At 33.4% G+C, this 139,709-nt stretch overlaps 18 protein-coding genes across 32 annotated transcripts; 8 read left to right on the forward strand and 10 right to left on the reverse strand.

Annotated features, from left to right (window-relative positions):
- Window positions 1-7,776: 7,776 nt before the first annotated feature.
- Window positions 7,777-12,953, reverse strand: POR (C-CAP/cofactor C-like domain-containing protein). Of its 3 annotated transcripts, none has more exons than XM_022280859.2 (4): window positions 11,788-12,953; window positions 9,053-9,182; window positions 8,716-8,954; window positions 7,777-8,220 (listed from the first exon to the last, which is right to left on the reverse strand). In XM_022280859.2, exon 1 carries the CDS (start codon window positions 12,863-12,865, stop codon window positions 11,798-11,800), a length of 1,068 nt encoding a protein of 355 aa, XP_022136551.2. In that variant the 5' UTR covers window positions 12,866-12,953; the 3' UTR covers window positions 7,777-8,220; window positions 8,716-8,954; window positions 9,053-9,182; window positions 11,788-11,797. The 3 variants fall into 3 exon arrangements, with proteins under 3 accessions (XP_022136551.2, XP_022136549.2, XP_087974953.1); XM_022280857.2 differs by having other exon boundaries at window positions 9,456-12,953; XM_088118827.1 differs by having other exon boundaries at window positions 9,053-12,953.
- An 812-nt stretch (window positions 12,954-13,765) lies between these two features.
- LOC111008497 (ATP synthase subunit B) lies at window positions 13,766-19,349 on the reverse strand. 2 transcript variants are annotated; one of them, XR_015788518.1, is made up of 14 exons: window positions 19,124-19,349; window positions 18,797-18,862; window positions 18,640-18,688; window positions 18,327-18,478; window positions 17,344-17,445; window positions 16,695-16,751; window positions 16,502-16,602; window positions 16,322-16,403; window positions 16,088-16,180; window positions 15,602-15,666; window positions 15,401-15,413; window positions 15,224-15,314; window positions 14,282-14,390; window positions 13,766-14,197 (listed from the first exon to the last, which is right to left on the reverse strand). XR_015788518.1 is itself a non-coding variant. In XM_022281228.2 (14 exons), the coding sequence occupies exons 1-14, from the start codon at window positions 19,244-19,246 to the stop codon at window positions 14,094-14,096; spliced, it is 1,194 nt and encodes a 397-aa protein (XP_022136920.1). In that variant the 5' UTR covers window positions 19,247-19,337; the 3' UTR covers window positions 13,766-14,093. The 2 variants fall into 2 exon arrangements, 1 of the variants encoding a protein (XP_022136920.1); XM_022281228.2 differs by having other exon boundaries at window positions 15,237-15,314; window positions 19,124-19,337.
- Window positions 19,350-20,934: 1,585 nt separating this feature from the next.
- LOC111008528 (Peroxidase superfamily protein) lies at window positions 20,935-23,040 on the reverse strand. Its single transcript, XM_022281271.2, has 3 exons — window positions 22,678-23,040; window positions 22,361-22,552; window positions 20,935-21,638 (listed from the first exon to the last, which is right to left on the reverse strand). Exons 1-3 carry the CDS (start codon window positions 22,879-22,881, stop codon window positions 21,057-21,059), a joined length of 978 nt encoding a protein of 325 aa, XP_022136963.1. The 5' UTR covers window positions 22,882-23,040; the 3' UTR covers window positions 20,935-21,056.
- A 2,778-nt stretch (window positions 23,041-25,818) lies between these two features.
- Window positions 25,819-29,366, forward strand: LOC111008517 (polyadenylate-binding protein 2). The gene is made up of 6 exons (XM_022281255.2): window positions 25,819-25,986; window positions 26,156-26,258; window positions 27,085-27,155; window positions 28,611-28,802; window positions 28,918-29,039; window positions 29,126-29,366. Exons 1-6 carry the CDS (start codon window positions 25,885-25,887, stop codon window positions 29,172-29,174), a joined length of 639 nt encoding a protein of 212 aa, XP_022136947.1. The 5' UTR covers window positions 25,819-25,884; the 3' UTR covers window positions 29,175-29,366.
- A 725-nt stretch (window positions 29,367-30,091) lies between these two features.
- Window positions 30,092-34,418, forward strand: LOC111008398 (uncharacterized). 6 transcript variants are annotated; one of them, XR_015788507.1, is made up of 6 exons: window positions 30,092-30,925; window positions 31,377-31,487; window positions 31,918-32,073; window positions 32,396-32,464; window positions 32,745-32,801; window positions 34,020-34,418. XR_015788507.1 is itself a non-coding variant. In XM_022281084.2 (4 exons), the coding sequence occupies exons 1-3, from the start codon at window positions 30,284-30,286 to the stop codon at window positions 32,071-32,073; spliced, it is 909 nt and encodes a 302-aa protein (XP_022136776.1). In that variant the 5' UTR covers window positions 30,092-30,283; the 3' UTR covers window positions 32,396-34,418. The 6 variants fall into 6 exon arrangements, 3 of the variants coding, with proteins under 3 accessions (XP_022136776.1, XP_022136777.1, XP_087975188.1); XR_015788506.1 differs by having other exon boundaries at window positions 32,745-34,418; XR_002601100.2 differs by lacking the exon at window positions 32,396-32,464.
- A 1,302-nt stretch (window positions 34,419-35,720) lies between these two features.
- Window positions 35,721-40,646, forward strand: GCL1 (GCR2-like 1). Its single transcript, XM_022281124.2, has 5 exons — window positions 35,721-36,000; window positions 36,120-36,307; window positions 38,068-38,179; window positions 39,279-39,749; window positions 40,092-40,646. The coding sequence occupies exons 1-5, from the start codon at window positions 35,848-35,850 to the stop codon at window positions 40,431-40,433; spliced, it is 1,266 nt and encodes a 421-aa protein (XP_022136816.1). The 5' UTR covers window positions 35,721-35,847; the 3' UTR covers window positions 40,434-40,646.
- A 2,115-nt stretch (window positions 40,647-42,761) lies between these two features.
- On the forward strand, window positions 42,762-49,375 carry LOC148208425 (ABC transporter G family member 31-like). Its single transcript, XM_088118721.1, is given in 16 exon segments — window positions 42,762-42,768; window positions 44,454-44,691; window positions 44,819-44,939; window positions 45,031-45,119; window positions 45,372-45,462; window positions 45,464-45,500; window positions 46,376-46,476; window positions 46,568-46,888; window positions 46,988-47,278; window positions 47,363-47,446; window positions 47,556-47,689; window positions 47,790-48,017; window positions 48,183-48,354; window positions 48,457-48,544; window positions 48,632-48,798; window positions 48,873-49,375. Coding segments are annotated over 16 exon segments (2,436 nt in total). The 3' UTR covers window positions 49,140-49,375.
- Window positions 49,376-49,527: 152 nt separating this feature from the next.
- Window positions 49,528-51,503, reverse strand: LOC111008186 (Myosin heavy chain-related protein). The gene has a single exon (XM_022280791.2). It carries the CDS (start codon window positions 51,501-51,503, stop codon window positions 49,716-49,718), a length of 1,788 nt encoding a protein of 595 aa, XP_022136483.2. The 3' UTR covers window positions 49,528-49,715.
- Window positions 51,504-54,734: 3,231 nt separating this feature from the next.
- On the reverse strand, window positions 54,735-56,386 carry LOC111008260 (histone H3.3). Its single transcript, XM_022280900.2, has 5 exons — window positions 56,234-56,386; window positions 55,681-55,752; window positions 55,507-55,583; window positions 55,302-55,392; window positions 54,735-55,203 (listed from the first exon to the last, which is right to left on the reverse strand). Exons 2-5 carry the CDS (start codon window positions 55,750-55,752, stop codon window positions 55,033-55,035), a joined length of 411 nt encoding a protein of 136 aa, XP_022136592.1. The 5' UTR covers window positions 56,234-56,386; the 3' UTR covers window positions 54,735-55,032.
- Window positions 56,387-57,531: 1,145 nt separating this feature from the next.
- On the reverse strand, window positions 57,532-65,184 carry LOC111008340 (signal transducer, putative (DUF3550/UPF0682)). Of its 4 annotated transcripts, none has more exons than XM_088118871.1 (9): window positions 64,241-65,183; window positions 63,072-63,278; window positions 62,723-62,962; window positions 60,100-60,166; window positions 59,812-59,994; window positions 59,527-59,618; window positions 58,650-58,832; window positions 58,425-58,561; window positions 57,532-58,278 (listed from the first exon to the last, which is right to left on the reverse strand). In XM_088118871.1, the coding sequence occupies exons 1-9, from the start codon at window positions 64,736-64,738 to the stop codon at window positions 58,098-58,100; spliced, it is 1,788 nt and encodes a 595-aa protein (XP_087974997.1). In that variant the 5' UTR covers window positions 64,739-65,183; the 3' UTR covers window positions 57,532-58,097. The 4 variants fall into 4 exon arrangements, with proteins under 4 accessions (XP_087974997.1, XP_022136688.1, XP_087974998.1 ...); XM_022280996.2 differs by having other exon boundaries at window positions 59,803-59,994; XM_088118872.1 differs by lacking the exons at window positions 57,532-58,278; window positions 58,425-58,561 and having other exon boundaries at window positions 58,726-58,832; window positions 59,523-59,618; window positions 64,241-65,184.
- Window positions 65,185-77,286: 12,102 nt separating this feature from the next.
- Window positions 77,287-77,823, reverse strand: LOC148208426 (uncharacterized). Its single transcript, XM_088118260.1, has one exon. The coding sequence runs from the start codon at window positions 77,749-77,751 to the stop codon at window positions 77,350-77,352; it is 402 nt and encodes a 133-aa protein (XP_087974386.1). The 5' UTR covers window positions 77,752-77,823; the 3' UTR covers window positions 77,287-77,349.
- A 2,870-nt stretch (window positions 77,824-80,693) lies between these two features.
- On the forward strand, window positions 80,694-85,005 carry LOC111008320 (UPSTREAM OF FLC protein (DUF966)). Its single transcript, XM_088118939.1, has 5 exons — window positions 80,694-81,167; window positions 81,229-81,298; window positions 81,387-81,505; window positions 82,869-83,631; window positions 84,600-85,005. Exons 1-5 carry the CDS (start codon window positions 81,005-81,007, stop codon window positions 84,739-84,741), a joined length of 1,257 nt encoding a protein of 418 aa, XP_087975065.1. The 5' UTR covers window positions 80,694-81,004; the 3' UTR covers window positions 84,742-85,005.
- A 2,136-nt stretch (window positions 85,006-87,141) lies between these two features.
- On the forward strand, window positions 87,142-88,634 carry LOC111008410 (Pollen Ole e 1 allergen and extensin family protein). The gene is made up of 2 exons (XM_022281108.2): window positions 87,142-87,547; window positions 87,839-88,634. The coding sequence occupies exons 1-2, from the start codon at window positions 87,382-87,384 to the stop codon at window positions 88,168-88,170; spliced, it is 498 nt and encodes a 165-aa protein (XP_022136800.1). The 5' UTR covers window positions 87,142-87,381; the 3' UTR covers window positions 88,171-88,634.
- A 126-nt stretch (window positions 88,635-88,760) lies between these two features.
- Window positions 88,761-90,704, reverse strand: LOC111008154 (putative ETHYLENE INSENSITIVE 3-like 4 protein). Its single transcript, XM_022280753.2, has one exon. The coding sequence runs from the start codon at window positions 90,363-90,365 to the stop codon at window positions 88,938-88,940; it is 1,428 nt and encodes a 475-aa protein (XP_022136445.1). The 5' UTR covers window positions 90,366-90,704; the 3' UTR covers window positions 88,761-88,937.
- A 2,690-nt stretch (window positions 90,705-93,394) lies between these two features.
- Window positions 93,395-97,663, forward strand: LOC111008199 (bZIP transcription factor, putative (DUF630 and DUF632)). 3 transcript variants are annotated; one of them, XM_088118725.1, is made up of 7 exons: window positions 93,395-93,698; window positions 93,967-94,019; window positions 94,114-95,650; window positions 95,780-95,866; window positions 95,973-96,175; window positions 96,479-96,702; window positions 96,830-97,663. In XM_088118725.1, the coding sequence occupies exons 3-7, from the start codon at window positions 94,675-94,677 to the stop codon at window positions 97,485-97,487; spliced, it is 2,148 nt and encodes a 715-aa protein (XP_087974851.1). In that variant the 5' UTR covers window positions 93,395-93,698; window positions 93,967-94,019; window positions 94,114-94,674; the 3' UTR covers window positions 97,488-97,663. The 3 variants fall into 3 exon arrangements, with proteins under 3 accessions (XP_087974851.1, XP_087974850.1, XP_022136506.2); XM_088118724.1 differs by having other exon boundaries at window positions 93,395-94,019; XM_022280814.2 differs by having other exon boundaries at window positions 93,395-95,650.
- A 146-nt stretch (window positions 97,664-97,809) lies between these two features.
- ACX2 (acyl-CoA oxidase 2) lies at window positions 97,810-101,419 on the reverse strand. Its single transcript, XM_022280813.2, has 7 exons — window positions 100,903-101,419; window positions 100,457-100,572; window positions 99,210-100,090; window positions 98,820-98,999; window positions 98,569-98,735; window positions 98,365-98,488; window positions 97,810-98,284 (listed from the first exon to the last, which is right to left on the reverse strand). Exons 1-7 carry the CDS (start codon window positions 101,343-101,345, stop codon window positions 98,129-98,131), a joined length of 2,067 nt encoding a protein of 688 aa, XP_022136505.1. The 5' UTR covers window positions 101,346-101,419; the 3' UTR covers window positions 97,810-98,128.
- A 1,014-nt stretch (window positions 101,420-102,433) lies between these two features.
- LOC111008471 (cytochrome c oxidase assembly protein CtaG / Cox11 family) lies at window positions 102,434-109,804 on the reverse strand. Of its 2 annotated transcripts, XM_022281199.2 has the most exons (9): window positions 109,632-109,804; window positions 108,327-108,407; window positions 106,893-107,044; window positions 105,603-105,954; window positions 105,466-105,518; window positions 104,188-104,260; window positions 103,924-104,028; window positions 102,818-102,898; window positions 102,434-102,745 (listed from the first exon to the last, which is right to left on the reverse strand). In XM_022281199.2, exons 2-9 carry the CDS (start codon window positions 108,384-108,386, stop codon window positions 102,644-102,646), a joined length of 978 nt encoding a protein of 325 aa, XP_022136891.1. In that variant the 5' UTR covers window positions 108,387-108,407; window positions 109,632-109,804; the 3' UTR covers window positions 102,434-102,643. The 2 variants fall into 2 exon arrangements, with proteins under 2 accessions (XP_022136891.1, XP_087975178.1); XM_088119052.1 differs by lacking the exon at window positions 109,632-109,804 and having other exon boundaries at window positions 106,893-107,114; window positions 108,327-108,402.
- Window positions 109,805-128,898: 19,094 nt separating this feature from the next.
- On the forward strand, window positions 128,899-131,657 carry TPPJ (Haloacid dehalogenase-like hydrolase (HAD) superfamily protein). The gene is made up of 11 exons (XM_088119003.1): window positions 128,899-129,045; window positions 129,159-129,505; window positions 129,587-129,727; window positions 129,826-129,897; window positions 130,002-130,097; window positions 130,223-130,279; window positions 130,405-130,506; window positions 130,665-130,742; window positions 130,833-130,973; window positions 131,128-131,220; window positions 131,310-131,657. Exons 2-11 carry the CDS (start codon window positions 129,203-129,205, stop codon window positions 131,379-131,381), a joined length of 1,155 nt encoding a protein of 384 aa, XP_087975129.1. The 5' UTR covers window positions 128,899-129,045; window positions 129,159-129,202; the 3' UTR covers window positions 131,382-131,657.
- Window positions 131,658-139,709: the final 8,052 nt, after the last annotated feature.

Below are 139,709 nucleotides of genomic sequence, written 5' to 3' on the forward strand. Positions count from 1 at the left end.
GTACAGATATCAAAATGAATTCAATAGAGTCGAAAGTGCATGAACCATAAAATAATATTTAAACCAAAATTATTCTAATTAATTATCATTAGGTATTCCACAACCCCTTATGTTGGATCGACTCCAACCTTGGCCCTTGGCTGAAGTCATAGAGTATATAATTATCTCAAACAATTTTCCTGATCTTTATAAGGATAGTTAAAAACGTAACTATCAGACACGACTATACCTCCATCAAAGGAACCCAAAAAGGCATCTTTGACCTCACAAAAAAGGAATAATAAACAACTTCCATGAATAATAATCTATATATCAAGATATCTCAAAATCAACGTCATGCATGCAATCATAATAATTTCTACGAACTAATTAATGACGTAATATAACTTCATAAGAAAAATATATGTAATATCCAAAACATATATATAGCAAACCAAAACCTTATCTGGCTTCCAATTGGTCCGAATAGCACATTAACACTCACGAGAACATCACCCTTAATTAATTTAAAATCTTACCATTCAAACCCTAAATTTGTCCTCAACTTTGATTTTATTTTGAACAACTTTTTCAGTCTTTGATTCTTATGGAACCCGTGAACTTATTCATCCCTTGCTCTTCAAATTCTTGTATATATACAACCCCATCTCATCACCACAAAATTAACCTCCCAATAATCTTTCAAGAATAGATCTCTTCAAAACTTTTGAAGCATCATCTCTCTGATCCAAAATCTAACATTTGTACGAGGTAGGTAGTTTTGTTGGCAATAATAATGTCGGTTTCTTTAGAAGCTTTGGCAATGGCGGGGATGGATTCCAATGAGTGGGCTGTGGATGCTGAGGAATGGGAAAGATATGAAATGGAGAACCATGTTCCGCCTCATTTATTGGCGAGACGAGGACGAGGAGGAAGTAAACGTGACAAGTACGACGACCGACGTCGGATTCTTTGGGAAAAATGGCAGAGGTGACGGAGGCCATTGCTTTTGGGGCATTCTCTGTAATATGAGCAGAAGCATAGAGAAGAAGGCTTATGATGGGCTGAACTCAGAGAGAATAATGGTTAGAGCTATTTTAGGGTTTCTGATGGTGATGACAATCAAGATAATAACTGTGAACAGATCCAAGTCTTCTAACAATAAGTGACGGATATGATTTTTTTTTTTTGAGTTGTGATTAATTATTTTATCGACTTTTTCATCAATTGTTTGATGTTATTCAGATAAAATGGTATAGGTTGTATTTATTACCATTGTTATTTCTCAAATTGACGATACATTGTATTCATGAGAAGTGTTTAGAGAAATTGGGAATATGAAAGTTTTTTGTAACTACGTGTCCGGACCAATTTGCACGTTTTTATAATTTTCTGTGAAGGACAACACGGTACCCAAGTATATGTTCATCCAAAAAGTCTCATCCCAATGGAGATAATTGTCATCTCTTATATATTCATGATCGTTCTCTGTCAACGTGGGACATTGTTTACAATCACCTTACAAACCTAACATTTTCTAGAAAAAATTTTCTAGAAAAAGGAAATCATATTAGGAAGAAAATGCTGAGATCTCACATTTATTTTCTTGAATAATTCTAGATGAAAAAATATTTTAATACTTATCAGACCTTTTATTAAAAAATTTACATGAATAAAAACAGAGAGAATATATATCTTTTCTTTCTTAAAAATAAATAATTTTCAAATTTTTTAATAATAGCGGGTAGAACCATAAGAACCAAACTATAAAATCTTATAAGTAAGTTCATGGCGAGGAATGATTTGGAGGGTAGAGAAAGGAAATGGATTAGTTAATTAATTAGAACAGTAAGCAATTTAGATTCTTTTGTTTACCGATCCAATCCGATGGGATTCAATAAATATGTGTTCGATAGATTTGTTTTTTAAAATTATTTTCGAATTTTATGATCTGGAAATTTTGAAAGCTTTAAATTTAAAAATTTAAAAGGTTAAATTATACTCCACACTTTGATAAATATATTGTTTCATGTTTTAAACTCATTTTATTTTTGTTAAAATTAAAAAGGTAAAATATAATATTATTATAAATTATATAATATTGTAAAACAAAAATTCTACAAAATTTGTAACAAATATGTTAATAAATTAATTAATATTATTTTAGATTAAACTAAATATTTAATAGGGCAACTGCAAATATAACAAAATATTTATTAAAGTTAGTAAAATATAGCAACCACATCTCGTTTTTTCAAATATATATAACATTTTTTTTAAAAGAAAACGGAAGTCCAATTTGAAAAATGACAGCTTTACCAAAATAATATATATCTATAGTATATATGTAATATATCTAACTATGGTATATGTATGTGATATACATCTGATATACCTACTGACATTATATATATACATATACAGATATGTATATATTATACATATACATATATATATACTACTGATATAAGTAAAAATTTGTACTATATTTGAAAATTTTAAAAAACAAGTTTTTGTTACCAATTGCAATTTCCCATATTTAATTGGTAACTGCCCACTAATTTGCAAATATGTTACTATACATCTCGAACAATTTTTAAATATGCTTCCAAAAATTAACACATATCTGGACAATATTTTGTTTGGAAAAAGTTACAAGTCTTGAATCCATCAAGAACTAACGTCATGCATGGTATAATACTGTTACGAACTAATGACATAATAAGTTTACAAAAATATGCATTCAGAAACATTTATCTATCCTCCAACTGGTGCAAATAGGACATTACATTCACGAGAACATCACCCATTTTTGTTCTTAACTACCATTCAAACCCTAAAATTTGTTCTCAATTTTGAACAGCCTTTTCAATGTTTGATTCTTATGGAAAACCCGTGAAGAACTTATTCAGCCCTTCCTTCACACCCACGTATTGTTCTTCAAATTCATGTGTATATATATATACCAAAAAAATCATCACCTTCACCACAACCCCAATAATCTTTCAAAAAATCTCTACAAAAAAGAAAAATGGTTTCTTTAGAAGCTTTGGCCATGGCGGGGATGGATTCTGATTTGTGGGCTATGGATGCTGAAGAATGGGAAAGAAATGAGACCGAGAATCATGTCATTCCGCCGCATTTGTTAGCGGACGAGGATGAGGACAAGGACAAAGACGAGAGAGACATGACGAGTACGACGGGTAACTGTAAGTTTCCGGCCGTTGGATTATTCGGCAGCGGGCGGAGGAAAGATGACGGTGCTGGTGGTGTGTACTGCTTTCCGGCGATTATGTGCCAATATTTCAGAAAAAGCATAGAGAAGAGAGCGTGGAATTTTCTGAGGTCAATGGGAACAATGGTGGGAGCTATTGTAGGGTTTCTTATGGTGATGACTACGAAGATAATAACTTCACAAGGATCCAAGTCCTAACAACTGATGAATATATAATATGAATGCTATCGGATTTTTTATCCTTTAAGATTGAAATATGTCCCTTAATTATATCGAGGTTCGTTTAATTTGTAACTAATTTTAATCTTACTAATGATAATAGATGTATAACTGAGCTGTGCTCAAATCAATGTGCACTAATTTTTTTTTTTTTTTGAATTAAACCATACCCTTGTAAACTTTTTAACAATAGTCAAACACTTTTGTAACTCTATTATGAATCGTTTGAATCTTCTTCCTATCCTATATAGTTGTATCTTTTAAATTTTCACTTTTTTTTTTAATTTTTCAGAATCGATATCGTCTAGTTTACACTAATGAATCTTTATAACTAGGATTCGTTGTCTGGAACAGAGTGCTATCGATATATAAGGCTTCATGTTCCTTTGCTACTATGTCATTAGTGGAGAATTTCTAAAATTATCTTTAAATGTTTGTATGACATGTTGATATTTTCATAAATTATTAAACATCTAGTTAGAGTGTTTTATTATTGACATTAGGCATGATGAGATTCTTTTTAACATATTTTTAAAGTAATTTTTTTTTTCAATACAACACCCAAAAGCCTTTAAGTTTCAACTTAGGGTTTCTAACTCCAAGAACTTGATTATGATGACCCACAATCTATATGCAAGGACTTTAATTTCAACTCCTCTTATATAATAGCACAAGGCATGCCTTCTAAGCTTTGAAAGGGTGACTCAACATTTTTTAGTACAATAACATCGTAGACCGATAAAATCGAACCTAACACATAAGTTGTGGGGTAAATTTGGGATGGGCCTAGGTTAGAAGGGAGGAAGAAAGAAGTCCAAATCTATAAGTCCAATGGAAGCACGGGACTCGGTCCACCAAGATCCGACACTCGATCGACTGAGGTTGCGGTCGATTAGGTCTCGAACTGTCGACCAAGTCTTGGACAACTTCCGTCCGATGTCCCACAAAGATGGGCCCGAACCCATCTTGATTTGATAGAGTTCCACAACGGGTTGATGACTGTTTCCATCAATTCAACATCTGACCCATGATGATGTCTACATTGAAGTCGAGAGAGTTAGGTCTCATGCGAGTACAAAGATTCAACCTCTATAAATAGAAGGAAATATTGAATCTAGAAGTATGCAAAAAGAACTTTAAGATCATGTGTGGCTAGCTAGCACCATACAGGTGTTCAATATTTCTTTGTTTTGTAGGTCAATGTTGAGTTCCTGTAGTGCAATATTTGGTTAGCAGATCGATCCAAATTTACATATCGACAATCCACAAAATGCTACTAACTTAACCATAAATAATGAAAATTAAACAACTTAAGGTATCCATTTTACCATTTATTCAAATTTAGGGTTTAATAAATTGGATAAAATTAAAAAACTTTTAAGGTCAAAATAATTGATTCAAAAGAAATTAGTAGTATACACTCGATAAGAAAAATGATTAAGTTCTCTCTTATTTTTTTCTGATATATTTTCACTTAGAAAATCTTTCGCATAGGGTCAATGCTTCTCGATTATTGGGACTTAATTATTATTTTTACTTTATTTAAGATCAACGAAGCTTAATGATGAACGCAGCCATTGCAGACCTTCAAAAGTATGGTTTGAAAAAAAATGAAAATATTATAATTATTAGTTAATTAATAGAGAACTCATAGAGAATATGAAGTTCATGCTTTTTTGGTCGTTGATGTAATTTTGCTCTGGATTTGAGATATATATCAATTATCGTTAAACTACATTCGCTTTGACATTTAATTAGTTATCAGTTAATTGTGGCGATTTAATTAGTTAGATTGATGAGTACATTTAAAATTATTAATCAAATATCGATAATTAATTTATAAATATATCTATCAGAGAATAGCTAAATTGGTCGAAGATATATATTATTAATAAAAAAATTAAACGTTGGAATCCTACTCTCACTTGTTGCTCAACTTTAAAAGAAATTATTAATATATTTCATGTCAATTAAATTTTGGCACAATTATTTTTAATCTGCAATGGTTTGCTATTTGGTTAGGTAGAGTTGGTTTATATATATATATATATATATATATATATATATTAGTGCATGGTGAGAAATTCAAATTCATGACTTTTGAAAAATCAATTTTTTTTTTGTTTTTGAGACAAAGTAAAATGTGTGTTTTATATATTCATTAAACATTTAAACTGATAAACTATTATACAGAAATTTACACCAGACACACGAGACACGTTTTTTTGAGTAGATACGACTTTTATGTTCTTCTCACAAAAATTATACTTATATATTATGTCAAGCATTTTCTGAATAAATATAATATAATATAAATTGCAATAATTCCCAACTGCTTGGGTCTCAATTCTCTTAAAAGTCTGGGATATTTATTTATTTATTATTATTATTTTTTATTTGGTTGTTTATGTCAGTGGATCTCATTCATCAAACTCAAACATAAGACCTCATGATCCACTTAAGAGACGACATATTTTTATCTAAAAAGAAAATTACATTGCATTATAATTTATCCCTACTACTACCCATCGTCTTTAGTTTTAATTCTTCTAGACTACAGTTGAGGGGTTTGAGAATATAATTTTTTTCTTTGTTTTCTTTTTTTGAACCATTTTTATTCTTTTATCCTAGATTGTTGGCAATGTTTAATTCTTTTTTTCTTTTTTATTTTTTGACAAGAATGGCTTGGTCTACTCCCTTTCTTTTAAATTCTTACCCACAGTGTGAAATTTTTGAAAATAAACAAAACAAAATAAAATAAAACTTGAACAAATAAAGATGAGACATTTATAATTGGAGTGTTGACTTTTTGCCGTTTTGGATCCAAATTGAGTGGTTTGGTTAATGAAGGGTTGAAATTTTTTTATTTTTACTAACCCAATTTGGAAATTAATTAATTAATAATTTGTGGAATATTTAATCCAATGAAGCTTCAAATTCCTTTTCAAAGCCCAAAGCTGTTTCAAGTGTGAACAAGAAACATGAAGAAAGTGCAGGCTTTGCCCTCATTAATTTAATTATTTCAGTCATTTTTCAAACATTTCTCGTGTGTGATACCAAAAACTTTATATTATAAAAGTTCTACAAATTCAACGGCATAAGCTGTAGTAAATTCTAGATACAAATAATAAATTTAAAAGAGTGGATGAAAGAAAGTATTTTAAAATAAAAATCATAAAAGGCCAAAAAAAAAAATAATAAATAAATCCTATCATGGTTCCTTAAACTTTTTTTTAATATTCAAGCTTATCGGGCCTCTGATTTTCAATTGAATTGGTTAATAGGATAATCGTAGATAGGCACATAAGCATGACGTATTCCTCTTGGTATTAGAGCTTATCAAGTTACAATATCAAATAAGTATTCGATCCAAAAATAGAATTCGACAAAGATTGATCAACAATGAGAGACATCATCTTGAGGGGCATGGATCACACATTAAAAAGATAAGAGACCGACCAAAGTTTATAATATAAATGAGTTACTCCTCTCATCACCAGTTGATTTTGAGATGGATCCTATATGAATATTAATATGGTATTAGAGCCCAAAACGTTCAAACAAACATTAGGTCCAAAAATAGGATCCAACCAAAATCGATGAGTCACATATTAATATGATATCAGAGCCCAAAACACTCAAACTATAATTTGGCCAAGATCGATGATGGATTAAAAGTGCCACGATAAAAAAAGGGAAAATATATGGCTTCTTACCGACCAATCTTATGCGTACCACCCTTAAATGTTTAACAACTATGAGAGAGATTCTCTTTTAGTTTCTTAAGCTTTTTGCCTCTTCCAAAAAAAACTATGAGAGAGGAAATGACTTTTTTTTTTTGTTAAATAATGAGTTGTCAATTTTACAATTTTGCAATGACAGTGAGGACAATATTGATCCTAACACGTAGGGAGCCAGATATTTTCAAAAAAAAAATTATATAAAGAAATTATCATCAAAAGAGTCTGAAAATCTCTTCTTTTTTTTCTTTTACCGAACATAAGTGCCTTGACTACCAGTTTCAACTTATGTTTACTCAGGACGATGCGTTAGGGGAACAAGGGATGATATCCATGAAATTGCGAACTCGTAGAAGCATGACAAACCATTAGAATGCATTCTCGCAGGAAGTAGTCCCTATTTCCACTTTTTGGATCTTCATCTTTCTGAATCGATGCGAAACCTAACTAGATGGATAGACAGATTACTTAACCAAAACCTGATCGGGAGAAAAAAATGAACGACTATCTTGTTCCATCGATTTCTCCTTATTTAGGGTTTAGGGTTTACACTTCCGTTGGCATCCATTTTATTTTATTTTACAAAGACATTATTTTAGAACATAGGGGAAAAAAACTACAATTTACATATATTAATGGATCCCATCCCATAGACATATTATACATATCTAATATCTACAATCTCCACGATTTAATTACTTCTCACATCATGTTTGAAAAAACAACAAAAATAATAATAGTAAAACAAATAAACAAAAAACTACGGATGGATGTGGTTACTAGACCAGCAATGCTGGTTCGGACTTCTCAGTTATAAGTTTCCATCGGAGCTAGGCGGCGGCGGGAGCGTTTGAAGAAACCCACGCAGAGAATTAGCTGTGGTTTGGCCGCCGTAAACTGCCGCCGGCGTTGGATCGCTGGAAGCTTCACAGAACTCCAAGTCCGGCAAAGGGGCAAAAGGGAATGACATGTTCCCATCATATTGGAGCGGTTGGAAAGTGGGTGTAAAGAGAGAAGATGGAGGTTCGAGAAGATGCTGTAAATATTCTATTAAGAAAAAAAAATAGATTTAATCTTATAATGTTACTATTAATATTAAAAAGAACAAAATATTTGTCTAATTGGCAATAGTTATAACGAATTTTATGATGCCACCTAGTTTATTAGCTAGGATAATGGCTAATATATTATAGTCCCAATTTGAAAATATGTTTTTCAAGTATACCTTTGTATTAGTGGAAGTTAAAATTGGCGTGTAATAAACTTATATTTAGAGATTTGTTGAAATTTTGACCTTTTTTTCTTTTCTTTACCCTTTTTTATTACATCAAGTAATCAATGATGAGCGGGTTGGGAATACCTCTAACTTCGCATGAACTTACTTTGTACCTTAATCATTTGAGTTATAAGTTGACATAACCATTTGAGATATGTTCTATTGGGACCTAGCCTCGATTATTGTCAAAAAATTTTGTTAACACACTGAGTGTAATATAATGCGATGATAAAGTTTGGTATGAAATGAAAAGAGAGAAAATTTACCGTGCAAGGGAGGCATTTGAAGAGCTTGTAGCTGGTGTTCCAATGGAGTTTGGTGGTGGAAAAGCAGAAGGCTTTGGAGATGTGGGAGAGGAAGAAGATGATTATTGTGAGTAGTGGTGGGCATGTGAGTGATGGGATCAAATCCCATTTGAATGAGCTTCTTCTTCAGATGGGTGTTCCATAAATTCTTTATTTCGTTATCCGTTCGTCCGGAAAGATGGCTTGCAATCACGGACCATCTTCAACAGGAAGAACACATGATAAAAAAAAATTGTATACATAGACATAAAAAAGGTTGATAAAGAGAGAAATGAATGATGTTATATGTATATATTACTTGTTTCCAAGGATTGAATGGAGATTGAGGATGGTTTGTTGCTCTTCTTGAGAGAATTTTCCTCTCTTTATGCCTGGCCGAAGGTAGTTTGTCCATCGCAGTCTGCAACTCTTCCCACATCAATTAAGCCCTAAACAAAACAAAATTTGAAAACTAAGAGAAAGAAACTCAAAAAATTTTTTGTCCAAGAAACTACTTTGTTAGGGTTACAAAGAATGCAAACATAAAGTTTCACGTTAGCTTAGAAAGGAAGTGATATATCTATGATATATAGGAGAAGACAACTATCTTAATTGGTACGAGACTCTTTTGAGTGAAATAAAAAAAGAAGTAATATCGTACCAACACAAAGATACTCGGGAACAACTAAAGTGCAGTAAATGAAAGGCAGAGATTGGATTACCAGCGAGCTTGGGGAGGGCTCGCCAGCTACGATGGCCATGTTGAGTAATAAAGGCAACAAGTTTGTGATCTTCTTGAGGAGTCCAAGCGCCTCGTTTCACCCCAATTCCATCACAGGAAGAAGAATAAGAAGGAGATCTTCCCATAGTCTTAATTCTGTAGGGTTTAATTTCTTAATTCCCACTTTTCAAAAAGCCTCAAAACTGCACTGGTTTTTTATATAGGAATTATTAGTCATTACTTTGCCAAATTTTAAAGGGGGTGGTGGCTCCCCACTTGGAAGTTGGAACCAAAATGTTTTTGTTTTGATCTAAAATGTCAATGATATCCCAATTTTTTAATCTACCTTTCCAAATACCAACTGCATTTCCAACATTGGCTCACTAATTGCCTTCCTACTCCTTAAGTTGACCCCTAGTACTCTTTTTTACGAGTTCACACAATCAAAATTATTGCATGCTAACCATTTGATTTTTGTACCTTTGTCGGGGTATTTTTGTTCATATTGATTTTTTTTAACCTATTATTTTGTTTGGTTGGATTTCTATTGGTTTGTATGGGTAATTAATGAGGAGTATTAATACCACTAATTATTTAAGTTTGGTTCAATTTAATGAAATTGAAAGTTAAACGTTAAAGCTAGCTCATTAATAATTGTGATCTCTTTTCTTTTTCATTAAATTGAGGTTCTTTTTTCTCTTAAAAGAAATAATTAGGTGATATCACTTCAATAATGCATTTCTCTTTTTTCCTTCATTATTGGAAAAGTTTGTAGTATGTCAAAACAACTAATTTGCTTGCTTAGTTAGGTTTCTAACCAACACATCTAAACTTTGGACTTTTTGCAGCCTAGTATTTTCTCACTGCACAGTTTTTTAACATGTTCAGCTAAGTGCAGATGACATCATTATATTGTCTCATCTAAACTTCATCAAGTAGAGTATTACATCAATAGTTTGTCGATAAGTTAACTCCTGTCGATGTGTATTTGTCGGGTTGACCAAATATTCAACCAACGAATCCATCATATAACTCGATGACTAATATTAATGATAGAGCCTATAAATAACCATAATTCAAAACTAAACTTGAGTGATAATTGAAACTTCTTAAATTTTAGAAACTAAAAGTACTCAAACTTGTAATATAACCTAGTCTTTATATAAAAAGTCATGATTCTTTTATGAGTTTAATTACATCACCAAATTTTCTTGGTTAGATTAGAGACAAAATTAGCTTAAAGATTCGACTAAAATTTTATATCAACCGTACACTGAAACTCTACCGAAAAAATCTGCCGGCAGAAACTCAGCCTACACAATCCCAAGCTAAGCAACCCTGCACCCAAACTTCACACTAGTTCTCTAGATATGCAATTTCTGATGAATTCACTCCTTATCAAACCAGGTCCCTTGATTCTCAATTCACCCTCCAAAAACTCTACATACTTGGCTGTATCACACTAATTTTTCAGCCCCATTTCTGCTAGTACTACCATGGCAACCAAGCCATTGATGCAGCTCAAAGTCACCGACCAGAAACTCACACCCACTAAACCCGCACCTTACACTACCTCTTCTTGGATTTCATTTCACAAGCTCAAAATCTTATGTCTTTGGCAGCTCATATGCAGAACAAGGAAATAAATAACCCTTGAAGCTAAACCTCTCCAAGAACTCTGATAGGGAAAATGGCTCGACTATCTCAACCAGAAAGAATTATTGTTTTTTCTAATTCTCACTTGTACAAATATATTGTTGGTGCTCTTTAATCAAAGTCAATGTTCTATCCTCTTAAGAACATCTATTTGAGAGGTGTTAAGAAAGCTCATGTGGCAAGCAAATGAATGATCATCTCAGTTTTGCTTATAAATATATTCAAAGAGAGAGAGAGAGAGCCTCAAAATCATGTTCCTGAGAGTTATAGAGTGCCGATACATCTATATATAACAAAAAACTATATCCAATTTGAGGTAATGTTTCATTCGTACAAGTACAAATCTTAATGATACCATGTAAAGCTAAGAAAAATGACTAATGTTCTTCCAGCTCAAGTTGTCGAGTGGAAATCCACTCAAAGGCAGCAAGAAAAATAGCCAGGCCCAGAAAGATTTAAAAAATCAAAATATTGGAAAAGGAGAGAATTTTCTAGAATTCCCAGTTTTGGATACAAGACTAACATAACACAATCATAATTCATAACATAGTCAACTGATGTCGTCTATTTAGATTTCTCAACTATTTGTGCTTCAACCTGCTCTGTTAAACGAGCAAAACCTTCAAAGAAAATTTTCTTTCATGGTATTTATCAAAAGTAGAGATGAGAAACTTAACTCTCAAGGGCTCAACCTTCTGTAGTTGAGATTTTGATGGTAGCAATCCGCTCATTCTCCGCCAAAATCGACCAGTTCGGCGACGGCACTGCACGCAACCACCGAAAATCATCAACATTCCCCCAATTTCCTGTCTCCTCGCTCAGACTCGCATCCCTGAGATCTTCTTCAATCCCTTCGTAGCTCACACAATACGGCGCAAATCGAACGCTGCTGCTATCTTCAATGATCGGCCTACTCCTCACTCTCAGATAGAAATCGCTCTTTTTCGCATTGTGAATCCGAATTTGATGGGAGGCCGTTGCAAATGTACACCCCTCAACATCATCGATAAGAATTGAACCCATTACAGGTCCCGTATAAACTTTGCAGTTTCTTAATTTATGAATAAACAACGCCCTTACACTACCGATCAGTTTGACTTCGCAGGAATTAAGTCCCGAGATAGTGAACTCCCCAACATCCGATCCCTTGAAATTCCTTACCAGAACCTCACCTTCCTTGTCTCTGATTCCTGGAGAATCTCGAGCGTTATAGCTCGCTTGCTGCTGATTGTTGATTAACATGGAATCGGCATTTCCATGCCCTGCGTCTTTCGACTCCGATTTTGGGTCTTTCTTCGTGCCCTTATTCTTAAATGAGAATTTCTTTTTAGGTAGCAACTCGGAAGTTAAATTCTCGAGGCTTTGCTTCAATTCCGAAATCGATTTGAGGGAAGCCCGTACCTCATACGAGGGCAAGAAGTAAGAGGTTTCGGCAACGAGCTTCTCGAGGTCGGAGATCGAGGCGGAAATCCTGTCGAGGTGAGATCTGAGTTGAGCGGGTTCCGGCGGCTTGAGGCGGCATTGGGCGAGTTCCGATTCGATTGCACGCTTGGAGTCGGAAAAGCGGACGAGAAACGACGATGTGGAAGAGGAAGAGGAATCGGACTCGGATCTGCGGGTTATGGAGTTCTCTAAGCGGGTTTGATTACGGTTGGCAAGGCGTTCGAGAACTGAAGCGTGTTTCTTTTGGAGGTTCGCGTCCGAAGGATCTGAAGGGATTGAATTAGGGTTCGAGGAAGCATCTTCGTCCGCCATGAATGGGTGCTTCAGTTGCAGAGGATTACACCCGCGTGTTAAGTGTTAACAACGGTGGAATTTGTTTTTTTTTTTTTTTCCTTTTCTGAAAATGGAAACGCTGTGTTTAAAAATCTTATTTTATTTGTAAAAATCGGAATTCTTATTTTATTTTCTGATATTTTTTATTCGTTTTAATTTTCCAAACTTCTAAAATTTCTAGACTTTTCAATTGTCTGTTTCAATCTTTTAATTATGCATAAAAAATATTTCAATCTTTTTCATTAAATTTCCATTGATAATTTAATCTGAAATTCGTATATGCTTTACCATTTAATCAAATTACAGATATATATATATATATATATATATTTTTTTTTTTTTTTTGTATAAACAAATGTTTTTTTTAGTTAAACAAATTGTACAGTGAGGGATCAAATTTTTAATTTTCAATAGAGTAATAAGTGCAATAGGTGCAACCATATTCAAAGTGGTACGATTTTTATTTTTACACTATGATATGTATATTTACTTCTTAAATTTAAATAACAAATTTAGTTATTATACTTAAATTATGTACCTATTTAATTCTAAAATTTTAAAAAATTTTAATAACATCTCTAAACCTTCAATTTTAATTCTAACACCCTTACCAATATTGTTACAGTAATAATGAGTGATTAGGATGATGATTGATAATATTAAATTGAGTTCAACAATTACAGAAATAAAAATAGAAATCGAATCATCTATCTTTTGAAGGATAATAAGTAGCTTATCTACAAACGTTCTCGAATTGGTATTGAGATATTTCGGCTTGATTTCTTCGTCCTATAGAATTGTAACTTCCCTACTCGAAGTTCCAGACTTTCAACATACAATAATATAAATCACCCAAAATCATAACATATACTTCAAACATAATGAGGAATCACAAACCAAATTTTGATTCAATCAATGTCAAAGAAAAAGTCCATATAATTCAGCAATCAATATCCATGTCAAATTAAATAACATAGACCAAGAATTACTTGTCCAATAGGCTGGCAGGAATTCAGACATGGCAGCAAATGGTCTTCAATATCGGACAATAATTCCGGGGGCTCGATTACGTCGGTCCACTGGTCTGTATCGGAATAATGTACCATAACAGTGAGTAGCACCAACACTCCCCCAGTTAGCAGCATGATTCTCCAGATTAAGAACACTATGTGAGCTACAATAATATTTGTTCCAAGGATATAACGCCTCATATTTGAACGTTAGATTTAACCGATGCCCGAAACGACTCCTCGTGTAGTATAAGAGGTGGCATGCTCCATGATCCGAATGGATGTGCTGATACCTTACCACCTGATTACATGGCATAATTCATTCATATGGCTTTATAGCTTAGGGATGAACTCTTTAAAATGTTAAAACTTAAAACTCAGTTACCTTCTTCAGTGGCCTCTTCACATCTCCTTTGGTAAAGTGAGGACAAATGAGAACCCAAAGCTTTTAACAATCTGTCATACTTTTCCTCAGCCTCGCTGATATATTTTGCCTGAAAATGACTTCCACACTAAGTAATGGGAATCAAACAGATTATATATTCTGGTTGCTATTGGCAATCGGGTAATAGGGATTTAGTCCTTAAATTTTGAAAAGTTCAGTTCCTAAGTAATGTTTATCTAGTCCTTAAATAATGAAAGGTTTTACTTTTAATAACATTCTTAAACTTTTAACTGTAATTCAATGTCATCGTTCTCCTTAACATTATTAATTAAATGATAATATTACATGTCTATTGAATAAATATTAGCCGAGTTGCCACAATGTGACGGATAAATGACAAAAGGGAGTGGACACAAAATAAAGTGGGATGTGCAACATACCACCTTTTCGAAACATACTAAGTTCCTATTTAAATATTGGGTTACTCTAATTTGTCCAATTATCCGCTTCCTTTTATCTTTGGTCTATCATATCAAGTCAATTAGCCTATTGTCTGTCCTTTGGCACGTTTAATCATCATTTAGTTGATGGTTTTTTACAGCAAGAACTACGTAGAATCAAAATTCAAGTCTAAATTTGTAACTAAAATAAGAAAAGCAAAGAGCTACCAGTTAAAGATGATAATCACATTTTTCAAACAATTCAAAGTTCACGAAGGAACATAAACTTCTGATCAATGAACTCAACCGTACAAGATCATAACTACTATTTTTTAAAAATTTAAATTAAATTAAAATCAGTCAAGGTTCATAATGGTTATAACTAATTCACCAATTGGACGCTCATTTTATATCCCATACAGGAAAGGTTTCATTACAACCCCGATCCCTGATATTGCAGCCTCAGAAATTGTACAACTTATAAGATGACAAATAAAGCTACCTTCAGCACTCACCAGCTCAGTTGGAGCTGAAGCTCCATATATCCGGACAAACATGCGCAGAATATTGAAATTATTCTCCAGTACATCATCCTACATGGAAGATCATAGCTCTTATTGCAGATAAATTGGTCACTAAGTATATTAGAAAAATCGTAATCCGTTCATTAAGAACTCACCTCATAGTCAAATCTAATAAAAGGTCATTGAGTCAACCCAGCATCAAGTAAAACTGTTATGCTTGCCTCACGAATATATTGGAATTCATTATTAGTAGACAATCAATTCAGGAGACAAACAGAGCTACGAGCAGCAGTCAGAATAAGAGATGGTTTGATAGAATGCGTAATTAGGAGGAGAAAAGGGGGCAGAATACTTACAAATCGTCAGCTATCTCAACTAGCAATTCTGAGATTGACAGAAATTCCATGTGCAAGTCATTGACCTTCAAAAAGGCTTCAGAAGAACACAATTAGACTAACAAAGTATGGTAAAAAATAGACTAAAACATATTTGCGAACTTAACACATCAGTTAAAACAAAAGAGATAATATTAAGAAAGCGTAGTTAATTTATAATATTGACAAAACTAAAGAACATGGCAATGCATTCCACCACTGGAAATTCCCAGATACTTTTTGAGAGGAAAAAAATATCTGGGGAAATCCCCAGATATTGAAGTCTTACATCAGTAGAACATTAGATTTAAATATCAACTTAAACAGATAATGTAATATTATCTCTAGTAAATACAGATAATGATATATTATCTCTAGTAAGTAACTCAAGGGAAGTTAGATTATCAAGCTTATAGAGTGAAAAATTAAATAAGATGACATCCTCATACAAATTGGAGAGATAACTACCTTCTCTCCTCTCAACTGATACAAAAGAAGATTCAACACTCTGTAATCAAATGATTTCAGATGAATAGCCCGCATTACATCTTCAACGGAGACCTAAACAAAATAGTTGGGATCAATCACGTGCACAAGGAGTCCCTAAATTAATACTTCAATTGTAGGTAAGGTTCTATTAACTACTCGAAAAAAAAGAAGAAGGAAACATGAAATAAATTAAATTAAGACAATGGCAACTACCTTCCCTTCGCTCAACAATGCACCACATAGGTCCCTTTCCAATGCCCAATACTCCTTTCCACATCTTAGTTCATGGATCAACCTTAGCATGGAACAATTAAAAAAGTCAATATTATGATTTAAAGTAAGTCCCTAACTTCTCACGTGGCTGAAGAACAAGATTAGGAGCAAATCATTAACCTGTCCGTCACTAAGCCATGTGGTTCAAGGAGATTAATAAGAGGTTGAAGAGGATCAGATTTTATGGCATTTAGAAACTTAGTGCCCCTTTCATTTGCTTCCTAAATCTCAGCGGAAGTAGAAAATGTGAAAGTTCGTCAGTTAAATGCACAAGTATTTAATAGCCATGTTTCGTACTATCCACTATTATCACCTGAGATTTTCCAAAAGTGAATCCACCGTAAACCATCTTCTCATTCAAAGTGTCCAGCTGCAGCATGAAGATAAATCATTAAGCATAAACAAAACAGAACCCAAAGTCACTGAGATCATAGTAAAGACAAGACTGTGTTATATTATAGATGTACTACTTCAAATAAGTGTGTGCTTATATAATTATAGTCACCCCACACACCAAAGTTTAGCTATTCTGCCAAGTTTATTTTAGCAACAGATATTCCAATTTTCAAATATTCTCCAGCCACATAATTGCCGTAGTTTTTTATGTTGAGCCTCGAGCAAAATTCAACTTAGTCAAGAATCTTATTTTCCAATTCTTAATATTCTATCCTAAATTTTCGTGGTACATTTTTTTTTTTTACAATTTTGGTGTCATGTGTGCTTGACTAACAATAGGACCTAGCAGATGTTCCATGCTAAACATCCTCCAACTTCCACATGTATCATTGAAGAGCTATTATTTTTACATTGACATTATCCTTGAAGTTATTGGACTTCAAGGATTTACTGGGAATTCCGGATCGAAGAAGAGGCAAATCTAAATAGGGTGCAGAAAAACCTAAATCGATATTCAAATTTTTCACCAAAAACACCTAATCCTAAAGAACAGTGTAGGACGTCACCTGATATATGTAACTTTCTGTAAATGAAAGGACAGGAAAATATTTGAATACAGATTGAGGCTTGTTTACATCCATTCCGTGAAACATGAAATATGATCTGAACTGCAAAATGCATTTTAATGTCAGCTTTTTATAGGGCATAATCATGACAGCCTAGGTTTGCTGATGTAAAAGATACTAGACATAAAAAAAATAACTTTTAATGGAAATTTATTTGAAAAAAAAAAATCCCTGAAATAAAAGGATATACCCATCTTATACCTTTAATTAAACTAGAACAAAGATTAAAAAGGAGAGAGAGGTGATAAGAAATCTCCCAAGCTCAAATTATGATTTACAACAATAAATAAATGAACAAAACCCTCCCAGTAAGAATAGGTACTTATAGTTGTTGAAGAATCAATATATGATAAACGGATTGGAATTCTCCCTTCGTGAGAAGAAGTGCTCCATGAGCTCACTCAAAATAACCCTCCCGTTTCTCCAGCATTTCCTCTTTTTTTCTTTTTCTTTTATATCCATGTGTCCAGGCCAGCTTGCGTGCTACTCGACTAATCACGGGCCAACCGTCTGACCCTACTATATTTGGTTGACAAGGAAACTTGTAGAATATTAAATCCTAGGTAGGTAGCCACCATGATTTGAACTTCATTATTTTCATTGGCCCTCATTGACCACAAGGTCATCCCATGATGGTTAGCATTCCCTTTTCCTTCTATACTAATTTTGCTACCATCGATGACTCAATGAGCTTGATAATGTTTCAACAAAATGTGAATCAAGCACTGAAGGGCATGACGATCAAAATGGAACTTCATAATTGAAAATAAACATAAAGGGGGAATTAGTATGCATAATTACCAACATTAACAAGAGAAAAGTGGTAAAATTCAAAGATTAAACTTTAATTTATTTTCTATTTTGTGTTATTTATTAGTAGCAGTCTTTTAATATTCCATACAAAATTTATACTAGACACTCACAAAATCTTCAAGTGTAGAATTTGCACGCTGCATTGCATCCAAGCCAACCATAGCCATTTCCCCACAATAGTTCTGGAAAGAACCAAAATCCAGCTTATTGTCAGACTCATAATAAGGCTTCAAAGCGTTTTCCATCTCCTTTCCTCCAAAGTCTGAAACAAATTCAACCACCTCAATAAATGAATAAAATCTTTCTTCAAAACTAAAAGTAAACATCAACACATTCCCTAAAAAACAACCATTAACAAAGTCATTCAGCTACTTTTCTTAGTTTGTTCTCCTATATCTTTGATCATTTAAATCATAAGAGTACCTTCATCACTAAGCAGTAACGATGCATCGCCAAGAAACTCTTCTGAAAACTGTAGAACAAAACAAGAAAAAACGGATAGCCATTGTAGATATAAACTCTTCCCAACAGTTACAGACTCAAATAACATCAATCAAAGTCGTCAGTTGCTTGAGCTCACCTTTGGCATGTACTCAGAAACCAAATCGAGTTTATTGTCAAAGTCAAGCTCTCCACATGGTTGAACCTTAAATTTCATTTAATACAGCAATTCATCAATCTTTTGTTTAAGGTATCAAATAGTTGATTACTAAATCACAATGGTGGGATGCAACCAATAAACAAATGGGGGTGTTGAGATAAACAAATGTCGCCAATCAGAATGACATACCGCGTGAAAATTTTCCGTTCAAGTCATGTAATTGTTGTCTCAAATTTGTGGGAACGGGAAGATAGGAAATTATAAAGCTGGGCAAGAAATATAAAGACGTGTTTAATGAGAAAGTACCAAAAGGAGAACGAAATTGGCAAGGAATCGATTTGAGGAAGACGAGGAAGGCATGGCGATTCCGCGGGACTCCAACAACATAATAAGTTTCTGTACTTGTTCTAGCTTCCTTAGCTCTTCCATTGCTTTCCCTCCGTCTCTGTTCTCACCCAGAAAATGAAAAACAATGGCCAAAGCATGGAAAATGTAACGAGCACGCGCTTTATTCTTGAAAACATATTAATTTTTTACATTTTTCAATCAATATTAAAAAAAAAAATCCCTAACTGAAATACACCCGTGAATAAAAAGACTAAAATAGATATCTGTTGCGATGTGACCAATTATTTACAAATACAGCCATAGAATTATGGTTTTACAGACATGAACTCTCACCTATTAAAATTTTTTTTTTTTTTTTTAAATACAACAAATGTAAATGGAAGATTTAGACCTTCCTACCTTTAGAAGAGTCCATACTTAATTTCTAAGTTAAATTTATGTTGGGTTTTTTTAATTATACCTACTTTTTTTCGAAAAAATAAATAAAATAAATTAAACCGACACAACAAATTTACTTTGAACTAGAGTTACAAACCACTTAAGAGTGTGGGTACTTCATTCTTTCAAAAGATGATTCTCTATTGCCTTCTTTGTCAATCCATAGATCACATTATTATCCTCATTCTTCAATTACGGAAAAGGTTTCTTCCACTACACTAACCAATTTATATTTGACTGCAAACAATCGAGAAGATTGACTATTTCTATTGAATCAGATCTTTGAGAGATTGGACATTGGTTAATTTGATTAAGAGCGGGTTGATGGTCACCTAGGTATTTGACTTGTATGTTCCAATTATACCTATGCTAAATTTGGGTGATGGTAATTTTATATCAGATAAATTTATATAGCATGGTATGTAGTGGATTAACAAAAATTTAGCCGATGAATTTAGCAAACTAAGTTTTTTAGTTTTCCACAAAATTTCTTCTCTAAATATATGCGAATTTACTAAATATCATGCCTAAAGGGTCCTATTTAGTGTACTTAAAAAAATCATATTGAGTCAAATTTAATATTCTCCCAAAATAATATAATACAACTTTTAAAATAGAAGAGACTGATTAAAACATTTTAAATAGTTAAAAATAAATTAAAACATCTATATATGTTTAGCAATTAAGATAATAAAATACTAACATGAATATAGTTCATAATAATTGACATATATTGAATATGTTATACTAAGGTCGGAGGTTAATCTTCTATATTCCTAAATTAGTACTAAAAAAAATTAAGGCAATAATATAGTAATTATTATTGCATAGGACTAATTCCACAGTGTTACCAATTAAATTAAAGTACTTAAAAGCGAACAAAATAAAAAAGGACAATTTAATGTCCATCTCGTATTATCTCACCAAATCTGTTCAACCCCACCAAATATTATGCAGTACTGAAGGTTAAATTTATCCTTAAAAACATCGAGGTTAATTTTAATTGTCGTTATATATTTTAAATTTTCACATCAATCAAGTTTCATCTAGTTTTAAAAATGCTGTCATTAACTTATTATCCATGTACTTTAATTATACCATTCTTATTATAGGTGAAAAATAATAAAAGTTCTATCACGATTATGCCATATTATTTTAACAACCTAAGAATTTAACACATATAGGCCAATATTTTGTAGATTCATATTTTCTAATCACTATCTACTTTTTTAGATATTGGTGCAGTGACAAGATGTTTGAATGTTGATTCTAAAATACAGATCGGAGTCCTATTGTACGTGGGAATCCACTCTCTTAATAAAGTTAATTGGTTACATTTATAAATAATTTATATTCATTGATCATTACCCATTGAGCATCATTTTTACTAGTCAAAATTTAGCAACAAAATAGAGCTGGCAGACCTATAAACATCTGAGTATTTTTGTATTAACTATATGACAACAGATTGACTGTTGACGAGTCTACAGTTCCTTCTTACTTCCCCCGGGCGGCCAGACTGCAAATCACCCATCTTCAGCATACCCTCCACAAACGCCCTGAAAAACGCGCTCTGATTTCTGCTAAAAAGCCTCACATACCGTCTGGTTTCAGCAAACGTATAAAGAGTTTCATCAGAATTCAAGAACCCTCTCCCACCAACCAAGTCCTTGAAGTACTGATTGTCAAAAACATAGGGCGTGGAGTCAAGGTTCACTGTGACATTTTCATCACCACCTTGCGGGCATCGCCAGTAGAGCTCTTCTCTGAAGCTTGGCTCGATAGCCGGGTCCGGCCGCCCGGTGCCCGACTGGTTGTAGAGCCGAAACATGACGGAGAAACACCGGCCTTGGCCGATGGAGTGTGAGCCAGAAAGAGCAACCAGATCTTTAACAGAGAGATTGTAGTTGTTGAAGAGGTCTATTAGAGAGCTTGCATTGGCTCTTGGACTTGGCATGATCTGGTTTGAGTCCTCTTGGCTCGCTGTTAGGCTGTCCAGCCTGCCCAATCTCACCGCCCAGTTGGGGCCGCCCGTCTGAATAGAGACAAAAATGATACACGAGAGAGAGATATCATACATCAGAGTAACGGAAATTAATGGTCTTGCCATTGGCATTGGCGAAGCAGTTGGGCGGATGGGGACCAGTTTGTTATGGTGGAGAACCATTGGCGTTACTTTTTTATGCAAGGTAACCGTCCAACTCTGCTTTACCAATAGTACCAAACCAAATGTCTATCTATTTACTCTCTTAAAAGGTTTCAAACAATTTATGAATTATGAATTGCAATTCCTATGTAATTCTTGTAATTAACACCATAAACTAAATGTGGATATATGTAGTTGATTCGGTAGATCGTAAGAGATCATCGCCGGAGATGATACATCTAATGAACAAATAGATAAAATAAAATAATATCTGCTATGTAACTTCTTTTTTGAAGCAATGTATCGAATTAATTCAGGGATGGTATTGTGAAAGGATTGGACTACAAACAATTATAATTCGGAAGTTCTAAATTGATAAATTAAAGGTAGAGTTAGTTTTTTCTTTTAATCACTTTTTTTTTTTAATTTGTGTGAGGAAAAGTAGTCCTGTTTTCTGCATTTCCATGGAGGATTTATCAGAAGCGGAAGAATCGACGGTGAAAAATCAAGCAAACAACAAAAAGGTGAGGAAAACGTAGAATCTTCAAAGAAATTTCCTATGATCCAAACAGAGGTAGAAAGAAAAAAAAAAAGAAAGCGAAAGAACTTACCAGAGCAACGGCGTCCCTAGATGCCATGATTATGATGTCTGCGCAAGAGACGATTCCAGGACAGACCTTCTCCAACGCCTCCTTCACTTCGTCGACGACTTCGAAAGATCGAAGCGAATTTATGTTGGAGAGAGCGAGTTTTTCCCCGAGCATCGTCGGAGTATCATCCAGCAACATAGAAGCATCACAGCCCTGAATTTACCAGAAAAACAACGCCGATTCTCAGAAACCAAACAGAAAAAGCAAAATCCAAAGAGGAAAACGAAGAGAGAGAGAGAGAGAGAGAGAGAGAGAGAGAGAGAGAGAGAGAGAAGTACATTGACGAAGCAATCGTGAAACTGGAAGCGCATGACGGAGGCGACACTCCGAGGCTCTCTGAACAGAGCTTTCTTCATGACACTCCGGACGACGGATTCGGCCTCCGGGCATGATTTGGCGTAGTAATCTGGCCGGAGCGTGGCCGGAGAAACCGATGTGAAGTGGAAGCTGAGAAGCAGGAGAAGAAGAAAAAAAGGGAACATGATCCTACGCGTTGGGAATACAATTCGTCCAGTTTTCGGCAAAAAGCAGTTTGGAGACGCAACTTTTTATAGCAGCACAATCGCAAAGCTTGAAACCAAGTTCTAGGCGAAGACGACAGCTCCGTGGTCTATACTTGGTAATAATGGCAATTTTATGGTCCTTCCTTAGCTTCTTTATGAGCTAATTCCACGCCCCACAAACCAATCATTTATCATAGGTAAATTATTGTACATTTGAAGATAAGATCAATATATTCTTCAATTAACACATATATCTCAATAAAAAATAAAAATAAAAATTGGAGGTCTTGTTCATTTAAGAAAATACTTGTGAATTTGCATTATATATCTAATAGGTTCATAAATTTTCTTAGGTAAATTTTTAGAAATATCAAATAGGTAAAGAATTATTAAAAACAAAATTAAAAGGTATGGTCTTTCAAACCTTATTAAACACAAAATTGAAAGTTTCAAGACCTACGAAACATGTTCTAAAGTTTAGAAACTTATTAAACATAAAATTGAAAATTTAGGGACTTATTACCAACTTGAAAATTTAGGGATAGAACTTGTAGTTTAATTTAGATTAATTAATAAAATAATAATAATAGATGTTACTAATATTTTAACTGATCAGAGTTATGCAGGGTAAAAATAATGTCTAAACGTCTCATTTGAGTTTAACTTTCAAATGAGTACTTTTATAAAATTGGGAAGAGCAAAGATTGCTTTCTTAAATTAGTGCCCTGATAATGCGATCCTTATTAATTCACGTGTATTGCATTTTGTATAAAGTTTAGCATATAAAAATTGTATTTGTAAACAAATGTGCAAAGTTCTTGGATCGTAGTTTGATTACTCATAGTATTAAATTTTCAAACATGTTGATATTTTATATTTTCATAGGTTAATTTAGTTCATAAATTGATATTTCCGTTATATAAAAAGGAATAATTAATGTGGACCATCAATAATAATAATTTAAAATTTATCTAAACATGTGGAGTGCTTATTTTTTATCCATAAACATCAATCAACATTGAGATCTTATTAATATTTTCATCAATTGAGACATCAACTTTTTGTTCATATTGACATTTAAAAACAAATTTACAATTTAAGTTCTTTTAAGATGATTAAAGATATCAGTGACCGATCTTTACTTTTTCAAGAGGGTGCTAGAAAGGTTAAAAAAATTTTAAACTCACATAGGAGGATTGACAAATTATTGCGGTGGATGAGGCCACACTTCAAAACTCGAAAGGTAAATTTGATAGAAAAATTATTCGTTGGGAATAAATTCTTTGTCTTGTAGCTTGAAAATAAATTGAACTTATAAATTATACCCATTTTATTTGAAATGATATACAATAAATTAAACATCTATTTTCCATATGACTTAATTTCTCCTCCAAACCCATCTAACATCGTATTAGGTAAACTTATATAGAGCAACTCAATTGAAAAAAAAAAAAAAAGAATACTCAAGAAATATTTATTTAGCCTACAATTTACTAAAAATTTTCCTCTCTCATATTTGAGTGGTGAGGAAAGTAGAGTTTGTTGCGAGAAAAGGGAGCATGGCCAATCAATTGGCAAAGTGAATTAAATGGGAAGTGGAAGGACCCATTATTCACCTTTTTTTTTCTCCCATACCATTGATAGTGATGTCCACTTTCAAGATACCTTTTGGTCCAAGGCAACTCTCATCAATACTCTAAGAAATGTAGTGCAAAAGCCCATAATTCTTGTAGCCTATGCTTTTAATTCATAGGTGAGCAAATACTAACTCATATATAACAAAATATTTATTACGTTATAAATAAAGGTAGGGCCAGCTAAGTTATAAAACTTAGGCATTATTATGAGTTTGGCCTTTCATTTTAGACCGTTGACGGCAGAGAACACTCTAATCCGCGACCAACAAATTTTCCAAAACCAAATTGAAGAGAATTGTTACTCAATAAAAATGTTTGCTAAAAATCAACCGAAGAAAGAATGTCAATTTTCCACGTAGTTCGTTGGTTCTCAAAGTAATAGATAGATCTTTTTCTAGTTAGACGTCTATCAATGCAATGAAAGAACCACCCCTTCCTTTTTTTTTGTCCTTAGCAAGTCTAAAATCTAGTGTATAATTTGAATAGGGTTTAACTGGTCAAGATTTAAGGTCATTTCTTCAATTTGCTCTCCATTTCTAAGTTCGTAGCCTTCGCAGTAGCTTCATCGATGTTACCTACCAAATAAAAGGCTTGTTCGGGAAGATCATCTAATTCTCCCGAAAGGATTAATTTAAATCCTCTAATTGTTTCTGCTAGGCCAACGTATTTCCCCGGGGAACCTGTAAATACTTCTGCTACGAAAAAAGGTTGTGATAAGAAACGCTCAATTTTTCGTGCTCGTGATACGGTTAAGCGATCCTCTTCGGATAATTCGTCCAACCCAAAAATAGCTATAATGTCCTGCAGTTCTTTGTAACGTTGTAAAGTTTGTTTAACTCGGTTTAAAAAAAAAACTGTTATTGTCACTTTTTCTAAAAGTTTGAGGTTCAAATTCTTATCCCTATTCCTTATTATATATGTATACACATGCATGTATACGAGCTTAATATATGTTTTAGTTCCTAATATACGTTATTTAGAACATAAATTAGATAGCTTAGAAAAAGAAAAACCAATATTTTTTCTAATCTATAGAAATTTGGAGAAGGAATTAAAAATATCGACTTAATTCACCGCTTGTTATCAACCAATTTTAATATTTACGGAAGAAAGGGAGATATAATATAATTGAAAAATATTTAAATAATAGGGTAAAATTGGAATTGAGAATGAAGATAATTTGTTTACTATTATCGTTAATGACTTATGGCCCGCTCACGCTGTACGTTGTTGGGCCGCGAACTGGAGTCATTTTTATGGGCCTTACGACTTCGATTCGCTGCAGTTCCACGCATCAAACGAGGAGATTTCCAGAAACGAAAGCGGAATTGCGAGCGAAAGATAGATGGAGGAAGAAGAGCACGAGGTGTACGGTGGAGAGATTCCAGTCGAGGGGGAGATGGACGGTGACGTTGACATGTCCGCCGGCGACGACGACGCTGTTAAGGTTGCGATTCGTTCTTTATATTTCTATTTTTGAGCGCTTCGGAGAAAACCAGAGGATTCGAATTCTAGTAATTCATGTCCAATGGTGGGAGGCCAACGAGTAAAAGGACGTACGCGTTGGTTCCTGCGGTAATCCTTTTTTTGTCTTTGTGTGATTGTGTATGTTTCAGGAGCTAGACGAGATGAAAAAGCGCTTGAAGGAGATGGAGGAGGAAGCAGCGGCTCTCCGAGAAATGCAAGCCAAGGTTGAAAAGGAAATGGGAGCCGTCCAAGGTTGTTTTCTTATGATTACGTATTGTTATTTTCGTTTATTAAGCATTTGGTGATTAAATTTTCGTTGATTATTGGAATTTGATTGGCCGAATTGAATCAGTTTCGTTGCCGTGATATTGTTAGCGTGATGGAAGAAACTATTATTTTGTGCTTGAAATTTTTATGTGTTGTTGTGGTCTGTTCTGCTGGCTTTACCACCTATCATATTTCTTGCATTAAAATCGTGCATTTTCTTTCCTCGTGTAACATCTGGGGAATGGTTCGGATTATTGAAATTTTATGCTATGCTTATTTGAAGTTTTTGCTATTGTTTTTGCCTTTTTGGTAGAGTATTGTATTGTTATCGCTTCTGAAATGGGTTATAATTTTTGAAATTAGTATTGGGGATTTAATCATAATTATTTCTTTCTTTGATGCTGTACTTTGATGGGTCCATTACGATGATTAAACAATAGCTACTATATACTGTTTCTGCATAACGGAGGCAGATTTATTTACTATGTCAAAATGCCTTGACATTTTGCTGCTTAATTGTTAATTTTAATTTTAGAATACATTTAAGTATGGAAGTTTAGTTTTATGTAACCTATGGAAGCAATAGTCGTTTATTATGAGGTTTTAAGTTTTTACGTGTCATAATTTAGCTGACATGGCAAAACTGATTATTGTTATGGTTTTTAACAGAATCCAATATCGAGTCATCCCATCATGTTGGTTGAAAGTTTCTTAAATTGGGTGAATTTCATAGTATACTAGCATAATAAGCATTGAGGTTATTTTTCTCCAATTTGACCTATTGCATCTATGGTTGTTATGTGTGATGCAGATCCTGCTGGTACATCTGCTAGTCAAGCTGGCAAGGAGGAGACTGATTCGCGATCAGTATTTGTTGGCAATGTGAGGAGAAAAATGTTCCTACAGATGTTCTTTAGATTTGAAAAAAATTTGTTCGTTGTTTCATCTTTGAAAAAATGTTGTTGAAATGAGAAATTTCTGAAAAAGTTATCAAAAAAGGAAAAAGAAAGAAAGAAAAATGTGAAGGATGGTTGTAAGATTGGTTTAACGAAAAAAAGTGAGAAAAAGAAAGGAAGAGAAAAAAATCTGAGTTATCAGAAATCTAGTGAATTGTTGCATTTAGCATGTAGAGGGGGACTGTTTTTAGTAACTTATGCTGCTGAAAGGCATACGTTCTGGAGGCTGGGACTGTTAAATGAGGAATAACGGTGTCGATAGTTCAACTTCACTATGCAAGGGGACAACCCAAATGTCTCTGAGGAAGCAGAGGAAAGTCATGGGCATGCAATTTTAGTTGCAGAGCCTTTTCAATGCTTGCAGTATGGTCGTTTGTGTCTCACAAATGAACCATAAAGGAAGAGGCGAGGGTGTAAGATCATCGCTTTTTTGTGGCATTATTTTTCTAGTTTGTACTTCATGTCACCCAGTTAGACCAATTATAGGATTTTAATGCATGCATTTCACTTTAGCTAATGACTACTGAAATAATGATTGAGCCTTTATTTTTTCTTTTTCACATTAAGAAACTATTTTACTTGATTTACCTACTAACCTAGACTTTTTCTTTTTAGTAAGAAACTCAGCCTATGATCTCCCTGCAGATAGACCATGCTAGTTTCATTGGGTAATTTAGATTACAAATTATGTGAGCTAATAAGTTTAATGTGGAAACCTTCTATGTTGAAGAAGAAATACCTCATTCTGAATCATATCAAGAGCAGAAGTCTTTTGTACTAATTATAATGGGTTCCTTAGTGGATGTAGGCTTGCTTGAAAGTGTGTATGCTATGTGATTCTCATGCCTCTAATTGACTGACACTTCATTGTTGCATGTTGAACATATGATTTGAATCTTTGTTGTGATATAGTGATTTTGGTAGATTTGCTTTTCTTGGCATAGTTTATGGCTCTCTTCCCTGCCAATTGGAATTTTGTTATTTCACAATGTTTCTCTGGTGTATCTTATCCCAAAACCTTGTTGCTTTGCTGTGATAAAGTTCTGCTTGATTTGTCTTTTCTTCCTAAGTTTGTAGATGTATAAGTAAACTTTATTAAGCAGCTTAGCTATTAACTAAACAGTTAAGCTAAGCAGTTAATTTATACCGAAAATGTTTCTAATATTTATGTTAAAAGGTAAACAGTGATCACAAAATATTATTCTTCTCCGTAACAACAGTTTAACTCAATTATTACTAACTGATCTTTTCTCAAAGGGATTACTAATAAATTTACTTAAAAGAACAGAGAAAACGTAGAATTGCTGTATTCATTGTTCATATCACTTTACTATTTTATGCTCAAAGCTCTGCTTCAAGAATCAAAATCCTTGTTTTGAAGGTTGACTATGCATGCACGCCCGAAGAAGTGCAACAGCATTTCCAATCCTGTGGTACTGTCAACAGAGTGACTATTTTAACAGATAAATTTGGCCAACCTAAGGGCTTTGCCTATGTAGAATTTCTTGAAGCTGAAGCTGTTCAAGAGGCCCTCCTTCTGAATGAATCTGAACTACATGGACGCCAACTGAAGGTATCTTTTAGGATTTTTTTTAGTGAAAGCTCGGTTTTAGATTGAAGGAACAACCTTTCTGGTTCATTGGTATAAGAGTGGACATGCTATTATTTGCCTGGTTTATCCATTCCAGGTTTTACCCAAGAGGACAAATGTTCCTGGTATGAAGCAATATCGTCCCCGGCGTTATAACCCGTACATGGGATTTAGGAGGCCTTATGTACCACCATATTTCTATTCACCTTACGGCTATGGGTATGGTCTCCTGGATCTGAAGATTGCATTTTTCATGAAACTCTTGATTTTTGCTAATGGCTTGATCCCTCAATATCCCATTGCAGGAAGATGCCCCGGTTTCGAAGGCCGATGCGATACATGCCCTACTATTAGATATTAAGATTGTCCAGGTTTGATAAGTTTGTTCTGAAAGAGTTGATACTTGCTTCTGATCCTTGAGAGTACAGAAAGGATACAAGTCTATCTTCACAACATTTGTTATTTCTTTTACTATCTTGGATACTTACAATAATCAAATCATTTGATATTTGAATAATATTTTTGCTCTATGACCTGTTGAATCTATTCAATGAATACTTTTGAGAGTAGTGTTTTTAAATACTTATATAAAGAAAAAACAAACCCATTGTCTAAGCATGAACTAAATCAAGTAAATATTCAGGTCTGTGGTGGAGAATTTTGGGAACTAATCCGTCCATAAAGTAATATGGGTATTTTCCATCCGTCTTGTAAGATGGGTATCAGCTTCCAAGTAAATTAGGCTCATTTGATGGTTTTCGTAATGATTGAGAGTTCGGTATATTTTTAATTTGAGGATTTTAAAAAAATATATTTTTTAATAAGTAATCATATTTCAAGTGTTTAAACTACGTGTTTGTTCCAAAAAAAAAAAAAAAAACTACTAAAGTGTTAATCACTTAATTTTTCTTTTAATAATCATCTCTAAGTATTTATTCAAAATTTAATTTCCAACATTTTATTTTTTTGAGATGTTTTTTATTTATCTTAAACATTGTGGATCCTTTTAAAAAAATAATTTTTATCTAAAATTTCTTAAGAAAGTATACTAAGTCTTCTATTTAAAAAGTATTTAAAAAAAAAAGTCATTTCAAACCCACTATAAATTGGTGAACCAATATGCTCGACTTCCATATCAAATAAAACACATGGATTGAAAAAAATACCCAATAAAATCTTCTTAAAAAAAAAGAACTACCCAATAAAATTTTATTTTTGTATAGGGAAAAAGGAAAAAGAAAGTGAAGTATAAGGAATAAATGATTCTAAAGTTGGTGCTAAAATGGTCTCTCTGTTTCTGATGGTTGAAAATTGTAAGTGAGGTCCACTGCACTTGAGAGTTGAGCGACCAAAAATCTCCATCGATGGTTACAATGCTCCTCCTCATTCCAGGGAAGAAGAATTAACCCATATTCATATTCAACGAACTCATTTTCTTCCCCGTTGTTCTCTTCTCTTCTACCATGTCATTGCCTTCTCAAAATCTCTTCACATGTTCCGGCCGTTTCAAGTTCTGTTGCTTCGCCAACTCCGGTCTCAGAAACAACACTTCCTTCTCTCTCCCGGTTGCATCTCCATGCCTCCATCAGTTCCACTTTCAGAAGCATAACCTACAAATACCTCACAATTTAACCTCCCGCCGGAGTAATTGTCTGTATGCCATTGGAGTTTTTGAATCCGAACAAGTTGCGGGGAGTCACGACAGGGATGGTGATTTCAACCTGGAATCGATTCTTTCGTTCTCTGAATTGCTTTGTCTCTTTTCCTCTGCTGTTTTCTTGGTTGTTTTTGTCGTGAATTTCGTTGGTTATAATTCCAAGAAGGCGCTCTGGGTATTGATAGGAGATAGGGGTTTGGTTTGGGGCTTCCCTTTGCTGGTAGCTACTGTTGTTCTTAACGCGTGGATTCGAAGGCGGCAGTGGAGACGAGTATGTTGGAAAACAGCGAAAGGTGCATTGGAGGTGAATTTGTTGGATAGGATTGAGAAACTGGAGGAGGATTTAAGGAGCTCGACGGCCACGATTCGGGCCTTGTCTAGGCAGCTTGAGAAGTTGGGCATAAGGTTTATGGTCACACGAAAAACTCTCAGAGATTCAATTGCTGAGGTATTCTTATCTCTTTTTTGCTTGTGATCTGTGTTGATACCCGACAACATATTGCTTGTGATCTGGACATGCATAAAAGGAAACTTGAATTGGTTAATTCTTCTTCCGGTTTAACTTAAAGAGAATTGAATAAGTTTTGCCCTTTTTTGTTTGTTTAAAATTCAATTGCATTCAGCATTTTAATCATGCTGAATTTCAATGCGTTTTTGCCTTTTGGCATACTTCGAGAGACTTAGTAAAAATTCTAGTAATGTGAGTTGACAGTAACAAGGATGAGAAGTGGGGATTAATCTATAAGCTAATCACTTTACTGTGCCTAACTTCAGAGACTTTTGAGGGGTTTTGTTTTTCTTCGTCTGTCTTTTGTGCGTGTGTATTTTTGTAACGAGTGTGACATATGACTTTAACTAACTCTTTTTCACAACCCTCTATTGTTTTTACACTATTAAAGACTGCAGCATTAGCTCAAAGAAATTCTGAGGACACTCGAACGTTGGCTGTGCAAGAAGATATTCTTGAAAAGGAACTCCTTGAAATGCAAAAGGTCTTACTAGCCATGCAGGTAAAAGTTAAAATGACTATTAAAACTGATAAACGAAACTCTGTGTTTATTTAATTTGTTTTAAATTTAATACCCCTTATAGGCTTTATATTGAATGGATGCATGAGAGAGGATGAGGGTTGGTTGGCTTCAATCTGTTATAAATACTGATTTCATAATTAATAGGCAACTACAAAGAACCTATTATTAATTTTGTTTATAGTACTTTAATTACAAAATCTTCCTAAGCTATTAGATAATGTATCCTGTTGAGGTATATTTTTTCTTGGGATTCTGAAATTAGTCTTACATGAAATGATGAAAAACAGGTTTATTTTGATAAGATTTCATTGTTTGGTGGGTCAATTATGCACGATATTGCTCAGAATGGGGTTAAAGGATGAAGTTTGCTAAAAACTAATTTGAACTTCTGCAATGAGTTCATATGTAGGAGCAGCAGCGAAAGCAGATTGAGCTGATTATTGCGATTGGAGAAAAGGGGAAGCTGATGGCAAGAAAACAGGCACTTGATCAAGAACGAACAAGGATTGAAAGACACAAGTCTGCCAATGAAGATTCAAAAGAACTTGAAGCTTACGGAATCTGAGTTCGGATCCTTATCAAAATTTTCCCATTCATTATCACTGTTTTTCTCTTGTGATTTTAAGTTAAAACTCCACTCTTTCTTGAAATCATAATTGAAAAAAGTAATAAACTAATTAATAGAAAGGTAAGGAAAATCCAGGTCTAAGCTTTCAATAAAACTGTAGACGACCAAATCTAATTGAATTTTGGGCATTTCACGGCTGGTGGTTATGGTCTTGTAGCTTTCACTGTGACACAAAGATTGTCGAGGGGTGGGTGTGGGGGGTGAGGAAGGAGACTAATTTTCTGAAAAAGGTTGCTCATCCCAAAACCTCTGTTCTCAGGCACGTAAATGAAGAAATCACCATTGAAGATTACAGACAATGTCATCTCTTTGAGTTCTCTCGCTAGGGGTATGCTTGGTTCTTATATTTATTATATATGGTGGGTTAGAGATCCTATGGCAGCTTGCATTGTTTAAAGATTGCACGAAGAGTGCTATATTTGCTATATTTGCTTGCTTTGGCCAGATTTCAGATAAGTAACAAAGTCATATTAGAATAATTGGCTTAAAAGTCAACAAGGTATTTATTCTTAGAGCAGTAATCACAACAATAATACGATAATTGTTTGGTTTTTTTTTTTTAAATCCTCTCACATGCCTACGCTCTTTGACATGCAACATGGCTACAGTGAGGTGGATCACGATGGACTGTTTTCTCCATGAGCCTGAATTGGACTATATACACGGTAAGGTGGATTGTTTCTATAATTATGATAATTGTAGCCACTGTTTGAAGTTATTGATTTGATTGAGCACATAAGTTTTTCCCTTTGTCGTAAATTGTGTGGGAGGAATCTTACTGAGGATGTAGGTAGTTGTTAGGCCTGTAGAGAGCGATAGAGATATAAAGGTGATATCAGAGCCTTTTGAGTGATAGTATGGCGTTTGGAATATAAACAGAGCATGAATAGGAATGTCAGTCATCGTATAATAGTAGTGAAGAAGGCGAGTTTAGTGGTTTTTACTTTTTAGGGGGAAGATGTAGATGAATGTGAAATGAAGAATGTAGACAACCACCTAATTTGGAAGTGACAAAAAGAAAAATGCAGGAACATGTGGGGAAAGAGAAGGAAGATCAGTCAGTGGAGAGGCATATAGGAAGTGGTATAAGATGTAGACTCATTCGAAGGCTCCTCTGATTCAAATTGTTGGGGCAGAATGAAGTTTCCACCTTTTAAGGAACATGTAAAGGATCAATCAGTTAAGTCTAGACGAGTTTCTAATTTATAGGTCCATTAAGTCTGCATAGTCCTAAAAAACTCATATTGAAACTAAATTTGACTATTTAATGGATAAGATACATCACTCAAATAACGGATATGATCTATTATTAGAAGAGAAACCCAAACCCAATAAGGAACATAGCCTTTGAAGCTTCATTATTGATTGAGTCTTTAGTCTGATGATATGCCTTGAATAGTTCAAGATCCAAGCGCGGTTAATAACTGGGCTAAGAGCTTTTATATGATCAACTTCATTTGGGACCAATAAGCCTTAACCACATAGAGACCCACCTCCACCTATAGCCTGAAAGGGCTGTTGATAACCTAGCTTTTCTATTAGGTGTAGGACTACCCAACGTAAGTTTCAATTGAGAAATATATTTTTTCCCATGTGGGACAAGTGTAATTCAATTAAGCAACCCTCTCTTCTTCTTTAAGTTTTTATATATGATAAAATTTAGGAGGATTCCTACTTATCTACCACTATTAAAAAATTTACAGTCTATTCTCTCCCTTTCTATGCATTCACATCTTAGTTGTCATTTTTACTTAATGATAGTAAGCAGGATATACCTACTTACCGGTAGGCTTTTAAGTTCTATTGTTTGAGGGATTGAGATTTCTAGTAGATTCTTGTTTTTATTCATTTTATTTATGGAGACTCGATCTTTGGACATCTAGATTCAGCAAAGGAGATGAGATGTTGAAGTATGATATTTAAAGTATCGAAGAACATGTCAAAAAATAGTTTTCACATAGCTTCGTGCTGTGAAAAAGCATTTGGGTCGAGGCTCTCGAAACCCCAATGTCAAACTTGACAGAATTGTATAATGCTTTTTTCTTGTTTCCTGCTGTGGTTTTGAAACCCTAAAGACTAAAGAGATCGTGTTCATGAAGGATTCTAGACCGAGGAAGAGTTCCAAGGAGATTAAGGCTATTATGAAATTTTGTAATCTGAAGTTTAATTTTTTTTTTCTTTGAATATTCTAGATTATGGCAAGTGTACTCATAGAGTCGTAGTTGCTTAATTAATATATATATATATATATATATATTATGGAATATACCATATGTTTGATAGTTATGTGTTTCTTTTTAATAATATAATGATATTTATGTCCTCTTATGTAAGTAAGAGTATGTCAAATATTATCGATCTAAGAATAGTTTAATTGGTTAAGACACTTATCTCCAACTAAAAGATCTTGAGTTCGAATTTTCGTCCCTACATGTTACTTAGAACGAAAGAGTATATGAAATGTTTTATAGGTTTTTCTTTAATACATATATTTAGTCTCAATTAGACAGTCCATTTTTGTTTTTGAATTTAATGATATTTGTGAAATTACAAATTTAGTATCTAAATTTTTTTAATTGTGTTTTTTAGTTATTGAACTTTAAAAGATTTTAGCCGCGTTCTATTTATGATTTTGATTCTATTCAATCTACATTGCTACTCAAATATTGACGTAACATATCATATTTTTATACAACATGTGGGAGTAGGAGATCTAACTTACAACCTCTTAGTTGGAGATGTATATCAATTTACCGTTTAATTATGTTCATTTGGTCTAATTTTTTTTTAAATTTAGAATATATACTATGAAAATATAATGGTGGTAATTTGAATGTTTGACCTAAAAGGGAGGTTACATCTTAACCAATAAATTTTACTCAAGTTGGCATAACAAACTTTTTGGTTAAATATACTAATCAGGCTATCCAACGATAATAGTAAAGCGAGTAAGTTAGCTAGATAAGGTAAGGGTAGAAAAATAGAAAATTTGGGTTCAAAGTGTATTTTGCCTCGCTTCCAACATCAGTTTGTTTTGGTACACCAAGTTGCACCGAATTGTACTTTTTACTGGGATAAATTTATTATTACTTTATGTGGTGGGGATCCAACTCATAATTTCTTAGTTGAAAATATATGTTAACTACAGTTGAGTTAGACTCGTTTTGATTTATAGGCAAAAATTATTCATTAAAATAATTAAAAAATTTTAACTTTTCCTTAATATATTTAGACACACATACTACATGTCATTCAAATATTATTTAATTTATAAAATTCAGTTCGTCCAGCAAAATACTCTATTCATTGTAAAAATTACATTTTTTGAAATGAGACATCAAAATGACATATCTATATATCCAAGTACAATATTAAAATAACAATTTAATAATATATAAGCTTTAGGTCAAAAATTTTAACATAATTTTTTCAGGTAAATATTTAATTAAAAGTTTTTAATGACATAATAATTATAATTATAATTATTTTACAGGAAGAGGTAAGTATTTTCTTAAATATATGCCAATTTCAATTTGTGTAGAATAATAAATAAAAGCGCGTGGCACGCAGATAAAAGCCCAACCCACTGATTCGGCCTTCCCACCGCCATTGATTCCGTAACACGATTACTCACCTCCCCATTCTCACCCTCTCCTCTGCTACAAAACCAAATTTCTTCATCCCTCTCACTTCTCTTCGAATAGATTCCGAATGTCGTCGGTGCTGCAATTCGCGTCGTCGCAGCCGCAGGAGGAACGAGAAGGGGCCGTACCAGAAACCGAACACCTCGATTTGATTCCTCCCAACAGGATTCTGCTTCCTCCTCACACATTTCTCGCCGCCGCCGTCTCTCTAAAGAATCAGGTAACCGCTTCCTTCTACTTCCTTCTTCTACTCTCACTCTCCCGCTCCGTCAGCCGGCGTTCATTCTCGTCGTCCGTCCTAAGACTTTGCCCTAACGCTGTTGGCGCTTGAATTGTTAGGTTGTGGAGGTCACATGGAAACGACGGCGTAACGTGGACGTCGGCGTCGATCCGACGGCGTACACCGGCCTCCTCGGTACGGCGCTCACCTGCCTGAGATCCTACGAGGCCACCGGTGATCAGCAGGACTTGCTATTGTGCTCCGATATCGTCGACGCGTGTACTCTTGCAGCACGTGCCTCCCACAGGTGATCGCGTGACCTTGCTTTCCCTTTCTCTATTATCATTATTATTAGGTTGATTTTCATTTTTCACCGTGAAATTAACACTTTTATGATAGAAAATTGAAAGCTAATTTAGTAAAAGAAGTAGAGGTCTAAAATAGAATTCTTATCGCTTAAAGAAATATAAAATTTCAAAGGCTATCTTTTTCAAAAGAAGCCAAAAAAGAATTGGTCATGCTTTGCTCGTTTCGGTACTTGTACAACTTTTGTTTATTTTTGATCTGACCCATTTGGTTTCTATTTATAAAATTTAAAACACAAATTTGTATACTCAATAAAACATCTTTAGCACAAATTTATTGCTACATCAAATTTAGTTACAGATTTATTGTTACATCTCAATAAGTTTTGTGGGTGAAAAAAAGACCAAAATGGTCATTTTAAAATTACAAGGTTTAGAGTAAATGAAATGAACAATAAATAAAAGTTATTTTGAAAGTACATGAACAAAAATTCGAGGACCAAAATGGTATTTAAGAACAATATATATCTATATATATCATAGGAATTAAGAATGATGTATTTGTAAATAAATAAATTGGGATTTGGCCTTGTAGTGCTTGGCTTTCATATCGGTGAAAATATATATTTTTTATATTATCATCTGTTATCCTGAATAAACTGTAATTATATTCGTTAGCAGATATGCTCTATCAACATAATATTGTGGTTCAAAAAAAAAAACGTAATATTGTGGTTTAATATAAATAAACAGTTCTTATTCTTAGTTACAGAAAGCTTCTTTTACAGTACTAGTACCAGGGGACAGGGATTGTCAGGGATACGAATAAAGATATTTAAGAATCCTATCCTAGTCAGACACCAATAAAATATCGTAGTTTTGGAAATTATTTCTAGAAAAGACAATTTATGATGTCATATTTAAAATCTCTCTTGAGGAGGCCATTGGAACTGTCTCTTTTTAATCTTAAATAATTGTTGCTCTTAAACCCCTTTTTAGAAACAGGAAGTATAAAAATAATCTATTGTAGACAAGTATTTACACAATTATCCATTCTTACTAATCTTAAAGTCCAAAATTCTGTGTCTCTGGCAAGATTTTATGAATAGAATTTGTGTCTAAATCTCTATTGTGTTGTTCACTTTTAGGTTTAAACACGATTTAAAAGTTGGATTAAATTTCTAATGTTAAGATAATATTTTAGCAAAGTAAAAGTATACATGTTGTTAACTTTGGTAGAATTATTTTTTAAAAACCGATTTTAGAAGCCAACTTAACATAATTCTAAGATATCTTGTTTCTTTCTTAAAAGTCGGAAGTTCAATCGTTCATTCCACGTTGTTGTACTAAAAATTGATTTTTGAACTTTTTTTTTTTTTAATTGAAAGCGTCAATTTCCATTAAAAGATTCAAAACTGACATGAAATTTAAAATTTTGCAAACCATCTTATTTTCCAGAAAAGAAAAACAAAACTTTGAAAAAGGTAAAATATTAATTTAAAAAAGAACTTGTCATTGTCAACATCAATGTTCTATTATGCACGTTAACTTGTTTTCCATGGAGAAAATATCTTCCCGACATCTACAGATGTCACAATCTTGGTGGCGAAGATGGAGTGATTAGAAAGCTAATCTTGTGGTTTGTCTTTAATTAAGGCACTTATTCTCCTTTTTCCTGTTTTTTGAAGGAATTTGAGCCATAGAATTGTTGGAAGAGTTTGATGTGAGATAATTAATTATTATATTATATTGTTTTCCACAGGCAGTTGACGTTTTTATGTGGTAGAGGAGGAGTCCACGCCCTTGGGGCCGTGGTTTCTCATTACATGGGGGACAGCCAAAGGCTCGACTTCTTCCTCAATCTTTTTCTTCAGGTAAGCTCTAGGTTTCGAGAATTTACTATTAATATTTATTTTTAAATATATATAAAATAAATAATTCAATAATTTTGGATGGATATGCTGACAAAGGTTGGGGTGGGGGAAATAATTTCCAATCTTGTATAAGACACGTGTCTTTGGAGATTTTTGTATCTCTATGCTCTTAATATTCGTAGCCTTCTAGCTCTTAACAACAAGAGAAGTAGTCTACGTATTTATAAACCTTGTTAAGTTTATTGATTTTTTCAACGTCGGATATTTTAACCTATGGTTCTGAATTTTTATCTTATAAAAGTTAAAAATAAGAAAGATAGATATTTTTTGTCAAGAAAATATGATATTTAATGCTATTACAAATATAAGTTGTATGTATGCTTAATGTGCCTCAGGGAGAGAAAAGGGGGAAGATATCCATAGGGCAGGGAAAAATGTACAAAGTTCAGTAATTGATTACTCATTACGAACTTCTTAATTAGTTATCATGTTTCCTGATTAAGTGAACTGGAGAGTTCCTTAATCGCAGGATATTCTATAAGTTTTCAGAATCTAAGAAGGTTGAACGAGAAACTGGGCTTACCCAAGAAGGCATCAATGAAAATTAAAAGTCTAAACAGATAAAGATGGAGATCTAAAAGGGCTTGAAGTCTAAAGATAAAAGCTGAAAATCTTAGAAGGTACCACCAAGTATTTGATGAGGATTTTCATTTTTAAGACAGATTATAAAAACAAAAACAATTATTTTTTTGAAAACAAAAGCATAAACATATAACGGTAATCCAATGATACTCGGTTTGTTATTTTCTGTTTATGAGTTTCCAAAATATAACAAGTTTGCTCTGTTTATCAATTTTTTGTTCAATTTGCATATGAAATATGAAAAGTTGAAGAAAATATAATTCTTTTTTTTTTCTATATTTGTTTTATAAGATTAATTATCATGGGAGAATTTGGGGCCGCAAGAAAGTAGGGATTCGTTGTTAAATGCATGTTTATAACTAAATGGAAAGAATAAGAAACAAAAATGGCTACCAAGCATTTTCTTGTTCTGTGTGGAAAAGTTGAGTGTCCTAAAATATTGCCTAACCTTTTATAGGCAGCACAAGAGAAAGCCCTTCCTGTTGGACCTGAGGAGGGAGGTTTAGGGATGTCTTATGATCTCCTCTACGGGCGAGCTGGGTTCTTATGGGCAGCCCTATTCATGAATAATCATCTTGGAGAGCAGAGGTTGCCCCATGGTTTCCTAATGTCTGTTGTTGATGCCGTGTTAGCGGGTGGCAGGGCGGGCGCATCCGACAACCTAGACTGCCCTCTGATGTACAGATGGCACGGGACGAGATATTATGGTGCAGCCAACGGCCTTGCTGGTATCTTGCAAGTACTTCTCCATTTCCCACTCTCAAAGGAGGACGCTGATGATGTTAAGGGGACTTTGAAATATTTGATGAGCAAGAGGTTTCCGCATAGCGGCAACTATCCCTCGAGTGAAGGAAACCTCAGGGACAAATTAGTGCAATGGTCTCATGGGGCAACCGGCATGGGCATTACCCTCTGCAAGGCTTCACAGGTCAGATAAATGCATTTCCCATTGCTCTATGTTAGATAAGATATACATGTTTCTTCTTAATCTTGTTTATCCATATTCTACATAGAAAGAAAGATATCGTGATCTTTACTCGAAAAGAAGTACTTGGCCTTCATGTTTGGGGAGTTTGAGATATTTTGTCAAGTTTAGGCCTTGTTGATCAACTCTTTATAATGCTAATTCCAATATTTCTGTTAATGGGTCAGCTCGCTTGTTGATAAGGAATCAATTTCCACCTTATTTTTCCATTATGAGCTGTATCGAAGTTTTGATTACAAGTAGAGAGAAATGAATTGATGGAAAGCTCTTCTGCTCAAATTTCAGGTTTTCCACGAGGACAGGGAGTTCAGGGATGCCGCAATTGAAGCAGGAGAAGTTGTATGGAAAAATGGATTGGTCAAGGAAGTTGGATTGGCCGACGGTGTGACCGGGAATGCGTACGCCTTCCTTTCCCTCTATCGCCTTACTGGAGAGAGTGTCTACGAAGAAAGAGCCAGAGCGTTTGCGACGTTCTTGTATCATAACGCCAGCAAGCTTGTTGGCCCCAGGAACCATGTTGGAGCCGACCGTTCTTATTCTCTCTTTCACGGGCTGGCTGGAACCGCATGCCTTTGGTTCGATCTGGTTGAACCCGAGAAGTCGAGGTTCCCGGGTTACGAGTTGTAGTTCGAGATCAAGCATATCCTTTCAGGTATAAAGTTGTGTATATTAATTATTCCACGGGTGTGCTGATGTTTTTGAGAGTATGGACTTGATGGTTATGACCATAAATGTCTTGGAGCCGCAATGTTAATCAATGTGTTTATGTAAAACACAACTTAATGTTTGTACAATTGAGTTATACTAATATTTGAAGGTTTGGCCTTGAAGTTTGATCTATACGACGATACATGTCAGTTATTTCCCTCCCTCTGTTGCGTTAACAAGTAGAATCTTCTGTTGAATACTACTTGAAAGTTCCTTTTCTCTTCTATCCATGGTGGTCAACTGGATGTTCTTATTTATCTTAGCAAAATACCTAAATTATCCTGATAATGTAGAATCAATTTTTTAATTTACCATTTGATCAATTTTTTTTGTAACCTCTTATAAATTAATAACTGTATTATTGACCTTGATTTTATTTAGACTAAAGGAAAAGATATAAAACTTAGACCATGGAAAGTTTGGTCTACATTTCCTGTATTGAGAGGAAAATTTTGGTCCGCAATCCCATTGGATGGTCTCAAATTAGAAAGGGTTCATTTTAATTGTGCAACTATTATTTTAAAAGTTTTACTATAATTTACCTTTAAAATCGTATAAAATAAAAATTGAATGGCATAAAAGAACTATGTATTTTAAAAATAATAAAAGTTTTCTAAATTTACAAAAGTAACATCATTCAAATTAAACTTGAACATAAACACAAATGCTGTGATATTTAAAGATAAAAAATATAAAGTATAATGTTTTTGAAACTATGTATCTATTAGATTTATGTAATAGAGTGAAATCTTTGAACAAAAATTGTACTATGATGACCACAATTTAACTTGCAAGTGTCAGAGGCGCGACAAATATTAATGTAAACATAGATCAATTAGTTAAATAACGTATCATTGACCAAAAAGATTTGAAGTTGGAATCGAACGGTTTCTTTTTTTGAATTGATCATTTAAAATTACTTAATTTTTTTAAGTGACATTTTAACTTACTTAATAACATATCTTGACAACTATAAATGTCTAATTTGACATTTTATTATTAAAAATATGAAAGATTATCATCGTAATCCACTTATTTCTTCTAATAAATTACTTTAATTTAATAATGAAATCGACCCCTGAACTTTTTGAAAATAAATTTATATTATAATTTCAAAATATTTTTTTATTTATATTATTTATATTTTAAAATAACACTACAAAATTTTACATATGTTACTAATTAGTAAGAACAACTAATTTATTCTTTATATTTGGTTTTTATCAATAACGAGCTTTAATTGAGATCGAACTCACAAACTTTTGAAGATATATGTCAATTATTACCGCTGCTCGCTTTGGGGAAAGCTCACACTCATTCGTATACTATATATAATTATAAATAACAATTAAAAAACTCATGGGTGGTATATTTCTAAGGATTTTGGTTTTAAAATAACAAGCATATATATAAATAAATTAGTGAGTGGGGCAGGGGCGTCTCGAGATGTATGTGGCCTTAAGAAAAACTTTGAAAGGGAGGTCCTAATATGACTATTTTTTTTTGTTGAACTTTATTTGATTAGATGCTTCATTTTAAAAAATGTCATTATCTACTGTTTTTGTTTATCTTTTGATTTGTTTATACATATCTTTTCTTCTATTATTTTATCATTTTTATTACCTTTACTTCACGAAAAAATTTATTGATATCATATTTTTGAGATTCAATCCATTTTTTAGCACATTTTTTAGATTCGATAAATTTTTATATTTTAAATTTTCTTAAGCTTTTGATATCTATATTCATATTTTTTTATAGACACATTAATATTCTTTATTGATACAAGTAAGCAAACCTACACAAATGTCAAATATCCACATATCTAACCATATGAGATACATTTTAAAAAAGGTAAAAGAAATAGGACAAAAAAACATAGAATAATCAAAATTTGAAGCTTTGGTTTTTATTCTAACAATTGGGAGAGGCGGAATTAAGTTAAAATTAGTATAATTTAACGAGTATAATTATGATAGAGTTTTTTTAAGAGAATTCGAAATTTTTTAATTGTGAAAAAATAAATAAAAGGAGAAATGATACAAACGGTCTAAAACTTGACAGAGTTTTGAGAGGTTATATTATTATAATTATTTTAAACGAAATTTGAAAGGTTTTAAGATGAAGAGAAATCAAAATCTAGAGAAATTTATGTGACTGATTTATTATGGTTTTCTATAAAGATCTATATTTAATTAAAGAGTTTTTTTTTAAGAGAAGTATATTTATTATTAATTTGTATAGAACATGTATGGTATATATTATTTTATATTTTAAAGTATATTGATAAGTAAAAACTAATAAATAAATAACAATATTATATTATATTATATATACTAATATATGAAAAATGTGAGGCTTTTAGGATTTGGGGCCTTCCTACCTTACTTCGGCCCTGGAGTGGGGATATTATTGGATTTTTTGAAATTTTGTGGATAAATTTAAAATAAATGAGAAAAAATGGGTGTATACTGAATAATTTGGAGTTTTAGGGTGTTGCGTCTGTCAAGACTGGGTGAATTTTGATGAATGCGTCTCTTCAAGAGACCCATCTGTCGCCATAAAACGCCATTCAAGGATTTTTTTTAAATAATTATTTTATTAATTCACATTAATATACCTACTTTTTTTTAGTATTTTAAGTTGAGATTTTATTATTTTATATTAATAAATAGGTGAATCAAATATGGATACTTTTTAAGATTTTTTTTTACAATAGATCAATCAAATACGGTTACTTTTTAAGATTTCTTTTTACAATAAAGATTTTATTATTTTATATTAATATAACTATTTTGTATTTTAATTAGGTTGATAATTAACATCTTTTCTAGTAAAATCTAAATTAAAATTTCATCACTTATCTAAATTTTTAAATTTTCTTTTAAATATGCTTCATAAACACAAACCTGAAAATTTATAAAAATAAATACATAGATTTAAAATAAGTCATAGTTCTTTGATCAGGTTTGGTAGTTTTAATTTTTGATAGTTTAATAGTGTCTATTTTTTTTAATAAATTTACTCTAGGCATGATTTGGTAGATTTTTTAATATTTAAAATGTTTTTGAGAATTTATATTATATCCTCCAATGTCATAAATTTATATTCTTTTTTTTGAAAATAAATCCACACTATTAAAGATAAATATTTTATTATACATATTTCAAATATAATGTTTAAATTTAGAGATTTTAGAAAATTTTAGAGGACTAGAATTATTGTCTCTTTAAAGTTTGTGGCCGTTTATGAATTTTGATTAATATAGTTAATGAGTTTAATCAATTAATGTCGGAGTTTTCATTTGTAGGTCGATTAGGTTCTACATAACGGTAAAATCAAGATCAAGAATTTGAAATGTTCCAATTATATATGAGAGAATTTATATAATGATATATTATATATAGTTTATTTTAAATAAAGATTAAAAAATTAGACTATATTGTTATGGGAGAATTATTAAAAATAAATATTAATTTTTGTCTATGAACTTTTAGGTTGGTTTTATTGTGATCAATGAAATTTCAAGATATGTATTTTCATTTTAACTATGTATTTATTTTTGTGAATTTCTAGGTTTGTATTTATCAAGTATATTTAATATAAAATTTAAAAATTTAGGTAAATTATGAAATTTTAATTTAGATTTTACTAGAAAAAACGTTAATTATTAAACTAATTAAAATACAAAATAGCTATATTAATATAAAATAATGGAATCTTTATTGTAAAACAAAACCCTCCAAAAAGATAAGCATATTTTATAATTTAAGCCATTATTTTCCTTAAGAAGGAAATCTAAAAGCCTTTTAGTTTTGAAATTAATACCGTGTACAAAGTTTTAAAAAAGGAATATTAGAATAAAATATTTCCATTCGAAAGTGGAGTTAAAAAGGTTGCATTCCTTCCTTTGCCTGATCAAAAGAAACCTATAAATAGAGAGAGGGAGACGAAACGAGAAAGGCGTGAAAATCAATTGGATAGTTATAATGGCGGCTTCCACTTCGAACAGTAACGCAGAGCAGAATGATAACGAGGAGCAGGAGCTTCTATGGGCGGCCATCGGCGCCGGGAAGCTCAATACAATCCAACGCCAACTCATCGTCGACAATGCATTCGCCACCAACGATCAAGATAATTTCGATCTGCTTTCCAGAATCAAACACCGCCTCCATAGGTACATTATTCACAATCAACATTCATTTTTTGATTTTGATTTTGATTTTGTTACTCATCGATGATCGATGAATAGTAATATTTAGATTTGAATTTAGCGCTTTTTGTGTGGTTGTGTGTTGTAACAGAGCGGGAGTGGAGGTACCCAAAGTTGAAGTGAGATTCGACAACTTGAGAGTGGAAGCCAATGTTCAAGTCGGCTCCCGATCTTTGCCCACTCTTCCAAATTTTACATACGACGTCGTTGAGGTAGGGTTTGGGTTACCATTATATATCATAATTATTCTTCTTATCTTATCTTCTCGTTAATTAATTAATTTTGGTAATCTCCACTCTGCAGAATGTATTAACAAGTTTGAGAGTTGTTAAATCCAAAAGACATCCATTAACAATTTTGAACAACATCACTGGCTTCGTCGAACCTGCAAGGTAACTTTATACACAAGATTATTAATTCACCATTTTTTCTTCTCTAAAATTCACATAAAATAATAATGTTTCAGTCTTTGTCATATAATTTTTTATATATCATTTAATCTAAAAAAACACTTCTTTTCTTTTCTTCCGATGTTATTTATATTAATTAAAAGAAATTTGAGATATCTAAGTTAGTTGATTTATGAGAATATTTTATTGCCCTAACCTAAACTAACCTTACGCTTTTAATTTGTGACATTTTAGGATGACTTTGCTGTTGGGACCTCCTGGTTCTGGAAAATCCACCTTGCTTCGAACCCTCGCGGGCAAACTTGATACCAATTTAAAGGTCACTGTCTAATCTTTATTCTATTGTACACCACAAATTCAGAAGTACCATAAAATAAAAGAGAGAGAAAAAGTTACTAAATTAAAAATTTATATAGAGTTTTATGAAACCTTTATTAATCAATTACCCATAAAAGTATCATGTCATTCCTAATTTCATTTTTAAGTCTATAAAACCCTAATTTTAGTACATATTATAAATACTTATTTTTTATATTTCAAATTAAACCTACATGATTTATAAAATAATATCAAATTTATGAATTAAGAAAATCGTTGAGCTAATTTGTACTATTTTAACCTTTCTAATGAAAAATTATGTATTAATATCTTTTATTTAATATTTTTTTAACTCAGTAACTCACTTTAATTTTTTGAAAAGCAATTATATCATTTTAATTAATTAATGGTTGACCAAAAAGTAATTTCAATCTTGCAAAAGAGTATTCCATTGGTGCCCCCAGAAATTACTTGAGCTAACTATGGAGGCCATTCAAAATATTACTTTACTATTTTTTATTTTTTACCGTACAAATGTGGGAGCTCGAAGATTTGAACCTTAAACTGTGCTACATTGTCATTCAAAAATATTGATTGTATTTTTAGTACAAACAATATGTGTAGGTGAATATTCGAACTTATTTACTTTCTGATTGAAGATATATAATTGAACTTTAGAATAATTGATCAAAAATATTGATCGTCGTCTCTAGTAATTAAGTACCATAATTATACAAAACTCTCATATTTTGGAGATATATAATGATTTAAAAATCTGAATTGAGGAAAGATTAGAAGCGTATGATGTATATTTTCTAACGCTGCCGCATAATGGTTGATTTGCAGAAAAGTGGTAGAATTAGCTACAATGGGCATAGTTTTGATGAGTTCTGTGTTCAAAGAACCTCTGCATACATCAGCAAGTAAGAAAGAAAAAGGAATGATTCTTCCTTTTCAACCACTGACATTGACTTTTCACAATGTTAATTATTTTGTTGATATTCCAAAGGTGAGCCAGGAAGTTTAAATTTCTCATTCACATCCTTGTTCATCCTATTTGTTTATCTTTATTGAAAGATATATATTATATCTGTTTCCACGAAATGAAGCAGAGAGATGTTCCAGAAAAGAAATTGCAGCTCTTATCAAATGTGAGTGGTGTATTTTCACCTGGTGTTCTAACAGCATTAGTTGGGGCAAGTGGAGCGGGAAAGACAACACTAATGGACGTACTTGCTGGTAGAAAAACTGGTGGATACATTGAAGGTGAAATCAAAATATCAGGTTATCCAAAAGAGCAACGTACCTTTGCTAGAATATCAGGATATGTAGAGCAAAATGATATACATTCTCCTCAAGTGACAATCGAGGAAAGCCTCCAGTTTTCATCCGCTCTCCGCCTCCCAAAGGAAATCAGCAAACAGAAACGACAGGTATTTTGCTTCATTAGATCATGAATCTGTAAAATTTTACCATTTATATTTGCTTGAATGATTCAAATAATTCACATCTTATCTTCATACATTATTCAGGAGTTTGTTGAAGAAGTAATGAACTTAGTAGAGCTCGATACTCTTAGGCATGCTTTGGTTGGCATTCCTGGCAGCACTGGTTTATCAACAGAGCAGAGAAAACGCCTAACTATTGCAGTGGAACTCGTTGCAAATCCTTCAATCATTTTTATGGACGAACCTACCTCTGGATTGGATGCACGAGCTGCCGCCATTGTAATGCGAACGGTTCGTAATACAGTTGATACTGGAAGAACGGTTGTTTGTACTATACATCAACCTAGCATCGACATATTTGAAGCGTTTGATGAGGTTAGATCTCAATCTTTGTTATAATGATAACAACATAATTGAGAATATTTGCCATAAATTTTAAAAGTTAAAATTCATGTGCAGATACTACTTATGAAACGAGGGGGAAGAGTTATATATGGGGGAAAGCTAGGAACACATTCACAGATAATGATTAACTATTTTGAGGTAACACCATAGTTCAATCTAATTTATTTTCATTATGAATATAAAATATATTTCACTTCTGCCCAATTTTATTGGTAGATTTGAAAGAGACTAATTCTTATATTCTTAGGGGATTACCGGAGTAGCTCCAATACTAAATTCTTACAATCCAGCTACTTGGATGCTAGAGGTCACAACACCTGCGGCTGAGCAGAGAATTGGTAAAGATTTTGCAGACCTATACAGGAACTCAGAGCAATACAGGTGTGGCCATATTGCAATTGTACTAATGTACTTAAGCCAATGATTTTTTTTTTTTTCTGTTTTTAAACATTTTGTCATGTTTACAATTTTCTTTTCCTAGGAATGTTGAAGCTTTCATCAAGCACAATAGTATTCCACCCGATGGTGGAGAACCATTGAAGTTTGCTTCAACTTATTCTCAGAACAGACTATCCCAATTTTTGACTTGTCTTTGGAAGCAAACACTTGTCTATTGGAGAAGCCCACAATATAACGCCATGAGATTGTTTTTCACCTTCATTAGTGCATTGATATTTGGTTCTGTATTTTGGGATATTGGTATGAAAAGGTAAAAATCTCCTCATTTAATCTAATAACTCAAGCTATTATATTCTTGATGTTGATTTATGTATTTGTATCTTCTATTCAGGCATGCGTATCCATACCATATATATTTTGTACTATATTTGATAACAGTAAATGATATTAATGTTACGAATGTTTCAAATGAAAGGAGTTCGACCCAAGAATTATTTGTTGTTATGGGAGCTCTTTACGCCGCATGCTTATTCCTTGGGGTGAACAATGCTTCTTCAGTACAACCTATTGTGTCAATTGAGAGAACGGTATTTTACCGAGAGAGAGCTGCTGGAATGTATTCTCCAATCATTTATGCTTTAGCACAGGTACGTAATCAAGCATATTTTGTGATGAAATATGTGTAATAGTTGTTATGCGATCAGTAAGTAAGGGCTTATATTTAACTTTTGGTCCTTAATACTCAACAGGGTCTAGTGGAGATCCCATACATTGCCGCACAGACCATAATATTCGGTGTCATCACATATTATATGGTTAATTTTGAAAGAACTTTGGGTAAGATTTTTATATGTTTCTCGTTGGATTGAACTCAAATTGTAACCTCTTGAAACTTGATGGTTGATCATTTGGAATTTGTTGCAGGCAAGTTTTTGCTGTATGTTCTGTTCATGTTCTTGACATTCACCTATTTCACATTTTATGGAATGATGGCCGTTGGGCTGACTCCTTCGCAACACATGGCAGCCATTGTTTCTTCTGCATTCTACTCCTTATGGAATCTCTTCTCTGGGTTTCTTGTCCCAAAACCAGTAAGTTAAAATATTGCTCGATCTTCTCCTTCCTTCTTTGATTTTAACAGTTTGTTTGTTTGGTTAAAAAACAGAGTATTCCAGGATGGTGGATTTGGTTTCACTATTTGTGCCCTGTATCATGGACTTTGCGGGGCATTATAAGCTCACAGCTTGGTGATGTAGAGACACAGATTTTAGGAGGTGGATTTGAAGGCACTGTGAAACAATATTTGGAAGTAAGCTTAGGATATGGCCCTGGTATGATTGGAGTTTCTGTGGCTGTGCTTTTCGGCTTCATCATCCTTTTCTTCTCAATCTTTGCAGTATCCATCAAACTCATCAATTTTCAAAGGAGATGAAATATTTAAAGTTTAGACGCTTCCAATTTTCATTCTTTTCCATGTACAAATTCAGATGTAACATCTCATCTCAAAGTTGCATTTTTTTTTTCTCCTTGGGACTTTGTAGATTTATATATCTTCTTTTGAAATTAATGTAAGAAAGTTGTCATTAAAATATTATTTTGGTCTAGTACTTTAAATTTTTGTTCATTTTGAACTTACAATTTCACAACCTTTTGTTATAAATATATATCAATTACAGTTGAGTTATACTACTTTAATTCATTTTTGGTTCTATATGTAAGAATGGAAACTCGAATTCACAGTCATAGGTGGAAATACATGGTACAATTCCATGGTCTCCATGTTTTAGGGAACTTGTTCATCAGATGACACACAGGACACAAAAATCTAAATCCAACTATTTTCATTTGATTCAAGAATAAAATAAATACATCTTTGAAGAAGGAAAAAAAGAATAGAATCATAAATAGAGTGTAGGCTACGACTTTTTACTTGTATAAATTTACAATATACAAAAGAAATAAAAATGAAGCGAAAATTTCAAAACTGAACCAAAATATAAAAACAGGTTCACTCCGGAGATTGTTCTTTCTTCAGCGGCAAACTTCTCTTCCTCATCAGAAGATCCCCAAATCTTCGAATCAGCGCCTTCTTCTTCCTCGAATTCCTATCCCCATCCAAATCTTCTTCCAATTGATCCATATCTTCGCTCTCGTAATTCGCCATCTCCCCATCTTCCACGAACTGCGCCGATCGCTTCCTCTGGTGCGTCTTCGCCGTCGCCGACACCGGCGAATCCACGTCGAAAATCGACCCCTTCAGCGTCTCCTCCATTTCCGGCTCTTCCTCCTCTTCTTCTTCCTCAACCTCCTTCTTCTTCTCCGGCGTGAATCTGAGTTCCAGGAAACTGAAGCTGAATGCCTTCCCCAGCCTCTTCCCGAACGTGTCCTCCTTCTCCGCCGGACTCGGACTCGGACTCGGACTCGGATTCGGATTCGGACCCGGGCTCGGGCTCGGACTCATCGGCGGCTTCCATTTGGTATTCTCCCCCTGTTCCTTGCTTTCCTCTTGCTTTTTGCTTTCTTCTTTGCTGTTCTTCTCTTCTTTCTTACTGGCCTCTTCCAGCTGCCGCTTCAGCTCTTTGATTTCTTCTTGCGCCGTCGCTTGGCTGACTTTTAGGGTTTCGTTCTCGCTGCTTACGAAATCCAATGCGTTTTCCTTCTCCGACAAGCAGTCTTTCAATTGGGAATTCTCTTCGATGGCGATTCCCGCGGCTTCCTTGGCCACGGTGGCTTCGTTTAGGGCTTGCTTTAGAATATCCCTCAGTTTCTTGATCTCTTCTTTTGATGTCATGTTCTTGAGCTCTGCTAGTCTCAGGACGTCCATGAGGCGGCGATTCTCTTGCTGGGCTGTGAATCTGTCGTCTTCGACGCTTCTTATGCAATCCACTAGACTCGTCTCTCTGCCGCTCCACGCCAATAGCGACTCCTCTGCTTCCAATCTCAGCCTCTCCACTGTGCTTTTGTACAAATCGGCCTCTCTTCTTGCCTCGTGTAGCAGAGATTTGTACTTCTCTTCTGTGTTTTTTAATGTCGTTTTCAAATTCTCTGCCTCTTGTTTTGCTTGCTTTAGTTCCTCTTCGGTTGTGGCGTATTTGCCTTTCAAATGGTTGGCTTCTGTTGCTACTTCTTTTAATACCATTGCCAGATCGTCCATGGCTTTTTTGTTGTTCTCCTCTGCTTCTGTGGCTAATTTGAGCTCGTTTTTTAGCAGACCCAGTTTGTGTTTTGTGGCTTCGAGCTCGTATTTTAGGCTGTCGGCGAGTTCCTGTTTCGTTGAAATGTTGTCTGATGGGCTGCGATGGTGGTAACGGCTGTTGGAAGAACCCTTCTCCAATTGCTTTTTGAGAGATTGGATTTCCAGCTTTGATTCTTCGAGGGAAATTTTTGTCTGTTCGAGCTGCTTTGTCTGTGCTGCTAATAAATCCCTTGTCTTCTCTTCTGATTCTTTGGAGATTTGGTACTTTTTTTCCAGTTCTTCCAATCTTGTATGGGATTGTGATTCAGAGCGTTTCAAAGCAGAGAGCTCCTCTGTTAGCTTTGCCAAATTGGAGCTCTTCTCTGCCAATTGAACCTCCAATTCCTTGTTGCTTTCCACGGCGGTTTCTCTTTCTTTGGGACTTTCCTTATCGGAGTCCAACTCGGAACTGAGTTCTCCGTCAGCCTCGTCCGCCATTTTCTTCATCTCTTGGAGCTCTTGAAGCTCCGAAGAGTCATCTTTTTCTTCTTCCTCCTCCTCCGGGACATGGGATTTCTTCTCCTCCGTCTTCTCCATCAGCTGCGGCATCTCAGAAACCATCGATTGTGGTGGGAATCAGAAATCTGTTGTTTTCAATTAAAAGAAACGAAGAATCAAAATGAAGAACAGGAAAATTCAAGGGTCAAAAAGAGAGGATTGTTGAAGAAATGGGAAGGGAAAGGGAAACTTACAGAATCGGAGTTGTTGAAAGAACACGCAATTCCATTAAGAAAAGCGAGAGAGAAAATGGGGATTGATATTATCTGTGTCTGTGTTTGGAAAATCAGTAAAAATTGGGAGAAGAAGATGGATTTAGGATATGAAAATTGTAGAGAGAGAGGTTTGGAAATGGAGGAATTTCCGAAGTTGGCGGGCGTTCCAGTAAACCAACCAGAGGGCTTCAATCTTTGAGAGAAGTTAATTAGACATTGGATTTTTGACGATGCCAATTGGCTTATTTTAATTGTGGTATTGCTTTTAATACTTTTTTAATGTTTTTGTTTCATTTTTAGTCTGCATAAATATAATAATAATGTAATAAGAAGAAGGTTAAAGGTACTCCAAGGAAAATAGTTTTTATATTCTCAATTTGATTCTTTAACATTTTAAAACTCTAAATATTAAAAATTTTCAATTAGGTTCATTAGTATAAAAATCATTGAAATTTATTGAAAAAAATTGATTGTTCGTGACTTCTTCGAAATAGTAATATATGGTTTTTGAAGAGAGAGATAAACAATTTTAAGAATTTTTATTTTTTTTATGTTGTAAAGTTAGAGACTAAATAAAATACAAATAATGTAATTTAATGAAAAAATATTAATATATGATTTGCACCATTGAACCGTTAAAAAGAAAGGGGCCAAAAAATTCATTTTCAACAATAGAAGAGAACCGCCCAATTTGGCTTGAAGCAACCGGCTGAGCGAGCTGGTTCAAAGGTAAAAATAACTGCCCACGAACTAATTTTCAATCTTTGTTTTTTTAATTGGATTCTGGAGTAATATATATATTTAAATACTATGTTGGTTCTAAAGTTTAACCTTACGTTGGTTCGAAATGTCTATTTTTATTCCTGTTATTATTAAAATGGGACTATTTTGAACTTATTATTTTCATTTTTATCTCACTTCTTCTTATCGTAACTTAATATGATATTTCAATCATCTATTAAAACATATTATATATATATTCGTAACTGCAAATAATATAAACACAAGGTATCATTTTTGTCAAAGCGAGCATATTTCAACTTTTAATTTTTTTTCTTTTTACTATAATCTCTTAGGTCGTTAAGTTGTTAATTCAAGTCTTCTAATGTGATTAGATGCTAGCAATTTTCCTAACTTACATGTTTGGTTTAGACACAGTAGAGAGATGATGAGCTAACGTTTAATGTGCGGTATAGGTAAGGCTTAGTTGGCTTGAATGTATTGGGATTTGAGTCCAAGTTTTAATTTGATCTCGTTACACTGTTAATATAGGTTGAATATATAATAATATGTATGTGTTATTTTCACTTTCTTGGTATTTTACAAGTCTCAATTTCATAAAGCTTCAAAGAAAAAAAGTTTTAACTTAATCGAGTATATATTGAATTTTTTTCAATCCGTTCATTAGGGTCATTAGATGTAAAAATTCATTGACGAAAAGAGATAATGTTGGTAATCCAACGTTAAGATACATTTTATTAATTTAGTTTGAAGTATCCTATATTCTTATATTCTCCCTCCCTTCTTTTGAGTACATACAATATGTTCTTGTTCTAATTGAATGAAATAGACATGTCTATTTATAAATGACTTGTTAGGAAGAAATAGACCCAAACTAGTATATCGTATAATTTTAAATTTACGTTTTACCATTTAGTATTTCATTAAAAAGAAATTAAAAGAATTCAAGTTGGACGGCGAGAATAGTATGATAACAAGTTGGGAGAAAACGATTTCTATTTATTCAAATAGAAGCAAAATCTACCTTTTTCCCGGCTACAAATTAGAAGTTTTCTTCGTTCAAAGATGCCAAACCATGACCAAACATTTTTTTTTTTTTTTTTTTTGCAATGAAGTGTAGTTTGTTGCAAGTACAAATTAGAAATAGATACCTTAATCAACTATGCTTAGGTTGGCCTAGAAGATTATGTTGGTGAGCTTGACTCTTATTATTTTATTATGAAGTAACATTTGTATGATTAGATGTATGTTTATCATTTAATTATTAAAATCATATATACATAAAATTCCTTATTCACCATTGACAACAATCTTGGGTCAAGCAGACTCTTTTTGAAACATCATGTAATGTTGAGGAATAGGAAAGGACTACATAATTTAAAACAAATAAACCTATCAATTTACACCGATGCAAATAAAAGTTGTTGAGAGATCCTGCACAGAGTGTAAGAGAATTGTTAATGGTCCCTAAGAATCAGGATTCGATAAGCTAGCAACATAAACAGAATTGTACGTAGGAAGATTTGGAAGCAATCCAAAGACATAACACCAACTGATGATAGGCGTCTCATAGCGAGAGATCGTGGGTATCTTCTTTTCATGCTTCAAACATAAGCAGGCCACAAGATGTGAAAGATCAGTTGTTGAGCCTAATTACCAAAGAACTAATCATCAAATAGACTCAAATTTGAATAGCCAAAGCCCCAACAAAGCGTCAATTGAAAGAGGAACTAAGGTTACAGTGACAAGGAGTTGGAGGACTAACGGGACAAGAGTATGTACCGTGAAGATATTCAACTTGCAAATAGAATAAGAATCTAACAGCTCCTGAAGAATTAGAGCACAACTCCAGAAGAACTAGAGCACCTTTGCAGAGAATCAAGACCCATTCTGGTTAAATAAATTAACAGAGCTAAACTTATTCTTGAGAAAATTTAACTACAAGGGGACCCCTTTTTCTGTTTCACGATGAGAATTTTCCAAATAAAAATGGTATAAACCGAACAAGTTGAAATTTAGAACACACTAATTCATCAGTTTTGAAAATAAAAAAACATATACCACTTCAGTAGTTTGACGAGATAAATCATCGAACTTTGCCAGAGTTCAAACCAAAAGGTTACAACAAATACAACTCATTATTGTTACAATTAATTGGGTGAATGATTCAAATTTCAAATCCAACCCTTCCTGACAATAACTTGGACAAAGATTTAACAGGACAGATTCAAATAATTCATGCAAAGAACAGATTCAAGTAATTCATGCAAAGAACAGATTCAAGTAATTCATGAATAACAGAACTTACAAATCTGAACTAAAGATTAGATGTGGTAGGTTATCCAACAATATTAGTCTGGCTGCATACCCCAAAAACACAATTCAATGAAATACAGATTTAAGCTCCTCCATCCTTTTAAAGAGAACAAAACAAAATCATCCACAACTAAACATCATTAACATGCACAAGCAAAGCATTATGCCTTTTACCATATTCACTACAGGTTTCTAGTATAGCTATATCTACCAACGTTGCTAAAAACAAAAATAAGAACCATCCATCCATCATCAATTAGGTCTTTGATCACTCCATGTTGCAGCCAATTACCACCCTCATCCAAACAATGCGCCATCTTCTAAGCACGTTCACCCCTGATTCTCCTAGCCAACTGGATATCTTTAGGCATTATGGTAACACGCTTGGCGTGGATGGCGCACAGATTGGTGTCCTCGAACAACCCAACAAGGTATGCCTCAGCTGCCTCTTGCAGAGCCAGAACAGCGTGGCTCTGGAAACGCAGATCAGTCTGCACAAAAAAATTAACGCAAAAACCTTAATGCTACATTGAACCCAGCAGAGCACAAAGCTTAAATCAGATCATCGAGCAGAAGATAAAGGACATACCTTGAAGTCCTGGGCAATTTCACGAACCAACCTCTGGAATGGCAACTTCCTAATCAAGAGCTCAGTACTCTTCTGGTACTTACGGATTTCACTGCACGAATTCACAAGGAAGAAAGAAGTGAATCACTTGTTTGCTGCATCCAACGGAGTATAAGCACACCTCCAAGGGTGGTAAGGCAAGAAGAAAAAGACCATGCGAACTCACCGAAGAGCAACAGTACCAGGGCGGTATCTGTGAGGCTTCTTCACCCCTCCTGTAGTTGGGGCTGACTTACGGGCGGCCTAGAATACCAACAACATAAATTAACAGCAAAGTTAATTCAATTAATCAAACTCAATCAAATTCATTAAAGTTATTGCACAAGGAAATTGAGCAAACCTTGGTGGCCAGTTGCTTCCTGGGAGCCTTCCCTCCAGTAGACTTACGAGCAGTTTGCTTGGTACGGGCCATCTGCAAGAAAACAAACCCCAATTCCGAATTAATTACTACAGACCTTCTCCAACTCCAATCTATTCTCTACAAATTTGAGCGCCACCATGAAATTGCAGAAAATGATAAAACGCCTATAAGCTAATTCTACAAATCTAATATACAGCCAATTCCAGTTCCTAACACCCAGATTTCGATGTACTTCTCTAAAAGATTTCCCGGCAGTGTACCCACAAATTTATGAACAGAAAACACGAAAACCCTAAAGAGATCGATCCCGGGGGGAGAGTTGAGAACCTATTGGAACCCTAAAACCTTCGGAAACTGGAAAATTATTAAAAACTCAAACCCTACATCTAGGAACACAATTGAAAGCGGAGAACACCGAAGAAGGAGACGAATCTTAGACGAAAACAGAAAGATCATGGAACAAACACACCAACCAAAGGAATTAAACCCAAATCACCATTCGGAGTAATTAAAAAACATAATTAAGAAACACCTCGTGACGCTTCGCGCTTCTCCTCTTCTTCTGCCGGGCAAATCCTTCTCTGTCAAAGAAGCCAAAAGTTTAACAATAAGAGCAGTTAGGGCTTATTTATAGCGTCTTATAAGAAGGGATAATCTGAGGATCGGACGGTTAAGAAAGCATATCCATGTGTTTTTCGGTGTACGAATCTAACGGTAAATGAGGGGGTGAGTTGTGTTTTCTCGAGCAGCGTGAACGGCCAGGATGTGATCTTGGAGGGTAAGACGAGGATCGTGAGGGTACAATACTGGTTTCCTATTGGTTGGAATTGCGATAAATCTGTGACATTATGTATTTTCTAAAATTGCAATTTTTTTAGGGATTAAAGAATAAAACCGTGAAACGTGAGTTGGTTGTTGAGGCTTTTACCCACTTTCTTTTGATTTTGAACTTGTCAACTTAAAGTTTGGCATTGGTTTATTATTTTTTGTTTTTCGAAAAAAAAAATTTTGGGATAGAGGGAGAGAGAGAGAGACCAATCAAGTCACGCCACGTAGGATTCATCCGGTGACTGAAATTACAATATTTTCCATTTTCCAATCATTTTAAGTACAGTGTAAATCATATTCAGAATGCTTATGTCATTTTTGGTTCCTAATCTTTTTAATTATTTAGTTTTAAAATTCGAACTTTTGTATGATAGGCATTGACATTAATTTGTATAAATATTAACTAGAAATTTGACATGCGTCGCCGTTAAGTAAGATAAATGTTATATTTTGAAATTATTTGATTTTATATTAAATGATTGATAAAAAATTAACAATGATTTTTGTTGCGTGTACTATCGGATGATTTGCAAAATTGTAAACCATGTGGATATAGATTTATAAAACTATTTTGGTCTACCTCTCCTTTTTACTTTTATTTTGGTCTATTTTGATGATTGTGCATTTAAAATATTCATTTACTTCTAAGTTGAATTACTTCCAAGTTTCAACCTTAGTTCATAGTTCATGTAATTTCATATTCCCTATACTAAATTTAGTTCTTATTTGCAAACTCTTAATATAATTTAGTACTAGACCAAAATATATTTTCCAAAAGTACAAGAACTAAAATAAATTCAAAGTATAACTAACAAAATAGATGTTTTGATTGTAGTGTGAGACTAAAATAAACCAAAAAATTAAAAGATACATGCACAAAAATAAAACTCAAACCCACTTTTTGTCCCTCGAAACAAAGAAAAAACTTCATAGGCACTCGAAGATTTGAACCTTTTTTGGTAAACCACATCGTATGATCTAATCTTGGACGACTGGAACAACTTCATGAACTTCAAATATTCCAATATCGAACAAACTTTAAGTTACAAAGACGAAGTCAAACTTCTCGCGGTTTGTCACTTTTGTGTAAGGGTCCTGGAGAGCGATTATACATTCCCGATTTGCCACATCTACAAATAACTTGAAAGATGTGGACTTTACCAGGTTGGGAGGGGAGGGGAAGGGGGGCTTGGGAGTTCAATTTCTCTGCTTCAATTCTTTTTTCTTCTTTACAGAGAAATGAAAAAGGGGAAAGAAAATAGGAACTAAAATGAATCTTCAAGGATCAGAAAGAAACCTACAATAAATTTTCACACTCTTATCTAACTAAACAGTAAACCCACCTTGAAACTTAAGGAAACTAGTAGGCTGCACATAAGCATTAAAAGGAAGGCAACCACCACAACACTACTTGTGTTTCATAATTTTTTCTTCAGAACAAACACCAATCTGTCCTACTGTAACTAAACTTCAAGCGGCCAATGGCGATATATTGTTTTGATTTTGAACTGAGTTTGAAGGCAGCGGTTGAACTCGAATTCGGGTTTTGACAGTATCTAGATTGTTTACTATCCTTCGTGGAAGTTAAACAAGTCAGCAACGTTAAGGTGCTTTGCGATACGGCGGACTACTGAGCTGACAACTCCAGAATTCGAAGCAATGGAGTTGGGAAGACAAGGCAGGCAAACAGGAAGGTTGAAATCTTCTGTAGTACTGAAGAAAGATAGTACGGATCGGCAGAATACAAATCTGCAGATTATGGAACAAAGGGAAGTTACTACATTTCCATGGTTAGAGCATTCCACATGACTCAGGCTTTTATCAAAGCGATGTTCGAGTACGTATGATATTAATCTTACATGTTAAATAACATAAGCAACTTGAATGAGAAATACCTAAGAATGAGACGGCGTAAAAAATGATCAGACAAAACTTGGGCCCAAACGAGATTTAAGCTAGTTGATGTACAAAGAATTATTTCCCACTCGGAAAATGCGGAGGAGATTATGGTCTCAGCATCATTGTAAACATCCTACAAGTAGAAACAAGTTAAATCAGGCGAAAGTCCGGAACATAATTCAAGAAAAACAAGAAAGTCTCGACTCTTATAATGGACTTACTAGATCCAAATTGGCTGGGGACAGGCCAACCATTTCGCAAAATGCAGGCAGAGGGGCAGTCAAGAAAAAAGTAAACTGACTTCCTGATCGAACGGTATCAACATCTAAGGGATTCTTGAATACAGGCCTCAGAGGTGAAAGAAGTATAGCGGCAGTCTCTCCTCTCTCTGCACCGTGTAGAACCTGAAAATAAAATATCATGTTCATGTGAGAGTCAGATTGACTTGAGAGTAATGACCGAGTATCGTACTTTGTAGGTAAGAACATTTAATGGGGTGAATTCTATGATAGTCCAGCCAGCTTTATGGTTGGTCAAATAAAATTTCATTACATAGGCAAAAGGCATCGTAGAAAATTGCCAAATTGAAGTGATTTCTTCTTGAAGATTGTATCTTCTTAGATTTTATATACATTTATATATATATATATATATATATTTGATAATTGGTAGTTTTATCTTTTAGACTACATTAAATTCACTCTAAACCAGACAGGTCCATCAACAGGAAACCTTTTTGTTTATATAAGAAACAGAATTTCATCAAGAAGAAACTGTCAGAAAGATAATGGTGAACTAGCTTTTTTTTGTGTAAATGAGAAGATTCATACTGAAAATGCAACATGAAAGTTGCCTGCAATATTTTCCCTCAAACACCTAACGTTTTATAAAGGAAAACAAACCAATCTAATGCATTTGATGGTCATATTTATCTCATCCCATGCTCAAAGCCTCAATAATCATATTTATAGAGCTGATATGATGATACTGAACAAAATGAGAAATATCCACTTATCAAGACGAGATTTAATTGTCAATAGCTGTGTGAAACAAACCATTATGACCTGGCAACACTTGTAAAAGTTTTGACAAACCTGCCTTGAATGCATGGCTGTTGTTACTGTCAACTATCAAGAAAACAGGTCTACGTGTAAAAGGTATTATATCACCAGGGTATAGAACGTTTGGACCTGAACGTTTCAAAAATGATTTTTAAGTCATCAATGAAATTGGGAACCACAAAGAGTTAGAATGATTGAACATTCACATTTTCCAACAGCAAAGAACATTGAGAGATTAATCAAAATAAATTTAAAAAATAGAAGAAAAATAAATAATAAAAGACCATTGTGAGAGAGTATCGAAGGACCGTACCTCCATTACCTCTATGCCCAAACCACAAATACTCGTCATAAAGGTCACTTGACCCTGCCTTCTCACTCTTACAGGATTCAGGCAAAGCATTACAATTTTCTCGGGAGTTCTGAGCGATTACTTTATTTTTTAGGGATTTTCTTGATTCCCCTTGACTTGCCATTTGATTAACACTGTTTTGACAGCATTTCCCTGCACAAAGTATCATTAAATCACCACTGTCAATAGACAATAGTAAAAATGAAAATAAAGCAATCAGATCATTTTCACTTGAATCGTTGACTAGAGGACATTAACCTGCTGCAGATAGATAAATCAGCATGATACTATCTGGAAGGAGCTCCTCGCAAATTGTAGCCATGACCTGCTCACATTCCAATAAGCTCAATTCAAAGTTCTCACCAAATAAAAGACAACAAAAAGAAAATAACATGTAGAGCAACCACAGACTCCATGTTCAGATTCAGAAATGGCTTATTTGATTGTTTTAATTAACTAATAATGTAAAGATCTAAACCCAAAAAGTTATCTTTTGCAATTCTCCAAAAGGGAGTGCTAATTATTTGATAGGACTGGAGTTTGATTAGTACAGAGGTGGGCAGTTATGTGGGATAGATAGAGTTTGTTAGAGGGAACTGTTAACCACCAACGGTCATAACTTATAAATAAGGGATGAGAGAAGTGAAGTAGGCAAATATTCAGGTAAAACTTTGGGAGAAAGGCTATCGACCTTTATATTTTCCTTTGCATAACATATATTGGTTCTTATTAAATTGGTACCAGAAAAATGGTTCTTGGGGATCTAGATCTTGAAAGACTGTTAGAGGTTTCTTATTTGCTCATAAAAATGAAGGCTGTGTTGCTTGGCATCGATGGGTACATAGGCCACTATTCTGACTCACCGAATCTTTGAGATAAGCCAAAAGTAAAACGTTGACAAGCTGCAAATTAGGTTAAGTTGAGTAGAAGAAATTTGAAGACCGAGGGCTCAGAATCCACTTAGAAAGAGGGTGGCGTAGTTCAAAAAGGCCAAAAAACAATGGTGAAGGTAGCACAAGGGCTGCAATGAACCAGTCATGGACAAATGAGTGCCTGTTTTAAGTTACACCTATAGAAGGTAGTGAGCGTAGAAGATGATATGGTCAATATTAATAAGACAAAGTTCCAGAGTGGTTCTACCAAGCCAATAGAAAATCTTCAAGGGTAGATTTCAGTAACCAGTGAGCAGAAATCTTGGTGGTATTAGCTAAATAATAAAATAGCATGTTAGCATGTAGTGGATGAGAAGAAAAAGGCTGATAGTTCAGAATGCTACTACATGGGTTTGAAGGTTCTGGGCCCTAAAACTCATGAGTGGGATGAGGGATGGACTGGACTAAGACTAGAGCTTACCAGAAGTTGATATTGGTCAAAAGTACAGATCAAGAAAAGAGAGTTCTTATTTCTGACACGAATAATCAGCTACTTTGATTGGACAACAAAACATCGATTTCTTGGAGAACCCAACTCACTCCAACAAGAGGAGTGTGCATCACCACCCCAAAACCCAAAGAATGGAAGGCCAATTTCCACTTTCAAACACAGACTTGACAGAGTAAGGAAAAGGAAGCTCCAAGTTGAGGATCGGAACCTAGAGAAGTGGCCACAACACTATGGTTAGTTACCTTCCATAAGTGAAAAAAAATGATTGAGAAATGTAAGTGTACTCTAAAGAAGCTGGTATACTTTTTTTTGCAAACGTGGAGGCCACTGCTATCATATCAACCTTTCCATGTCAGGCATTACAACGCTGTGGTTAGAGGGTGTAAAGTACTATGGCTATCAAAGCAGAAATTATAAAAAAAAAAAAAAAAAAAAATGTTCTCTCTTGCTCTGAACAGCTGAAGTCACAATGGCCGCTAAGAAGATTGAGCATATCCAAGTTTTGTTTTCATCATCCAGAGCACAAGGTGATACCTAGAAGCAGGTGGTGATAGGCATTGGAGTTTGAGCATGAAGATAGGTTAGTATGTGGATTAGCTATGAAGAAGAGTTGGGGCTCAATGCAGTTTGTATGATTTTATTAGAGGTAATTTTCAACCAGAAGTCCAATAACTGAGGATGTGAAATTAGAGGAGAAGCACAGGCTAAGACACTCTTGGATACCTTCCAAAAGTGTGAAGATGACTGAGTAATGTGCGGCACACACTGAAGGAGCTGTTGATACTTCCCCTTGCAGGCTGCAGCTCAACAAACAACGAAGCAGAATTTTATGGGAAAGAAATGGTGATTTCTCTCTCTGACGTTGGATAGCTGAAGTCACAACAGGCACTATGAGGAGATTTAGCATATCTTAGTTCTGTATTCATCCTCTTGAGGACAAGGTGGTACTGGGACAGGGGATAATGATAAGAATTGTAGTTTAATTAACATGAGGCGATGAGAGTTAGTTGGTACAGTATACGGGTAATTATGTGGGACAGAAGGAGTTTGTTACGTTTATTAGAGGGAACTGTAAATTGCCAGAAACCATAAATAAGAGAAGAGGAAAGTGAGTGAGGTAGGTAAATGTTTGGGTACAGAACTGTAGGAGAAATATCCATCTCTAGATTCTATCAACCATTGTATTTTCCTCTGCTTTAGTAATATGCATCAGTTCCTATCATTATTAGGTCACATGCGAAGCTAATCCAAGCAAATAATTCCAAGCAGAACCAATTCAGGCTTCAGGGCACTATATCACACGTGACAATCTATAAGGCATAACTCCGTAACGAATTCAGACAGTAATAAGACAATATCTGGAGATCAGAGCATCCAAGGAAATAAAATGCAGAAATCACCTACTGAACAATGGAGAAAAGCCTATAAATTGAATCAGCCTAAAAACTCTGCCATGAAACTGAAGCAGTAACAATTTCATGAATAAGTCAAAACTTACAGCTATCAAATGAGTCACAGAAGGCCGATAGAGAATGGCTTTCTTTGGATTTGGAGGTAAAGATGGATCGGAAATATCTGTAGCTAAGTTAATATCAATTATTCCAGACGCCCCAGAATGATCAATGGTAGCACCATTTTCATTTGGTTCAACTGGATGCTTTTGGAAGAAGAAACCAGGCTCCCATTCTAGACATTGCAGCATTCTGTAAGTGTCCAAAGTAATTTCCGCAAATTTAACCTGAAAGTAATAGTGCATGAAGTCAGGAAAACTTATGAACATTCTTCTCATTCAAGATTAAAATATATACTCTTGCGGCAGACAAAAAAAAAGTAGATAATTAATTCACCTCATGTCGGTGGTAGCTTGTCAGAACAGCATCTCGGAATTTAAGAACCCTCTTTGCATGGAAACGAGCCACAAACGGAAGGGATGACGGATGGGAATCAAACAGAGCAGAGTAACGCAAAGGTCTGACATTCATTGAGACTGTTGCTACTTTCATGAAGCAGAAAATTTCCTGTACAACTAGCCTCCATTCTTTAAAGTCAGTACCCTGGAAGCAATAGTGTAAATGCCTCAGTTATGCAAGTGAATAGCTGTATTGATGTACTTTTAAGTTTGAACACTTTTCTAGTCAAGATATATATTATGCTTTCTAACCAGAGAAAGTGAAATAAAAAAAGTCTCATTTATCGGATCAAGCAGGGATGTTAAAATCATTTCCATTCTTCAAATATTGCACATGTATCTCTGTGAATTATGAACATCATCCACATTTAAATCCAGAAAGTGCTCAAAAGAACGAGATCCGGACCAATGTTAAATACAGCAAACCATCGATGTAGTTACAATAAGTTTGTTCTTTTTCCATCGAGATTGAGTTGGTGTTCCGTGTCCAGTCAATACAAGATTGAAAAGAGTGCATAGCAGACCTCATAATGATCTCCGCGGTCAAAATAAGAAAATCTCCCAAACATCTTATATTAGCAATTTAAATTTCAAAGCCGCCCACAAGCCAGCCAAAAAGGAAAAAAGAAATTAAAAACTCTCCACTGATCGCATTTGTTGCGAGCGTGAGTAAATACGACCCTTTAATATTTAAATTATCTCTAGGACATAAAAATGCCAAATAGTGTAAGAACATCATAAATGTTTCTATACTATGTTGGGTTAGACTGCTGAGAAGAAACCAAAAGAAAGGGAAACAAATATAAATTTGCTCTTCAAATTCAACGAGAAGACAATTGAGTTTTCAAATATTATTTATAATTATGATAAAGGAAAAAAAAACCGAACAATCTATGCTCTACAAGGTCTACACAGCATTCTATCAGAAGCCAAACGAAGAAAAAAGAAGCTGGATCGTGTAAGAAAAAATATATCATTTTCACCAACAAACAAAATAAATAAATAAACAAGTCGTCAAAAAAAATTCTCTCAGCAAACTAGAAATATTTAACATAATCCAAAAAAAAAAAAAAAAACCAGTTAATTAACTGGGAAATGAGAAATTACCAGAAAAACGGCCTTGCTATCGTCCACCAGAGCCTTCAATCGTTCTGCGAGGACCTGAACTGTGTCCGTACGATTCAAAAACAATGAAACCTGCAAAAACCTGGCGTAAAACCTCAGTTCCTTGAACCTTGCTCCCAGATCCTTCCTCGAATTCTTCGATCCCTCAAAATAGCTTCGATTAAGAATCGCTTCGTAGAACACATAAGCTTCAATCAAAAACCTGGCCTCGCTGGTTCTCAAGTAATGCCCAAAGTAAAGCTGACCGATCCGGCTAGCGATCTCGCCAATTTCCCAGCGGTTAAGACCAGATTCAACGAGCTTCGTGCGGAATTCCTGCTGAAACTTCCAGAGACGCATAAAAGCCTTGAAAACCTTATGGAAATAGTGGTGGTTGTCCACACGTCCGTAAGCCGGGACGTCCTGGACCCTAGCGAACTTCCGGTTCGCGCTATCCACCAGAGCTCGGAAGGTCTTCGCTACAGAGTCGTAGTCGGTCATTCCGGAGGCCCTCAATTCCCAGACCGGCAGTCGCAATCTCCGGCTCTCATCGAACAAAACGGAACAATCGAAACCGCAAAGCTAGCTATCAGAGAAAAAGAAAGAAAGAGAGCTTCCTGAGAGAGAGAGAGAGAGAGCGCGTATGCCTATGAGCTCATACGATTCAGAGAAACAGAGAGAAGCTGTTGGACTTTTTTGCTTGGGACTCGTGTGGAGTTTGGTCTTATTGTGGCGTCATAAATCGAAACACTTTTTCTCATGCTCTGTAGAATTCGTCCACTTTTGCTACGTCGTCTGAAACTGAATTTGGATTTGAAATCCGGCAAAAAGGGGTTGCAGAGGCGGCGGAGAGGGGCCGGCAATGGCAGGAATTTGGCGGCTATGGCGGAGAAAGGAGAAGGATGAGAGAAGTGCGGAAGTGCAGTGGGGGTGGGGGAGGTGTTTTTTGTGCCTTCACATTATATTATGTCATCTCCAATCCTGGCTGTTGATTGATAGCCATGCAGGTTTTGATCCAACGGTCATTTACTGAACCGGATTTTTGGGCCTACTATTTCCCACGTCTCTCTCCATTTTCTCTAACGAGTCAACTCAGTACATGTGTCACAATTTTTTCTTTTCTTTTCTTTTTCTTCTTTCCTTTACTAAATATAATTGTAATTTCAATCTTTATGCCTCAATGAAATATCTTTTTTTCTCAAAAAAAAATTATAATAATAATCCATTTGGTATGTATTGTTTTAAAATTTGGATCTCCATACCAAAACGAGTATAGCTAGGTGGTACTTTGTATATATCTCCAATAATTGTGAATTTGAGTCCCCACCCTACATGTTATATTAAAAAAACATTTGATCTTCATTCTTATGCTAAGTTTATCAGAAAATTTGTCATTTTTTCAAATATAGAGACTAATTTAAAAATAATATTAAAGTCTAGAGGTTGAAAATGTAACTACAAAATTTGAACTTTTAACCGTTGAAAAAAATGTTAGTGATGCCAATAACTAAAATCGATTAAGATTTACACTAAATTTTCAATTTTATCTTTTACATATATATTTTCTATCGAACCTACAATAAACATGATTGTGAATTTTTCTAACCTTTCTCTGTATACAATGAAAAAAAAAACTTCGTAACTACTAAGATATATTAATGTTGGCATTTTTTTTATAATTATAACAAGCGGTGATGGATGTTAATATTTTGAAGCATTGAGTTATGTAGTGGCAAAAAATATTATTTATAGACATTGAGTTCGTTAAGTTATGTATGGAAATGAAATTAACAATATAAATATTTATAAATATTCTTTTCAGAAAAAAAATATATATTTATATTTATAAATATTGTTAATAGTCTCGAAAGAAGGGCGGAATTTCGGATAAATATTAGAAAACTAAAAAAGAAATTAGGAGTATATTTAAATCGTAAAGAATTTATTGAAAGTAAAAATATTGAGATAATATTTAATAGATGTTAGACATTCTTAGGCGAGGGAATGAATCTGAAGAATGGTTTGCACGAGCTCGTCGATGAACAAGACTGGGAAACCTAATTTTATTTATTTATCTTACATCACATATTTTTATACGGCTATTAGATTATATAATATTGGTTTTTTTTATATACAATTCATATTATTTAATTATTTAATATTCTCTATGGATCTCAGTCCAAACTCATTGAGGCAAAAAGAAAGTTTTAGATCTCATTTGGATGTTTATTATTATTTTTCTTTTAACTTTCAAGAGATTATTATTATTATTATTATTATTATTATTTTATAAGTTGAGATAAAGATGATGATTGCTCTTTATTATTAGAAGAACAAGGTGCAAGTGCTGGCTGCGTCTGAATCAGCTTACACGCACGTCGATTAATCTCACGGGACAACCACCTAGTCCTATAATTTTCAAGAGATAATTTTACTTCTTGAACTTTAAAAAGATTAATTATTTCTATATGTATCAATATTTTATCGTCAATATTGATGAATGAACATATGAGAATGAATGACATGACTTTAAGTACACATTTAACATGCTTTATCGTTCTTTAAGAAAAAAAATCGAAGTGGACATGTAGATATTGCGTGAAATGAGGTGATTTTGAGTTTTTTTAAAAGAATTATTATATTACTCCCAAACATATAATAGCTTTTAAATTTGATCAATCTTATTTTGACAGGTCCAAAAATACAATTTGAAGAGGGAGGTGTCATCTTCCTCCTACAATTTTTCTTTTCATATTTTGGGCCATGACAATCTCGCTCGAATTAAGGGGACCTACACATATTAGTACAGTATACCAGAGTTCTCTATTGCACCTGCCGTTAACTCCAGTTTATCGATTGTGGTGCCCCTAATTTTTTCCATGGTTCCTTCCTTCATTTGTACCGTCAGTACAAGATCGAAATTAAAAGAGTGTATTGGATGGATGTCCTGAAATGGTATCGCCTCATCAGGAAAAAGAATTAACGCTTGGGAAAAGAAAAAAAAAATTATAGATGAACATTTATATTGCTCATTGTATTGCAGGGAAAACGAGAGTTATAATAGAGTTGTGAATTAAGGCTTTAATTTTAAAAGTCAACGATAAGATATTACAATTCGTTTCTTGTAGTGTAAATAGAAGATATCCTAATAGATTAGCTCCATTAATGTGAACCTTTTTCTACGACTTTGGATTATTTATGCAGCTGGCACAAAGTAGACATTCCTATGGTTAGGGAGAAATTAATGGTCCCAAAGAAAACGATCTTAATTATCGAGAATTGGACATAAATTATTGGTTGAAATATGATTTCAAAATAAATTCAAATTGGGTAAGAGACAAAATTGGGGAATGTAAACAACCACCTTTTTACCTATTTTAATAGATTGATGCCTTAATCCATTGAATTATGTTTAGATAATCATAAATATTAATCATATTAAAGTTTACCATCCTTTTTAAAAGGCGAAAGGAGGATTTCTCTGAATTAAAGGAAGAGAGGTTGGATGAATAATATATTTGAGATTGTATTAGCTAGAATCAACAGTGATTATATCTAATATTTTTCCGCTAGCCATTAAAACTAATATTTTAATTTTTTTGGAATAATGGGGATATCTTAATATTTTCCTTTGTTTATCTAAAAATAAGGGTGGTAAATGGATGTCGTGTAAAAATTGGTTTTCAGATGTTATGGAGAACAAAAACGACCCGAAACGGGACAAGGAGTTGAAGTCTGAGATCATTGATTGGGGGAGACCGGCCCAAAGAACGACCTAATGCCGGGGCAAATAGCGAGGAAAGCGACTGGCGGAGAACTAATCGGGCCGAGAGGGCTCGGTCCCGACCCGATGCTCGGCCCCGACCCAGTGCTCGATCTCGACCCGGTGCTCGGCCCCGACCCGGGCCTCGGTCCAGACCCGGGGCTCGGCCCACGGCCCAGCCAACGATCCCCAATCTTCAATCGACGATTCCACCCAGGCCCTGCAACGGTGAATTAGGGTTAGCTATGGAAAGTTCTGGAACAACTCCACGCTATAAGTAGCGATCCGACCTTAGAGGTAAGGGGGTGCGAAGAAGTGACTACATTTACCTTGTTCTCTTACTAACTTAAGCATCGGAGCCCGTGTGACTAGAGTCACACCGGTTTAGCTCGATTTGGTTTTGCAGGTACTAGTCCCGGCAACAAGTTTGGTGGGTGCGAGGAGGAGAACCGGAGGACCGAAATCCACGCATCAACATCAGAGATTATTTGTCATTAGAAAAATTTGTAGTATAAACCGAGGAAGAGCATGAAGTAAGGAAGTATTTAGAAAATTTATCCACAAACTAGTTAGCCATTGAATAAAATAAGAAAGAATAATGCGCCAAAATTTTTTATGGGACAAGTATAAAAAGTTCATTTTAGACTATTTTATACTGACCAATGTTGTCAATGCAAATCGAAATTATTGAGGGGTGAATTTAGAACGTCATATGATCTTAGGAGAAGGGAGAAACACGTGAAGATTGCGAACCTAATAAAAGGAGAATGTCGAGCGTACCGTCGTACGAGATATAATTACAAAGCCTGTCACTTAAAACCTGCGGCGCGCCTGACAACATGTCAATCCGCTGTCCTTAGTAGCAACACACGACTCTTAAAAATCAGGGGAATGCAGAATGTCGAGGGTCTCCATATTTCCTAGATGGACTCTCCCTCCCGATTCTCTTCCTTTCTCTTTCTAAATATAAAAGCAACAGTTGAACCTGAATAAAGGTTTGCAAAACTCATACACAAATTCCTTTCTCTCTCCACAAACTGATATTCTTATAATTATATTACATGTTTCATACATTTTTACTCTCATCTAAACATCAGATACATTCGGGAGCACCATATCGATACTAGGTTTATGTGCGCATGTCAAGCTTGAGCAACATGGATTAAGAAATGAAAGCCTACGTGACACCTATTCAGCACTGGATCAGAAATCAGCATCAACGAAAATCAATGAGAAATTAGTCTAATTAATTTGCTACATCAACATTTAATTAACAATTAATGGAAACTTATTAAAATTAGAATAAAAACTTAAGGGGTTTTAAAGATTAAATTAACTTATAATCTAATATATTAAAAAACAATGGAATAGATATCACCAAAAAGAGAGAGAGAGAGAGAGAAAAAAGGAATAAATGAATGAAACCAGAAGAAAGCGCTCTGGCATGCATGCAGGTAAGCGTCACAACTCACAATAACAATGTCGTTTTCGTGTTCTTTAGAATTATTTTTTCCAAAAACCAAATCGATCAATAAATAATATACAAAATGAAATGCAATTAAATAATACATTATGGTTGGGTATATTTTAATTATTTTATCATATTTGAGAGTGGGTAATTATGACCTGTTTGGTTGACAGCATATTTTAACAACTTAAAATTTAAATTTTGAGGAGTCAGCCACCAAACGCTGCGTTACATTACACATTCTCCATTTTGTATATTTATAAAAAGAAAAAGGAAAAGGTTATTATTCTTATTGGTCGGCAAATAATAAAAAACAATTGGGTAGTTGTTGACGAGAATATACAATAATTGGAAAAGAGAAAAAAAAAAGGATGGAAATGAACCATTCATATTGGACATTGCCACGTGGAAGATTTGACTTGGTAATGCCTCTAATGATTTGGGAAGTGAATAACAAGGATCTCAGCTTTCAAGTTTATTCTATTTTTAAATAATATTCAATTATACCTGCATGTCAATATTAAGTCGATTAGTTGTAATTTTTAGCTCTGATACTATATTAATATTCATGAGATTCCATCTTGACAATAAGAAGAGTAACTCATGACTATTATAAATTTACGTAAGATCTCTTTTCTTTTTAATGTGAGATCATCAACACGTAACAATTTAAAGATTAATTATAAATATAATATTGTATAAACAGCATTAAGTGATCTTAATTATGGATCATAAACTTCAAATTCATAAATCCACGTCATTGAGTATACGCCAACCTACTAATTCTAAAAAATTAACCGCCTAGAGTTAACGTTATTTAGTAAAAGTTATGTTACCAATATACTATGTCTTCATAAAAAAAAATAATAATAATAGGATCGCACTCTCAGATTGTGTTTGCATAGTGTTGAGAATTATTCTAAAGAATAATATTTACCTCCTCATTTTTCTTGTCGCCATCACTAAAAGCTATTTATTGAAGAAAAAAACTATATTCCCTCTCTTCTTTCTACTTGTTAAAAAGACATTAAACGGAGTGGTATAGTTATCAATCTATATTTTAGATCTAGGCAATTCTATTTTCTACCTATGAATTTGATTTTATATTTTGTGCAAATTGAACTTTCTAGGTTGATTGTGTCATTGAGCCATAAAACATGTTATTGTGGAATTAATGACCACGAGTTAGGACCTAATAATAGGTTTTTGTAAAATTTCTTTAATAAAAACCATAAGAATCCTAGATCAAGAGTGACGACGACAAAAGTGATGAAAATAATAATTCCCCTCTTATTAATTGAAGAAAATCTTTTGAAGATAAGTCAACTTTGTACAATTTTATCTATCAAATGATAGGACATATATATGTCTATATATATATAGAAAAGGAATATCAATTGAGCCTTTTTTTCAACATAAATGACTTTTTAAACTTTGGGTCTTTTCACATTAATTATTAAATATAGTAGATAATTGCAAACTACACTCCAATGTTTTGAGTTCAATCCATAGTCCACTCTGTATTTTTTTTTTTTTTTTAAATTCACAATCTTGGATCTTCTAGGGTAGAAGTTAAAATTTTCGACCTTTCGATCAATAATATATATTTTAACGAATTGAATTATACTAAAGTTAATTGTAAGAATAATTTGAAACCATTATAAAAGGTATAAATTATACTCATTTATTATATTGTAGTGGTTTGACAAAATAAGTTTACGTGATACTTAGAGAATAAGTTACATTTACTAATTCTTAAATTTCTGTCACACATATATGAAATTAACTATAAGCTAAATTTATTTAATAAGGAAAAAAATACTAAAGAGGAAGTAACACCAAAAAAAAGAGCCCATACAGAGGGAAAAGACATTTATATTTTTCCACGAGTAGAGAGAATCATTTTTTTTTTTTTGTTGACATTGGCCAATGGGCATTAAAAGGATCTACTTTAATTTAGTTAATAATGCTTCTGCAGTCATTAAAGCTAATTATTATCTTAGGTTGACTTTTAATAAAGCTAAGAATAACATTTTTCTTTTCCTCACACCACTCATCCCCATTAAGATTCTTCCAAACAAAGTTCATCTTCTTCTAATGTGAATGAAGGTAGTCATGGGATTCTTTTCTTATTATACTGATTGACGGGTTAAATTTGCCACTACAACTTCTAATTTTGTAAAGCTAAACTCTAAATTTTAATGAGTAATACGTCTATTTTTTATTTTTTAGTTTATGGTTAGTTATAAGCAATATTATTACGGTTGGACAAGGATAAATTACTTTTTTTTTCGGACGTATAGGTCATATAATATTACTAAATTAGAGTATCTTTTTTTTTCCACCACTCGATTTTGAGTCTAAGCTAGGGTATTTTTATTGTTGGGTTTGAGTATCCATGTGGCTTAGTTGTTGGAGTGTTTTTTTAGTAATTCATTAATTAATTTGTAAGATATTTTTAAATTTAGTTTCAAATAAGTATTAATCTCAAATACTTGTTTAAGTTTAGGATTTAATTCGATAAAATAAAAAGTTAGAAATTTAAATCCACTAATTAAGTAGGGAATTTTTTCTTGATTCCACTTGAAATAAACAAATTCTTGCAAAAATTTAGTAACAGAACATTAATTATAAGAGCCAAAAACATAATCAATGTAGATATAAGGAATTTATTAGTAGTTAATGAATTTAAAATCAAGTAATTCAGAGAGAGAAAAGAAATGGGTATTGCTTTATGGTGTTTAGATCTTAAAAAAAATAATAATAATAAATAGAAGGTCCATGAGGTTTGTCAATTTATGGAGGTGTCATTTTCTTCCACTTTATTAGGTGGAAGCTTTTTCTCTACTCTCCAAATTTGTATCCTTTGTGTGGGACATCTTAAATCATCACCACCCTCCTAATTAATTTCATTCTCTTCTCAATTTTCACATACCAACCCCAATAATAATATTCCCTTCTATGTTATTGGAAAAAATAATATTCAAATTCTTTTTTCATCTTAAACTCCCTAATCTTTCCATTTTTAATAGTTTTGTTTTACTTTTTTTTTTATTTTAAAAAATGTCAATTTGTTAATCATTTAACAAACAAAATTTTGTTCCATTTTTTGACACCTAACACTTTGATCTAATTACATGTGACTTTGTGCTTGGTTTCTATTAAGTTACCTAATGAAAATTGGTTGGTAAGGAGTGAAATGAGTATTGTCAAAATTTTATGAACTAAATATTTAAAATTACTTTATGAGAACACTCAAAGTTCAAAATACTAAAATATTATTTGGACCCAATTAAATTGATCTAAATGCTATATTCATTTCAATCATAAAACTTTATGAGTCCATTTTTTTAAAAAAAAATTGTATTACCGATGATGTACTCAACTCTACCGCCAGTGGCCTAGACAACTCTGATAAGAACAAACATGCATCTCCTAAACACACATGACAATAACACCTAAAATACACACAAAGAATCGCTCAAGATGAAGAAGAATAAACTTACCTTGAAGGCCGAGATTTTAGATGGGGAGAACTTGTTCTAGATCCAAAATATAACGCTCCACAAGTTTGAAGACCAATCTAAACTTGCATGTTTCAAAAAGATTTGTGCAACTAGCTCACTTGACACCAAATATCTAGAGCAAAGAAGAAAAAGCTTAAAATGCTAATTTTCAATCATCCATATTTCAACCTAAGAAGAGGCCTATATATAGGCATCTTAATTTTCTCCAAAAATAAAAGAAAAAAAGAGACTTTAATCAACTAAACTTAATAGAAGCAGAGATACTCTAACTATTGAGTTATACTCATATTCGTATGAATTAATGTAGAAATATTTTCAAACAATAATTTTTTAAAGGTAAAGGTAAAGATAGAGAGATTTGTAATATTAAAGGAATTGTTTTTTTAAGCTTAAAAGGTGGAAGAACTTCCATTATGTTAACCATGATGACAAATTAAAGAAAACAAGAAAGGAGTGATTTCAGTAAAACATATCCAAATAGTCCAAAAATTATTATGGTATGATTGCCCATCAATAATTTGAGATTTCTTGAAGATTTGAATAATTGACATTTTTATTTGACAAAACTCAGCATTATTTCGTGTAGAAGAGACATGTTTTGTTTTCATGTCTATTTTGTTGGCATTATTATTCAATCCCATTTTCTAAAACAAACTCAAACATGGATTTAGCTAAAGCTACAACTCTCATTACAACTTCCTTATTCTTTACTTTACTTGTTAAATATAGGTATATAAATATAAAGTCCATGTATTTCTTTTTTTCTATTTTTAAAATTTAATTAGCGATTAAAATAAATTAATTTGATATTTAAAATTCTATGTAGGATGATAGAAATTACCTTATTAAGGTATAGAATTAAGAAATAACAAATCCAACTATAAAAGTAGAAAAATAGCTAAACTGTGGAGTTTAGAAATAGAAAAATAAAAATGGATTATCAAATGAGCCATTCAAATATCGTTAATATAATTGATTGGTTGGTATATTGACTTTAAAAAACCAACTTTTTTTTTTACAAAAAAAAAAAAAAAAAAAACTAACTTTAAATCATCTTAACTTACCATATTTAAAAAATCCAATAAAGAAAAAAAGTTACCCACCGGCCACCACAAATTTCTCAAACTTTTAAATTGATTAATGTTTACCTACTCACATTCTCATTTATCTTTATTGCCCCAACTTTCAATGATTTTCTTCTATTCTCTCTGACTTTGAAATATTATAACTTTACCGCTTTAAATCATATAAAAAACTAGAGTAACTGAAATTCATTTTTATCAATCATTTAACAAAAGTCTAAATTCATTTTGAAACTCAATCGATACTTTCATTATTACATGTGACTTCAAACGTCAATTGTCCACGATAAATCAAGATGAATTTAGATTGACAAACACCTAAATATTTTCCAAAAACTTAATAGAGAATGGGTAAACAAGGGATAAGAAAGCTGAAGTTGAAGTCGAAGATGAAGATTTGGCCACGTGTGGCGAAATGATTGCAAAAGAGAAAAGAAAAGGGGGGAGAGTTGAAGTTTGGAAAAGAAAAGAGAGAGAGGAAAAAGGCAAAGAGATGCCAAAATGAAAGGATCCGATGGGCCTCCAAAAGGGAAAGTTGGAAGTGGGAAGAGGAAGCCTTCTCATTGTTTTTATCCAATTTGAGGGTCAAAAAATATTATGAATTTTGAACCACAACACCAAAAAGAAAGAAGAGAAGAGGGCCTTCCCTAATGATGATGATGTTGAAAGTACAAAACTTCTACCCTTGGAACTTTGCCTTTGGGCTCCATTCTATTCTATAGCCTTTCTAAATTACTTACGAACCATTGCTTGGGCAAAGATTTGTTTGTTTGAGCGATTCTTACCATCAGGTTGGCGATGATAAAAAAAAAAAGGGTCGAAAAGAGAATTGTCTTAATTAATAAGAGTTATGATTAAAATGAAACCTAATTTCTATGAGAATTTGAGATGAATTTAGACTCTGTAAGAATAGTTCTATATTTTATGGGTAAAGAAAAATTGAGTTCATATGGATAAAGATGAAGATCTTATAAGTTTAAGCCAATCTGAATATGTAAAAAGATATCCATTAGTAAAACAGGGATATCTTGTGATAGGAGCTACATTGGAGGAGGAGGAGATATTAATCTTGGCGAGGCTTAGAAGCCAAATAAAATCTAAGGTTCTGCATTTTTAATTGATTGGAAGATCCCATGCCTACATTAAAATTTATTCTTTTAGATTCTTAAACCAAATTTTATTAAAACTTATTGGTTTGATATCTTCGGTTAAATTATATTTGAAAAGTTTTTGGATAATTGTTGTTTGAAAAAGTTGTCTTTTATTTCTTAAGATTTTCTTTAATTAGCTTTTAACTTTCTAATATTGTGATCAGTTAGAAACTAGTTATTTTTAGAATATTTATATAACATATAAAATTAAAAATTTTATTTTTAGGAAACAGTTTAGAAAGGTATATATAGGTTGGGCCTTCCAGGCTAGCCCAATTGACTACCCCAATATGCTTATGATTGGTAAATTCAAATTGAAAAAGGGATGAGAATATATAATTCAATACATAAAACGATTTAGAACATATTGATCATTAATTTTAAATCGAGCCTGAATTTAGTCTAGACCAGGAACATCCGTTTTTTCGTATGGATGGGGTTTTTGGGAGACCCACTCGAAACGAGGTGGGAAATTCCCATTTAGATTTTCTGGATAGAGATGGGGAAGTTTTTTCCTCGTTATCTAAACAGGGATTGGGAACACGTTCTCCATATATACATATATACATATATGTTAAACACGTTTCCCATTCTCCACTCTACCACACTTTTTTTAATATATATACATATACACGTTAAAAAAAATCTATGATTCTATATATATATATATGAAAGGATTAAACATGTACATAAAGTTTTATCCTAGAAAATTAAACCATTAGTAAGAATTTTTGTTTAAAGAATTACTTAATTGAGAAATAGTTTTTAAAAATTAAAAAAAAAAGGGAAAATTTTTCATTCTCGTCCCACCCCATGAACATCCCTGGTCTAAGCAGGACTCGAGCTAACTTTTAAGACGGTGAGCCATTTGATGAGAGCCAAAGATGATACCTACAAAGCACGACGAACACTGGGTTACCTTTAAAAGAGAATAGTTTTCCAATATTATAGAAGAGATAGGTATAGAAATTGTTAATTGTGAACTCTACTCTCGAGGATGATCATAATTGAAACTTGAACTTGACCACCAAGCCATACAAAGTTCCCCAACTTGCGAAAAGAAGAAAGTTCAATTTACCATCCAACTAAAAAATTGCTCAAACAGACCACACGTCCTGCAAAGTTTACTTTTTCTTTTTCTTTTTCCAATTTAATTTTACCAAATTTAATTTCGATTTGAATAATTTATGGCGTGTTTGGTATGACATCTAAGATTATGTTTCTTATTTTTTAATTTATTGAATCAAATGAATTCAATATTTTCTTTTCATTTTAAATTTTCCGTGTTTTCAGATTTTAAATTTAAAACTTTAAAATGTTGACTAATCACATTAAAAAAAATAAACTAGTTTCATTTTTGTTGAAATTAAAACCATAAACATAATATAATATAAATTATATAATATTATAAAATAATTATTATACAAAATCAGTAACATATTCTTTAATAAGCTAATTAATAATATTTTAGATTCAACTAAATATTTAGTGGTAAACTACCACTAATTTACAAATGTATTACTAAATACTGACCAATATTTTAAATTTAATTTCAATTTCAATCCGTTGCTAAACAGATAGTCGTAAAGATAAAAAAAAGTAAAATCAAAATCTATTTTTATAACATATAGGATAGAGGATCAAAGCCAAAAAAGTAAAATGTAAAATGAAAGTTTCGTTATATAAGTCTTTAACTTGTCTAATAAATTAATATTAGAAAACAAAAAAGAATTTAAAATAAATAAAAGCTGTTAGCCACAACTCCCTGTTTTGAGTCTTCGATTCCTTCAAAACCCTAAAAGAATAATAAATAAATAAATAAAAAAGAAACAAAATTTGGTGGGGAAATGCATTAATAAATATTGACTCCTTCGCATAGCCTTGTTGAACTGCCAAAACCCCGATTGCGATTGATTGAGAATTCCGTTGAATTTTCCAGTTTTGTTACCTCCAAACAAACTCTTTCAATTCAACCCAAAATTTCAAACAAAAATCTGTAAATCTCAAATTGAATCAAGCATATGAAGCAATCAGAAGATCAACGAACACAAAAGAGAAAAAAAAAAAAAAAGATCTAATAATTCATTGATCTTCATAAATACTTTTACAGAATCACTCAATTCATCCCACAATTTCCCTCGAAACTTTGGGTTGCGAATGAAAATACAGGGCCTTGGGCCGGAGCAGCAACTTGGACCAGAACCCAGCCTTCTTCTTCCCTCCGCCGCCGGCCTCCACCCCAATCGAGCCGCTCTTCTTCAGCTTCTCGGCCGCCGGGCCCGTGACCAGCTCGGAGGCGTTCCTCCGGTGGCGGCGCTGCCGTGGGGACTCGCCGGAGAAGAAGAATTCGGAGGAAGAGGAGAAGCTGTGAATTGAGGAGGAAACAGAACCGGAAGTCGTGGAAGAAGATTGGTGGAATTGGAATTGGAGAAGTCTTTCCCGGAGACATGAGGGGCAAATTCCGGGTAAAAGATTGTGATTTGGGTGCCGCTTGCATTCTTTCGCCGATTCGAATTTTCCCATTGTTCTTCAATTTCTCTCTCTCTCTCTGAGTTGTGAACTTTTTTTTTTCCCTTTGGGGACGAGAATTGGTGGGTGGGATATAAAAAGAGGGAGAAAACAGAGACAGAGTGTCGTGTGAATAGGTTAAATATATAATTTTTTTTCTTAAATGTCGGTCTTGTTTTTTAATTTTATCTTTACCTCATTAAATGTTAAATTAAGTGGCGTTTTGACTTTAGAATACTTCCTCTTTTTTTGGGTTTAATTATCATTTTAATCTCTAATGTCCGGTTTAATCTTTTTAAAACGTTCGTGGACTGGTTAAAATGGTTATTGATTCAGTTGCCTCTTTCTATCACATCCTCATACAACATGTCAAGTAAAAATAAAAATATCAAATGATTAAATTCAAACCACAAAATTATTAAGGGGAAATCATTATTTCTCAAAAAAAAAAAAAAAAACCATTATATATATATATAGATATCTAACCATTTACATACCCTTCATATATGTTATAAATCTCTTACTCATAACAATATATTTGATTAGTACCACAATGCATAATTACCATTCATATATAAAAAACCAACTTTAGAAACGAAAAAAAAACATAATATCGTTTTACTGAGACATTCATCCACTAGTTAAAAGAATTGTACTAAATAAAATGACGATATACTATTAGATAACTTTCACGTGATATTTTAAAATGTAGATTGACATAAATTAAAAGGAAAAAAACTATATATTTAACAAAAATAAAATTTTTACTAAGGTCGGTTTGGATGGGCCATATGCGTAGGGGAAAGGCCGTGTGATTTACGAAGTGTGGGTGATTCGAAGCATCCCACAATTATAGTTCCCAAGTTTGGATATGCACGTATCAAAAAAGTCAAATTTTTTGGTTTGAACTTTGAAGATGAGAAAATTAAATAAATTATTTAATATTTCAAGGTTGTCGAAAGAAATTTATTAAATGAATTTTACACGTGTGAAAGAGGGAGCGAGAGAGAAAAAAAACATGAATTTTGGAGGATATTGAGAAAACAGCGTAGTTCGAGGAGGTGCGCACGTGGGGAGAACTAGAAGGGCTAAAATCGAGCCACGTAGGAAAAACGACGTCGGCGCAGCGCATTGGTTTGAAAAAACCGCGGCTTTCGAGGAAGGCGAGGGACAAAGGCATTGTTGTAACACGTGGGGTTCCTTGACTCGTGCAAAATTTTATTTTTAAGATGGGAATAAAATAAGATTGATTTATTATGATTTATGACTATGGTCTATATCAAAATTTGTATAGTTTCTAATTCGATTCTTAAATATTTGATCGTGACTGAGGAAACTAAGATTTAAATTAAATTACGTTTTGACGTTAACTATAATGTATGTTATTATATAGACCGTAATTTTTAGTTATGAGTTCAAAAATTATTAGAGGAGATTGCCACAATGTAGCTGACAATTTTACACTGTTGAATTTATGAGAGAGAAAATATAAAAATATTTTGAATTTATATAAAGGGATTATTAGGTGCATAGAAATTTCAGAATCAACTCCGAGTAATTATTAGAAGGCAACTATATCGTGACAACCTCATTCAATAAATTTTTCTTATAATGATATTTTATTACTTGAGCTATTTTTTCTTCTCATGATCCTAAATTTTGTAGGTAACTATTTAACAATTTTGGTTGAAGAATCTTTGTAATCATGTAAGAATAATTTGATCTATCAGTTTAGTTCATATCATATAAAAAAGCTATGGAAATAATAGTATCTAAAAGAACATAAAAGTATATAAAAGAAAAGTCAGAATTTCTAACTTAAGATGAGGTCAATGTTCAACCATTTTTTTAATCTTGCCTAATTAACTAGAGTTAGACGTATTTACATATTGAGTAATTGAGTTAGGTTTAAAATATGTCTAAACCTATTTCTAGTTCTAGTTCTAGTAATTATGAACACCCTTATCATATTTGGATGAAGACCTAATAAGTGTAGATGAACATTTTCTATTTGTTAAATGGGCCTTATGGCCCATATGAAAGAGCTATCGTTTTGAATCTCCATCAATTGCTTTTTTCTTTTTCAAAGAAAAATAATAATAATAAAGACATGTAAAAAATTTAAAGTAAAATTACAATATTTTAGGTCTAAAATGGACAATATTGATCGATTATCTTTAACGTGATATGAAATTTAGGAAAAAAAGAGTAAAACTTTATCTGATGTATCAACTTTCACCATAAACTTCCAATTTCATCGAATTGAATTTTAGATGAGATAAGTGCGAAAACTTTCTTTCTTCCCTCGTTTCATCGCTAGGAATCGAAACTTTGCACATAAATTAACCCGGATGACTACCAAAATGGACCATTGACCATTGATTTGAAAAGATTTTGTCGTGTATTGTACAATCAAAATCCAGCACAATTTGTAAGTTTCAAAAAAGAGGAAAAGATCATCCTTTTATTATTTAGAAAACAAATGAAAGTACAGTAAATTTTCGTACAGTTCTAATGTGATAAGATGAATATTTGTTCACAGCTTTTTTTTTTAAAGGTATATTAATGTGTCATCTAATGGCATATTTATCAATATCATGCCAACGCGAACATAGTGTAGTAGTTAAGACATTTTACCATTTTTTGAGATCAGAGATTTAAATATTTATTTTTGTATTTGTTGTACTAAAAAAACAAAATTTTAAGTGCCATAATGCTATGACCCAGCATCATGACACCCAATAAACCCTAATTTAGTGATTTAACTCAATTAACAAAATTGAAAACAACTCATTACCACATAGAAAGTAAAACCCAGATCATACTAATTAAAGAAAGTGAAAACTATGGTGCAGAAACCAAATTCATAATTAGAGAAGATCGAGGAGTATTGAATTTTGAGGCTTTTAAGAAACACATAAACTGAGAAGAGAGAGAAGATTGGCCATAAATTGCAATGTAGACTTTAAAAAAAGCTGACCCATGGGAATAGCAATAGCATTAGCAGAGCAGAGAAACAGAAAAAGCAGTAAAATTTGTAGAAGGCAAGCAAAATGCAAAAGCAGTAATTTTCTTTAGAAAAAATTAGCCCTGATCGATTCTTAGGGATCCGAGCTCCTCCTTCCCCTGTTTCCAAAAGTCAAAATTTTCTTTCTTTCCCATTACTCACAGGTTCTTAAAATGCTCCCTAAATCAAATCAAATCAAATATCTGTAGCTCTCATAAATGATAAAATTAAAGCCCATTTCCATTTCCATTTCCATTTTCCATGGCTGAGAAGAAGAAGACGAAGAAGGAAGAAGAAGAAGAAGGTGAAAGCATGGCCATGAAAAAGATGCAAGTTTTCTACTACCTCTCGAGAAATGGGCAACTGGAGCAGCCCCATTTTGTTGAGCTCAATCTCCCCGCCAACCGCCCTCTTCGCCTCAGAGGTAATTTCAGAACGACACCTTCTCTGTTGTCGTTTCGCTGATTCTGGTATTGTGACGACAGATGTGATGGATCGGCTGGCGGTTCTGAGAGGGAAGGCCATGCCCGCTCTCTATTCCTGGTCCTGCAAGAGGTAAATCAATTTGTTTTGTATTGTTTTGTTTTGCTCTGTTTTTTTGGGGTTGCGACATGTCGGTGTTTTTGGTCTTGATTTGAATTAGGAGCTACAAATGCGGATATGTGTGGAACGACTTGTCGGAAAACGACGTTGTGTATCCCGCTGATGCTGTGGGGGCTGAGTATGTTCTCAAGGGCTCTCAACTCCTTCACCACTCTTCTGGTGACTCACTTTCTTTCAACTTTTCCATTTCTCTTTTTCCAATTTTAAATACTTGTTAATTTTTTTTTATTTTTTTTAATAATTACATTTAGCACAAACTTCACCTTCAATATTAGTCAAAAGCCACGTGTTCACATCTTGAAAATTAGTATATCTTCATTAAAATTTTAAATAATACAAAAATCGAAACATAATTGAATTGTGGAAACAAGCACTTAGATTGGTTTTAAATTAAATATTTAATTAATTTTCTTTCAAAAGTTCTTAAAAAATGAGCCATTCACTTAGAAGGCATACAAAACTCATGGTAAATGTTTTAGATTTCTTGTTAAGTGATAATCATAATAATTTAGTGGCAAGGATTATAATATTTGCTCATAATTATAGAATCAAAATATAATATTTAAAAGTTTAGCAATTTCAATATAGAAAAAGAAATTAAAATAAATAAAATACTTAGGTTCTACTCTATGTTGACCTCCCTTGAAATTGATTTTTCATTATTTATTATTTATTATTTTTCTTTTATTTGTTAAATATTTAATATAGTTTGCACAAGATAGATTCAGACTATTTTCGTTAAAATAAAATAACTACAAAAGATTGTGTTGACAAATATTTGAAAGTCTTCGTGTAAGGTGTAATAGATAAATTTCACATTTCTAGATTTGATTACGATAGCAAGATTAGTCAAACAACAATAGTAAGAACACAAATAAAATTTTGGTTAAATTATTGATTTGGTCCAGATTTGAATTCGATATTTTCAATATTTCAATTTAATCGACTAGGATTTGGTTACATATTACCAATACAAAACATGTCTATTCAATATAAACTATTTTTTACCTTCTTTTTTTCCTTTCTTTCTTTCTTTTTTTTTTTATTTTTTCGAGAGAACTATTTTTTACCTATTCAAGAACTCATCAATCATAAATCTTGACACTTTAGTTAATATAAGAAATAATCACACAAATAAAAAAAAGCATATATTCAACATTGTTACAATTTGAAAGGATGTGTGATTTCCTTTAAAAAAAAAGGACTTGTGAAATTTGACTGACTTATACAAATTAAATGGATTTAGGTGAGTATATTAAGAAAAAAAAACGGGACAAAAATATACTCTTTTAACTAGAAAATTTTTGGAATGGAAATAAACTAAGTGTGAAACAAAACATTTGAAGAGCAAAAAGAGAAAAAAAGAAAGAAAAGAAAACATTTGAAAAAAGAAAGTATTGTAAAAAATTCAACCATAGGTAGAATCAGATTTTAACCATGATTTTATTTTTATTATTATTTGAGTAAAGAACCATGATTTTATTAATCATTGGAAAATAATTTATTTAATTTTCCGGTACAGAAAAGTTGCAGCAAATTCAGGTGAGCAGCAGCAACAGGCCACCGGTTCAGGAATCCCACCTCCCGAGTAAACCCCGGAAGCAGCAACTCGCTCCGAGTCCACTCAGAGGACCCGACGATTCTCAACCCCAAGATTACGAGTTAGAATACGACGAAGTCGAAGAATCGGAATACGAAGACGGAGAGAAAGGCAGCTACACCACCTCCACAACCCCTCACTCCCGCTGCTCCCGCGGCGTCTCCACCGACGAGCTCGAAGACCACGACCCAACTCGCCCTCTAACTCAGAAGCTCACCGAGTCAACTCGCTTCGACTCGGCTCGCCTCTCCTCCGCATCGCCGATCGCAACCGAACATCAACAGACCCGCCGCGAAGACAACGCCGTTTCGAAGCGGTTCACCGACGACGACGAACTCGTAACCGAGTCGGCTCCGAGTCGGAGCTCGGTCCTGCTCCAGTTCATTGCCTGCGGGAGCTCGTCGGTCTCTAAGGGGAAAACCGGACCAGGTCCGATTGAACCGGCTAAGGAGATTGGGAGAAGAACGGAGAGCCTTCGGAAAGGAGTTGCGTGTAAAATTGCTGGAAAACTACATGTCGGAGGAGATGAGGAGATGATAAACTACATGTCGGAGAACCCGAGGTTCGGAAATTTGCAGTCGGAGGAGAAGGAGTACTTCAGTGGCTCGATCGTCGAGTCGATTAGAGAAGATCGACATGTCGCGGAACCGGCGCTGAAGAAATCGAACTCATATAACGAAGAAAAGTAAGTGGCTTCTTTTTTTAATCTAATTTAAAATTTATGAATTAAGGCTTCATTTGATAGTAGTTTCTTTTTACTTTTGGAAATTAAGTTTATTGTATCTACTTGTAACTTATTTCAATGTTTTATTAGTTTAGTTGTTCACTTTTGGAAAGGAAAGAATTGAACTTTTTATAATTTTGGTTGGGATTTTAAAGTATAATTTTTAAAAATAGAAAAGAAAATAAAAATAATATTCAATACACACATGAAACTAGCTAGAAAATTGTTTTTATTTTTCTAAGTGCTGGTAGAAATTGTCACTAAATGTATTCTTGTCGAACCAAAAACAATTATCAAATATATTTGTAATTATTCAAATATAACAAAAATGTTAAAAGACTTTAAAGTTTTAAAATTTATCTTTTGTTTGTCCCTTAAAATTTTCAAAACTAAAAATGTTGTAGGTAAAAATTACGAATTTGACCCAAAAAATTTAAGGGTTTTCTCTAATAAATCTCATTTAACTTAGAAAATGTTTTCTAAGATCTCTCTAACTTCTAATATTGTGTTTTATAGGTACTTGTATTTTCAATTTTGTATTTCTAATAGATTCATGATTTATATAAGACATTATTAAAGTTCTGAGTTTAAGCTATATTTGATAACCATTTCGTTTAAAGTTTTCTGTTTTTAAAAATTAAGCCTATATAAATATTACTTTCGTCTATATGTTCATTTACTATATTGTATAGTTTTTATAAACATTTTCAAAATCTTTTAAGAAAAAGAAAAGTAGTTTTTTAAGGGAAAATCCTATTAATGAAATTGTAAGCAAAATAAAAAATGAAGTATTTATGGAACAGTATTTTTAAGAGTTTATTAGAACTAAGTTGGAAGACTCATTGGACTTTTTTTTTTTTTACTCGGAAAAGAGGTACTTTGAAAATGGAAATGGGGTTATTAGTTATAATTATATGGTAATTATTCAGGAGCAAGAGAGGAGAATTTGGAGATAAGAGAGATGAAGAAGAACAGAGGGCTCAGGAGGAAGACGGTTGTGGGAAAGGGAGGTGCCTCCCTCGCATGATCTCAGCCTCAGCCTCATCATCAAAGCAACCCACCAGGCCTTGACACACCACAAATCATTTTGGCAAATTGTTTTTCATTTTCAACATTATGAATTTTAATTTAGGACTATATATATATATATCAATATATGTTGTTGAAGATATTTTATGAGCAGAATTTTAGGGATATAGTTTGATATGGTTTTGTTTTAGAAATCGAAGATCGGTTGATGTGGCTTTCGATTCATTAAGTGCTTGCTCGAAAATGGAAGACCCTTCATGAATGAAGGTCTTATAGATATTCTAGTGCTCGCTGGAATTTGTAGGGAGTTTGGTAGATAAATATTATTTTAATATAATATCTTTTGACGAATATATGAGTAAGATGTTTCTAAAAATCTAGTATTTTGTGAATTATACGAAGTTAATAAGCAAACAAAGGGGTTGATGAGTATTTGAGTCACGATCTCGAATCTGTCTCTCTGTCAATATACTGCTACAACAGCTTCTGATTTTGTGCACCAACACTCTTCCGCCACTCTATTTACACAAAAGAAAAACTTAATCGAAACAAGGTGTTTGTAAACACCTTTGCCACAACGTTGAGGCGTCTCAATGCTATGAACATTGCAATGCTGAAAAAGACGCCCCACACCTTTTTTTTTTCTTCTGTGATTTCGTGATAGCGTCTAGGTGCTGCCTCCTCAACCAGGATGACAGCTTGTGATCCTTGTCTGACACCCTTTCGACTCCATAATCCCAACAAATTTCAATAAATACATCAAACATAAATTAAATAATAATAGTTAGACCAACTTAGTTTATGTCAATTTCTTGAATCTCATTGGTAATTTGACTTCTAACTTTTAGCGAGGAAGGAGAGATTTTACGGTTATACCCATCCCCATCCCCGCGGCATAGTTTGAGTAATCTCGATCAAAATTTCCATCAGCGTGGTGAAGGTGTGCACCGACCCAACCGTGTGTGCACAAACACGGAATATATCTCTCAAAGCAATCCCAGCCATTGGATATGAGATTACTCATCTCGACCGTTGATTGAAATGGACAAGATCCACAGGTGGCGCGTGGAGTTGTCTGTCTCCCTTGGTTTCAAAGGGATACTAAAAGTCAAACCTGCGACTATTCCTGCATTGGATCTGCTACTTCCAATGCTATTATCTTTTTAGCTCTTTCACATGCACATAAACAAAAAAAATAGAGCTGAATGATTTTTTTATACACAAAAAAATAAAAATAAAAATATATATATATAGAATAAATTCAGACAACGATGTACTCCCCTTCAAACTTTTAAAATTAGAGGGATGGAATATGTGAAAATACATGTCCCTTACACCAATAAACTACTATTGAAACATGGAAGAATTAGAATTGAATCCACTAGAGTTATTGTTCTATACTTCAATAAATTTTCATTAAAAAACTATGTAAGTACATTAAAAATATGCATGCCAAATAAAATGATGGTTGCAATAAGTTAGCATAATGAAAAATTGGTACAGAGACGTTGATAGAAGGATTAGACGTCAATCTTAGTGGTTAATCAATGTTTAAATAGTACAAAGGAAAGTAAGAACAGAATATAAAAACTGTTAATAATATACTATAATAAATCGACATAAACATAACTGAATTGGTTAAAGTACTATTTACTGTCAAAAGTAAAAATCTGATTAAGCTATGCTGGAGCAAACTATAACTAGGATGTTCGTGGGGCCGAGCGAGGACGATGAAGCCATCCCCGTCCCCATCCTTGCCTCTCATTTAATTTTCCATCCTTGCGAAATTTCGGCATTGGGGTGGGGATTCCCACGGGGAATTCATGGGATCTGTAGCGAATTTTTCCCTATTTTGTATGTTTTAAATTATTTGTCAATAAATATTTTTTTCTTAAAGAAAATTTATTTAGTTGTTTAATTTATAAAGTCTAATTCTCTTGAATACATATATTAGGTGGGTGGGTATGATTTTTTTTGTACATATATATTTAAAGAGAATAATATATATATATATATTAAAAAAGTGACGCGCGGCAGGAACGGGAAATGGGGATGGGGAAAGCATTCCTCGTCCTCATCCCCACCCTTGGAGAATTTAAATGAGGATTCCCCACTCTATTTAGGTGAGTCTCCACAAAGATATGTTTGATTCATTTGGTACTTATTCTTATGAACTAATGAAATACCTATGGTTTGAGACATAATAAATTGTCCATCATTTTTTAACGAACCGGTTCGATAATCAATATTCCTCTTTTCATTAATTCTGTAAGAGTTAAATCCTTCTGAACTATCAGAATATCCATACTCATTTCTCTACTTTGAATAGAGGATATAACAATTTCTCTGGAATTTATCAGTCTAAGCAAGAAACAATATACTTTGATGTTATCTTTGATTTAAGGAAGTTGCATGGGAAAAATGAACTTCGCTGGATATAACCCAATAAAAAAAGATGGGTAATAGGGAATTTATGGTTAAATAATAAAGAAGTTAAAGAATCGAAGAAAAAGAGATGATTGCTGCGGAAGTGAAGGGGGAAAGCACGTTGTTCCATTAATGCTTCATAGAAATTAATCAAAGTTGTTCATGGCCGGCCTCCCTTTTTATATCCACCACGGCGGAGCCCTGAATTTCCTCCTCATTTTCTTCTTCTTCTCCTTGCTGTGTGCTCCTTAATTAATGGCTGCTTCTAATCTAATTCCGATTCTGATTGGTGTCTGCGTTCTGCTGCTTCCGGCGCTGGCCCCGGCGCAGCTTCTGCAGAAGCCATACGTCGTCAATGGCTGCGTCTACTGCGACACCTGCCGCTGCGGCTTCGAGACCAGCGCCTCCACTCCCGTCTCTGGTAAATATTAGAGCATAACCACATCGTAGCAGCCACATCCAATAAAGCACATTACTTTTTGTTTTTCATAATATTTCAGGTCGGAAGAGCCGTCTAAAATTCATACTAACTGACTAAATATTGTTTTGGTTTGGTTTAAATTATATTTTGATCTCTAAATTTTTCAATATCTCGTCTTTGAACTCCACTTAAGTCCTTATAAATTATGCGTGTGGAATTTAGATTCAAACCTGATTCACAGACTAGAAACCAATGAGTTGTGAAAGATTCCATTGTATGAAATTGAAACAGGTGCAAGAGTGAGACTAGAATGCAGAGACAGAGCCAAATGGGTGTTGACGTTCAGCAAAGAAGCCATCACCAACTCCGAAGGAAAATACTCCATTGTTGTCACAGAAGACCACAAGGATGAGAGCTGCAAGGTTGTTCTTGTGAGCAGCCCTCACCCAACCTGCAGCGAACCCGACCGTGGTCGCAACAGCGCCACCGTCATCCTCACCAACAACAACGGCCTCACCAACAACATTCGCTATGCTAACGCCATGGGCTTCTTAACCGAACGCCCCCTCGCTCTCTGCCCTGCCCTCCTCAAACAGTATCTCGACTATGATCAGTCATTGTGAAAATCGGGTTGTTTCGGTTTGAATTTAGACCATGGATTATGATGTTGTTTATGTTTAACCACTTGTTAATTGGTATTTCCTTAAAAGCAGATATGTATTAGTTATTGTTATCTTTAAGAAGGAATGAAAATAAAAAGCAATCTTGTACTTCAAAGATAGCGTTCAACCAAACTTGCACTACTTAGCAAGAACAGACTCAATCATTTACTCGTTTTGATTGAAGTTATTGCGCTTGGGCATTTGAAATATAAAGAGCTAAAAATAGTTTTGTAAATGATCACTAAAAGAACAATAGAAAGAGCTAAAAACAATTTTGAAAATTATAATTAAAATAACCGTACTGACTGACTGAGATATCATAAAAACAAAATCCAACTTACCAACTTTAAAATAACTTCACTAGTTGAAAACGGTTAAGATATGTTTGACTCGCCAACTTGAGTTGAAGACATGTTTGACTAATAAACATAGTTCAACTAATTGAGAGAGGCTCGACTCCACTCGACAGGTTTGAGGTCATGTTGATTTAAAATAAATCCTAACAAAATCCCATTAGACTTTGTATACCCACCTATGTAGATCTAAAAAAATTCCAAACAAAATCCAATTAGACTTTGAATAACACTACCAATACCAATAATAGTTATAGGAATGGAAGAGAAGAATGAACCTGAGTGTTTCCTTCGATCTTGCTTCAACACATAAAAACTCAAAGTTTCTACTTAGATCAACCTATCTATATTCTATAATGACTCAAAGTTGTTCATTTATTCTTCAGTCCATTCGTATCTCAAATCCCAAATAGAAGTGGCATCTTGATGGCAGCCCTCATCTTCCGTCGGACTAACATTCAAATCCATGCTCTCGCTGTGCATCTCAAACGCCTCGTCCACCGTCGCCTCTCCCACGCCGGCCTTCCAGTACCTGGTGCCGTAATTCTCCACCGCCCTGCTCTCGGACCCATCTCCGTTGTCCTCCATCCGTGCCTCCTCGCTGCTGTTCGGCTCTGCCCTCGCCAGCTCCAAGTTCATCCACTCCACCACGCTCTTCAGATGATTGTCGATCGCATGCTCGTCTGAAAACTGCCCTGCCTCCACCACTGCGTTGTTTCTGTATACGCACTGCGCCTCGTGCTCTGTTCTTGCGTTCTTGTCCACGAATCCCATCAAGGACTCGCTCTGTGGGCACCATTTGTTCTGGCAAGTATACAGGGCCGTGTCGCCCGCAGTTTCTCGATTGAATAAACACTTCCGTTTCTCATTCCCTCGAAAATGGGTGGTTCCCCCTCCCCCTCCAACGAGTTCCTCTGCTCTGGTTTCTTCTTCTTCTGCTCTGTTTTCTTCATGTTCTTCTCCAGTGATTTTCAGGCTCTTTTTGGTTAATTCCAAGAGGGCTTCTTCTTGGTTCACGACTTTAGTCCAAGTTAACGTCTCTTTAGCCGTCATTTTCGCCTGCAAATTCTTCGATTGCCGGACGAGTTTCCTCATGTTGTCCATATCAGGGGACATGTGCTTAATCACCGCCGCGAGAAGGCTGATTTTCCATGCCTTTTTGAGGTCGTGGGGCTTTTTGTAAGGCGGAACGCCGTGCCCACCGGCGGCGCCCTGTTCCCCCCACCAAATTTCCTTCCCCGTCGGCCACCACGGCGGCGCCAATCCCTTCTCCAGCGGGAATTTCCTCTGCGGCGGCATACAGTGCTGCATCAGAGCAGAGAGAATCGACCCCAAAGTGGTGTCCTGTAAATCGTGGAGGAGGTGCAAAAACGACGCCGTGTCGAGCCCTGTTTCTTCGATTACCTTGGGAAGGTATTCAGCTATGGCAATGGGAGCATCTTGTTCGAACCGGACATCGTCCCGCCACCACTCGCGGAGGCTCTCGGAGGAGCCGGTGACCGGTTTCCCCTTCTCCGGCACAATCCCATAAACAAACCCCTGTGCCTTACAAGCCTCCATTATCTTATCCATATACTTGAGGATCGAATCTTGGGCTCTGGCCATCTTTTTCCGGCGAGAGGCCTCTTCTCTGGCCGCCGAGTCCGGCTCTTCGCTGTCACGCGTCTCCTTCATCTTCTTCAGCCTCTGCCTGTCTTTCCACATTCGTTTCTTGAGGTCATCGTAGCTAATTTCTTCCTCTTCTTCCTGTTCTTCGTTGTCTCCATCGTGGGGGCGAATTTCTCCATGAAACTCCACCATCATTTGCGTGTGCCCAAAAGGGTTTAAGTATTTGTTGATGAATTTTTCAGATTCGGTGAATTGGGTCAAGTTGTTGGGGGTTATATATGCAGAAAGTTAGGAATGGCGGTGGTTGGTTGAAAGGGGACAAAGTTTCCATTAACGAGGAGTGAAGGTTGACTTTGGAGCTTTTTGAAGAAGGGAGCAGATGAAGCAGAGGCAGGTGTTGCAGAATGGTGTAATGCGTGCATGTTGGACACATATCTGATTTGATTTCCATTTCATTGCATCACCAACTTCTCCTCTGCTCAAACGATATCCCTTTGTCCATCTTTCAACAATGATTAGGCTGTGTTACTACTTTTAATTTTGTGTATAATACAACTACAGCCTAATTGGTTGGTTGTTTAATAGAAATTCACACTTGTGACATTCTTTCTCTCAATTAGGATGAATTTACCTTGGATATTTATTAGGTGTCGTACAGTCAGCATCATGCTTAGCCACGATGTATGTATGTTCTGAAAAAGTAGGCAACCTTCACCTGGTCAGTATAGAAGGATAGTCGGTTAGGCAATTTTGAACAAATATAACTATTGGATGAGGTAATATCAGATAGATTTGAGTGTTTTGTTTCTAATTCTGTGAATAAAAGTAGTGTTTTGATAAAGCATTTGAAGTACTCCACCAAGCACACTTAAAAACTGAAATTGGTTAAGCAGCTTAATTTGAGACTTGTTTTTTTTTCAGTTATTGAATATGAGTGAGTTGAATTGAAGCTGTTGGTGACACCGGAGAGCTGAGTTGTAGTGATGACATAATTTTTTATTAAAATAGGGCGACTTTTAGAGAGCAGGATTAGGAAGATTCTGTTAATTAATTTTCTTCACTAATTTAATAATTTACTTCTATTTGGGTTATTTATTTATTTATGTTTTTGCATAGAATTTCTAACTGGTTTTTGTTGGTTGATGAATATGATATTGTATATTATATGTGTTCTAAATAAAGCTACCTTTTTAGGGGTGTGGGACTACTCTTTATCTGGATCACATTCATAACTGATTTCTGCCATATTCTTTCATTTTTGTTTGTATTTCCAATATTTTACATTTTGCTGTTGAGGTTGGATTTGATATGATAGATGATGAAATTAGACATATTAATATACACCTAATTAAAATTTAACATCTTATGTATTTTCTTGACCATTATTAATTCGAATATTAAAACTAAAAACAAAGTTAGATGGACTAAAAACACCTTTCAAAATTTTTATAATCATATTTCGAAAGATTACTTTAAGGTTGATTATCTTGATTCTAAAGTGATTCACTTTGGGGATAGTTTAATTAGTATTTATAAAATCATTTTACAACCAAAGAAACTAGTAATTAAAATTATTTTTTAAAAAATATAATCAAATCAAACACACGAGTATTTTATAAAAGGGGGTTGTAAAAAGAGTTAAATTAGAATGTATTCCAAACTCATCTAATGCCATAAAATTATTATTGATTTCTTTTTGAGCGAAAAGCTACACACATAAATAGTTATTTATCTATCCACCCTATAACATGCCAAGAAGAATTTATTTTCTTTAAAAAAACATGGAAACAACAACTCTACTACAATAGAATACATCACATATGTTTGATAGGGAAATAAATTTCTAAGTCAATAAAAAGGTGATGTATCGTAGTATAACATACATTTTTAATGAGCATAATATAAGCAATCTAGTTCATTTTATCCCATATCTAATAATTAAAACATGTCATTTACCTGATATTTCCACTTTTATGTTTTCATATATGCATAATGTAGATTGTAATATTTTTAGTTAGCAAATTTAATGGCAGTAGTCACTAGTCAGTATAATAACTTTGCCTTCTCACCAAACTTACAAGTCAGAGAATAAAGCTTAAGGTGCTGCCAACTTCTATCACTTAATTTATATGATAATTGAATGTGTTTATCTCAAGAAAGAAAATGTGACTTGTATTTTATCATTTTACTTTAATAAATATGTGGTTGTTTTCTTAGTTTCACAATGTATGGTAGAGTATTTGAATTTGTTACGGAAGAGTTATTTTATCTATTCTGATGCTATCTTAGTCTCTCATATTTGGGTGAACGTTATTTGTATTTTGAATGTAATTAAAATAAATCAAACTCTTTATCGAGTCGAAAAATCTATTAGAATATTCTCCTATCTCTTTTGAAATTAAAATTCTAAATGCAAAAATTTTAAATCTAATTTAAATCAATAAAACCGTGATTGAGTTATGAATAGGAGAGAGTAGATCATTTATACCCGTCAAAAAGTTGCATCTTTCCCTAATTGCTTTTAACCTTTTTCACGTGCAGAGCAAAAGATATGTCCTCTATTCTTTTATTACAATAATGTATTTTCATCACCAAATTAGAACCTAACTTTTATTTATGGAACAATTTTATCTTTAGGCCTAAGGTATTTAACTCTAAAAAAAACAAAAGAAAAATTGTGAGTTCGAATGTTCACTCTACATGTTATACTAAAATAATAATAATAATTTTATTTATAATTATGAGGCAGAAAAACATTCTTATCACGTTGAGAACATAGAAAGGTCGAAGGGTCTTATCTAAAAACTACCACTAGAGAGACTGACATTCCATACTTAGCCGTAAATGCTGCAAAGACACTACTCTGCAATGAAAATATGACCCACGATTGATCATATGCACTCGAGAAATCCAACCTTCGAGATGACGCCAATAATCGCTTGTCAGATTTCCAACATTACTTTGAAACGATTTAATAACTTAATGCGTTGAAACATGTGTTTTTTAAACCAAAGTTAAAAACTAAAATAAAATACCAACAGATTTATTTATTTTTTAAAATAAAAAAAGTTAAACAAAAAAATAATAAAGATTATTATCCTTAACAAAGAAGAAAAATCTACCAAAAAATTTCACAAAAACTTTACAACTAAGGAAAAAGTAAACATTCCTTTCCATGTCATGAAGTTGTCATCCTGAGCGCAAGATTCGCTGCCATTATTCAATTTCTAGCAAATTTCTCCACTCTTCAAATTACACAGATAATAAAATAGTCTTAAAAACCCCAATGAAAAAGGAAAAAAAGAAAACTTTTTTAGACAATAATAAAAAGGAGAAAAAGAATATTCAGTCCCCTCTGTTGAAGGAAAAAAATTAGCCTCATCAGTCATCTCTCTCCCCAGTCTCCACCCCACTAAACAGAGCTCCATTTCTGTAAAAATGGTGGTGGTGTACTTAGCTGGCAAAACGCCATTTCCCTAAAAACCGGATTTTAAGGAGCCGTTGCAATTTCCCTTGGGAAAATCAAGGGTAATTCCGTCATCTACTCACCCTTTCCAATAAATGCACGGCTACTGTTTCTTCCCTTTTCTGACACACCAATTTCTCCACTCTGTAATGTGAAAGGTTTTTGCTTTGCTTTGGTTTTTTTAATTAATACTAAAATCTGCTCAGTGATTTTTTTGTCGCACCTACGAAAAGGAATGGTCTTTATTATTTAATTGAACAGTGAAGTATGTATGTTGTGTAATGCGTTCTCTAATTTCTTCTGTTTTTTTTTTTGAATTTTTGTACACAGATTTCGAGGCTTTTTCCACTATGGTGATTGTATTGTAGCAGATTCCCACCGGGGTTACCATTCTTTCTTGCTTTTTGTTTTCCTTTCTTAGGTTTTTGATCTCCATTTTTCTTCATCATTACTGTCTTTCCCTCTCCATTTCTGCAGAAATCTCTTTCGTTTAAGAGGCGCGAAGGAGATTTTGGCTCGGCTTAGGCTCTGTTCGTTTGCTTTTCCGTTGATGGGCTTGATTTTATGAGTCCTCAGTCACTGCTCTTTATCTGGCTTCGGTTTCCTTCTGCTCCTCTTTCGTACTTGAAATTAGCTAATCCTCTGTTTTTGCATACTCTGAATGTAATGTGAAGGGAACTTAAGCATCTCACGCCCATTCCATTTCTGGGTCTTGTCCCTTTCTTTGGTAGCACGCTTTCCTCTGGTGGGTTCTTAATTTCGTGGGGTTGTATTCTCTGTTCAGAAGTGATTACTCTGTTTTCTGAGGGTTTGAAGAAGAAGAAGAAGAAAAAGAAGAAGAGGAAGGCTTTGTGCGAGTGTTTCCTCTGTTTTCTCGAACTCTTTCCATCCCAATGCTCTGAAATGCTCGTCGTCGGAAAGTTTCTTCTGCAAATCGAGGTGCAACCCGTTGATTCCGGAGTGGGTCTTCTGATAATTGAGATTTTATGGTTTCGACCTCGATTTCATGAAATGGGTCACTGAAATTTTTGGCGAAAAATGGGTGGGTCGAACTCCAAAATCGAGAACAACGAAGCCCTACGCCTGTGTAAGGAACGAAAACGGTATATCAAACAGGCCATCGATTCGAGGTACGCTCTAGCCGCCGCCCACGTCTGTTACGTACAGGCCCTAAAAAATGTCGGCGTTTCTCTCCGGCGATACGCCGAGGCCGAGGTGTTGATCGAGTCGTCTCTCTCGACGTCGGCCACCGAGATTGACAAGACCCCGTCGCATTCTTCTTACCCGTCGCCATGCCCGTCGCAGACTGCCGATGCTTCGGAGTCTCCGTTGCACAATGGAGAAAGCCCCATTTCGCCGCCGATAGCCACCATTAGTTATATGGTGGCCGGAGGTGTTTCCCCTTTGACTGTCAAGGTCCGGCCGAGTAGCCACAGTTATGTCTATGAAGAATCAGTTGCTTCCCCTTTGCCCCCGCCGCCCCCGCCGCCGCATCACGAGTCGGGAGCTTCTTGGGATTACTTTGATACAAATGATGGAGTTGAGAGCTTCAGGTTTTTGGGGACTGGTGGGATGGATGTGAACTTTGAGGATGAAAGAATGTGGAAGCAATTCAAGGGAGAATTGGCAGATGCCAAATTTGAGCTCCCGGAAGGAAGTGAAAAACCAGAAGCAGAGCTAAAGGCTTTTGATAATGGTGGCCATTTGAGTTCCTCTGGGGTCATTGAAGAGAGAAGTTTGGAGGCAGTGAGACGGGAAGACAACAATCAAATGATGAGTTCGTCGAGCAAAGTTATGCTCGAACAATCCGGTTCGAGGGGGGTGGTTAAGTTGGAGAAAAATTTATGTACTGAACAGGAAGATCCTTCAGAGTTTATTACTCATAGAGCAAAAGATTTTATTTCCAGCATAAAGGAAATTGAGCATCGTTTCCAGAGAGCTTCAGAATCTGGGAGGGAGATCTCAAGAATGCTTGAGGCCAATAAAATCAGAGTTGGATATCTCGAAGCAAATGGTAAATTGACGAGAAATCTTCGATTATCCACTTCAGTTGCTTGAATTATTTGTAGATATGCATGAGTATTTGATGTTTTTTTGGCTGAATCGTTCAGTAAACTTCATTGTTGCATCTCAACTCTTACAGGAAGTATATCTGATCTTGCTTTTTTGGACCCTTTACGTCGTTTACGACTCGTTTGCTGTACTGGAAAGCCTGCCCTCTTTTCTCATGGTAAAATTTTTGCTCAGAAGAGAATCCTTGAATGCTGAGAAAGATAGCCATTTTCTTTAAGAACTTTTGCAGTAGTTAATCCTTAAGAGTCTTAATGTATGTGCAGAACCTCATCAAACGAAAGTGATTACTTGGAAACGGTCAACATCGTCGCGGTCATCTTCGTCGAGAAATCCTCTCACTACCAAAGATGATGTTGATGACAGTGGAAGTGATTTTGTAGAAGAGTTCTGTATGATCTCTGGAAGTCATTCCTCTACATTGGACCGGCTTTATGCTTGGGAGAGAAAACTATACGACGAAGTCAAGGTATGTTGTCGAGTCCACTTTCTGTCAAGTGAAGAAGAAATATCAGATTTTCAAAGATATTGCTTTCTGGCATACATTTTAACATTCACGATACGATTTATGATATGCACCGATTTCCTGAAAGCATTTCATGGAGATTTAAGAGAATGATCTTCTGATACAATGTTCAAAATTGGATTCCTCATATAGATGATTGTTTTGGTCACTGAACTGAGCTTTAAGATTTAGGAGATTGGATGGATTTACATGGTAACCTTATTGAATAAGGCTTGATTGTCTTTCTCGTTTCACCTGTACTTTTAGGCAAGTGAATCAATTCGGAAGGAGTACGATCGGAAGTGCGATCAACTAAGATACCTATTTGCGAAGGATTACAGTACACAAGTCATTGACAAGACGAGGTCTGTTGTCAAGGATCTACACTCCCGCATACGAGTTGCGATCTATTCTGTTGATTCGATATCAAAACGCATCGAAAAAATGAGGGATGAAGAGATGCAGCCACAACTTATCGAACTTATTCAGGGGTATGAAGGATCTTCTCTTCTTCTTCGCAATCAAAATAATAATGCAAACTGCCCATTGTGTAGGTGGATGTGATGCATGTTTTGCCGTTGTAGTTTTGTTTCGTCAATAGTTCTTGTTTTGGTGCAGGTTGATCAAGATGTGGAAGGCGATGCTCGAATGCCATCATGCACAGTACATCACGATATCACTGGCATATCACTCAAAGAGCATTGCTGCTGGTACACCCCGAGCAGATGCACAGAGGCAGATAACAGTCCAACTTCAGCAAGAGATTGAATGTTTTGGCTTAAGCTTTGCAAACTGGATCAACAGCCTTGCATCATATGTTGGTGCCTTAAATGGTTGGCTACAACACTGTATTCAACTGCCACGGGAACGCTCAAAGAGCAGAAGGCCTTTCTCCCCTCGTCGTGTCGTGGCCCCGCCTATATTCACCCTATGTCGTGATTGGTTTACTGGAATCAATGATCTTCCATCTAATGAACTTAGCAACGCCATTAAAGCCTTCTTGGGAGAATTGCAGAGTTCAATGTCCCAACAAGCAGAACTACAGAGGAAACAGAAGATTGTTGAAGTAGACACTGGGGAAGAACCCGAGGGGAAAGATGACGAGAACAACGATACCATTTCTTCAAACTTAAGTTGCATTCATTCGAGCTTAACGAAGGTTCTTGATCGACTCAAGAAATTTTCCGAGGCTTCGCTCAAAATGTACGAAGATGTTAGACAGAAGAGTGAGAATGCTCGTACAACATATATGAACTATAAGCCTGTTAGATATTAGTTATGTAATTAACGGGGAGAGTACAAATATTTCTCAAGGCTGAGATTGATATTTGTACAGTTTTGAAAGCAGAGTTTCTGTGATTTCATGGTGATGCTTATTTCAGTTACCATTCTGCTTCCAGAATTTCTGTTGATTTCTTAAAAATCTGTTCTACTTGCTCTCACTTTTCCTTATTTTTGCGATCTTAGATCAAATTTAGAATGATGTAATCCTTTTCAATGAAAAATGGACTATTGCAAATGTGCTTTATAATAACCGCATCCATGTTCCTGATCTGAATTTATGACTAGAAAAAAGAAGAGGAGAAAGAACTTGGAACTTGTCGAAAAATCAAATCTTTTATTCATCAATTTAAATGAATTTTTTGAGTTTTTTCTGTAATATCCATCGATACCTAAATTGTTTCACTGACATCCAACATCTTCATAAAATTAAGATCTCGATATTTTGAGACTGACATTACAGGGAAACTAATTGACAATTGGTATTCCAGGATCATTTGGATGCAACTTGACTCTAAGAATCTAGACAATCTAATTGTTTGTTTCAGTTATCAGGATACTGTTCCCGAGGTATTAATAGCCTAACCACCCGCCAAAGGCCTCGAATTTGTATGAAAAGCTTGTATCAGTTGGCAATCAGAATCCGACGTACTGTGTGTATTGAGAGTAAGCACCCGACTGCATAGCGATAGGTGCTCGAGTGACATGATCTGGAAGATCAAATGCATCAACCAATTCTTTTGCAATATTTCTCACTTGGAAACTTAGATATTCAGCGAGCTTATGAATTGCCTGCAGAGAAGTTGGAAAAGAATTCAACTGGACTGATAAGAGTTATGTTGTCTATAGACAATTTGATGCTTCCTAAATACCTTTGCTTTGTTTGGAGCTACATAGTCAACATTACGGTATGTTCCAATGTCGTTCCAGATTCGATCCAAGGCGTAAAGGTCACATAAGAGTTTCAAAGTAGCCTGTGTATTTGCATTGGGACATCTGATGAAAAAGGTCAAATCCTTAAACTTCAGAACAGAAAACTATATGGAGTTAACTGCAGGTGTTGGGATGAGAGGAACCTTTGTACAGCTTTGATAAACTGGGCGAGGATTACAGACTCGATATGGGATTCCGCAAGAGTCAGGAGGTGATTTAGGCATCTATTCCAGGCACCAAAGCTGCCAAGAGTTTTAGTATGCTTGCGAAGGCGAACAGCCACGCTTTGAAGCAATCGTGACGTTCGATACTGTGACAAGAACACCATAAAGAATTAAGATTTTGCTGATCGCTGGAAGCATTTTCATATTAAGAAAGCAGCTATCATACTCACTTGAAAGGCATCCAACTGAAACTTTGGATCTCGCAAATGGTCTGCACTTTCCCACCGTGCAGTAACGGGATTTGGTTGAGATAGATACGTATTCATCGATTCTCGCAGGTAGTTCCATGTAACTGCAAGCGTCCCTCCTTCAAATTTCTCCTTGTATTGTTTCAAGAGGTAGGCTGCAACCTGTATGAAATGTGAAAGTTCAGCTCTAATCCTTCGAGAAGGCCTAGAAATGATCTTCCAGATCATACATATGAGCCTAGTAACTAACATCAAGAGCTCAGAATGAATGAATGGAAGATTAATTGGCACTGAAATTAGAGATTAAAGTATAATATAGTATCATCGAAGGAAGAAAAATGCCCAATAAGGCATGGGTTATGTTGGCAAAACCTGTTGTAGAAGAACAGTATTGTCCCCTTCAAAAGTCTGGAAAATATCATGATCGTTCCTTAGGCTACCAAAGCGGTTAACGGCAGCATAGCCATGGCCACCACAGGCTTCCCTGCAGGTGCTCAATGACTTTGCGGTGTATGAAGTCACGTAAGCCTTGAGCCCCGCCGATAATGCATGAACATCTCCAACTAGTTCTTCATCATTAGTCTTCTTCATCAGTGCATACTTTTCCACTAGTTGCAGAGTAGCAAAATGGAATGCATAATTCGAGGCCAGCATCGGCATTAGCTTGTGTTGTTGAGACTGGTAATCAAGAATACTGACTTCTGGCTGCTTCGGAGGGCCAAACTGCTGACGTAACAGCGAATATCTGATTGCAATTGTAGAAGCAATCTTAAGGACACTGACTGAAGAATATGCAAGGGCAACCCTTCCACCTACAAGTTCTCCTAACGTGGCCGCAAATCTTCTACTGATGGATGGTAGACTACTCTTATACTTCCCGTCCCGGGATACCTCTCCAAACCGGTCGAGGAGGTTATCCCGGGGAATTCTCACTGAAGAGAATCTCAATGCTCCATTATCCACCCCATTGAGGCCAACCTTGTGTCCACAATCATGTATTTCAATTCCTGGAAGCGTTTTATGTGACTTGAGATCTCTTATCGGAACAATGAAGGCATGGACACCCATATCAGCAGTCTTTTTTGCATCATAAGTTGGCAAAATAAGCTTAGCAAAAACAGTGGCAAACTTGCCATGAACTGCAGCGTTGCCAATCCACCATTTGATCGCTCCATCATTCGGCGTATTGATAATGAATTCATCTGTGATCGGATCGAATGTGGCTGTTGTTTGGAGACCCTGGACGTTTGAACCTTCAAAGAATTGAAGGAAGATATTTTAGATCAAAATGCAAACCTACATTATTGAACAGGACGTAAGAAGTGCTGACAATAAAAGAACATAGTCCTCAACCATCGAGTTGAAAAGTCTGAATTGAGTAATAATTATAAAAACTTGAGTTAGCATAACCATATTTGATCTGTTGGTTTATGATTTGTGCAAATTAGCATCTAGTATTATGAAAGTTAAACTTCACAGACGTAGATTACTATAACATGCAAAGTTTATATAGTTCGCGAGATTAGTAAATTTGTAGTCTAAACCTCCTTACCAAACATAGACAATTTCTTAAACTCCAAAAACCACAAACAAACAACAAAATTCACATTCTTACTTACCATGGTGAAGTTCTGTCATAGCAAAGCAGCCAGGATAATCCAAATTGTCAATACCATCAAAGAATTTGTCTCTGTGCTTTTTGGTTCCTAAATTGAGTACAGAGCCACCCCAAAGACTGCAAAATGAAGCATTTCCATAAATAAAATAGAACACAATTTGGAATACAAAAGATACAAGTATGAATCAAATAATGTCATCTATCTAACTACTTCACATCCAATAAGGAAACGCAACTCTTTTACCCTAGATTTTGCTTTAGAGATATTTTGGATTAAAAGTATAACAATCAAGGGTACAAGTACAATTGCAGAAAGTTACTACTGTAAGAAATGATAAAATAGTAAAAAGGATTAGAACAAGAACAAGAACAAGAACAAGAACAAGAACAAGAAATTCGATTTAGAATTTTGGTGTGAAGTTCGAAGGAGAGTAAATAAAAGATCACCTGAACTGCACGCCCATTTTAATCGCGAGGGAGACATCGATGCTTCCCACAGCCTCCATAATGGCGAAATACTTGGCCGGATCATCATTCACAAATCTCAACGGCCTGATTCCGGCCTCCCTCACCAGAGCGATCAGTTGCTTCATACAGAGCTCCCGATGATCGGCCATGGAAATCTCCACCGGCGTATGCAGCTCCGGCCTCGAATTGAAGTACTCGAACACCCGCTCCTGAATCTCCCTATGTTTTCCCCTCATGTACTGCGACAGACTCGCCGTATCGACCTCGAGCTTCGCCTTCGCCGCGCCGCACGTTAGCATCTGTAACTGCGAACCGTCGCCGGGAACGGGAATCGGCGCCATGTGTAAGGACAGCCGCTCGATTCGCCGGGAGATTGCCTGAGATTCATCCTCCGCCGTCCGATTTGATTCTCCCGACGACATCTCCGACAACCGCGCACCAGAAAATTGCAGAGAGCCGGTTCGCCGATTACTTAAAAAAGGGAACAGAGAGATGACTTGGCGTAGTAAATATCAACGTGTCGAAATTTGATTGGCGTACGTGGCTGGCATTGAATCTGGCGCGTTTCTCAACGCAATGGATAATGCTTGATGAATGATTAGAAGTTTTGAAGATCAAATTTGTGACTGTGACGTTTCGACCCCTTATTCCTCTGTTTATTTATGAGTTGTTTCATGGCCATTTTCGTCTTTATCTTTAATATTTTAAATCTAATTTCTATTTGGTTAATTTAGTATATTAAATCTCACAAATTCTATTATTTTTTCTAATATAATTAACTAAGTAAAAAAATACTAACTCGTTACGTAAATAGAAAAATATTATACTTTTCATGATAAGAATAATTTACGAGCACAAATGAAATGATATTATTGAATTTTTAAAATTGCAGGAATTAAATTGAAATTAGATCTAAATATGGAGATTAAATGTGTGGTTTGACTTTATTTTAAAATTAGGCTTATAATAATTGCTTTTTGAAAAAATTGGCTCGATGGATAGGCCTCCATGTCACGTCCATCGGTGATCGGCTAAGCCCAAATGATGAAATATGTAATATAATAAAGGATCCCATTTGGATAAAATTTCTTTTGAATATTTATGCTTTATCAAATTCTAAATTCATATTTTTACGAAGATTGTCATTTATTAACTACCAAATACTAGTTATTATCTATCAACCAAAAACATAGCTAAGTGGTTAAGACATATATCTCTGATCAAAAGATCATGAGTTCAAACCCTGACCCCACATGTTGTACTAAAAAAAAATATTATCTATTACATTCTTTGCAAAAAAAATGAAAAGGTTAACATATGTATTATGTCATGATGCCTAAAATCTACCCACCTAGGTGTGACTTTAGTAAATGACGTATACTTGTGACATATACTTCTTTCTTTCTTTTAAGTTAGAAGTTCAAATCCTCATACCCCACATTTCCTATATTTAAAAAAAAATGAAGATTCGGATATGGTGACCGTCCTTATCTCGAGACAACGACCTTAATGAATCAAATCATGAGAACCAGACGCCATATTCATACACAATTTATTTAGAATCTCAATCTCAAATAATTACAGAAAAGTTGACAGAAATAAAACAAGTAGCCTTTTGACAGTGATTTTTTTCCTACTATTCTCTATCAATGGCAAAAAAATTGAATCCCCTTGGCCCTGTCATCTGTATCTAAAAATTAACCAATGACAGTTAAATCACCTATTCTTCTGATACCTTGAAGAAAGTGTAGGATAGAATTATATTGTTGATGCCGTCCATTTTAGGATCAGTTTCAAACTCAGGATCAATGTAAAAGAACACCTGCAGAACCCCAGGTCGTGGATCAGATGATTTGGCTAAAAACTCGAATCGAAAGAAGAAATATACACTTACAGGCATGTCAATTTGCTCGCCGGGAAGGAGGCGCTGCTCCTCGAAGCAAAAGCATTGTATTTTATTGAAGTAGATTGCAGCCTGAAACAAAGTTCAAGTGAGGAAAAAGTCTCACACTCTTTATGAGTTTTTCCTAAAGATGTTGTGAAGCTAGCCTAACATGAAATACCACAGTTCACAGGAACCAAATGACAAACTAATTCAGAAAACAGAGCTACCGGTTTGTTAATTTCACTAGTTGTATTAAAATTTATGTTTTTGAAGCCTACATTTTAAGCAACCTGCTAACTTTCACAAATAAAAGCTATACACAAGCTTTACAAAAGCTTCTAAAATTTATTTCTTTTATATTCCAAACACAGATTGGACTAACTTAGACTTCCCAACCTTAGACGAAATGGAACAAAATGAATTAAATCCCTCCCAAGAAGCTGCAAAAATCTCAGAGAGTTGAACTCATCGAACACCATGAATATCATTTAAAATTCTTCTACCTTACTCCCTCGTCAATCCCCATAAAATTAATTTGAGAACATCTCCCTAAAGGATTTTAGCTTTCAAACTTCAAAACATAGCATCAAGGAATTGGATAAGAAAGACAATGTCTTCCACCGTCTTTGGGCAACTCCGCTGCATACCAATCAACTTAAGATATTTGCACATGGAAGCAAATATATACTTTACAAATTGTATTTTTGTAAAATTAAAGCCGACAGAAAACAATTTTAAAAGATTAATCTATAAGCAATTTCTAACAACAATTTATTTATTAAAAAAAAGCAACCCCTTATAAATTGTTAACCTTGTATTGAATTTACACTTAACAAACGAATGATAAAACACCACAATGAGAAGATATGTGACTTGAGAAACAAATAGCAAAAGTCATCCTGAATTTTCTTTTCAATGGAGGTCAAACTTTATCAATCATCTTGAAACTTTTTATCTTAAGCATCAGATTTGCATAAATAAAGCAAATAATCTTTCAAAAATTTCTCTAACATTACACCTTATAGTAGAAAATTCAAGATTTCATAGCATGACAGTAATTGACATTTATAAAAATTGTAGTTTCTACAGTACGGCGTAGGGAAACTAGATATTACCTTCATAGGTGTGACATTGTACGTAGACACACCCGTAATTGGAGTTGAACTTCGATTTTCAGCAGTGTAGAATGCAAGTGCACTTTCCCCAGGTTTTACCCTTACCTAAGACAACTGACAAAGTCCTTACTCTATTGGAAATCTTGTTTTCTTGTGGGACATGTGTATTTGCTTTTTCTTAGACATACATACAAGCAGATGTGTCAAGATTAAGATGTTCATGTGCAATATATATATTATACATGCATTTGAAGAAGGGCACACCTCTCTCTGTGTTGGGATAAACTTCCACGGCATTCCATCAGCTACGTCAGCATTAAACTGCACTACAATATCCCTGGTAACAAATTAAAATTTATCAGGCAATATAGGAACTAAAATTATATTAAATAACCATATTCAAAATGAATGTACTACTTAACCTTTACCATAACATTATATAATAGTGAAATGTAATTACAAAAAAGGTGCAATTAATGAAAATCCCAATGCCTCATCTCCCAACTAGGATGTGGACATTATCTACAGTAAATTGATTTAGTGAATCATATTTTTGTAACAAGGGAACCTCAAAGTATCTTTCGTCCTGATAAATTTGTCCTTCTAGATTGACTCCAGCAAAATGTGGTAATTACGACACTCTTTAAGATTTACGTCCTTCTCGGACACCTGTCTTCCATCTAGCTGCTCTCAAACATACAATTTTGCAACATGTTAGTGGGGTGCCAATGCTTACAAGAAAAGGTAAGACCCTTTCTTTATGTCTGTGGTTACTTTTAATAGGTTATTCTATCCGGCTATTGTGGTGGATAGCCACAATTTTTACTTTAATTCTTCTTCAAGAAAGTATATTTTCTATATAAAAAAATTACAATAATCCTAATGAAGAGGAAACGAAGGACTGTCTTGCTTGTCTAAAGCATTATTGACTAGGTACGGTACTGAAATGTGCGATAATTGTGAAAACCAAATGTTCAAAATTGTGAAAACCAAATGTTCAAAATCTTATTTCACTTACTACCCTGATCTGTTCAATTTCATCAATTTCTTAACTTTCACATCTATAAGGCTCACATTCTGCAATTCCAACTGCGTACTGATAGCCCCGTTAAGAACATTTATGCTAGGAAGAAGAGGGAGAGTGAGGCATGAGGTTGGGGTATTTTATGCTTAGACATGTGGGCTCGAGTTAGTTACTGTACAGGCTGTCTTGGGAATTATGTGTGGTTGTATATATTGTATGAGAGAGAGAAGAGGTATCTTTATGGCTAGGCTGTTCGGAATAGAGCAGAGGTAGGAAGCTCTCGAAACCTCCCTTGGCCTCTGTGATTTCTCTCTGATGATCAATAATATGAGTGGTTTTTAGCACGTATCTAATCAAGTGCAAACATGAAAAGATAGAAAGAATAAAAGTAATGATAAATAGAATTAAGATTGAGAAAGAAAGTCACATTAGGCAGGAACAAAATGCTTTAAAAACTAAAACCAAAACAAAACCAATCATTGCTTCAAAACAAAACTTATGTTAAACAGAGTTTAAACCTTGTAGTTACTGTTCCATCTTTAGCATGGCGAGCAATCTTTTCTTCGACGCTCTACATAAAGGAAATTTTTTCTCAATTGAAAAGCAGAGAAATGAGTAATCTGACGTGATAACAAAAACCAAAGAAGAAAAATACCTCACGGCGCTGAACAGTGCCCCCATAACCAGTAGCTTGGCAGAACCTCCTATAAAGAGGAACAGCAGCATAACTACATCCCACCATGACAAAAACCAATGCTACAAGGTATAAAAGCATATTTTGGGACTTCCGTTCTCTAGCAACTTTAGAGTAGCTGCGTTGAATATTGTGTGAGGAAGAACACCTCCCAGTATAACGAGTAGAAAGAGGTGAAAACCAATGAGACTTATGAAATGACTGTGAATGGAATCCACGTCCCAGTTTCAAGCCCCATACATCTAAGTCAGAACCTCTTTTGCAAGCTCGACTAAAATTATAGACTGATTGCCGTAGAAAATTGGATGTGAACCTACATACAAAAAGCCTACAGTGAGCATAAGACTACAAAAACAGTAACTAATCCGCAAGATGTGACAGTTGAGATAGATCCAAAAACACAATTTCTGGTAAGCATGAGTAATCAAAGGATACACAATACCCAAAGGTAACAGGTAATAAAGGATTAGCCAAAAGTAGGATGAGATCCAAGGATGTTAGTTCTCTCAGATTTAGAGATAAACGTGGTGTCCGGAATAAGGAAAAATTTTCATTGAACAAAAATTTCAGGATATGTATAACGAATACGGTCCACAGTATATTTGATTGAATAGAAATAATAAACTTATCACTGGGAAAGCTAAAAATTGGAGGGAGGTGGTCAACTTAGCTAAATTCCATCTAACTTTTTAGGTTTCTATTAATAGAGAATTTAGTAATTATACTCCTCCTTTTGCAATTAGTTCAAATTGGCGAGGGCTTTTTGTAGAATTCTTGGTTGTCACTCTAGTTTGTAATATAGGAATGGGGACTTTTATATCACTTTGTAACTTTTCACATATCAATGAGGATTTTTCTTTTGTTTAAAAAAAGTTTGAACTTAGTACTTACATAAAGAAATGTACACTAACATTTGTAAATCTTCGCTTGACAAGTTACACCACCTTCTTAAATCAAAAGCCTAGAATTATTTTAATCACTTTTAAAGAGAGAAGTCATTTGGATACTATATTTCTTAGTTCTTAAGATAAGGCAAGAGAAGACTAGTCAAGAAAGAACAGCACAAGATACTTTTCAGAAGGATTTGCTATCAAGATATCAAATAAATTAAATCATAGCAAGAAGGAAAACTCCACAGAATATCACCAAGTTTACAAGCCGATAATTAAGCAATATAAATATCTTGATGACAATCAACATTGAACTGTTATCTTTCATCAAGGGAAAACCATAGTCCCAGGAAAAACTTACGATGCATGAACATGTGAACTGAGATTACCATTGCGAGACCAGAGGTAACTTGGACACTGTAACCCACGATCAGCCTCACAACAGGATGCTACTGTTGCCAAGCTCAAATGTTCTGACGCACCACCTCCCAGAAAAGGGAATGCTCCAAAGGACTGCATCAAACAAGCAGATCCATGTGTCATCATTCTTTGAGATAAGGGATGAGGAAGATGGAGCCTTCATCTATACATATTATAAAAGCACAATTTTGAAGAAGCATTTTTGGACCATTATACATCATGCATTACACGTGATAACAGATTAGTAACAAAAAACGAAAAAGCAACCACAATGATTGCTTTGCCCAAATATAATCACAAAGGCAGTCAAACAAGCTCTAACAAACAATGAATTTGCCTACTTCATGGAAGTTCCACGTAACAAAATGTAATAATAACTTAAATAAAATAAAAACAATTGATAACATCAAATGAAATGTTGATACCAAAAACGTTCAGAAAATTACTTGATCGCATTACTATATTCAAAGTAAAATTTTAGGTTTATAAATCTTATTATGATTCTTGAACTTTCTTATTTCATTTTATTTTAGTCCTTAAATTTTCAAATATTTTATTTTAATCACATAAAGTTTAAATGTTATATCGTAGTCACTAAACTTTGTATAAAAAATTATTTTAGTTCTTACCGTTAATTTTTCATTAATCATTCAACAAAATCCCAAATCTATTTGAAAATTTGATATCTAACCAACTACTAGTGAGTTTTCGTTAGATATGACTTTATTAGAAGAAGCACTGATTAAAGTTTTTTAATTGTTTCTAAATATTTTAACAATTTTCAAAATCACTTTTCATTAACCAACCAAAAATTTTGAAAAATGCTTTTAATTATCTAAAAGTATTTTTCACCCCTCAAAAAATCATTCCTAACTCATCCAACATGTGACTAAAATGTTTTCTTTTTTTTTTTTTCTTCCCTCCTACAATTGAAGACCTCGCGGCAAACAAAAGATTTGAGAATCACAGGATGGTTTTTTGAACTAATGCGATAGGTGCACTCCTTGAAGATTAGCTTTGTGAAGACATTGTATATGACCTGGTTTTTTGGTTCCTTAAATGTACTATGTTTCCTAACCATTCTCTTACTATTTTAATGACCAATTACAACCCTTTTTGTAACTCCTCAATTATGGAATGAAAAGGTCTGTGTTTTATAAGAAAAATTATAAACCAATTTATACTCCAAGTTATATTCTCTCTCACTAGACGATACCATGTATCACAAGATTCACAGCATTGTGTTTGATGGACTCAATAATATTCAAATTCTTAAAGCGATCATAAATTTCACATATGACCATTAAAGCTGCTTCATTCAACAAGCTAGTTCTCCAGGGGAAAAAGAAAGGAAGAAGGCAAAGTAAGTTCTTACTGTTGATTGGGTCTTAAGCTTCCTCCTTAGTAACTGCGAGATCATTACTCCGCCAGCCATCTTAGTCAGTATTTCTATAAGCTGGTTTAGAAATCAAAATAACAAGCAAATGAAGATAAAAAAGGCATTTCAGGCATAGCTGTAAAGAACCATGCTTAATAATCTATTTAAATTGCCAGGGGTTAATAATATTAAAACAATATTTCTTCTTTCTTTTCTTGGGAGTGACAGGGTGTGGTTTAAATGCAAGAATAATTCATTCACAATCTCAAAAAGGCCAATCATTCAACCAAAGATTACAAAAAGCAATACTAAAATCACTAACAAAGGAAGACCAGAAGGTTGTAATAAAAATTTCACATTCACATTCCATGTTGGACCTTTTGATAACTTTTGCGACCTTGTACAGCATACAACCTCTAATTGCAGTGCTATCCACAAATACTTTGGTAGTATTCCCTCTTTTATTACCAACTTAGATTGGAGGCCTTTTGTTTGTTTCCTCCTCTTAGGCTTAGGGATCCCTGTTCTGTTTTTTAGTGCGTTTTTGAGAGAAAAGAAGGATTAACAAAGTAGATCCCATTCTTATCAAGGTCCCAAACCCTTTGGTCTTCCATCCCATAAAGAGAGCTATGGATTAAATAGACCGTGAGAGAATTTCATTCACCCATCTTTCTGTTCAAGAGGGGCCTTCTAAATACCAGATTCCACAATTAGACAAACCATCCTACACATCCTTAATTATTGCATCTTTTTGGGCAGAAAGGGAGAGAAAAGTCTAGGGAAGCTGTCTCTAAGGTAACCTCTGTTACTCCAATTATCTGACAGAAATAATCATAAAAAACTATTGTTGAAAAAAACGATCATTTTAACTACGTTGAACCGTAGGGTGGTAAAAGAGAAATGACAGAATTGGATTGAAAGAGAAAACCCAAAAAGAATTTACATATATTGATGTTATCCGGACATATGAATTTTCAACTGAAATTAACAAGAAATTCTGTTATTGAATGTGTTGAAAAATACGTTGTATATTTCAGCTGCTACTTGCTAGTTGCAACTGATCCAACTAGATTACTCACTTGACTAAACAAAACTCTCTTAGAATTATTAAGAAACTATACATGAATATAAAGAACTATAAACCCAGAATCTCAATAGCGGATCTAATTTCAACATTCAATGACCAATTTTTACTAGGACGCCATACTAATTCAGCACGTTCACCATATTTATAAACACCAATTTCTAAACGCCCCAACAAGTAAGAAAGAAAAAAGAACGAGTTGGAAAGGGATGCCGTACCTGGCTTTTCTTTTCTTCAGCCGATAAACAAAATGACCACAAAATCAGAACCTGAGAGAAAAGAAAAGAGCGAGCGAGCAACCCGTGAAGCAGTGTAGAGTCGACGAGAGAGAGAAAAAGAGAGCTCGAAAATTGCAGAGGTTTTCGCCACTGAGAGAGAAGCTGAAAATGCAGTGAGGTTGCGGCTCAGCGGATGTTAATCGGGTCGGTCCAACTCAATTTCAGGCGGTCCAGATAAACGGTTCCGTCGGCTCGGTTGGACGGTTTCGAAACACCAAAATTTTGAAGGGAGGGAAGTGTACGAACCGACGATAGAAGCCCTAGCACCTTTGTGGGCCTGTTTGTGCGGCCCATACCCTAACTGTCCACATTCTTTTATGGAGGCCATATCTTGGTTGGGCCCAAAAGAGGCCCAAGACAGGATATGCACTATGTGGCTATGAACACTTTTTCACGAAGGAAGAGGAAAATATCATGGAAGTTTGGTGTTTTGTGATTCGAACTTTCACGAAAATTGCATAGTAATTAAATTTAAGATTTTTTTTTTTATAAAAAAAGAATCAATTAGATAATTTACTTTATATCAAGTATTCGTTCATTGTTAATAACACTTAATTCTCAAAACCAAAACACTATATAAGATCATTGGGGGAGCCTTAAATTTTAAAATTTAGCTAGTTCTTTATAAAATATACCATAAGAAAAAGGTTGGCGAACAATTTAAATATAATTTGAAAAACAAAAAAGAAATGGACTTTGAAATTTTTATTTTATTTTATTTGAAATTCCAATGTATTTTCACAAGGCTAAAAAGAAAAACAGATAGTAAACACAGACTCATTTTTTGGTGTGTGTGTGTGTGGGGGGTAATGGGATTTTGGCATTATTCATTATTGACAAAAATTATTGTTGGGTTACAAAAAGAAAAAAAAAGGATTTTGGACAATTATTCTTGAAAGGATGGAGTGAAGAAGACGTGGGCAAAAGAGGTCAGAATAATTGATTTGACTCTAATGTAACCCATCCTCTCTGAGTTTGATGTGTGCTACTCAACCCAACCCCACTCCATCTACCACCATTCAACATGCCCTTCCCTCCCCCTTCAATAATCTCCCCTCTCCCTCTCTTTCCATATGTGCTCGGGATGCGAACATAGTTCTACATCGAATCAGATATAAAAGTAAAGATGATAGGTATTATTGGAGTTGCAATGATTACGAACAACGTCCCACGTTGGTTAGAGATGAGAGTCCATAGTATATAGATAATGAAAATTATCATTCTTAGTAAGAAGTCTTTTGAGTGAAACCGGGTAGTTACCAACTAAATATTTAGTTAAATGATAAATTATAAAATATTATTGATTAATTTATTAACATATATGTTATGAATTTTGTATAATTATAATCTTACAATATTATAAAATATTACGTTTATTCAAGTTTTTATATATTTTTTTAATATCTTAAAATTTTGAATTTAAAATGTGAAGATACTAAAAAAGAATTTGGATGTCATAAATATTCTCACTAATTTCTCTCCTCTAAACTTTCAAAAATGGAAAGATTACGCATATAAAAAATTAAAATGTAAAAATTTTACTCCTACAAAAAAATTTTGGGTTCACCTGTGGAGGGTGTGGAGTGTAAAAAAAAAATTATCGCTTAAGACATTAGTGTCAAGTTAAGCATCGTTCACCAATTACGTTCATACACCAATAACTATTCTTTTGAGTTAGAGCTCTAAATTTTTACTCCAACAATAGTAATGTTATATTTTGAAAAAATGAAAAGAAAGACAAATTTCTTGAGAGATAGCGTCCTAAGAGATAGCACAATAGTAAAGATATGTATGAGACCTTGTGGTATCACCTACGAATCTTGCATTGGTCACGATGTTTGATTATAAGCATCCACTAACACAAATCACACCACATCGATTAAAAGACAAATTATGAAAAAAAAACTTAATTTTTTGTCCTGGACTTTTTAAATTTAAGATAAACTAGGATGACAATTGCCTCTTAATTTCTTCTCGAATTTGTCCCTATACAAGTAAAAGAAAATACATTTATTGGTATAAAACCTTTATATTAAAATATAAAAGCAAAATCATTCCCATTTAAGTTGGAAGTAGATAATAATATAATATTATAATATAGGCTCCCACTTTCTCCCTTCCACAAAAATAAAATTGAAAAATAAACCAAACATATCTTTTTCCTCTTCAACCAAGAGCCTAGGTTTTACACATAATCTAGTCAACACTCAAACTTTATTTATATATATATATATATATATATATATATAGATTACTCAATGAGTTGGGTAAGATTTATGTTCTTGTGCTTTTATGGAAATCTGCATACATATATCTCTTTGATTAGATAATCTATTTATTATCGTAGAGTATAAATCCAATTGCATATGAATCTTTACCTAAAACTTAAACCGTTTCATCTAATCATTCATTTAACCCCTTTTTTAAATTGTTATGTGTGTGACCTAAGAGTTAGGTTCTTTCAATTTGGTCTTTTCTTTGATGTCGGTACAATTTTTTGAACATACCTTATTTTTCACACACTCCACCACGTGTTTAGTATAATCACCTACTTAATTTATTATAAAACATACAAGGAGCTTTATATTTTAGTATTATATTGATTAGAAGTATATAGAAGATCGTTAGGTATAAAAGTAAAGTCTATATATTCATTGGTACGATAGTTTTAACAGGATGTGCAATCAAATGACAATAAGTACATCAAAACTTTTAGTCAATTACATTAAACAAGTTCACATTTTTTAAAGTAGAACAAAAAACATCAAAATGGGAGCCCACATGTTTGAATGAAAGAGGAAGTCTATCTATGGGCTGGTCGTGGGTTGAGTAGAGAGTGAATGATTGGTTTTTTGATCAGTATACGACATGATCTCCTAATTATAATGAATATGATGGGAATTGAAAGAGAGTGAGGGCTAATTTCTTTCACATTCTTGTTTTTACCAAACTACCCAACCAACCACATTTGTTTGAGCTAAAAGTTTGGCCATTTTTCACCTTAACCAATCACACAAACAACCATTAAAAATAATAATAATAATCATACATCAACATCAAAGAGAGAGAATTTTTCGTAATTTGATTGATATTTGTTATAGTTTTATATGTATGCGAGTAAATTTAAAAACAAGCAAGCATAAAAGCAAGTATATTGTTTGGTCCGATCCATATCAATGGCATAAAAGCAAGCATTAAATGATATGAAGAGAGGTGGTATATATTGAATATTGTCAACCATTATTGTTTTTTAGAAAAATTTGTGGTGCTAAGATGATTTTTACGACCACTTCATATTATTATCGTTGTCCCACCATACTCATAAATATTAGATATTCATTAGGAGTGAACATCGATGAGTCGATGTCAATTTTAGCACAAAACTGATATCGGCCACCGACCACTAATTTTCGACTGGTTGGAAACATAAATTTTTAAGCTTTATTGGATTGACCTGTCCATCAGTTTGGTCAGTTGGGTTTTTGATGGATGTTGGAAGGTTGAATGTGCATTGTTGAAAAAACCCAGATGCAATAGAAAAAGGAAGGAGAGGAGGGAAAATAGGGGGAGATAAAAGAAGAAAAAATAAGAGAGAGAGTACTTTTAAATAAAACATTTTTCAAATGCACTAAATATGTATTTAGATACCAATGTGAATTTGAGTTTAATTCAATTGATTAACATATATATTCTCGACTAAAAAGTTGTACGTTCGAATCTCCACGGTAACCTATTGTATTAAAAATAAATATTAATCAACACAGAAAAAAACACTTGAATGCGTTTTAAGTGCTTTATAAATACACCATCTGTGCTTTAACTCATCCAAAGCCCTTAAAGCTACCTAAAAACATCTTTACAAGAAATTTGATGCTTAGCTCATGACTCAAAGAACCCCTAAACATGTATTAGGGCATTTTTTTTTAATTTTACAAAAATATTTTGTATTTTTGCTGTTTTTGTCTGTCATATCATATGTCAACATCGTATTAAAGATGTTATAAATAAAAAGAACTAAATAGAATCATATATATTTCAAAGTTTAAATGATACAATTTAGAGACCAAAATAAACATTCCTACTATTTTTAGTTGATCTGTGAAAATAGGTAAATAAAATTTAAAAATAATATCATTTCATGTTTTATTATATTTTGAACAAAAAAAAAAAAGAAAAAAACCTTTACAAATCATAACTTACTCAACTCAAATATTTTACCTAATTAAAATCAGAACAAAACCATATCAGCTCTAGACGTGTTTTAACTTGACCAAAACAAAATATAAACATTCCTACCTACAATGTGTTTAAACACATATTATTGCATATGTATCCACTTTAGCATGTGAAAGTCACCTTTTTTTCTCCTCATACATGTTTGTGAACAATATTCAATTTTACATAGAGGACTAGAATAATCTAGATATATATGTATATGTAATATATGGCTAATTGTTTCTCTTTTTAAAAATTAAATGTTAAACATGTCATGGTCAATATTGGTTCGTTCCATTTCATAACTATATTATTTTGTCAAAATTTAACTTCTTTGTTTTTATATACCGCTTAAGAATATAGTTAAAAGATAGCATTGAAGAAGATTTTTTTAGTATAATATATAGGGCATAGATTCGAACTCACAATTTTTTATCAGAAATAACTGTCTTACCGAGTTTCTTCAATTTTAACTTATATGGGATAAAATATTTTAGTTTTATAACGAGTTCATCCAAATGAACTTTGAGAATATAGAAAATACACATCTTTTCATAAACATATTTGATTAAGGTCAACGTGTCCTGTTTTCTTTCTGTCAAAAATACACGAAAATTTTAATAAAAATATTTATACTTTCCAAATAAACATTAGAAAATTCGACCAAATCAAGCCTTTTGTATCTTCATATTCTTGATTTATTATTATTATTATTATTATTATTATTATTATTATTATGGCATGCGCATATGACGCAGACAATGAGCTATATTGATATCTAGGTTTCAAAAACCTTGACCACAAAAAAGGAAATTAAAAATGAAATTAAAATTAAAATCCACAACACTCCTTTCAGAGACAACTAGTTATTTGTTTAGTATAGAGCATGCGACCAATGAGATATATCTATATCGTTTATCATTTATTCGAACAAAAAAAAAAATCAAAGAAACAGAGAAAAATCTCACTTGCAAAAATTATCAAAGGGTGTGGCCGAAATTTCACATCCATCAGAATTCAGAATTCAGAATGAGTTTTAATGTAAAAACAAACTTCTCTAACTATAAATATTTATGAACTTATTAGGCAGCGAGACAAACTCATATCGGATTTAACTTCGAAAGTAATCGGTGGTAAATTATATTTTTGTCTCCGAAATAATACATTTCATTTGATGGGACCTTTTAGATCAACGATTTTTCAAAATTTCCGAAGTTAGGAAAGGATGATACAGACTCATTCGACGAAAAGTGCTCCCAAAACTTTTTTTAGTATAACATATGGGAGTGAGGAATCGAACTCACAACCTCTTCATTGATGATATATGCAAATTACCGCTGAGCTATGCTCACTTTGGCAAAGCGCTCCCAACATTAAGATATCGAATTCCCAAATCCCAAAATTATAAAAAGATTTAGATCTAGGGGTTCGGGATTCGAAAATATATATATTTATGAGGTAGCAAAACTAAAGGATCCAACTCTCCAAGTGGGAAGAAATCATAATATTTTGTAGAATTTTATTGGGAACGAAGTTGTCTAATAAACAGAGTTGAAAACGTGAGGAAAGTGAATAAGAAAAGCAATGGGGAATCCTGCCCAACTTGGCAGAGAATCCCAAGTCAAAATGAGCATTTTTTTTCTCTCCTCTTTCTTGAATGGAAGTCGCCAACTTTTTTTTCTTTGAAGGGTCATTATAAATCTTGACCCTTTTGCAAAACCCTCTCCTTTTTTTTTTCACTTTATTTATCACTGCCAACCAATTTGGTTTCATTGTATTTGGACTTTCTATGGGAGCTTAATAATAATTGGGCAATCGATGAGTTACACCTCCACTTTCTTTTCAGCCTAGAAATTCTCTCTCTCACATCTCTTTCTTATAATAAACAAAATCCATTCAAAAAAATATATGAAGTGTTATTCATTTTAGAACCATAGATTTATGAATAGTAATTTCAATGTGTATAATATCATAACTTTTTTCTTTGATAGGATTATTATCTAAATCAACAACCTATCCATCATTGTTTTAATCTCACTTTTGCGCCGGCCATTGCTATATTATTGTGCCAAATGAATTTCATTATTTTCTTAATTATTCAATATATTAATTAATGTACCGATACTACATATATCAAAACCATAAAGTACTTCTCAAAATAAAAATCATGATTGAATTTTTTGAAGTTTAAAATTTAATGAATTTGTAATTTAACTTATTATTATTATTATTCGAGATACTTATGGTCCTTCTATACTATTTTAGTTTTATCAGTTTCTCAAGATCTCTGGGTATGAAAGTGCTTTTATATATACTTGTAAACAATTTTGGTTAAACTATTAATTTAATCTATAAACTTCATGATTGGGTCCGTTTAATTTCTAAATTTTTCGAATTTGATTCGACATTATTTATTAGAATCTTGACATGATACGTTGATTTAAGTGGACATGTAGGTGGCCAATAAAAAGATATTAAATGGAGCAGATAATAAACTAGTTAAATATATTCTAAATTGATACTTTTTTGCACTTTATATGTTTTTGTTAATTTATTTGAAATATAAATATATAATTGGTATTGCCGACAACGTGGAAGTGCATGAAATCTACCTGGACCTTAGTTGGAAAATGTGCCTTTTTTCCTTAAAATTACCAACTGTTTTCAGTTGCCATTGGTTTTTTCTTTGACAAGTAGATAGGGATTTCCAAAATGCCAAAAAGGAGTTATTAGGGTTTCTCTCTTTTTAATTTTTCATTTGTATTAATCAAATATCCAATCAAGCTTTGTCATACCTTTTCCCACTTGAAATGATAACACCAAAATAAAGAGGGAGAAAAGAAACTTTTTTTAATTGTATTTTTCTAAAAAAGGAAAAATAGAAAATAAATCTTTGATGAGATGTTTGATTCATGTGTATGAGAATGACCCCGAATTTAAATTATGCAAAAGAACGAACTTTTAAAAGTCTTATTTATATAGCATGTATTTGATTTTTAAGTTTATGATATTTGTACAAATAATATGTAGTTTGAGATTAAATGAGTTTCAAAAGTTTAAATTCATGTAGTTATGACACACTAGAAAGCGCATAACACATACAATAAATAATCTCACGTATCAAATATAAGAACAAATATTTTCAATATTAAGTTAATCTCTAAACTTACATGATCTTTCGTTTTAAAATTATATTTATTTTTAGTCCAAATCCTTTAACATCAGTTCAAATTAAAGGAGGTTGACATAGGCACTTTACAAGATAAAATTTGAATGTGAGACACCACATGATATAAATGTATGAAAGGCATACAATTAGGATGGGATAAGATTAGGAAAAGATAACAAAGTCGAGGAGCGCTAGGATTAGGCGGTTGTCTCGTAAAATTAGTCAAGATGTTCACAAGCTAGTCTGAACACTCATATATATATATATATATATATATATATATAAAAGTGGAGTGTGGGTTAGGATTAAAATTAGAGCTTGTAATATAGTTGGTTTGTGCTTCTCCATCAAAATTTATAATTTGTCTGACTATAATTATAGACCTCATGCCAAAGTGAGCATAACTCAGCGGTAATTGACATATATTTCTAACAAAAATATTGTGAGTTCGATACCCTATCTACATATATTGTATTGAAAAAAAAACTATAGGCCTCATGATCACCACCTCATGTACTAATAGAATGTTGAATCTAAAAACGTGTGATTGTGATTTTCAACATTGAAAACTATTCATATATATATATATGATCTTCAACATGTTACTTCAAGATTGTAGCTCTCTTTTGGGCTCATCGATCTTGGCTCATATCTTATTCTTAGACCAGATGTTCAAATATGTTGATTCTGTACCATATCAATATTCAAGTGTTTCTTCTCCTAATCAATTGAAAATAAAAGAAGTAGTATATGTATATTTTAAAATTTTGTCCCATGTCTTATATCCTTGACAAAAACGAAATAAGCAAAATGCCGAAAGAAGAATGAAAAATTATGAATCAAAAAGGCTCCTTTTACACAAGGATGAAAGGGAAAAAAATGCGATTACACGAAAGCTTGAGAGATTGATCCGCTGGAAAAGGGGAAAAACCCGTAAGCATAGACAAGAAAAGATATTGTTTGAAAAATGTTGACAAAATTTTGATGGGAATTGCCGACTGTGATCAGATGTGACACTCTAATTGCTGCTGATTGGTGATTATATATGAACATGGATTTAATTATATATATATATTTTTTTGGGAGAGATAAGGATTTCAACTTTTCATTAAATTAAATTGGAATGGAAGTAGCCAAATGATGAATTGGATTAACTATTGCCTTTTAGCTAGGGATAAATCAATTATAAAAGGTGGACATTGGAATAGTATAATAATTATTGGAAGTCATATCAAATTATGATTTGAACTCTTCTAAAAGTATTTAAAAAAATAAATAAAAGAGGGTAAGCAACCAATAGCAGGGGCCGATTTATTAATGCTTATTTTAGATAGAGACATTATTTTTTTTATTGAATATGTAAAATGGGGATTTCAACCTCCTAGCTCTTTATCGACAACATAATATCTAAATCATTTACGCTATGTTTAAGTTAGTGATATTTCTTACCCTTCTTTTTGCTAGAAATTAATGTCTTTATCATTTTTAATATTTTGACCATTATTATATAATTTATGATAAAACATTAAAAAATACAAAAGAGAAAGTTTAGAGATATTTTGAAAATTTTGAAGAGGAATATTTCTATTTTTTTCCTTTTTTTTAATGCTTTAGGAACATTCATGGCATAAATGTATGAGAATATTATCCAATGCATTTATTCAGAAAATTAGAAGATAAAAAAAAAAGTCTCTAATTGTCCCAAGTTCTCATATAGTGAAAGTCGAGATCTAAAATTTCTATCATCATAAGTCATCTGTTTTTAACATACTAATCTCAATAGAACCATTGAGCTAGTTTTGTCACATACATACCGACAAGATTGATCCTTTATATTCAAATCACCTTTTACATGCCCGTGACGTTATCCATACACATCATTTATAAACAGAAATAAGCTTATTATTGTGTGTGTAATGAATTCTTTTCATTATACAAATATAAAAGGATATAGCTTATAAGTTGTGGGATATCTCCCAATCATCATAGCCTTTCAAAAAAGGGAGATATAGAAAAAGAAAAGATAAGCTTAGAGATTAAAAAGAAAACAATGGATAAAAAGTAGGTAAATCCAATGACCTCAAGGGTTAATGATAAAAAGCCATATAATGCCAATAATATGCTGCCAAATTGCTACAAAGTGTGACTCATCTTGTCAACATTATCAATACAATGCTTTTTAAAGGCTTACAATTTGCAACTTCCTTTCCAAATTTTTTGTTTATATTATCATAATTATAATCCATCATAAACTTTTTTTTTGGTTTATCATTTAAATTACAAAGGGAAAAATATAGGAAGAAGAGAGGCAATCAATATGTCTTATAGTGACATCATATTCTTACGCATGTTAATTAAGTTGGTTTAATTTTTTTTAAGCAATGTCAATAATTAGAATTACATTATACTTTACAAACCTATAGGGTATTTGGGAATTTGATTCCAAATTACCTAAAACATTATTTTTGTTTACTTAATCATTCTCAAATATCTTCCATCAAAGATTAAGTTCCAAAACCCATATCAAATTTCACAAGATAATATTCCTTAAAATATGTCAAAAATCAAAATTTTATAACATAAAGTTGTGAGAAAAAAAGAAAGAAGGGTAGGCAAATGGTTTTCTTTTCAACATTATTCTATATGATAATGTACAAAAGAAAGTATATATGCCTCATATCTGATCAAGCAATGGTTCAATTAGCTAGCTAGAGGTTCTCTCATATATATATGCATAGCTTTCGGTGGGGAGATGATTATGCAATAGTGCTTCATGAATCAATTGGTCACATGCCATGTTTAATCAAATCTAGGGTTTATTTTCTTTGTTCAATTGTGGCAAATGAAAATAAATGCTATGGAGAGATGGAGAGAAATTTCTTTTAATTCACAATAACTAATAACTAATTAAGAGATTTGAATTTATAATTATCTTGGCTAATTAAGGTATACTTTCTCTGATCATGTTCTCATGATTGTGTTAAGGACAACTGTATCCATCGTATCTTAGAATGGTATGATATTGTCCGTTTTGAAGGCTTTAATTTTGTTCCACCCAAAAAAACCTCATATCAATGGAGATAATTGTCTTATCTTATACAACCATGATCACTTCCTTTCTTAGCCAATGTAGGACCTTGCTTGCATTTCCCTTACAAACCCAACGAATTGAACCAAAAAATTTAAACTAATAAAATAAGATATATTTAATCTCTATCGATATATAGATATATTCTTAATATACCTTAATTACTCTAGGTATTTAGCCTCGCCAATGACCATAAAAGTTTATAAAAAAAAAATAAAAAGAAAATCTATATCACAATAACTAGAGAAAAGTACTCCAATAATCCAACATTGTTAATCGAATCAAAGTAAGATGCATGAATATCACTCTAACTTTGATGCTTATATTTCCACAATTAAATATAACCAACTTGATTTTACAATATACCAAAATCAAAAGAAGAATAATGGAAGAAAAAAAGGGGAAAAAAAGAAAAAAAAAACTGGTAATGGGTCCCATGAACCGACCTCAATCTCTGTCTCTCTCGTATCATTAGAATATTCTCAACAATTTGCTAAGAAAATTAAATAGATACACTTTGGCATATGATTCTACACATAGGTTTTTGATTATTATGGTCAAGTAGACCCACATAAAGTCAACATTAACATTTAAGTTAACGGAAAATATTGCAAAACTTTGCAATAAAAAAAGAGGCGTATCTAGAATCTCATATGTTATTCTTTTTTTATAAACAATTTAATACATCCATTCATGCATATGCACATTTTCATATACTTTAAGAATAATATCACATATAAATCAAGAATTTGTATCCTCGAGAATATGACCTTCAAGGTTCTCTCCCAATTACATATCAAATCTCATTTCCAATTAAAAAGTAAAAATAAATAAATAAAAGAAGAAGAACTTCCAAATAGTTTATTTGAAAAAAGAAAAAATCTCATTCTTATTCATAAATGAAAAAAATAGAAAAGTCATTGTTTGGTATGAAAATTCTTGAGAATCTATTTCCAAAATCCCACATCAAAATGATCACGATGCCCATCCCAAGAAGTAACTAGAAATGATAATATAATTATGGGAAGAAATAAATAAAGTTAAATATTTTTTTAGATATATATATATTTCTTTCTAGCACATCGAAGATCTTAATCAAAAGGATAGATTCATGAATTATTTCCCGTATTTTATTTCAAAAGAGTAATTTAATTGTCTTTTTCTCTCTCTCGAAATGAGTCAAAGTTTTAAATCTCAATTTTTTAAAATGTCGATGTAGGTGAATATTTTTGAAAATATTTAAAACAATAACAAATATTTAAATTAAGAATAAATATTTCACCCTCTTTAAATAAGTTAAAAATTATTACTATTAATACTATCTATATTAGTTTTTTTTATATTTAACAATTATTTATGTAAGATTATGATTCACATATCGATTAAAGATGTATTTAAACTAAAAATAATGGCTTAAAAATGGCAACATTTTGCTTTAAAAAAATGGAAATAATTGTAACTTTGAAGAGAGCGGCACAGAGTGGGGCAGAAATAGAATTATAAAAAAGAAAAATAATAAAAAGGAAAGCGAAGGCGAGGGGCGAAAAGGACAAAAGTTTTAATAAAGGATGGTGGGGGCGGGGTCGCCTGAGGTGGGGCCTACAATTCTCTTACGGTGGACGTGGGCGCCATTAAGAAGAAGAAAGATCGGGATTGGTGGGCTCCCACACGTGTCACACATCCAACCAACTTGATACAGCGAAATGAAAACACGGGGGATGATGGTGAGCCCCGCATTTTAACCGAAAGTTTTTATCCTCTCTACAGTTGGGTGGCGGTTAGTTTTGGTTTGAATTCTTTTTTTATTTAATTTCTTTTTTTGGGGATCCTTTTTTGTCCGGTGGTGTTTGGTTGCATGTCTGATTGTATCCCGGAATCGGAATAAAGGGTATTTCTATATTTTCCATTTGGATGGGGACTTCACAAACCAAATTGGTCAAACTTTGTTTGAATTTGAGAGTCTATGAGTGGTTTAATCTGATTAAGACGTAATGCCTAGTTTCTAAGTATATATTATTAGTCTAATCAAAACTTTTTCTTAATATTCACAAACAATAATTATATCTACCATAATTGAACGATACCAAAACTAAATATTAGTAGAGTATTTTTTCAATACAGAAGAACTAGGATGGAAATATATGTCAACTACAGTTAAGCTATACTTGTTTTAACGTCTTAGTCACTTTGAAATAACTTTTTGGATATATAATTTGAATTTTTTTAATAATTTGAATTTTTTTTCTATGAGTGAATGTTAAGATTTTTAAATAGCACTTTTAGTTAAAGAAAAAAAAGATTATTTGTGCTAATTTGCGTTGCTATGTATGTTGTGAGTCATGATGGATGGTTCCGACTGAAAAGATATGACCTGATTGATTGATGTCATGTTAGGCATATAATTGCACTAGAATTTCACTCCTAGCGTGTATTAGAAATGTCTTTCTTATTTTAGCTAGCTTATTTAAAATCCTCTATTCTTCGATTAATACTTTTAGATAAAAATTAAAACTTCACTCTAATTCAACTATATTTGTAAGTAAATTATTAAATGGTTAAAATTTGTGCAGGATTCACCATTGTGTAGGAACACTATTTAGACATTGCTCTTGGTTGTGTAAATGTCTAAAATTTTTGGCTTAGCACATGTTTAACTCGAAACACGATTGGTTTGGGTGTGGCAACATGTATGCCTTATTGAACCACGCATAATTACTTTCATAAGATGATCAATACCACACTCTTTCATGGTAAACTTTTACTCTCGTATATAATAGATCAATAAGATATATACTTTCGATTTTGCTTCATATTTTATGCAAATACCATGATTTTATAAGTTACTCTATCTTGTCATGTGCGAAAAAAGACAAGATAGAGTTATTTATAAAATTTTGGTCACAGCATTATTTCCCTGACTTTCACGTGTCTCCAACTGTGGTCAACAGCTAGCTTAACTCTATAAAACCGTTTAAATATTGAGTGTTACAATTAAAATATAGAAGGAGAATTTAGATATAAAATCTTTAAAGAGAGGTTATTAATGTATTTTAATAGGATAAGCGGGCGAGAATGACAAATAAAATATATTTGTTAACTAATTAAAGAAATTTAGCGACAGTCCCTGTCGAGAAGTAGACAAAGGCACATGACACATGGTATTTTTCTCTTTTTTCTTTGCCCACTTAACTGACTCTCAACCAAATACAACCACCCAATATACTTCAACATTTGATTAACCATCTTTTCAAAAAAGATCTACCAGGACTTGATTACCCGTCTATCAATTCAATATAAATTAAATTCCATTCTAAAACAAAATTAGATTCTTTTGATCAAATTAATACAAGATTACGATTTTTTGTTGTCTGTACCTTTGAAAGTAATAAATAAATAAATCGTTTTCATTTTAAATTTATCTTAAGTTATTTCATGATTCTGAACTTTAATTTCGAATAACAACATAATAAAAATAATAATATCTTTTATACTGTGCATTTCGCACATTGTGTACAAACAATGAGTCCTCTATTCTATGGAAAATACTTAGTTTCTGACTCTAAACATAAAATTTTTTTACCAGTGGGATGAATGCGAATAGAGTTTTTTTTTTTTTTTTTTTTTTTTTTTAAATAGATGGTTGTTAAATTTTTAGTGGGTAAGCAACCGAGTACTATTCTAATTTAATTATTATTTTTAGGTAAGTTTAAATTTGACAGGAATGACTTTATGGTAACTTCTCCACTCGAATAATTTGACTTTTGAATGGATTCTTAATTTCCAAAAAACCTTGCACCATTTTTCCAGCCTTGTTACCATATGAGGAAGAGGGTGCAGATTGTAGAATCAAGATTCTTGACTATATTTTATCTCTTCTATTGCTCTAGCTAACCAAAGAGATTTGAATTAAAAAAAAAGAGTAAATAAATAATAAATAATAACTTAATTTACATTCAAATGTTTACAATAATGAAATTATGAAAAAAAAGAGTTGTTTTTATAATTTATATTCACTAAAGGTAAATTTTTGCATTGTGGTGAATTTTAGAGGAGGTTTTTGTTCACGGTTAATCTCGCATTGGGTATAGCCCTCACGACTTTGCTTTTGGTTTCACTCGAGAGGGTTCATACCAATTCAGATAACTGTTATCTCTTATATACCCATGATCATTCCATTCCCTAATTAATGTGAGAATTTGTTTACAATCACCTTATAAACGGTAACTCACCTGTGGCTAAAACCTTTTAACAAAAAAGTGATGTTATTAAGTTTTCTATTATCTTGTTACACGTATATAAAGGAAAGTTTAAGGTCTAGTAATTATTTTAACTTGTTATAATAAAACATAAAAGCACATCATGCTGTATAAAAATATACTTTTTAGAGTATAATAATTTAAATAAGAAGGTGAGAATATTTAAACCTATGGTGTTTAAAAATTAAAATTACCAATATCTTGACTTCTTGCACTATATATAATGTGTGAGTGTACTATACATTATATTTGAAGCATCAAGCAAATTTCATATTTGTATACCAGCATTATTAAAAATTTAAATCTTACTTTGTTGGTACTCAAATTTCATGCTTATTTTTTTAAAACATTTTAAGATGTTCAATTTTTAATACTGAATTTTTCGTATGATACTGTTTTGGTTCTTATAATTAACTAAATCATTATATTGCTCATAACAAGAATACCAAGGATTCAAAATTCAATATCATACATCAATATTTTAAATTTCAATATCGATAGAATTATCAATAAATTATCATGGATATTTCTAAAAAAATTATAAAAATAAAAAAATTCATAACAAATATTTAAATTTAAAATAATAATAATTATTAATATTATGTCCATATTGTTTTACATTTTAATTTCTTATGATACTATAAAATTGTCGCTTTACTCCTTATGTCGATATTAAATCTTTGAGCATATGAAAATGTCGATAAAAAATTTAATATTTTGATCTTAAACACAAGTTTGCACAATGTTTCGGGTTTAATTTACCATTCAAAATTTAACAATAAAGCCAAAATAAAATTTTTAATATTATTGTGGAAATATTAATTATTAAATTATTAGTCCATATTGATACAAAATAGAAAGAAAGTGTTTGATTGGATATTTTTTGTTTCTAAAAAAGATAATAAGTCAATTTAGTACAGAAAATTCTCCACTTTACCACCCAACTCAGGCTTCTTTATATGTTTGGTATTTGTCTTCTTGGGAAGACAATTGGAGAGAGTGACATGCTTAATCTACTCTGGAACTCAATCTAAAATATTTAATATCATCTTATCTCATAGACGATTATTCAATTTTGATTTGAATGCATCCCATCTTCGAAAAAAGTACCACATTTTGTTAGATTTGCTAGTGTCTTTCACGGATACAAACATATGGATGAAATCAAGACCTAATTATCATATATAAATCTCTTGTTACTATGGTTTTATATATATTCATGTTAGTATATTACTAGACGTATATAATATATTCGACGTCCGTGACGTCCGTCGTTCATCCAATAATAGAATCGAACACTTTTAATAATCTTTTGAGCTGTCTCTCTCTCCATAGCCCTGCAACCCTCTCCCAATCTCTCAATCTCAAGAAAGAGAGAATGAAAGAAAAGAAAGAAAATAAAGGTTGAAGAAGGTGGTTTGGAGGGTAGATACAGAGAACAGAATGAAGCTTTTAGAGGACGACTTGTCGTTTCATCTCTTTTAAGTTTTAACCATATGCACTTTGCTTCCTTTGCTTTATCTACTTTCCTCTAAATATGTCCATATATGTATGCAATATGAGACGACATAAAGCCAACAATTCGTACTACGCCAAAGTAGTTAACTAGGTGTATAGATGCTGCCTTCAAGAACTTGTGTTGTCACATTTTTCATCCTAATTGTCATTTTTGGCTATACGTGAAGTTTGGTTCGATCCGTAACGTTTACGATATCTTGTAAATTTGTCGTTATTCTCTTCCAAGAGTTTTGGTTTTAATGGTATTTTTTTAGAGTTAATTATAAATTTGGTCCATTAACTTTGAGCGTTATTGTGTGGGTTGTTAGTTAAATTGGAGGACATTTTAAATAATTCCATTTTAGGGTTGATTTGATGAATATGATATCTATTAAATAAATATGAGAAAGGGACAAAACTCAACAAGTTGGGTTGGGGTTTCCAATGTGTGACCCATGAATCATGGATGGGTGGTCCATTGAATAGTTGATATTGAGATATTTGGAATAAGATTTAACTAGGTGATTCCTAAGTGTTTAACTAATATGAGCTATCGTGACATTCATCAAAGTCATTTTGACAACTAAGTTAGGGACGTGATAGAAGATATGAGTGGAAAATTTAAGTAGAGTGTGACTATGAAAGTACACAAAAGTAGTACCCTAATTATTAAATGTCCATGAGAATCAACATTGAAAACATTTATTAAATTTTAGGGAACCTACCTAGTTTCTAACACCAAAGATCTCTCCATGGATCATAGACAATGCAAAATAGGTTAGTCAAACGATTAAAAATAGAGGAAAAATAAGAATGACATGTGTTAATAGAAATAGAGTCGAGTAGTGCTCAATAGACTTGAAGACCACAGTGCTTAATTTGGTCCAAAATGTTGGCTATAATATATCATATTGAGCAATCAGGTGATAAGGATTTCTGCCTTGCAAATTAAAATAAAACCAAAAACCAACTCTACAAGACTTTTTTTTAGCTACTTCTTCTGATTCTCAAAATACCTAAAAACGTATTATATTTTTTAAAAAATGATCATATATGGGTCTAGACAAAAGTCTATTAACACCACATATACCACCTCCTCAGTTTTTTTTTACTAATAAAGAATATTAAGAAAACAAAAAGAAAATGAACAACAATAATCAAAGCATAGAATCTCTCATATAGTGGTTCGAATCATTGAAAAAGGATTTAAACCATTTTGGTTATATAAAAAATGCAAGTGGTTCTTAAAAGTAAATAAGAGAGAGAGAAACTGTTTTTAAAGTCCAAAAAGAAAGAAAAGAAAAAGGCATAAAGAAAGAATTTGATGAAATGGCATGCAGCTTGTTTTGCTAAAAGAATTACAAGGGGCGTTTGCCTATTTGTGTTGGGACTGGGAGCTGGTACACAATCGAATTTGCTTATTAAGGAAATGTTTTGAATATGGCTTAAAATATATACCAAAGGCCATAAACTTTCTTCCCCCGTACTCGCACACCCCTAATTTAAATGGGAAACAATAAAGATATACCAACAAACCGTGGGTCGAAACTGCTTTTGGTCATTAGAAATATCCAACCTTATTAAGTCTCTTGATTTTTTTCGACCTACTCTAGTCCATGTTACTAGCATTCAATAGATATGATGTACTATTGGGATAATTGAACCAAAATGGGAAAATCATGTCCTACCAAGAAAATGATTATAATATTGGTTTTTCTATCTAAGGATTAGAATATTTGACTTTCTATAAATAGACTTCTTTTATTTAGGTTTTGTTTATGTCTTGTTGCACATCAAAGTGGCTGCTGAATGTGTAAGTGCACAAATTTTTAGAGGGCACAAATTTTGATAGAGTTTCAGAGGCGAGATCCCAGTAGTGTATAGCATCGCTCGGCAACCTATTATCGTGGGTATTTGGTAAGTTTTTTCATTCCTATTTCCTAGGATTTTGTTGTTGCAGTTCCTACAAGCTAGGTGGCTTTTGTCAAGACCTTTAGATCTGAGAGATTATTCTATTTAGACTGGACGTAGCCCATAGTTAAAGTGAACCAATATAAATCTCTTGTGCCACTTTCCATATATTTCTCTTATTACGTGATTGATTTAATTTTCACTTCAGAACTATAGAAAGAAAAAATATTCTTGGTAAGTAATTTTGTATGTCCAGAATATTCTGTTACCCACTACTAATTAGTTTTTGCCATGAAGAAAACAAAATGAGAGAGCAAATAGGGACTCTTTCTTTCCTATCAACCCACTTAATTAGGAAATACTTGAGTATCAACTACATATTTTCATGTTTATGTCAAAATTTGACAACTCTTTTATTCGGTGGAAAGATATAATACTCAAGTATTTTCACAGTGATATAATATTGTCAGTTTTGGGCATAACCATGACTTTGCTCTAATTTCATCCAATAGATTTCACCCTAATAAAAATAATTGTCTTCACCTATATACCATCAATCACATCATTTCCTAATTAATATGGACTTTGTTTGCACTTTATTGCAACTTCATCAATAAAAAAAATATTGTTGGATGTATGTGAGAATGGAAAACATTGGCTCCTTAACGATAAGGACGACCAATCATGTGTTCACCATCCTTAAACATTTGACAATTAAAAAAGATAAATTCAAAAACAAATAACAAATATTTTCAAAACAAGATTTGATGATTATCGACGAGGAGCCAAGTATTTTTTTTTTTTGGAAAATAGTAGAAATTTCTGGTATTGCTACACCTCACCCTCTCGAAACTAGGAAAAGAAGGAAGTCCACGTGGAAGGAATCTACAGTAAGTTGACTGAGACCATGGAATGTCGGCCACGTGGATGAAACTGTTAGCTAGCATCCACGGTGGCGGGGGCCACGGCGGTGTGGGGGCTGTTACGGTGACGGCTTAAGACGGCGGATTGCGGTGGTGGGACCCGACCCGGAGGATGTGGGTTATAGTTATGGGTTTTCGTCCACTACCCTTCTGGTTTCGACTATAAATCCACCATTCACGCCCGCTCTCCACCATACTCTTCTTCCTCCTCTGCTTCTCCTCTGTTCTTCAAAACTAAATTAAAAATTAAAAAAAAAAATTAATTGTACCCAATAATTCTAATTTCTCTCTCAAGGTATTATGGGTTCCTTTCTATCTTCTTCTCTTTTATTTTTCGCTCTTTTCTCGGTGGGATTTCAAATTAAAAAACGAATTTTGGGTTTTGGTTTTGGTTTTTGGTTTTTGCAGTTCGAGGAGGAGTATATCTATAAAACAGAGTCATTGAAGAAGATATGACGAATCAGAATGTGGTAATTTCCGACTCCAAATCCGGCATCAACATGTCCATCACCGTCGCCGTTTCCAACTCCTCCATCTTCGCCACCACCGCCCAGAAGCCGCCGCCGGCCCCCGGCGGCAGCTACATCTCCATTTCCCGCAAAAAAATCCTCAAGGACCTTGATGTTAATGGCGCTTGGATTGACTCCATGAGAGCCTCCTCTCCCACCCACCCCAAATCTCCCCCCTCCCTCGCCGCCGCCGCTGCCGACGGCGCCACCGCCGCCGACGACGACGACGACGAAGATTCTTGGATTGTGAGTTCTCTTCTCATCCTGCGCTGTTCCGGTCTTTTTTTATTTTTCCGGTGAACTGATGTTTTTTTTGGGATTGAACAGATCCATCATCCTTCGGCACTGGACATGTTCGATCAGATAATCGAAGCTTCGAAAGGGAAACAAATCGTAATGTTTTTGGATTACGACGGAACTCTTTCCCCAATTGTCGATGACCCCGACAAGGCTTTCATGTCGGAAGCTGTAAGTACTGCCGCCGCCGGCCGATTTTGACAGTTACCCAATTTTCTTTTTCTCTCTCTGTTTCTAACTAATGGGTTTTTGGGTAATTTTTATTTCAGATGAGAAATACGGTGAAAAAGCTGGCCAGATGCTTTCCGACGGCCATAGTTAGCGGCAGATGCAGAGACAAGGTAAATTTAATTACTACATTGATTTTACTCCATCTTTTATTTTTACGTTAAAAAAATTCAACAATTTTTGGTCCTCTCTCCGCCGTGCGCGACGGAAACTGTAGGTGTACAGCTTTATAAGGCTGGCGGAGCTTTACTACGCCGGCAGCCATGGCATGGACATTAAAGGTCCAACTAAAAGCTCCAAATCCAAGAAAGATGTAAGTCACCACTCGTTTAATTCCAATTAATATTGATAATCACTTCATATTAATTTTTTTATTTACAGTAACCCATCGATTTAAACTTTTCAATTAGAAACGACAATTTGACGTTATTTTTTCAGGTTAATCAAGGGCTTCTCTTCCAACCAGCGAGCGAGTTTCTTCCCATGATAGACGAGGTTCGTTTTTTTTTTTCTTTTTCTTTTTCGAAGATGGAGATTATTTGGCCAACAGAATTCAAATGGAAATGACATAAACTGTTTTTTGTTTTTGTTTTTGATTTTTTTTGGTTGGTTTTTGACAGGTTTATGAACAGCTGGTAGAGAAAATGAAAACAACTCCTGGAGCTAAAGTGGAGAACAACAAATTCTGTATCTCAGTGCATTTTCGCTGTGTTGATGAAAAGGTAAACAACAAACATAATATCATTACATCACAATTATTAGTCTCATTATCACACTCACTTTTATCATTATTTTTTTTTTTTCCTTATTATTCTCGAATTTTAACTCCCCAAAAACCCTCTTAATTTCTTCTTTTTTTTTCCTTCTTTTGCATTCATAGCAATGGAATAACTTGGCCCAAGAAGTTAAATCAGTAGTAAAAGAATACCCAAAGCTCCGACTAACCCCAGGAAGAAAGGTTTTTTTTTTCCTCTCTCTCGTATCTCTCTCGAATATTATAAAGATTAAATTAGCTAACTAATTCTGTTAATTATGATGTTAATTACAGGTATTAGAAATTCGTCCGACCATCAAGTGGGACAAAGGGAAGGCCTTAGAATTTTTGTTGGAATCACTGGGTTATGCAAATTGTTCGGATGTATTTCCTATTTATATTGGAGATGATCGAACCGATGAAGATGCATTTAAGGTATCCAATGTGGTATATATTATGTTATTGCAACACTATCAATTAACCAATTAAATCACTTGCTATGTGTTTTTTTTAAGGTTTTAAAGTTTCTTAGTGGGTTTTTAATATGTCTTTTTTTTTTGTTCTTCTTTTTGGTTCATTTAATATTAAGGTTCTAAGAGAAAGGGAGCAAGGCTTTGGCATTCTCGTGTCTAAAATTCCTAAAGACACCCACGCTTCCTATTCTTTGCGAGAACCTTCCGAGGCAAGTTCACATTTCTTTTGTTTTTGACGAACTTTTTATTGTTATTATTATTATTATTATTTTCTCATGGGTTTGAAATGTTATTACAGGTGATGTATTTTTTGCAACGTTTGGTGCAATGGAAGCGACCACCTTTGCTAAGAAGACATTGCAGGGTGTGAAAAGTTGACAGAGAAAAAGAGAGAGGGGAAAAAAAAGGCCACTCTTCAAAGAAATGTTCTGTTTTGGATGTGGGGGTGGGGAAAATTCAGTAAATTATTATTGAAATTTCCTTTTTCTTCGGCAAAAAAAGAAAAAAAAAGGGAGAAGGGAAGTGGGAAAAACAAAAAAAAATTGTAACTTTTTTTCCCCTCTCGACCTGGGTGCCCTGCTACTACACATATCTGTAAACTAACTGTGTTTTAAGGATAAAAAAAAAGCACTCTAACTTGCCAATCTCTCTCAAGAATTATCGATCATCGTTTGAGTTTGTTAAGTTTTTATATTATCAATATTCACGGATTTTATTTCAAAACCAATTAACAAAAAATAATAATAATAATAATCTATGCCTATTATAAACTAACGTCTCAATTACTTTTCAATTTGGGATTGGTAACTAGTATTAAGAAATACAGTTTATTGGTAGACTTATTTAAAATGGCTTACCTATGATAAATAAACTTGCAAACAATTATAGACTGGACATCTTAATCCCGAGTATAGGCGGAGACCCTTGTCAAACATTGAAGGAGAGGACAAGATCAGCTTTTTGGTTTACATGTAGAAGTTTGGATCTGGACCAGAACTTTTTGAGGTGTGTGTGTTTGCCTAAAATGGGGGAATGTTCAGAAACTGAAGTGAAATGAAGCAGTGAGTGATTTGAGTGAGTGAGAGATGTAGTGATGAATGGAAGGCAATGGAGATTGAAACGTGTAAAGAAATTAAAAGTGGGCTGTTCTATTTGGAGGCTTCTCAGAATAATTATGGCATAGAAAAAAGAGATCAATATAATGGCCTTCAACTTTAATTTGATTTTTCCTTTCTCAGGCTGCGTTTCAGAAAGAAGATGCACTTTTGCAGACAACATCATGGCTTCTTCCCCTTTTCCATTTACACCCCAATGTGACTCTTTTCTTTTTTTAGTCCATGAACTATAGTTTAAAACTATAATCAAATTTCCATGGTTAATTGTTCGACTAATGGATAATATGATTTTGAAAATGTATATCAATTGTGTCGAAGCCACGAAAGTTCTGCTAGATATTTTTGTTTTTAACTTTTGATTGGAAATGAGATTCTTTATTAAAATTGGATGGAGTTTTGAGAATTTGATTATCTCGTTTATATGTGAGAGAATGATACTCTCTTTATTTCTTCTTTGACTATAAAATGCTTGATTCTTATTTAGATGGGAGTTTTTGTCTTCTTCTATTTTTAAAGTAAAAATATGATATGATAATGAGCTTTTAATGTAAGAATAAACTTAATAGTTGTAAATATGTTAAATCTTTTTTTAGTTCAACAACGGTCGTTAATCCCTTTGACAATTAATGGTGTGATCTAATTATAGGGTATAAAAGAGGGACCATATATAGTATAATGGAAACGAAATTCCATGGTTTATGGAGAAATTCTTCATTGATGTAACCTTGATTTTGGTGATTGATAATACAATCCTTGACAAGTTCATCTCGGAGAATCTTGAAAAAAAGGATTCTTGCTTAATTGGCTTGCATTTAATTATGTACTTTGTTGTGGCAGAGAGAAGGTGATTCTATTATATTGCATAAAACTTGGCTTACTCTAAATAAAATTCGGTAGAGATTCAAACTTTACAACTTTAAATAAAACTGTCTATACTTTAATTAAATGAACTGTATTCAAATTGACTAACCTTAAACAATTAGGATGTGTATTCCTCGCAAAAAAAACATCTCACATGTTTGACTATAAAAATTTGCATGTGCCATGTTACACCCTCTCTTAATTTGGCTTACTCTAACCATGGAGAGAAGTACATATCTAACCCTAAGTTTGTTAATTAAAGAAAAAGGAGTGGCACTCCTTACAAGAACCAATTAACTAAAAGTGCAAGAGTAGGCCATATAGGCATATGAGTGTGTATCAAATTATTGGAGCCTTGGAGATCAATTATATAGGGTTGACCTAATACCTAGCCATTACGACGAGTGAAAAAAAGAGGTAAAAAACGGTTCGAAACAATAAATTCAAATCTCACAGTAGTAAACAAAGTCTCACATTAGTTAAAGGAAGGAAAATGATCATGGGTATATGAAAAATGACAATTATCTCCATTAATATAAGACCTTTTGGACAAAATAAAAGACAAAGCGGTGAGAGATATATCCAAGCGGACAATATCATAAAACTATGTAAATAATTTTTGAGATACCATTGTTGTTTTAACGGTTTGTTTGTTTATGCATGCGGTTGTTTTTGGCTGGAGGAAGTAATAATAATGGAGGCTGAGTGTGAGGTGAGCCAAGCGTTGGCAGAGTGGTCAAAGGCATATTATTAATTGAATGGTTAGAGGAAAGACAGCAGTTGACATGCAGTGGTGGCTTTATAAGCTTTTTCAGTTTTTATTATTGTTATTATTTATTTTTGTTCATTCACGCATTCCAATGGACCAAATAATTGGTGCCAATACACAGGAAAGATAGAAGAAGGTGATGGGAAAAGCATTGTTTTTTCCACATCAACTTAGCCTCGGCTCAAAGTCGCAGCTTTTGGGGAAACGAAAAACAAAACAAAAATGGTGGCTTTGGCTTGGCATGGCCTGGCCTGGCGTGCTCTCTGAAAGAGAGAGCCCTTTTTTCTCTGCTTGTCGGCCGCCCCTCTTCCATAACATAACATCACACATATCAATGTAATCTTTTCTAGCCTTCTTTTAAGATACAGAGTTTACCAAATTCATAAATTTTTGTTACACAAATTTATACATGCAGTACCTTTTTTTTCCTTTTGGATCATGTCACCCGTGTACCATTTGAAAACATATATATATACTTTTTTTATATTTTAACTTTTAGCTTTGATTCGTTATAGTTATTTCTTATTCGGAAGTACTAAATAAATGAGTATTTGAATGTAGGGTTGAGCATAAAGATTTCGTTGACCTGTAAAAAGTGTTGATAATCTTTGGAGATGTGGCAATACATCTAAAAAATTATTCCATCGTACAGACTCTCTCCTGGATGGATGTAGGAATAGCCAAGTGTTTATTTTAGTTTCTGTAGTTTTAACTTTGGTTTAGTTTAGTCCGATGTATTTTCAAAGTGTTTGTTTTGGTCATTGTGCTTTTAAAGAGTGACTATTTTGATTCTTTGATTTTAGTTTTTTATCTCATTTTTCTATCACAATTTCAACACGACACTCCACTTAATATATTTCTTGAAATGTAATGATGATTTTATATTAAAGGGATTCTGTTATATGTAAAATTTGTGTTCAATTTTTGCAAATAGAGACAAAAATGATCTTTTTAAAAAAAGTATAGGAACCAAAACAAATATTTTAGAAAAATATGGGCACTAAAGTGAACTAAAGTTAAAACTACAGGGATCAAAATAAAAATTTTGAAAGTACAATCACCAAAATGAACCTAAACTGAAAGTAGGGTGACCAAGATACTATTTTAACCTATTTTTTTATATTTTTTATAGTTGATAATGTCAATATTCATGGGTTCCATTGTTAAGTATCCTAAGAAATAAAGGCCTAACAAGGGTTTATAATAGACATGAGCTACTCTTCTCATTACCAATTAGTTTTGAGATGTAACCCCATGAATACTGATATGGTATCAGAGCTCAAAAGACTCAAACGAGCATCCGGTCCAAAAATGGGATTCGGCCAAGATCGATATAATGTGTACCTTACGAATGCATGTCACTAATATATTTGGTTAATTACATTTGTGCCAATTTTGTAAAATATTTTATCATATGTCAAATCTACTAGTGTTTAAATCAAATAAATTGTTTAGATATTCATAAATGAATTAAATTTACCCAATCCATCTACTTAAGCTTTTGGGTTGAGTCTTGATTTATTCATATTTAATATGGTATCGTAATGGGAGGTCCTATGTTTGAGTCCCTGCATTGTCGTTTCCTAAACTTTTAAATTAATATAGCTCAGCAGTAATTGACATGTACTCATTCTCTTGAGGTCAAAATAATTAAAATGATTATTTTTGTAAAATTATAAACTAAAGAAGATATTTTGAATGTAAAAAAAAAAACCGATATTAAGATAAACTCAAAAGTTTAGACATGAAAGAAATTGAACCGAAAGTACTCATTATTGAAATGAGAGAAGTATTAATTAAAAGGATTCACCCTTAATCATTTAAATAGTATGAATGGTTTATTTATTAACATAAATGGTGTTCCTGACTTTCTTTATTTCGATAATTTTTCTAAGAATATAACATCATGTATTGATATTTTCGTCAACATTTTTATAAAATAAGAGAAGCCAAAATTTCTATCAACAATTTTGTTATGAATGTTAAATCAAATGTGGAATAGAGAATTCAAACTACGCACCCTTAGACACAACATTGTTGTTCATGTCTCCCTCGAAATAAAATCTTGTCAATATCAATATTAAAAAAAGTTTAATTGGATGGATATGGAGATTAAGGGTGTCCTTGTTTGTTGAACAGCTGTGAAGAACCTAACTCCTCAGAGTATTTAATTAATTAATTAAACCTTTTATGGATAGTATTATATGTTGATTAATGTGGCTTTAAAATATTACCATTTGCTTTTGTTTTTATTTCAAATTATTTGTACGAATGAAATAAAATAAATTAAATGAACAGGATCTGCAGATCTACTCCAAGTACCTGAATATTAGTAAACAAAGATTCTAAACATAACTTTTGTTTTTCAAGAGCTGGTTTGGAATTTTTTAAATAGATACTCAATTTTTTTGTTAAATTATTATTATGATAAAATGATTTGTAAAACTTTTCTTAAGATCCATTCTTAAAATTTTTTATTTCGTTATATGTAAACGTTCAAAAGTTAAAATGAGAATTAACACATTAAACTTATTACGTTCAAAAGTTAAAATGAGAATTAACACATTAAACTTATTACTATAAGTTTTATTTTTCTATTATTATTACATTTACATGACGTGATACGAAAACATTCACATTTTCAAATATGAAGACATAAATTAACAATTACAACATTTACCAAAACCAAATCCTAAAAAACACATCAGCATCAAACCAAAATATTTAAAAACAATAAAAAAAAAACAAAAACAAAAACAAACAAAAAGTTGATAAACCAAAACCAAATCTAACCTTAAAAAACAACACCAAACAATAATATAAATTTGATTGGTTGGGCATGGCCCATAACATAGCTGTAAGCCATGCATTGCTTCCTTTCTTTGAAACTAAGGATTTAGAGACACCCTTTATGCAGACAAAGGGAAACAGAAGATGGGAAATAACATAATAAATCAAATAGTTCTTTAAATTATTTTTTTTTTTCTTTTCCGAGATACACAAATTCAAATTCTTGAAAATTCTGGAAATCAGTAGGCCATCCAGCTTTCGAGGACAAAAGTAATAGATCATAAATTATAAAAATAATAACCAAGTGTCAAAATTATATTATTATAATGTTTCATAAGACAACTTTTGACTAGATATTTCTTTTATTCTCCCAACAACCAAAGGCTGTTTTATTTGTTGTAGAAACAACAAACATGTTCACAACACCATGGGAGGAGAGAGAGATAACAGACCCCATCAAACGATCCCCACATGCAATGCAGCAAATTTTAATGTATTTTTAATGCTAATGGGAGCGACGGCTAAATATGATAAATTATTCCAAAAACTAGACCCAATCAATCTTCCTTATATTTTATCGATGTTTTGGAAATGTAGGTTGATCTTTCAATATCAATCAATCTTCCTTATATTTTATCGATGTTTTGGAAATGTAGGTTGATCTTTCAATATCGACGTTGAAGGATCATTTAATCCTATAAAAATATGGATGAAAATATTTGATTGACATGCGAACCGGAGGGAATCTAGTTGATTAACTATGAGTATTAGTTATTGTTTGGCTTTTATTATGGGGTTTCTTTGTCCCTCGGTAGGAGACTGAGGAAAAAAAATAAAAGAAAAAAGAAAAAGAAAAAGCTTTTTAATTTTTTGGAAGGTTTCGTGAAAGGGAAACCCACCATTGAAGAAGGGAATCTATGGTTGAATGAGGAGTTGGAATCCACTTAAAAGGAGAGTTTCTTTTTATTTATAATTTGAAGAAGGAGGGGGAAAGAAAAGAGAGGTGGATTTTGGAATGGAGACATAAACATGGCTCCAAAGGCATTATTTAAAAACAACGTCTCTTTTGGACGTGGAAAGATGGAGTCCACTTGATTGAAACCCATCATTTGATGCAACAATTTAACCCTAAAAACCACTCTTAAATTTTCAATTATTGGTGTTCATGTGAGAGAGAGAGAGATAAAGAGTTGATCCCTTTTTTTTCTCTCTCTCCCTCCCAACTCTCATTTCTCACCGCCCAGTTCTTTGCCGCACTCCATTCACCAAACAAAGATCTCACAACATTATATATTATTGTTCATTTTTGGGGCTTAATCTTGATCTGGATTTTATTTTTGGATCGGATGCTCGTTTGAATTTGTTAGACTTTGATACCATATCAATACTCACGAGGGTTTCATTTCCAAATCTTTTGGCTATGGGTATGTCTCTTATATTTTCAACGTGAGATTCTTAATAATTTCCACTTTAGTTTTTAACTTTATTAGGATATTCGTTTAATAAACAGAAGATTATTTGTCTTTTACATTTTTGAACCATGTTGGTAATTGATAGAGCTAAATGAAGCTAAACCCTTGTTCTTACTCATTCCAAAGAATTTCCAAATATTAATCCTAATGATATGAAACATTTGGAAGAATATTTAAAGAATGAGAGTGATTGGTGATAAAATGTACAACTTTTTCGCTTTTTGTGAAACAAAATATCAATTACTATTAGGTCCAAAAGTGTTTTAATTTAATTTGAGCAATCAATAATGTGTTTGTGAGCTTCATAACCATAATTTGTTCCATAAAGAGCAAATCAATAGACATACACATTTGCTGCAAAAGAAAGTTTACAACAACAATCCACCCTCTACTTTAGCCCTAATATCCCAACAATCAACTCTTAGGTCATCAAATTTGGGTAGTTCCTATCCATCTGAACAGAATGTTTTGCTAATTTGTCTGAAACTTAGCCTAATTAAGATTTCCACTTTTGGGTTTGTTAAAAATGTAGCCTAAAATTGAACATCACTATATAGATTGAGCTTCATGATGTTTTCTAATTGGGGTAATCTCACAAATTATTGTTTAATTTAAGTGATCTCATCCTTTGGCCACAAGTTTTTTGGATAAGTTCTGTGGATAATTTCAACAGAATTACCTATATTATTTCACTTGAGTCTAAATTTGAATCATTTTAATGTCGAGCTAAAAATAGCCTACAAACCAAGATAAAGGCCCAAACTACAGATCATTTATCTTCTTCCCTAAGAGTATAAAAAACATCTATTCACACTACACCCTTATCCAAACATGGTTTTGTTGAAGAAAATATATAAACATATTATTGAAATGGGCTTTACCCTTTTGAAGAAAGAAGACGAATTGGTTATATATTTGGTGAAAGGAAAAACATGAACTAACGTTTATTTTGGGCAATAAATCCACAAGGGATAACTAGAATATATGAATTTCTAAATTGTCACTAAAATAAATATATTCAAATCAAAATAAACATAGTTTTTAAAAGTTTTTTCCTCCTGTGCTTGCTTTCATGGTTTGGAAAGAGGATGAAAATCTATCAGATTTCGTTCAACTTTTGTGTTGGATAAAAAGAGCCGTTTTAAAATGCAATACAGAGAATTGATAACTCTTAGGAATAGAGTTATCTTGTTGGAAAACTGCCAAGCTTTTCTTTTCATGGTATTATTTGTGTTTCTTATGCGTTGGTTCAGCCTATGGAGTATCTAATAGGAAATAATAATTGAAGTGTGATTGCTATACCATATCAATATTCATGGGTTCTATGTTAAAACATGAATAATATTGAAAGGGCATGTTTTAAGATAGAATTCCATGAATCTTATTGATATGGTATAAAAGTTTAAAAGCTCCAACGAGCCTTCGATCCAAAAATGAGACACAATCTTAAAGAGGCATGTTAAGGATGCCGTCATAACAAATTCTTACCATATATAATAGAACGCCATAACAAATTCGATGAGGTAGTTTGTAGAATGTCGTCCAGGGGAATTAAAAAAAAAATCGACAACCCAAAAAAATTTCAAACAATCCAAACCCAACTAATTAACCCATACAATTTTGGGTTGGGTTGAAAGTTAATCCAGTTTAAATTGGGTTGGTTTTCGGTTCTTGGATATCCACCAAGTTGA

Source organism: Momordica charantia (genome assembly GCF_013281855.1).
Source record: "Momordica charantia cultivar OHB3-1 chromosome 10 unlocalized genomic scaffold, Mcharantia_2.0 BLBB01000010.1, whole genome shotgun sequence".
NCBI classification, from domain to species: Eukaryota; Viridiplantae; Streptophyta; class Magnoliopsida; order Cucurbitales; family Cucurbitaceae; genus Momordica; species Momordica charantia.

What these genes read in the sequence shown, in the direction of transcription:
- LOC111008398 (XM_022281084.2), top strand. Translation starts at nt 30,284, where the DNA reads ATGTCATTGCCTTCTCAAAATCTCTTCACATGTTCCGGCCGTTTCAAG. An exon ending in TCAGAGATTCAATTGCTGAG is followed by an intron (nt 30,926 to 31,376) that starts GTATTCTTATCT and finishes ACACTATTAAAG; the next exon opens with ACTGCAGCATTAGCTCAAAG. An exon ending in AGGTCTTACTAGCCATGCAG is followed by an intron (nt 31,488 to 31,917) that starts GTAAAAGTTAAA and finishes GTTCATATGTAG; the next exon opens with GAGCAGCAGCGAAAGCAGAT.
- LOC111008320 (XM_088118939.1), top strand. Translation starts at nt 81,005, where the DNA reads ATGGCTGAGAAGAAGAAGACGAAGAAGGAAGAAGAAGAAGAAGGTGAA. An exon ending in CCGCCCTCTTCGCCTCAGAG is followed by an intron (nt 81,168 to 81,228) that starts GTAATTTCAGAA and finishes TTGTGACGACAG; the next exon opens with ATGTGATGGATCGGCTGGCG. An exon ending in AACTCATATAACGAAGAAAA is followed by an intron (nt 83,632 to 84,599) that starts GTAAGTGGCTTC and finishes GTAATTATTCAG; the next exon opens with GAGCAAGAGAGGAGAATTTG.
- LOC111008517 (XM_022281255.2), top strand. Translation starts at nt 25,885, where the DNA reads ATGGAGGAAGAAGAGCACGAGGTGTACGGTGGAGAGATTCCAGTCGAG. An exon ending in GCGACGACGACGCTGTTAAG is followed by an intron (nt 25,987 to 26,155) that starts GTTGCGATTCGT and finishes TGTATGTTTCAG; the next exon opens with GAGCTAGACGAGATGAAAAA. An exon ending in GATCAGTATTTGTTGGCAAT is followed by an intron (nt 27,156 to 28,610) that starts GTGAGGAGAAAA and finishes CTTGTTTTGAAG; the next exon opens with GTTGACTATGCATGCACGCC.
- LOC111008410 (XM_022281108.2), top strand. Translation starts at nt 87,382, where the DNA reads ATGGCTGCTTCTAATCTAATTCCGATTCTGATTGGTGTCTGCGTTCTG. An exon ending in CGCCTCCACTCCCGTCTCTG is followed by an intron (nt 87,548 to 87,838) that starts GTAAATATTAGA and finishes AAATTGAAACAG; the next exon opens with GTGCAAGAGTGAGACTAGAA.
- LOC111008528 (XM_022281271.2), bottom strand. Translation starts at nt 22,881, where the DNA reads ATGTTCCCTTTTTTTCTTCTTCTCCTGCTTCTCAGCTTCCACTTCACA. An exon ending in TTCACGATTGCTTCGTCAAT is followed by an intron (nt 22,553 to 22,677) that starts GTACTTCTCTCT and finishes TGGTAAATTCAG; the next exon opens with GGCTGTGATGCTTCTATGTT. An exon ending in CTAGGGACGCCGTTGCTCTG is followed by an intron (nt 21,639 to 22,360) that starts GTAAGTTCTTTC and finishes GTCTCTATTCAG; the next exon opens with ACGGGCGGCCCCAACTGGGC.
- LOC111008154 (XM_022280753.2), bottom strand. Translation starts at nt 90,365, where the DNA reads ATGATGGTGGAGTTTCATGGAGAAATTCGCCCCCACGATGGAGACAAC.
- LOC111008260 (XM_022280900.2), bottom strand. Translation starts at nt 55,752, where the DNA reads ATGGCCCGTACCAAGCAAACTGCTCGTAAGTCTACTGGAGGGAAGGCT. An exon ending in GGAAGCAACTGGCCACCAAG is followed by an intron (nt 55,584 to 55,680) that starts GTTTGCTCAATT and finishes TTGGTATTCTAG; the next exon opens with GCCGCCCGTAAGTCAGCCCC. An exon ending in AAATTGCCCAGGACTTCAAG is followed by an intron (nt 55,204 to 55,301) that starts GTATGTCCTTTA and finishes TTTTTTGTGCAG; the next exon opens with ACTGATCTGCGTTTCCAGAG.
- LOC111008340 (XM_022280996.2), bottom strand. Translation starts at nt 64,738, where the DNA reads ATGACCGACTACGACTCTGTAGCGAAGACCTTCCGAGCTCTGGTGGAT. An exon ending in CTGTGACTCATTTGATAGCT is followed by an intron (nt 60,167 to 62,722) that starts GTAAGTTTTGAC and finishes GAATGTGAGCAG; the next exon opens with GTCATGGCTACAATTTGCGA. An exon ending in ACAACAGCCATGCATTCAAG is followed by an intron (nt 58,833 to 59,526) that starts GCAGGTTTGTCA and finishes TTTTATTTTCAG; the next exon opens with GTTCTACACGGTGCAGAGAG.
- LOC111008186 (XM_022280791.2), bottom strand. Translation starts at nt 51,503, where the DNA reads ATGGTTTCTGAGATGCCGCAGCTGATGGAGAAGACGGAGGAGAAGAAA.
- TPPJ (XM_088119003.1), top strand. Translation starts at nt 129,203, where the DNA reads ATGACGAATCAGAATGTGGTAATTTCCGACTCCAAATCCGGCATCAAC. An exon ending in ACGACGAAGATTCTTGGATT is followed by an intron (nt 129,506 to 129,586) that starts GTGAGTTCTCTT and finishes GGGATTGAACAG; the next exon opens with ATCCATCATCCTTCGGCACT. An exon ending in GCGGCAGATGCAGAGACAAG is followed by an intron (nt 129,898 to 130,001) that starts GTAAATTTAATT and finishes CGGAAACTGTAG; the next exon opens with GTGTACAGCTTTATAAGGCT.
- LOC111008471 (XM_022281199.2), bottom strand. Translation starts at nt 108,386, where the DNA reads ATGGCTGGCGGAGTAATGATCTCGCAGTTACTAAGGAGGAAGCTTAAG. An exon ending in GCACTGTTCAGCGCCGTGAG is followed by an intron (nt 105,519 to 105,602) that starts GTATTTTTCTTC and finishes TCCTTTATGTAG; the next exon opens with AGCGTCGAAGAAAAGATTGC. An exon ending in GATGGAACAGTAACTACAAG is followed by an intron (nt 104,261 to 105,465) that starts GTTTAAACTCTG and finishes ATTTGTTACCAG; the next exon opens with GGATATTGTAGTGCAGTTTA.
- POR (XM_022280859.2), bottom strand. Translation starts at nt 12,865, where the DNA reads ATGGCGGACGAAGATGCTTCCTCGAACCCTAATTCAATCCCTTCAGAT.
- LOC148208426 (XM_088118260.1), bottom strand. Translation starts at nt 77,751, where the DNA reads ATGGGAAAATTCGAATCGGCGAAAGAATGCAAGCGGCACCCAAATCAC.
- GCL1 (XM_022281124.2), top strand. Translation starts at nt 35,848, where the DNA reads ATGTCGTCGGTGCTGCAATTCGCGTCGTCGCAGCCGCAGGAGGAACGA. An exon ending in CCGTCTCTCTAAAGAATCAG is followed by an intron (nt 36,001 to 36,119) that starts GTAACCGCTTCC and finishes TTGAATTGTTAG; the next exon opens with GTTGTGGAGGTCACATGGAA. An exon ending in GCAGCACGTGCCTCCCACAG is followed by an intron (nt 36,308 to 38,067) that starts GTGATCGCGTGA and finishes TGTTTTCCACAG; the next exon opens with GCAGTTGACGTTTTTATGTG.
- LOC111008497 (XM_022281228.2), bottom strand. Translation starts at nt 19,246, where the DNA reads ATGGAAGAGCTAAGGAAGCTAGAACAAGTACAGAAACTTATTATGTTG. An exon ending in GTTACTGCTTAGTGATGAAG is followed by an intron (nt 18,479 to 18,639) that starts GTACTCTTATGA and finishes AATTTGTTTCAG; the next exon opens with ACTTTGGAGGAAAGGAGATG. An exon ending in CTTCAGCTCCAACTGAGCTG is followed by an intron (nt 14,391 to 15,236) that starts GTGAGTGCTGAA and finishes AGTCATTTTCAG; the next exon opens with GCAAAATATATCAGCGAGGC.
- LOC111008199 (XM_022280814.2), top strand. Translation starts at nt 94,675, where the DNA reads ATGGGTGGGTCGAACTCCAAAATCGAGAACAACGAAGCCCTACGCCTG. An exon ending in GCCTGCCCTCTTTTCTCATG is followed by an intron (nt 95,867 to 95,972) that starts GTAAAATTTTTG and finishes ATGTATGTGCAG; the next exon opens with AACCTCATCAAACGAAAGTG. An exon ending in CTTATCGAACTTATTCAGGG is followed by an intron (nt 96,703 to 96,829) that starts GTATGAAGGATC and finishes GTTTTGGTGCAG; the next exon opens with GTTGATCAAGATGTGGAAGG.
- ACX2 (XM_022280813.2), bottom strand. Translation starts at nt 101,345, where the DNA reads ATGTCGTCGGGAGAATCAAATCGGACGGCGGAGGATGAATCTCAGGCA. An exon ending in TATGACAGAACTTCACCATG is followed by an intron (nt 100,091 to 100,456) that starts GTAAGTAAGAAT and finishes AATTCTTTGAAG; the next exon opens with GTTCAAACGTCCAGGGTCTC. An exon ending in TAGCTCCAAACAAAGCAAAG is followed by an intron (nt 98,285 to 98,364) that starts GTATTTAGGAAG and finishes ACTTCTCTGCAG; the next exon opens with GCAATTCATAAGCTCGCTGA.